The 124,885-nt window shown below is 44.5% G+C and overlaps 1 protein-coding gene across 1 annotated transcript; it reads left to right on the top strand.

Annotated features, from left to right (window-relative positions):
* Positions 1 to 4,463: 4,463 nt before the first annotated feature.
* LOC141155439 (uncharacterized) lies at positions 4,464 to 87,181 on the top strand. The gene is made up of 8 exons (XM_073642304.1): positions 4,464 to 4,477; positions 4,574 to 4,852; positions 4,940 to 5,053; positions 5,736 to 6,051; positions 6,522 to 6,823; positions 6,911 to 7,118; positions 7,212 to 7,328; positions 87,092 to 87,181. Exons 1-8 carry the CDS (start codon positions 4,464 to 4,466, stop codon positions 87,179 to 87,181), a joined length of 1,440 nt encoding a protein of 479 aa, XP_073498405.1.
* The last annotated feature ends 37,704 nt before the right edge of the window (positions 87,182 to 124,885 follow it).

Raw genomic sequence — 124,885 nt, 5'->3', positions numbered from 1 at the left:
GTGCAGTGAGCAATTATGCAATACAAAGTTGAGTTTCTCGTATAATTTTACTGCGCCAAACTTGTTTCGCTTAATTCCATGCACATGAAAATACTGCACCAAAGTTTTTTTTACTGTTAAATGTGCTTCCTATCTTGTGCAATGCACAATTGTGTGACGCAATGTTGTGTTTTGCATTCAATCTTGCTGCGCCAAACCTGTTTTGCACAATTCCGTGCACATGACGGTACTGCCCCAGATGTTTTCAAGTTGATTAATGTGCTTTCTTTCCTGTGCAGTGAGCAATTATGCAATACAAAGTTGAGTTTCTCGTATAATTTTACTGCGCCAAACTTGTTTCGCTTAATTCCATGCACATGAAAATACTGCACCAAAGTTTTTTTTACTGTTAAATGTGCTTCCTATCTTGTGCAATGCACAATTGTGTGACGCAATGTTGTGTTTTGCATTCAATCTTGCTGCGCCAAACCTGTTTTGCGCAATTCCGTGCACATGACAATACTGCACCAAATGTTTTTAAATTTCTAAATGTGCTTCTTACCTTGTGCAGTGTGCATTTGTGTGACACAATGTTGCATTTTACATACGATTTTACTGCGCCAAACTTATTTGCGCAATTCCATACACATGACAATAGTCCTCCAAATCTTTTGAAATTGCTGAATGTTTCCATCCCTGTGTACAATTCAATGTTTAGTTTTACATTTGAAAATATGGGGGTGTTTGTCCCTTTTCTAATCCCATAATTTAAGATGCTGTAGTCACTCTAAATTAGCAGCAGATGGCAGCAACACTGCTAAACCAAAATAGGTGTCATCATGAACTAAGAAGCTGTAGTAAATATAAATGACCAGAAGATGGCAGTAGCGTACAGTAGTCCTGACTAGCACTGTTAATGAGGTGTAAAACCCCTCTTTTTCCCCTCACCCACTTGTAAGGTAGACAATGGCTGCATTCCTCCTTTTGTTTTACAAATGTCCAGTTTCTTTTAATGAGCTACTGAGCCTTCTGCAAACTTTACTAACTTACTTTAGAATCCATACCAAGGACTATAGCAAATCAAAATGCCTTTCCAGTAAAATTTGGAGGTTATTAAGTATAAAATACCTAATAAATACTATTCTGTGTCATCATGTAACAGAATAGTGAATGCTGCTCTGGAGGTGACTGCAAAATAAGACATCACGTCTTATCCTCCAGTCACCTCCAGAGCTGCACTCACTATTCTGCTGTTACATCACGTCTTATCCTCCAGTCACCTCCAGAGCTGCACTCACTATTCTGCTGTTACATTGTGTCTTATCCTTCTGTCACTTCCAGAGCTGCACTCACTATTCTGCTGTTACGTCACGTCTTATCCTTCTGTCACTTCCAGAGCTGCACTCACTATTCTGCTGTTACATCATGTCTTATCCTCTAGCCACCTCCAGAGCTGCAGTCACTATTCTGCTGTTACATCACGTCTTATCCTTCTGTCACTTCCAGAGCTGCACTCACTATTCTGCTGTTACATCACGTCTTATCCTTCTGTCACTTCCTGAGCTGCACTCACTATTCTGCTGTTACATTGTGTCTTATCCTCTAGCCACCTCCAGAGCTGCACTCACTATTCTGCTGTTACATCACGTCTTATCCTTCTGTCACTTCCAGAGCTGCACTCACTATTCTGCTGTTACATCTTGTCTTATCTTGTGCTACATCTTGTGCTACATTCACATCTTGGGGTCCATTTGAGAAGACATGTTTTTGGGGTGCAGCCACCTGAAGTAACAAATCCTGCCTCCCACGTCACCACTTCTGTCTTTTTCATGCACTCCAGGTTTTGGCTTACAATAACTGATATGAACTCAGCCTTACAGTGTATTCTCACTTCTATCCTGTATTTTGTTGTATATTCCAGAGTGAACAGCATGTACTGTGGGAATAAATCTGCTATGGTGGATTCTTATAAATGACCAGTAGATGGCAGTGTAGTCTGCTCTCAGTGCATGGCAATGCTGGGGGAGGGGGGCTGTGTGTTTCTGTATTGAAGCTTCATTCTCTGAGAAGACATTGAATGTTAATTAGCTGCTTGTATAGGGGGAGGTTTAGGATAAATCTGCTATAGTGTCCTTTAAAAAGAAATAGTAGAATGCAGTATAGTCTACTTCACATCGCCCTCCCCAGGTCCGACACACAGCACAGCATCTCCATCCCCAGGTCCGACACACAGGGCGGCACCTCCCTCCCCAGGTCCGACACACAACTCAGAATCTCCCTCCCCTGGTCCGACACAGCGCAGAACCTTCCTCCCCAGGTCCGACACACATCTCAGCACCTCCCTCCCCAGGTCCGACATACAGTACGGCACCTCCCTCCCCAGGTCCGACACACAACTCAGAATCTCCCTCCCCAGGTCCGACACAGCGAAGAACCTTCCTCCCCAGGTCCGACACACATCTCAGCACCTCCCTCCCCAGGTCCGACATACATACAGCTTTGCATCTCTCTCCCCAGGTCCGACATACATACATACAGCTTCTCCCTCCCAGGCCCGACATGCATACAGCTTTGCATCTCCCTCCCCAGGTCCGACATACACACAAACAGCATCTCCCACCCAGGCCCGACATACATACAGCTTTGCATCTCCCTCCCCAGGTCTGACACACATACATACAGCATGCCCCTCCCCAGGCCCGACATACATACAGCTTTGCATCTCCCTCCCCAGGTCCGACATACATACATACTTCTACTACATCAATTAATGAGCCTTTTTCAGACATGTTTCTATGTCATTAATTGCTTTTAAAATACACAACACAGACCACAGCAATTTATGGCAAATTTAAAGTAGTATGTAAAGTCCTATCTCCTGTCCATGATAGGACATGGCTGACGTCCCACTGTGATGTCAGCCATACCCTTTTATGAACATGAAGAACTACAGAAGCCTGGGGGACCCAGAAACTATTGGCGGCACACAGGTGAGGATGGAACCTGCTTGGTGCTGCCTCAAGCTGCACCTGGTTACAGCATCAGATTGTCAAGGGAGCAAGGGCATGATGTGTGCCAGCTACCTTCACAAGTCAATGCAGAAACCAGGCTGATCACGATATGAAATGTGCTGTCACCACCGCTCACATCACCATCTTGCAAAGCTAATTGGTAGACGTCCAAGGCCTTTACACTGCTAATAAATTGAACTTGCATAGCCGCTTCACTGACTTCACCTTCAGACTGAGCCTCTTCAATGGAAGGTTGCCTGGAGATATACAATGAATCAAGAATTAGAAAATAAGCATATTAAATTATTATAATAAAATAACATTAAATCTATGTAGATACATACCTTCAAACAACACCAAGACTAGAGCCACATAAGCTCAAGCTCAAGGAAGATACATAAATAAATGAATAAAAATATTTTTATTAAGGTAATTTAAAAATTATCACATATAAGGTCATTTAGGAAACAGAAGCCTTCCAATACCAATTGCAAAAACCCTTTTGTATAAATTACAAATGTATATATCAATAATAGATATCCTAAAACATGGCCCATATCTCATATCGGTTTAATATTAGGCTTAAGACCATTACAGTACATAAAGGGATAGTCCTTGTAACAAAGTATCAAGAAATAGCTAGAGTTGCAACACAAAGTATTAGTTATATATAGTATATAAGTCAAGACCCAAATGACTGGACTATATCTAAATTATGAAGAAGATTTTATAATTAGCCTTAATCAACCATGGTATATCCAGGATAAAGTGTCAAAGCATAATGCAGGGCTCAATTGAGGGATAATACTCACAAGTAAACAAGGTTTTCAGCATAGGATGGGGTTTAATGCTATGCTGAAAACCTTGTTTACTTGTGAGTATTATCCCTCAATTGAGCCCTGCATTATGCTTTGACACTTTATCCTGGATAAACTGAGGTGTCATGGTATTTTATATTTATATGGTAGAGAGTAGGCCGGAGCCAGCCATGCAATGTACTTTTCACACCTGAATAGTGCAACAGTAGCAACTCAAATGTAACATTTGAATTTCACACTTTTATTTGCTTTTCACACTCATAGACAAATACTGGCCAGCATTTACACCACCACTTCTTTAAACTTGTGCTTTATTAATTAACATTTATTTAATTGCCAAGGACACTATATACCTTTAATTATCTATTAGGATACACACAGACAGTCTGACATCTGACTCATTCATAACAGATGTAAAACTAAGCCATGAATTAAAAGACTTTTAAGGGAGCAATCTAATTGGTGAAGGTATGGTCCCCTCCTGTATATAAGTCAGCTTCTGAGGACACTTTTTCAGATCACTTTTGGGAATCTGGCTCTCAGCTCTTTCTGATACTGGTCTCTGGTCATTTTTCTGTGTTTTTGGCCTCTTGCAGGGTGACTCCAGCAGCTTTTTGGAAAGCTTTACTCAACTCTAGACACATCGGAAGCAGATATGGAATCAGCAGTGTAAGTAGATTGACTTTTCATAATTCTTTGCTTACCAATGTCATGCAGAATTCTTTCTAAGTAGATGAAATTCTTTTCTTATGTATTTTTAAACAGGCACAATAGGACTCCAATGACCTGCCCTATCTGTTTCAAAACAGATAATATCCTGTCTACTCATCTGCGCAGAAAATGCATGAAGCTCCGCAGCGAAGATGAAATAAAGACAACACTTGCTAAAGCAAAAAACAACTTGGTGGCCGTAGCTTCCAAAGGAATCGCCATTGACTACAGAGAGGTTTCCAACCTGGTGTGTGATAGCAAATGTCTGGATAGTGTCCTTAAATTCCTTGAGGGACGTGGATTTATAATCTACAATAAGCCTCTTCTGCCAAGGTTTGTCATGTAGAATCTATAATGTTTCCCTTTTATAACAAGTAAAAAAAAATGATTAATAATAATTTGTGCATTTGGTCATTTCAGGAATAACGGTTTTAAAAGCACAGAAGCATCAAGCATCCAGGAAAGAATACAGACTGTTGGTGAAGAAGACGCGCCATGTAGAGAAGAAATTAACCCTGGATATAAAAAGAAATGGTAAGTGACATTCTATCTCCAAGACTCATTCATATCTAGAAATAGATCTGTGTGTACATAGATAGAAATGGTTATAGTCTTTTACAAATGTCTGAATAAAACATTTAGTATGAAACACATAGGCGCTCCTGTCCAAAGGACATCAAGGTTTATTAAACATAATGTTAAAATGGGGCAGAGGTGAACGGACAAATACAATTGTTTAAATTCTATTTAGTTTTTTTCCCATTTTAAGTTCCCATCTATCTATATCAGGGGTGGGGTACCTTGGCCTTCCAGCTGTTATAAAACTACAACTCCCAGCATGCCCTAGCAGCTTGCAGCAGTTGAGGCATGCTGGGAATTGTACTTCTCCCACAGCTGGAGGGCGAGGGTTCCCCACCCCTGAACTATATTAATCCCTTCCCTCTTCAGCAACTTTTATTGATATATTGCACATAATAAATTCCATTTTCATGGTAATCACTCTAATTACAGCATATATCAGAAAATAAGATGAATATATTAGTGACTCCAAATTTTTATATATCATGTCTCATACTAACATATGCCAAATATATAAATTGAAAATGCGCAGTATCAATATGCTCATAAAACAACATTATGCTCATCACAGTCAGACATAAATGTCTGATGCATTTGTTTTAAATGTACCTTTAACTTGTTTCTTATTTTGTCACAGCCCACAAACATGCAACACTGTAATTACAGAGGAAGAGGATGATATCAGGATAATGTATTCAGATGAAGAAGACACTGATGAAAAAATAACTGAAGAAACAGGAATGGCATCTGAATGTGAACCTGAAGAAGAAGAAAAGGAAAACTCATCACTGGAGACAAAAGCAAGTGAACCCAAGATTTTATGGAGCAACTCCTTGAGGAAAAAAATGTCAGATTCTAACATGTATATGAAGCACTCCCTGAAGGCAGAACTTCTCTCCGGCTTTGTAAACTACCTTTCAAATACCCTATCCGTCCAGCGGCCCAAACAGGAGGTAAGAAAACTAGCAGCAATAATACTGCACCCCTATATACTGCAGGACAGCCAGTTATTTTATATCTGGGATCACCATGGATATACACAGACAGGTTATACCTCTATATATGGCAGTGTAACCAATCACTCTCCACCCCTATATACTGCTAGTCAGTGTATATTCATGGTAAGCATTTATATATGAACTGGTTGTACTGCCATATATTGGGGTATCACAGATCACAGCTAGTCAGTATATATCCATGATCCTATGTTATTCACTATATATATATATATATATATATATATATATATATATATATATATATATATAGTATATATATCAGTAAATTATGATGGGGTGACCATACTTTGCATTGGGGCCTTTAAGCTCTTGTGTTTACCTCAGAACCTAAGCAGTTTTTCATTATTTAATTTATAAGTCATGGTTTCATTATTATTAATTATATTTTAAATTATAATTTTCAGGCCGAGAATGTTGCTCGTCTCCTGTATTTTATGGACAATGATAAGCCATCAATGGACTTTGTTTTTAACATCCAGAAGACTAATGAATATTTTTCAAAGCTTCTGGAAATTGGCAACACTCATCAGACTGTCTTCAATTATTTAAAAAGTTTGAAGCGATTTCTTGACTATATGAAAAACTCCACTGATCTGATACACAAAGACAAGAAGGTCTATGATGCACTTTGTATCTTCGTTGATCAACTGGGTGTGTTCCAAAAGAGGATCAGCAAAGGGATATCTAAAGAAAATGTGGCAAAGAAGTAAGTGAAAAAACTGGTCTAAAACACATTTTTCAATTACGTATTCATTCATTCAATATCCATTCTCATTCCTATTTCTTTTCACAGACAGAAATGTTTGAGATATGGAACTCAGACACCGGAGCAGCTAGAAAACATCCTGACAGTTGCAAAACCTACTTTTATGCACGTCTTAAGGCTGGCAAAAGAAGGGGGAAATCTACATGTGGACGAAAAACTGACAATTCTTCAGTATTTGGAAGCGCTTATCATTGTCAGAAAGCTGCAGAGACCTGGTGTCGTTCAGCATATGACGGTTAGGAGCTTTCAGCTTTGTATTGCTTATGTAAATGAATGATGGAGGGTTGTGTTTTTTTAAATTAATGTATGTTGTTTTTTGATCTTACAGGTCGATGAGTGGAAAGATAGAATAACTAAAAAGGATCATGTAGGTATCACTGTGTATGAGCACAAGACAGCGGCAAATCAGGTGGCAACAGTCATTTTAACTAAAGAAGAGGAAAGCGTAAGTATATTACAGCTCTGTATGCCTTTCTCTCTCTCTGCCCCCTCTCTCTCTGTGCCCCCCTTCTCTCTCTGTATGCCCCCCTCTCTCTGTGCCCCCCTCTCTCTCTGCCCCCTCTCTCTCTGTGCCCCCTCTCTCTGTGCCCCCCTCTCTCTCTGTGCCCCCTCTCTCTCTGCCCCCTCTCTCTCTGTGCCCCCTCTCTCTCTGTGCCCCCCTTCTCTCTCTGTATGCCCCCCTCTCTCTGTGCCCCCCTCTCTCTCTGCCCCCTCTCTCTCTGTGCCCCCTCTCTCTGTGCCCCCCTCTCTCTCTGTATGCCTTTCTCTCTCTGTGCCCCCCTCGCTCTCTGCCCCCTCTCTCTCTGTGCCCCCTCTCTCTGTATGCCTTTCTCTCTCTGTATGCCTTTCTCTCTCTGTGCCCCCCTCTCTCTATATGCCTTTCTCTCTCTGTATGCCTTTCTCTCTCTGTGCCCCCCTTTCTCTCTGTGCCCCCTTCTCTCTCTGTGCCCCCTCTCTCTCTGTGCCCCCCTCTCTCTCTGTATGCCTTTCTCTCTCTGTATGCCTTTCTCTCTCTGTGCCCCCCTCTCTCTGTATGCCTTTCTCTCTCTGTATGCCTTTCTCTCTCTGTGCCCCCCTCTCTCTCTGTGCCCCCCTCTCTCTCTATATGCCTTTCTCTCTCTGTGCCCCCTCTCTCTCTGTGCCCCCCTCTCTCTGTATGCCTTTCTCTCTCTGTATGCCTTTCTCTCTCTGTGCCCCCCTCTCTTTCTGTATGCCTTTCTCTCTCTGTGCCCCCTCTCTCTCTGTATGCCTTTCTCTCTCTGTGCCCCCTCTCTCTCTGTGCCCCCCTCTCTCTCTGTATGCCTTTCTCTCTCTGTGCCCCCTCTCTCTCTGTGCCCCCCTCTCTCTGTATGCCTTTCTCTCTCTGTATGCCTTTCTCTCTCTGTATGCCTTTCTCTCTCTGTGCCCCCCTCTCTTTCTGTATGCCTTTCTCTCTCTGTGCCCCCTCTCTCTCTGTGCCCCCCTTCTCTCTCTGTATGCCTTTCTCTCTCTGTGCCCCCTCTCTCTCTGTGCCCCCCTCTCTCTCTGTATGCCTTTCTCTCTCTGTATGCCTTTCTCTCTCTGTGCCCCCCTCTCTCTCTGTATGCCTTTCTCTCTCTGTATGCCTTTCTCTCTCTGTGCCCCCCTCTCTCTGTATGCCTTTCTCTCTCTGTATGCCTTTCTCTCTCTGTGCCCCCCTCTCTTTCTGTATGCCTTTCTCTCTCTGTGCCCCCTCTCTCTCTGTGCCCCCTCTCTCTCTGTGCCCCCTCTCTCTGTATGCCTTTCTCTCTCTGTATGCCTTTCTCTCTCTGTGCCCCCCTCTCTCTGTATGCCTTTCTCTCTCTGTATGCCTTTCTCTCTCTGTGCCCCCTCTCTCTCTCTGTGCCCCCCTTCTCTCTCTGTATGCCTTTCTCTCTCTGTGCCCCCTCTCTCTCTGTGCCCCCCTCTCTCTCTGTATGCCTTTCTCTCTCTGTGCCCCCCTCTCTCTCTGTATGCCTTTCTCTCTCTCTGCCCCCTCTCTCTCTGTGCCCCCCTTCTCTCTCTGTATGCCCCCCTCTCTCTGTGCCCCCCTCTCTCTCTGCCCCCTCTCTCTCTGTGCCCCCTCTCTCTGTGCCCCCCTCTCTCTCTGTATGCCTTTCTCTCTCTGTGCCCCCCTCGCTCTCTGCCCCCTCTCTCTCTGTGCCCCCTCTCTCTGTATGCCTTTCTCTCTCTGTATACCTTTCTCTCTCTGTGCCCCCCTCTCTCTGTATGCCTTTCTCTCTCTGTATGCCTTTCTCTCTCTGTGCCCCCCTTTTTCTCTGTGCCCCCTTCTCTCTCTGTGCCCCCTCTCTCTCTGTGCCCCCCTCTCTCTCTGTATGCCTTTCTCTCTCTGTATGCCTTTCTCTCTCTGTGCCCCCTCTCTCTCTGTGCCCCCCTCTCTCTGTATGCCTTTCTCTCTCTGTGCCCCCTCTCTCTCTGTGCCCCCCTCTCTCTGTATGCCTTTCTCTCTCTGTATGCCTTTCTCTCTCTGTATACCTTTCTCTCTCTGTGCCCCCTCTCTCTCTGTGCCCCCCTCTCTCTGTATGCCTTTCTCTCTCTGTGCCCCCCTCTCTCTGTATGCCTTTCTCTCTCTGTATGCCTTTCTCTCTCTGTGCCCCCTCTCTCTCTGTGCCCCCCTCTCTCTCTGTATGCCTTTCTCTCTCTGTATGCCTTTCTCTCTCTGTGCCCCCCTCTCTCTGTATGCCTTTCTCTCTCTGTATGCCTTTCTCTCTCTGTGCCCCCCTCTCTCTCTGTGCCCCCCTCTCTCTCTATATGCCTTTCTCTCTCTGTGCCCCCTCTCTCTCTGTGCCCCCCTCTCTCTGTATGCCTTTCTCTCTCTGTATGCCTTTCTCTCTCTGTGCCCCCCTCTCTTTCTGTATGCCTTTCTCTCTCTGTGCCCCCTCTCTCTCTGTGCCCCCCTCTCTCTGTATGCCTTTCTCTCTCTGTATGCCTTTCTCTCTCTGTATGCCTTTCTCTCTCTGTGCCCCCCTCTCTTTCTGTATGCCTTTCTCTCTCTGTGCCCCCTCTCTCTCTGTGCCCCCCTTCTCTCTCTGTATGCCTTTCTCTCTCTGTGCCCCCTCTCTCTCTGTGCCCCCCTCTCTCTCTGTATGCCTTTCTCTCTCTGTATGCCTTTCTCTCTCTGTGCCCCCCTCTCTCTCTGTATGCCTTTCTCTCTCTGTATGCCTTTCTCTCTCTGTGCCCCCTCTCTCTCTGTGCCCCCCTCTCTCTGTATGCCTTTCTCTCTCTGTATGCCTTTCTCTCTCTGTGCCCCCCTCTCTCTGTATGCCTTTCTCTCTCTGTGCCCCCCTCTCTTTCTGTATGCCTTTCTCTCTCTGTGCCCCCTCTCTCTCTGTGCCCCCCTCTCTCTGTATGCCTTTCTCTCTCTGTATGCCTTTCTCTCTCTGTGCCCCCCTCTCTCTGTATGCCTTTCTCTCTCTGTATGCCTTTCTCTCTCTGTGCCCCCTCTCTCTCTCTGTGCCCCCCTTCTCTCTCTGTATGCCTTTCTCTCTCTGTGCCCCCTCTCTCTCTGTGCCCCCCTCTCTCTCTGTATGCCCCCCTCTCTCTGTGCCCCCCTCTCTCTCTGTATGCCTTTCTCTCTCTGTGCCCCCCTCTCTCTCTGTATGCCTTTCTCTCTCTGTGCCCCCCTCTCTCTCTGTGCCCCCCTCTCTCTCTGTATGCCTTTCTCTCTCTGTGCCCCCCTCTCTCTCTGTGCCCCCTCTCTCTCTGTGCCCCCCTCTCTCTCTGTATGCCCCCCTCTCTCTGTGCCCCCCTTCTCTCTCTGTATGCATTTCTCTCTCTGTGCCCCCCTTTCTCTCTGTGCCCCCCTTCTCTCTCTGTATGCCTTTCTCTCTCTGTGCCCCCCTTCTCTCTCTGTATGCCTTTCTCTCTCTGTGCCTTCTAGCAGTGTGTGGGACTTGGTCTATTAGTCCATCTATACTGACCTCCATCAGGTTGAAAATTAAAAATAATTTTTATCTGCATCTAGCTCTGAAAAAATATTTGGGCTTCTAGCAGTGTGTGGGACTTGGTCTATTAGTCCATCTATACTGACCTCCATCAGGTTGAAAATTAAAAATAATTTGTATCTGCATCTAGCTCTGAAAAAATATTTGGGCTTCTAGCAGTGTGTGGGACTTGTTCTATTAGTCCATCTATACTGACCTCCATCAGGTTGCAAATTGAAAATAATTTTTTTCTGCATCTAGCTCTGAAAAAATATTTGGGCTTCTAGCAGTGTGTGGGACTTGGTCTATTAGTCCATCTATACTGCCCTCCATCAGGTTGAAAATTAAAAATATTTTTTATCTGCATCTAGCTCTGAAAAAATATTTGGGCTTCTAGCAGTGTGTGGGACTTGTTCTATTAGTCCATCTATACTGACCTCCATCAGGTTGCAAATTAAAAATAATTTTTATCTGCATCTAGCTCTGAAAAAATATTTGGCCTTCTAGCAGTGTGTGAGACTTGTTCTATTAGTCCATCTATACTGACCTCCATCAGGTTGCAAATTGAATAAAAAAATGTTCTGCATCTAGCTCTGAAAAAATATTTGGCCTTCTAGCAGTGTGTGGGACTTGTTCTATTAGTCCATGTATACTGACCTCCATCAGTTTGCAAATTCAAAATAATTTTTATCTGCATCTAGCTCTGAAAAAATATTTGGGCTTCTAGCAGTGTGTGGGACTTGGTCTATTAGTCCATCTATACTGACCTCCATCCGGTTGCAAATTGAATATAATTTTTTTCTGCATCTAGCTCTGAAAAAATATTTGGGCTTCTAGCAGTGTGTGGGACTTGGTCTATTAGTCCATCTATACTGACCTCCACCAGGTTGAAAATTAAAAATAATTTTTATCTGCATCTAGCTCTGAAAAAATATTTGGGCTTCTAGCAGTGTGTGGGACTTGTTCTATTAGTCCATCTATACTGACCTCCATCAGGTTTCAAATTGAATATAATTTTTTTCTGCATCTAGCTCTGAAAAAATATTTGGGCTTCTAGCAGTGTGTGGGACTTGTTCTATTAGTCCATCTATACTGACCTCCTTCAGGTTGCAAATTAAAAATAATTTTCATCTGCATCTAGCTCTGAAAAAATATTTGGGCTTCTAGCAGTGTGTGGGACTTGTTCTATTAGTCCATCTATACTGACCTCCATCAGGTTGCAAACTGAATATAATTTTTTTCTGCATCTAGCTCTGAAAAAATATTTGGGCTTTTAGCAGTGTGTGGAACTTGTTCTATTAGTCCATCTATACTGACCTCCATAAGGTTGCAAATTAAAAATAATTTTTATCTGCATCTAGCTTCGAAAAAATATTTGGCCTTCTAGCAGTGTGTGGGACTTGGTCTATTAGTCCATCTATATTGACCTCCATGAGGTTGCAAATTGAATAAAAAAATTTTCTGCATCTAGCTCTGAAAAAATATTTGGCCTTCTAGCAGTGTGTGGTACTTGTTCTATTAGTCTATCTATACTGACCTCCATCAGGTTGTAAATTAAAAATAATTTTTATCTGCATCTAGCTCTGAAAAAATATTTGGGCTTCTAGCAGTGTGTGGGACTTCTTCTATTAGTCCATCTATACTGACCTCCATCAGGTTGCAAAGTGAATATAATTTTTTTCTGCATCTAGCTCTGAAAAAATATTTGGGCTTCTAGCAGTGTGTGGGACTTGGTCTATTAGTCGATCTATACTGACCTCCATCAGGTTGCAAATTAAATATAATTTTTTTCTGCATCTAGCTCTGAAAAAATATTTGGGCTTCTAGCAGTGTGTGGGACTTGGTCTATTAGTCCATCTATAATGACCTCCATCAGGTTGCAAACTGAATATAATTTTTTTCTGCATCCAGCTCTGAAAAAATATTTGGCCTTCTAGCAGTGTGTGGGACTTGTTCTATTAGTCCATCTATACTGACCTCCATCAGGTTGCAAATTAGAAATAATTTTTATCTGCATCTAGCTCTGAAAAAATATTTGGTCTTCTAGCAGTGTGTGAGCCTTGTTCTATTAGTCCATCTATACTGACCTCCATCAGGTTGCAAATTGAATACAATTTTTTTCTGCATCTAGCTCTGAAAAACTATTTGGGCTTCTAGAAGTGCGTGGTACTTGGTCTATTAGTCCATCTATACTGACCTCCATCAGGTTGCAAATTGAATATAATTTTTTTCTGCATCTAGCTCTGAAAAAATATTTGGGCTTCTAGCAGTGTGTGGGACTTGGTCTATTAGTCCATCTATACTGACCTCCATCAGGTTGCAAATTGAATAGAATTTTTTTCTGCATCTAGCTCTGAAAAAATATTTGGCCTTCTAGCATTGTGTGGGACTTGTTCTATTAGTCCATCTATACTGACCTCCATCAGGTTGCAAATTGAAAATAATTTTTATCTGCATCTAGCTCTGAAAAAATATTTGGGCTTCTAGCAGTGTGTGGGACTTGGTCTATTAGTCCATCTATACTGACCTCCATCAGGTTGAAAATTAAAAATAATTTGTATCTGCATCTAGCTCTGAAAAAATATTTGGGCTTCTAGCAGTGTGTGGGACTTCTTCTATTAGTCCATCTATACTGACCTCCATCAGGTTGCAAATTGAATATAATTTTTTTCTGCATCTAGCTCTGAAAAAATATTTGGGCTTCTAGCAGTGTGTGGGACTTGGTCTATTAGTCCATCTATACTGACCTCCATCAGGTTGAAAATTAAAAATAATTTTTATCTGCATCTAGCTCTGAAAAAATATTTGGCCTTCTAGCAGTGTGTGGGACTTGTTCTATTAGTCCATCTATACTGACCTCCATCAGGTTGCAAATTAAAAATAATTTTTATCTGCATCTAGCTCTGAAAAAATATTTGGCCTTCTAGCAGTGTGTGAGACTTGTTCTATTAGTCCATCTATACTGACCTCCATCAGGTTGCAAATTGAATAAAAAAATGTTCTGCATCTAGCTCTGAAAAAATATTTGGCCTTCTAGCAGTGTGTGGGACTTGTTCTATTAGTCCATGTATACTGACCTCCATCAGTTTGCAAATTCAAAATAATTTTTATCTGCATCTAGCTCTGAAAAAATATTTGGGCTTCTAGCAGTGTGTGGGACTTGGTCTATTAGTCCATCTATACTGACCTCCATCCGGTTGCAAATTGAATATAATTTTTTTCTGCATCTAGCTCTGAAAAAATATTTGGGCTTCTAGCAGTGTGTGGGACTTGGTCTATTAGTCCATCTATACTGACCTCCACCAGGTTGAAAATTAAAAATAATTTTTATCTGCATCTAGCTCTGAAAAAATATTTGGGCTTCTAGCAGTGTGTGGGACTTGTTCTATTAGTCCATCTATACTGACCTCCATCAGGTTTCAAATTGAATATAATTTTTTTCTGCATCTAGCTCTGAAAAAATATTTGGGCTTCTAGCAGTGTGTGGGACTTGTTCTATTAGTCCATCTATACTGACCTCCTTCAGGTTGCAAATTAAAAATAATTTTCATCTGCATCTAGCTCTGAAAAAATATTTGGGCTTCTAGCAGTGTGTGGGACTTGTTCTATTAGTCCATCTATACTGACCTCCATCAGGTTGCAAATTAAAAATTATTTTTATCTGCATCTAGCTCTGAAAAAATATTTGGCCTTCTAGCAGTGTGTGGGACTTGGTCTATTAGTCCATCTATACTGACCTCCATCCGGATGCAAATTGAATATAATTTTTTTCTGCATCTAGCTCTGAAAAAATATTTGGGCTTCTAGCATTGTGTGGGACTTGGTCTATTAGTCCATCTATACTGACCTCCATCAGGTTGAAAATTAAAAATAATTTTTATCTGCATCTAGCTCTGAAAAAATATTTGGGCTTCTAGCAGTGTGTGGGACTTGATCTATTAGTCCATCTATACTGACCTCCATCAGGTTGAAAATTAAAAATAATTTGTATCTGCATCTAGCTCTGAAAAAATATTTGGGCTTCTAGCAGTGTGTGGGACTTGTTCTATTAGTCCATCTATACTGACCTCCATCAGGTTGCAAATTGAATATAATTTTTTTCTGCATCTAGCTCTGAAAAAATATTTGGGCTTCTAGAAGTGTGTGGGACTTGGTCTATTAGTCCATCTATACTGCCCTCCATCAGGTTGAAAATTAAAAATATTTTTTATCTGCATCTAGCTCTGAAAAAATATTTGGGCTTCTAGCAGTGTGTGGGACTTGTTCTATTAGTCCATCTATACTGACCTCCATCAGGTTGCAAATTAAAAATAATTTTTATCTGCATCTAGCTCTGAAAAAATATTTGGCCTTCTAGCAGTGTGTGAGACTTGTTCTATTAGTCCATCTATACTGACCTCCATCAGGTTGCAAATTGAATAAAGAAATGTTCTGCATCTTGCTCTGAAAAAATATTTGGCCTTCTAGCAGTGTGTGGGACTTGTTCTATTAGTCCATGTATACTGACCTCCATCAGTTTGCAAATTCAAAATAATTTTTATCTGCATCTAGCTCTGAAAAAATATTTGGGCTTCTAGCAGTGTGTGGGACTTGGTCTATTAGTCCATCTATACTGACCTCCATCCGGTTGCAAATTGAATATAATTTTTTTCTGCATCTAGCTCTTAAAAAATATTTGGGCTTCTAGCAGTGTGTGGGACTTGGTCTATTAGTCCATCTATACTGACCTCCACCAGGTTGAAAATTAAAAATAATTTTTATCTGCATCTAGCTCTGAAAAAATATTTGGGCTTCTAGCAGTGTGTGGGACTTGTTCTATTAGTCCATCTATACTGACCTCCATCAGGTTTCAAATTGAATATAATTTTTTTCTGCATCTAGCTCTGAAAAAATATTTGGGCTTCTAGCAGTGTGTGGGACTTGTTCTATTAGTCCATCTATACTGACCTCCTTCAGGTTGCAAATTAAAAATAATTTTCATCTGCATCTAGCTCTGAAAAAATATTTGGGCTTCTAGCAGTGTGTGGGACTTGTTCTATTAGTCCATCTATTCTGACCTCCATCAGGTTGCAAATTAAAAATTATTTTTATCTGCATCTAGCTCTGAAAAAATATTTGGCCTTCTAGCACTGTGTGGGACTTGGTCTATTAGTCCATCTATACTGACCTCCATCCGGATGCAAATTGAATATAATTTTTTTCTGCATCTAGCTCTGAAAAAATATTTGGGCTTCTAGCATTGTGTGGGACTTGGTCTATTAGTCCATCTATACTGACCTCCATCAGGTTGAAAATTAAAAATAATTTTTATCTGCATCTAGCTCTGAAAAAATATTTGGGCTTCTAGCAGTGTGTGGGACTTGGTCTATTAGTCCATCTATACTGACCTCCATCAGGTTGAAAATTAAAAATAATTTGTATCTGCATCTAGCTCTGAAAAAATATTTGGGCTTCTAGCAGTGTGTGGGACTTGTTCTATTAGTCCATCTATACTGACCTCCATCAGGTTGCAAATTGAATATAATTTTTTTCTGCATCTAGCTATGAAAAAATATTTGGGCTTCTAGCAGTGTGTGGGACTTGGTCTATTAGTCCATCTATACTGCCCTCCATCAGGTTGAAAATTAAAAATATTTTTTATCTGCATCTAGCTCTGAAAAAATATTTGGGCTTCTAGCAGTGTGTGGGACTTGTTCTATTAGTCCATCTATACTGACCTCCATCAGGTTGAAAATTAAAAATATTTTTTATCTGCATCTAGCTCTGAAAAAATATTTGGGCATCTAGCAGTGTGTGGGACTTGTTCTATTAGTCCATCTATACTGACCTCCATCAGGTTGCAAATTGAATATAATTTTTTTCTGCATCTAGCTCTGAAAAAATATTTGGGCTTCTAGCAGTGTGTGGGACTTGGTCTATTAGTCCATCTATACTGACCTCCATCAGGTTGAAAATTAAAAATAATTTTTATCTGCATCTAGCTCTGAAAAAATATTTGGCCTTCTAGCAGTGTGTGGGACTTGTTCTATTAGTCCATCTATACTGACCTCCATCAGGTTGCAAATTAAAAATAATTTTTATCTGCATCTAGCTCTAAAAAAATATTTGGCCTTCTAGCAGTGTGTGGGACTTGTTCTATTAGTCCATCTATACTGACCTCCATCAGGTTGCAAATTGAATATAATTTTTTTCTGCATCTAGCTCTGAAAAAATATTTGGGCTTCTATCAGTGTTTGGGACTTGGTCTATTAGTCCATCTATACTGACCTCCATCAGGTTGCAAATTGAATATAATTTTTTTATGCATCTAGCTCTGAAAAATATTTGGCCTTCTAGCAGTGTGTGAGACTTGTTCTATTAGTCCATCTATACTGACCTCCATCAGGTTGCAAATTAAAAATAATTTTTATCTGCTTCTAGCTCTGAAAAAATATTTGGCCTTCTAGCAGTGTGTGAGACTTGTTCTATTAGTCCATATATACTGACCTCCATCAGGTTGCAAATTAAACATAACTTTTATCTGCATCTAGCTCTGAAAAAATATTTGGCCTTCTAGCAGTATGTGGGACTTGGTCTATTAGTCCATCTATACTGACCTCCATCAGGTTGCAAATTCAAAATAATTTTTTGTCTGCATCTAGCTCTGAAAAAATATTTGGCCTTCTAGCAGTGTGTGGGACTTGTTCTATTAGTCCATCTATACTGACCTCCATCAGTTTGCAAATTCAAAATAATTTTTAACTGCATCTAGCTCTGAAAAAATATTTGGGCTTCTAGCAGTGTGTGGGACTTGGTCTATTAGTCCATCTATACTGACCTCCATCCGGTTGCAAATTGAATATAATTTTTTTCTGCATCTAGCTCTGAAAAAATATTTGGGCTTCTAGCAGTGTGTGGGACTTGGTCTATTAGTCCATCTATACTGACCTCCATCAGGTTGAAAATTAAAAATAATTTTTATCTGCATCTAGCTCTGAAAAAATATTTGGGCTTCTAGCAGTGTGTGGGACTTGTTCTATTAGTCCATCTATACTGACCTCCATCAGGTTTAACATTGAATATAATTTTCTTCTGCATCTAGCTCTGAAAAAATATTTGGGCTTCTAGCAGTGTGTGGGACTTGGTCTATTAGTCCATCTATACTGACCTCCATCAGGTTTCAAATTGAATATAATTTTTTTCTGCATCTAGCTCTGAAAAAATATTTGGGCTTCTAGCAGTGTGTGGGACTTGTTCTATTAGTCCATCTATACTGACCTCCTTCAGGTTGCAAATTAAAAATAATTTTCATCTGCATCTAGCTCTGAAAAAATATTTGGGCTTCTAGCAGTGTGTGGGACTTGTTCTATTAGTCCATCTATACTGACCTCCATCAGGTTGCAAATTAAAAATTATTTTTATCTGCATCTAGCTCTGAAAAAATATTTGGCCTTCTAGCAGTGTGTGGGACTTGGTCTATTAGTCCATCTAAACTGACCTCCATCCGGTTGCAAATTGAATATAATTTTTTATGCATCTAGCTCTGAAAAAATATTTGGGCTTCTAGCAGTGTGTGGGACTTGGTCTATTAGTCCATCTATACTGACCTCCAACAGGTTGAAAATTAAAAATAATTTTTATCTGCATCTAGCTCTGAAAAAATATTTGGGCTTCTAGCAGTGTGTGGGACTTGTTCTATTAGTCCATCCATACTGACCTCCATCAGGTTGCAAATTGAATATAATTTTTTTCTGCATCTAGCTCTGAAAAAATATTTGGGCTTCTAGCAGTGTGTGGGACTTGGTCTATTAGTCCATCTATACTGACCTCCATCAGGTTGCAAATTAAATATAATTTTTTTCTGCATCTAGCTCTGAAAAAATATTTGGGCTTCTAGCAGTGTGTTGGACTTGGTCTATTAGTCCATCTATACTGACCTCCATCAGGTTGCAAATTGAATATAATTTTTTTCTGCGTCTAGCTCTGAAAAAATATTTGGGCTTCTAGCAGTGTGTGGGACTTGTTCTATTAGTCCATCTATACTGACCTCCATCAGGTTGCAAATTAAAAATAATTTTTATCTGCATCTAGCTCTGAAAAAATATTTGGGCTTCTAGCAGTGTGTGAGACTTGTTCTATTAGTCCATCTATACTGACCTCCATCAGATTGCAAATTGAATACAATTTTTTTCTGCATCTAGCTCTGAAAAAATATTTGGGCTTCTAGCAGTGTGTGGTACTTGGTCTGTTAGTCCATCTATACTGACCTCCATCAGGTTGCAAATTGAATATAATTTTTTTCTGCATCTAGCTCTGAAAAAATATTTGGGCTTCTAGCAGTGTGTGGGAATTAGTCTATTAGTCCATCTATACTGACCTCCATCAGGTTGCAAATTGAATAGAATTTTTTTCTGCATCTAGCTCTGAAAAAATATTTGGCCTTCTAGCAGTGTGTGGGACTTGTTCTATTAGTCCATCTATACTGACCTCCATCAGGTTGCATATGAAAAATAATTTTTATCTGCATCTAGCTCTGAAAAAATATTTGGCCTTCTAGCAGTGTGTGGTACTTGTTCTATTAGTCCATCTATACTGACCTCCATCAGGTAGCAAATTGAATGTAATTTTTTTCTACATCTAGCTCTGAAAAAATATTTGGGCTTCTAGCAGTGTGTGGGACTTGGTCTATTAGTTCATCTATACTGACCTCCATCAGGTTGAAAATTAAAAATAATTTTTATCTGCATCTAGCTCTGAAAAAATATTTGGGCTTCTAGCAGTGTGTGGGACTTGTTCTATTAGTCCATCTATACTGACCTCCATCAGGTTGCAAATTGAATATAATTTTTTTCTGCATCTAGCTCTGAAAAAATATTTGGGCTTCTAGCAGTGTGTGGGACTTGTTCTATTAGTCCATCTATACTGACCTCCATAAGGTTGCAAATTAAAATAATTTTTATCTGCATCTAGCTCTGAAAAAATATTTGGCCTTCTAGCAGTGTGTGGGACTTGGTCTATTAGTCCATCTATACTGACCTCCATCAGGTTGCAAATTAAAAATAATTTTTATCTGCATCTAGCTCTGAAAAAATATTTGGGCTTCTAGCAGTGTGTGGGACTTGATCTATTAGTCCATCTATACTGACCTCCATTAGGTTGCAAATTGAATATAATTTTTTTATGCATCTAGCTCTGAAAAAATATTTGGGCTTCTAGCAGTGTGTGGGACTTGGTCTATTATTCCATCTATACTGACCTCCATCAGGTTGCAAATTAAATATAATTTTTTTCTGCATCTAGCTCTGAAAAAATATTTGGGCTTCTAGCAGTGTGTTGGACTTGGTCTATTAGTCCATCTATACTGATCTCCATCAGGTTGCAAATTGAATATAATTTTTTTCTGCATCTAGCTCTGAAAAAATATTTGGCCTTCTAGCAGTGTGTGGGACTTGTTCTATTAGTCCATCTATACTGACCTCCATCAGGTTGCAAATTAAAAATAATTTTTATCTGCATCTAGCTCTGAAAAAATATTTGGGCTTCTAGCAGTGTGTGAGACTTGTTCTATTAGTCCATCTATACTGACCTCCATCAGGTTGCAAATTGAATACAATTTTTTTCTGCATCTAGCTCTGAAAAAATATTTGGGCTTTTAGCAGTGTGTGGTAGTTGGTCTATTAGTCCATCTATACTGACCTCCATCAGGTTGCAAAGTGAATATAATTTTTTTCTGCATCTAGCTCTGAAAAAATATTTGGGCTTCTAGCAGTGTGTGGGAATTGGTCTATTAGTCCATCTATACTGACCTCCATCAGGTCGCAAACTGAATAGAATTTTTTTCTGCATCTAGCTCTGAAAAAATATTTGGCCTTCTAGCAGTGTGTGGGACTTGTTCTATTAGTCCATCTATACTGACCTCCATCAGGTTGCATATTAAAAATAATTTTTATCTACATCTAGCTCTGAAAAAATATTTGGCCTTCTAGCAGTGTGTGGTACTTGTTCTATTAGTCCATCTATACTGACCTCCATCAGGTTGCAAATTGAATATAATTTTTTTCTGCATCTAGCTCTGAAAAAATATTTGGGCTACTAGCAGTGTGTGGGACTTGGTCTATTAGTCCATCTATACTGACCTCCTTCAGGTTGCAAATTAAAAATAATTTTCATCTGCATCTAGCTCTGAAAAAATATTTGGGCTTCTAGCAGTGTGTGGGACTTGTTCTATTAGTCCATCTATACTGACCTCCATCAGGTTGCATATTAAAAATTATTTTTATCTGCATCTAGCTCTGAAAAAATATTTGGCCTTCTAGCAGTGTGTGGGACTTGGTCTATTAGTCCATCTATACTGACCTCCATCCGGTTGCAAATTGAATAGAATTTTTTTCTGCATCTAGCTCTGAAAAAATATTTGGGCTTCTAGCAGTGTGTGGGACTTGGTCTATTAGTCCATCTATACTGACTTCCAACAGGTTGAAAATTAAAAATAATTTTTATCTGCATCTAGCTCTGAAAAAATATTTGGGCTTCTAGCAGTGTGTGGGACTTGTTCTATTAGTCCATCTATACTGACCTCCATCAGGTTGCAAATTGAATATAATTTTTTTCAGCATCTAGCTCTGAAAAAATATTTGGGCATCTAGCAGTGTGTGGGACTTGGTCTATTAGTCCATCTATACTGACCTCCATCAGGTTGCAAATTGAATAGAATTTTTTTCTGCATCTAGCTCTGAAAAAATATTTGGCCTTCTAGCAGTTTGTGGGACTTGTTCTATTAGTCCATCTATACTGACCTCCATCAGGTTGCATATTAAAAATAATTTTTATCTGCATCTAGCTCTGAAAAAATATTTGGCCTTCTAGCAGTGTGTGGTACTTGTTCTATTAGTCCATCTATACTGACCTCCATCAGGTTGCAAATTGAATATAATTTTTTTCTGCATCTAGCTCTGAAAAAATATTTGGGCTTCTAGCAGTGTTTGGGACTTGGTCTATTAGTCCATCTATACTGACCTCCATCAGGTTGCACATTGAATATAATTTTTTTCTGCATCTAGCTCTGAAAAAATATTTGGGCTTCTAGCAGTGTGTGGGACTTAGTCTATTAGTCCATCTATGCTGACCTCCTTCAGGTTGCAAATTAAAAATAATTTTCATCTGCATCTAGCTCTGAAAAAATATTTGGGCTTCTAGCAGTGTGTGGGACTTGTTCTATTAGTCCATCTATACTGACCTCCATCAGGTTGCAAATTAAAAATTATTATTATCTGCATCTAGCTCTGAAAAAATATTTGGCCTTCTAGCAGTGTGTGGGACTTGGTCTATTAGTCCATCTATACTGACCTCCATCAGGTTGCAAATTGAATATAATTTTTTTCAGCATCTAGCTCTGAAAAAATATTTGGGCATCTAGCAGTGTGTGGGACTTGGTCTATTAGTCCATCTATACTGACCTCCATCAGGTAGCAAATTGAATGTAATTTTTTTCTGCATCTAGCTCTGAAAAAATATTTGGGCTTCTAGCAGTGTGTGGGACTTGGTCTATTAGTCCATCTATACTGACCTCCATCAGGTTGAAAATTAAAAATAATTTTTATCTGCATCTAGCTCTGAAAAAATATTTGGCCTTCTAGCAGTGTGTGGGACTTGTTCTATTAGTCCATCTATACTGACCTCCATCAGGTTGCAAATTAAAAATAATTTTTATCTGCATCTAGCTCTAAAAAAATATTTGGCCTTCTAGCAGTGTGTGGGACTTGTTCTATTAGTCCATCTATACTGACCTCCATCAGGTTGCAAATTGAATATAATTTTTTTCTGCATCTAGCTCTGAAAAAATATTTGGGCTTCTATCAGTGTTTGGGACTTGGTCTATTAGTCCATCTATACTGACCTCCATCAGGTTGCAAATTGAATATAATTTTTTTATGCATCTAGCTCTGAAAAATATTTGGCCTTCTAGCAGTGTGTGAGACTTGTTCTATTAGTCCATCTATACTGACCTCCATCAGGTTGCAAATTAAAAATAATTTTTATCTGCTTCTAGCTCTGAAAAAATATTTGGCCTTCTAGCAGTGTGTGAGACTTGTTCTATTAGTCCATATATACTGACCTCCATCAGGTTGCAAATTAAACATAACTTTTATCTGCATCTAGCTCTGAAAAAATATTTGGCCTTCTAGCAGTATGTGGGAATTGGTCTATTAGTCCATCTATACTGACCTCCATCAGGTTGCAAATTCAAAATAATTTTTTGTCTGCATCTAGCTCTGAAAAAATATTTGGCCTTCTAGCAGTGTGTGGGACTTGTTCTATTAGTCCATCTATACTGACCTCCATCAGTTTGCAAATTCAAAATAATTTTTAACTGCATCTAGCTCTGAAAAAATATTTGGGCTTCTAGCAGTGTGTGGGACTTGGTCTATTAGTCCATCTATACTGACCTCCATCCGGTTGCAAATTGAATATAATTTTTTTCTGCATCTAGCTCTGAAAAAATATTTGGGATTCTAGCAGTGTGTGGGACTTGGTCTATTAGTCCATCTATACTGACCTCCATCAGGTTGAAAATTAAAAATAATTTTTATCTGCATCTAGCTCTGAAAAAATATTTGGGCTTCTAGCAGTGTGTGGGACTTGTTCTATTAGTCCATCTATACTGACCTCCATCAGGTTTAAAATTGAATATAATTTTCTTCTGCATCTAGCTCTGAAAAAATATTTGGGCTTCTAGCAGTGTGTGGGACTTGGTCTATTAGTCCATCTATACTGACCTCCATCAGGTTGCAAATTGAATATAATTTTTTTCTACATCTAGCCCTGAAAAAATATTTGGGCTTCTAGCAGTGTGTGGGACTTGTTCTATTAGTCCATCTATACTGACCTCCATAAGGTTGCAAATTAAAATAATTTTTATCTGCATCTAGCTCTGAAAAAATATTTGGCCTTCTAGCAGTGTGTGGGACTTGGTCTATTAGTCCATCTATACTGACCTCCATGAGGTTGCAAATTGAATATAATTTTTTTCTGCATCTAGCTCTGAAAAAATATTTTGCCTTCTAGCAGTGTGTGGGACTTGTTCTATTAGTCCATCTATACTGACCTCCATCAGGTTGCAAATTAAAAATAATTTTTATCTGCATCTAGCTCTGAAAAAATATTTGGGCTTCTAGCAGTGTGTGGGACTTGATCTATTAGTCCATCTATACTGACCTCCATTAGGTTGCAAATTGAATATAATTTTTTTCTGCATCTAGCTCTGAAAAAATATTTGGGCTTCTAGCAGTGTGTGGGACTTGGTCTATTATTCCATCTATACTGACCTCCATCAGGTTGCAAATTAAATATAATTTTTTTCTGCATCTAGCTCTGAAAAAATATTTGGGCTTCTAGCAGTGTGTTGGACTTGGTCTATTAGTCCATCTATACTGATCTCCATCAGGTTGCAAATTGAATATAATTTTTTTCTGCATCTAGCTCTGAAAAAATATTTGGCCTTCTAGCAGTGTGTGGGACTTGTTCTATTAGTCCATCTATACTGACCTCCATCAGGTTGCAAATTAAAAATAATTTTTATCTGCATCTAGCTCTGAAAAAATATTTGGGCTTCTAGCAGTGTGTGAGACTTGTTCTATTAGTCCATCTATACTGACCTCCATCAGGTTGCAAATTGAATACAATTTTTTTCTGCATCTAGCTCTGAAAAAATATTTGGGCTTCTAGCAGTGTGTGGGAATTGGTCTATTAGTCCATCTATACTGACCTCCATCAGGTCGCAAACTGAATAGAATTTTTTTCTGCATCTAGCTCTGAAAAAATATTTGGCCTTCTAGCAGTGTGTGGGACTTGTTCTATTAGTCCATCTATACTGACCTCCATCAGGTTGCATATTAAAAATAATTTTTATCTACATCTAGCTCTGAAAAAATATTTGGCCTTCTAGCAGTGTGTGGTACTTGTTCTATTAGTCCATCTATACTGACCTCCATCAGGTTGCAAATTGAATATAATTTTTTTCTGCATCTAGCTCTGAAAAAATATTTGGGCTTCTAGCAGTGTGTGGGACTTGGTCTATTAGTCCATCTATACTGACCTCCTTCAGGTTGCAAATTAAAAATAATTTTCATCTGCATCTAGCTCTGAAAAAATATTTGGGCTTCTAGCAGTGTGTGGGACTTGTTCTATTATTCCATCTATACTGACCTCCATCAGGTTGCAAATTAAATATAATTTTTTTCTGCATCTAGCTCTGAAAAAATATTTGGGCTTCTAGCAGTGTGTTGGACTTGGTCTATTAGTCCATCTATACTGATCTCCATCAGGTTGCAAATTGAATATAATTTTTTTCTGCATCTAGCTCTGAAAAAATATTTGGGCTTCTAGCAGTGTGTGGGACTTGGTCTATTAGTCCATCTATACTGACCTCCTTCAGGTTGCAAATTAAAAATAATTTTCATCTGCATCTAGCTCTGAAAAAATATTTGGGCTTCTAGCAGTGTGTGGGACTTGTTCTATTAGTCCATCTATACTGACCTCCATCAGGTTGCATATTAAAAATTATTTTTATCTGCATCTAGCTCTGAAAAAATATTTGGCCTTCTAGCAGTGTGTGGGACTTGGTCTATTAGTCCATCTATACTGACCTCCATCCGGTTGCAAATTGAATAGAATTTTTTTCTGCATCTAGCTCTGAAAAAATATTTGGGCTTCTAGCAGTGTGTGGGACTTGTTCTATTAGTCCATCTATACTGACCTCCATAAGGTTGCAAATTAAAATAATTTTTATCTGCATCTAGCTCTGAAAAAATATTTGGCCTTCTAGCAGTGTGTGGGACTTGGTCTATTAGTCCATCTATACTGACCTCCATGAGGTTGCAAATTAAATATAATTTTTTTCTGCATCTAGCTCTGAAAAAATATTTTGCCTTCTAGCAGTGTGTGGGACTTGTTCTATTAGTCCATCTATACTGACCTCCATCAGGTTGCAAATTAAAAATAATTTTTATCTGCATCTAGCTCTGAAAAAATATTTGGGCTTCTAGCAGTGTGTGGGACTTGATCTATTAGTCCATCTATACTGACCTCCATTAGGTTGCAAATTGAATATAATTTTTTTCTGCATCTAGCTCTGAAAAAATATTTGGGCTTCTAGCAGTGTGTGGGACTTGGTCTATTATTCCATCTATACTGACCTCCATCAGGTTGCAAATTAAATATAATTTTTTTCTGCATCTAGCTCTGAAAAAATATTTGGGCTTCTAGCAGTGTGTTGGACTTGGTCTATTAGTCCATCTATACTGATCTCCATCAGGTTGCAAATTGAATATAATTTTTTTCTGCATCTAGCTCTGAAAAAATATTTGGCCTTCTAGCAGTGTGTGGGACTTGTTCTATTAGTCCATCTATACTGACCTCCATCAGGTTGCAAATTAAAAATAATTTTTATCTGCATCTAGCTCTGAAAAAATATTTGGGCTTCTAGCAGTGTGTGAGACTTGTTCTATTAGTCCATCTATACTGACCTCCATCAGGTTGCAAATTGAATACAATTTTTTTCTGCATCTAGCTCTGAAAAAATATTTGGGCTTTTAGCAGTGTGTGGTAGTTGGTCTATTAGTCCATCTATACTGACCTCCATCAGGTTGCAAATTGAATATAATTTTTTTCTGCATCTAGCTCTGAAAAAATATTTGGGCTTCTAGCAGTGTGTGGGAATTGGTCTATTAGTCCATCTATACTGACCTCCATCAGGTCGCAAACTGAATAGAATTTTTTTCTGCATCTAGCTCTGAAAAAATATTTGGCCTTCTAGCAGTGTGTGGGACTTGTTCTATTAGTCCATCTATACTGACCTCCATCAGGTTGCATATTAAAAATAATTTTTATCTACATCTAGCTCTGAAAAAATATTTGGCCTTCTAGCAGTGTGTGGTACTTCTTCTATTAGTCCATCTATACTGACCTCCATCAGGTTGCAAATTGAATATAATTTTTTTCTGCATCTAGCTCTGAAAAAATATTTGGGCTTCTAGCAGTGTGTGGGACTTGGTCTATTAGTCCATCTATACTGACCTCCTTCAGGTTGCAAATTAAAAATAATTTTCATCTGCATCTAGCTCTGAAAAAATATTTGGGCTTCTAGCAGTGTGTGGGACTTGTTCTATTAGTCCATCTATACTGACCTCCATCAGGTTGCATATTAAAAATTATTTTTATCTACATCTAGCTCTGAAAAAATATTTGGCCTTCTAGCAGTGTGTGGGACTTGGTCTATTAGTCCATCTATACTGACCTCCATCCGGTTGCAAATTGAATAGAATTTTTTTCTGCATCTAGCTCTGAAAAAATATTTGGGCTTCTAGCAGTGTGTGGGACTTGGTCTATTAGTCCATCTATACTGACTTCCAACAGGTTGAAAATTAAAAATAATTTTTATCTGCATCTAGCTCTGAAAAAATAATTGGGCTTCTAGCAGTGTGTGGGACTTGTTCTATTAGTCCATCTATACTGACCTCCATCAGGTTGCAAATTGAATATAATTTTTTTCAGCATCTAGCTCTGAAAAAATATTTGGGCATCTAGCAGTGTGTGGGACTTGGTCTATTAGTCCATCTATACTGACCTCCATCAGGTTGCAAATTGAATAGAATTTTTTTCTTCATCTAGCTCTGAAAAAATATTTGGCCTTCTAGCAGTTTGTGGGACTTGTTCTATTAGTCCATCTATACTGACCTCCATCAGGTTGCATATTAAAAATAATTTTTATCTGCATCTAGCTCTGAAAAAATATTTGGCCTTCTAGCAGTGTGTGGTACTTGTTCTATTAGTCCATCTATACTGACCTCCATCAGGTTGCAAATTGAATATAATTTTTTTCTGCATCTAGCTCTGAAAAAATATTTGGGCTTCTAGCAGTGTTTGGGACTTGGTCTATTAGTCCATCTATACTGACCTCCATCAGGTTGCACATTGAATATAATTTTTTTCTGCATCTAGCTCTGAAAAAATATTTGGGCTTCTAGCAGTGTGTGGGACTTAGTCTATTAGTCCATCTATGCTGACCTCCTTCAGGTTGCAAATTAAAAATAATTTTCATCTGCATCTAGCTCTGAAAAAATATTTGGGCTTCTAGCAGTGTGTGGGACTTGTTCTATTAGTCCATCTATACTGACCTCCATCAGGTTGCAAATTAAAAATTATTATTATCTGCATCTAGCTCTGAAAAAATATTTGGCCTTCTAGCAGTGTGTGGGACTTGGTCTATTAGTCCATCTATACTGACCTCCATCAGGTTGCAAATTGAATATAATTTTTTTCAGCATCTAGCTCTGAAAAAATATTTGGGCATCTAGCAGTGTGTGGGACTTGGTCTATTAGTCCATCTATACTGACCTCCATCAGGTAGCAAATTGAATGTAATTTTTTTCTGCATCTAGCTCTGAAAAAATATTTGGGCTTCTAGCAGTGTGTGGGACTTGGTCTATTAGTCCATCTATACTGACCTCCATCAGGTTGAAAATTAAAAATAATTTTTATCTGCATCTAGCTCTGAAAAAATATTTAGCCTTCTAGCAGTGTGTGGGACTTGTTCTATTAGTCCATCTATACTGACCTCCATCAGGTTGCAAATTAAAAATAATTTTTATCTGCATCTAGCTCTAAAAAAATATTTGGCCTTCTAGCAGTGTGTGGGACTTGTTCTATTAGTCCATCTATACTGACCTCCATCAGGTTGCAAATTGAATATAATTTTTTTCTGCATCTAGCTCTGAAAAAATATTTGGGCTTCTATCAGTGTTTGGGACTTGGTCTATTAGTCCATCTATACTGACCTCCATCAGGTTGCAAATTGAATATAATTTTTTTATGCATCTAGCTCTGAAAAATATTTGGCCTTCTAGCAGTGTGTGAGACTTGTTCTATTAGTCCATCTATACTGACCTCCATCAGGTTGCAAATTAAAAATAATTTTTATCTGCTTCTAGCTCTGAAAAAATATTTGGCCTTCTAGCAGTGTGTGAGACTTGTTCTATTAGTCCATATATACTGACCTCCATCAGGTTGCAAATTAAACATAACTTTTATCTGCATCTAGCTCTGAAAAAATATTTGGCCTTCTAGCAGTATGTGGGACTTGGTCTATTAGTCCATCTATACTGACCTCCATCAGGTTGCAAATTCAAAATAATTTTTTGTCTGCATCTAGCTCTGAAAAAATATTTGGCCTTCTAGCAGTGTGTGGGACTTGTTCTATTAGTCCATCTATACTGACCTCCATCAGTTTGCAAATTCAAAATAATTTTTAACTGCATCTAGCTCTGAAAAAATATTTGGGCTTCTAGCAGTGTGTGGGACTTGGTCTATTAGTCCATCTATACTGACCTCCATCCGGTTGCAAATTGAATATAATTTTTTTCTGCATCTAGCTCTGAAAAAATATTTGGGATTCTAGCAGTGTGTGGGACTTGGTCTATTAGTCCATCTATACTGACCTCCATCAGGTTGAAAATTAAAAATAATTTTTATCTGCATCTAGCTCTGAAAAAATATTTGGGCTTCTAGCAGTGTGTGGGACTTGTTCTATTAGTCCATCTATACTGACCTCCATCAGGTTTAAAATTGAATATAATTTTCTTCTGCATCTAGCTCTGAAAAAATATTTGGGCTTCTAGCAGTGTGTGGGACTTGGTCTATTAGTCCATCTATACTGACCTCCATCAGGTTGCAAATTGAATATAATTTTTTTCTGCATCTAGCTCTGAAAAAATATTTGGGCTTCTAGCAGTGTGTGGGACTTGTTCTATTAGTCCATCTATACTGACCTCCTTCAGGTTGCAAATTAAAAATAATTTTCATCTGCATCTAGCTCTGAAAAAATATTTGGGCTTCTAGCAGTGTGTGGGACTTGTTCTATTAGTCCATCTATACTGACGTCCATCAGGTTGCAAATTAAAAATTATTTTTATCTGCATCTAGCTCTGAAAAAATATTTGGCCTTCTAGCAGTGTGTGGGACTTGGTCTATTAGTCCATCTAAACTGACCTCCATCCGGTTGCAAATTGAATATAATTTTTTATGCATCTAGCTCTGAAAAAATATTTGGGCTTCTAGCAGTGTGTGGGACTTGGTCTATTAGTCCATCTATACTGACCTCCAACAGGTTGAAAATTAAAAATAATTTTTATCTGCATCTAGCTCTGAAAAAATATTTGGGCTTCTAGCAGTGTGTGGGACTTGTTCTATTAGTCCATCTATACTGACCTCCATCAGGTTGTAAATTGAATATAATTTTTTTCAGCATCTAGCTCTGAAAAAATATTTGGGCATCTAGCAGTGTGTGGGACTTGGTCTATTAGTCCATCTATACTGACCTCCATCAGGTAGCAAATTGAATGTAATTTTTTTCTGCATCTAGCTCTGAAAAAATATTTGGGCTCCTAGCAGTGTGTGGGACTTGGTCTGTTAGTCCATCTATACTGACCTCCATCAGGTTGAAAATTAAAAATAATTTTTTTCTGCATCTAGCTCTGAAAAAATATTTGGGCTTCTAGCAGTGTGTGGGACTTGTTCTATTAGTCCATCTAAACTGACCTCCATCGGTTTGCAAATTGAATATAATTTTTTTCTGCATCTAGCTCTGAAAAAATATTTGGGCTTCTAGCAGTGTGTGGGACTTGTTCTATTAGTCCATCTATACTGACCTCCATAAGGTTGCAAATTAAAAATAATTTTTATCTGCATCTAGCTCTGAAAAAATATTTGGGCTTCTAGCAGTGTGTGGGACTTGGTCTATTAGTCCATCTATACTGACCTCCATCAGGTTGCAAATTAAATATAATTTTTTTCTGCATCTAGCTCTGAAAAAATATTTGGGCTTCTAGCAGTGTGTTGGACTTGGTCTATTAGTCCATCTATACTGACCTCCATCAGGTTGCAAATTGAATATAATTTTTTTCTGCGTCTAGCTCTGAAAAAATATTTGGGCTTCTAGCAGTGTGTGGGACTTGTTCTATTAGTCCATCTATACTGACCTCCATCAGGTTGCAAATTAAAAATAATTTTTATCTGCATCTAGCTCTGAAAAAATATTTGGGCTTCTAGCAGTGTGTGAGACTTGTTCTATTAGTCCATCTATACTGACCTCCATCAGATTGCAAATTGAATACAATTTTTTTCTGCATCTAGCTCTGAAAAAATATTTGGGCTTCTAGCAGTGTGTGGTACTTGGTCTGTTAGTCCATCTATACTGACCTCCATCAGGTTGCAAATTGAATATAATTTTTTTCTGCATCTAGCTCTGAAAAATTATTTGGGCTTCTAGCAGTGTGTGGGAATTAGTCTATTAGTCCATCTATACTGACCTCCATTAGGTTGCAAATTGAATAGAATTTTTTTCTGCATCTAGCTCTGAAAAAATATTTGGCCTTCTAGCAGTGTGTGGGACTTGTTCTATTAGTCCATCTATACTGACCTCCATCAGGTTGCATATGAAAAATAATTTTTATCTGCATCTAGCTCTGAAAAAATATTTGGCCTCCTAGCAGTGTGTGGTACTTGTTCTATTAGTCCATCTATACTGACCTCCATCAGGTAGCAAATTGAATGTAATTTTTTTCTACATCTAGCTCTGAAAAAATATTTGGGCTTCTAGCAGTGTGTGGGACTTGGTCTATTAGTTCATCTATACTGACCTCCATCAGGTTGAAAATTAAAAATAATTTTTATCTGCATCTAGCTCTGAAAAAATATTTGGGCTTCTAGCAGTGTGTGGGACTTGTTCTATTAGTCCATCTATACTGACCTCCATCAGGTTGCAAATTGAATATAATTTTTTTCTGCATCTAGCTCTGAAAAAATATTTGGGCTTCTAGCAGTGTGTGGGACTTGTTCTATTAGTCCATCTATACTGACCTCCATAAGGTTGCAAATTAAAATAATTTTTATCTGCATCTAGCTCTGAAAAAATATTTGGCCTTCTAGCAGTGTGTGGGACTTGGTCTATTAGTCCATCTATACTGACCTCCATGAGGTTGCAAATTGAATATAATTTTTTTCTGCATCTAGCTCTGAAAAAATATTTTGCCTTCTAGCAGTGTGTGGGACTTGTTCTATTAGTCCATCTATACTGACCTCCATCAGGTTGCAAATTAAAAATAATTTTTATCTGCATCTAGCTCTGAAAAAATATTTGGGCTTCTAGCAGTGTGTGGGACTTGATCTATTAGTCCATCTATACTGACCTCCATTAGGTTGCAAACTGAATATAATTTTTTTCTGCATCTAGCTCTGAAAAAATATTTGGGCTTCTAGCTGTGTGTGGGACTTGGTCTATTAGTCCATCTATACTGACCTCCTTCAGGTTGCAAATTAAAAATAATTTTCATCTGCATCTAGCTCTGAAAAAATATTTGGGCTTCTAGCAGTGTGTGGGACTTGTTCTATTAGTCCATCTATACTGACCTCCATCAGGTTGCATATTAAAAATTATTTTTATCTGCATCTAGCTCTGAAAAAATATTTGGCCTTCTAGCAGTGTGTGGGACTTGGTCTATTAGTCCATCTATACTGACCTCCATCCGGTTGCAAATTGAATAGAATTTTTTTCTGCATCTAGCTCTGAAAAAATATTTGGGCTTCTAGCAGTGTGTGGGACTTGGTCTATTAGTCCATCTATACTGACTTCCAACAGGTTGAAAATTAAAAATAATTTTGATCTGCATCTAGCTCTGAAAAAATATTTGGGCTTCTAGCAGTGTGTGGGACTTGTTCTACTAGTCCATCTATACTGACCTCCATCAGGTTGCAAATTGAATATAATTTTTTTCAGCATCTAGCTCTGAAAAAATATTTGGGCATCTAGCAGTGTGTGGGACTTGGTCTATTAGTCCATCTATACTGACCTCCATCAGGTTGCAAATTGAATAGAATTTTTTTCTGCATCTAGCTCTGAAAAAATATTTGGCCTTCTAGCAGTTTGTGGGACTTGTTCTATTAGTCCATCTATACTGACCTCCATCAGGTTGCATATTAAAAATAATTTTTATCTGCATCTAGCTCTGAAAAAATATTTGGCCTTCTAGCAGTGTGTGGTACTTGTTCTATTAGTCCATCTATACTGACCTCCATCAGGTTGCAAATTGAATATAATTTTTTTCTGCATCTAGCTCTGAAAAAATATTTGGGCTTCTAGCAGTGTTTGGGACTTGGTCTATTAGTCCATCTATACTGACCTCCATCAGGTTGCACATTGAATATAATTTTTTTCTGCATCTAGCTCTGAAAAAATATTTGGGCTTCTAGCAGTGTGTGGGACTTAGTCTATTAGTCCATCTATGCTGACCTCCTTCAGGTTGCAAATTAAAAATAATTTTCATCTGCATCTAGCTCTGAAAAAATATTTGGGCTTCTAGCAGTGTGTGGGACTTGTTCTATTAGTCCATCTATACTGACCTCCATCAGGTTGCAAATTAAAAATTATTATTATCTGCATCTAGCTCTGAAAAAATATTTGGCCTTCTAGCAGTGTGTGGGACTTGGTCTATTAGTCCATCTATACTGACCTCCATCAGGTTGCAAATTGAATATAATTTTTTTCAGCATCTAGCTCTGAAAAAATATTTGGGCATCTAGCAGTGTGTGGGACTTGGTCTATTAGTCCATCTATACTGACCTCCATCAGGTAGCAAATTGAATGTAATTTTTTTCTGCATCTAGCTCTGAAAAAATATTTGGGCTTCTAGCAGTGTGTGGGACTTGGTCTATTAGTCCATCTATACTGACCTCCATCAGGTTGAAAATTAAAAATAATTTTTATCTGCATCTAGCTCTGAAAAAATATTTGGGCTTCTAGCAGTGTGTGGGACTTGTTCTATTAGTCCATCTATACTGACCTCCATCAGGTTGCAAATTGAATATAATTTTTATCTGCATCTAGCTCTGAAAAAATATTTGGGCTTCTAGCAGTGTGTGGGACTTGTTCTATTAGTCCATCTATACTGACATCCATAAGGTTGCAAATTAAAATAATTTTTATCTGCATCTAGCTCTGAAAAAATATTTGGCCTTCTAGCAGTGTGTGGGACTTGGTCTATTAGTCCATCTATACTGACCTCCATGAGGTTGCAAATTGAATATAATTTTTTTCTGCATCTAGCTCTGAAAAAATATTTTGCCTTCTAGCAGTGTGTGGGACTTGTTCTATTAGTCCATCTATACTGACCTCCATCAGGTTGCAAATTGAATATTATTTTTTTCTGCATCTAGCTCTGAAAAAATATTTGGGCTTCTAGCAGTGTTTGGGACTTGGTCTATTAGTCCATCTATACTGACCTCCATCAGGTTGCACATTGAATATAATTTTTTTCTGCATCTAGCTCTGAAAAAATACTTGGGCTTCTAGCAGTGTGTGGGACTTAGTCTATTAGTCCATCTATACTGACCTCCTTCAGGTTGCAAATTAAAAATAATTTTCATCTGCATCTAGCTCTGAAAAAATATTTGGGCTTCTAGCAGTGTGTGGGACTTGTTCTATTAGTCCATCTATACTGACCTCCATCAGGTTGTAAATTGAATATAATTTTTTTCAGCATCTAGCTCTGAAAAAATATTTGGGCATCTAGCAGTGTGTGGGACTTGGTCTATTAGTCCATCTATACTGACCTCCATCAGGTAGCAAATTGAATGTAATTTTTTTCTGCATCTAGCTCTGAAAAAATATTTGGGCTCCTAGCAGTGTGTGGGACTTGGTCTGTTAGTCCATCTATACTGACCTCCATCAGGTTGAAAATTAAAAATAATTTTTTTCTGCATCTAGCTCTGAAAAAATATTTGGGCTTCTAGCAGTGTGTGGGACTTGTTCTATTAGTCCATCTAAACTGACCTCCATCGGTTTGCAAATTGAATATAATTTTTTTCTGCATCTAGCTCTGAAAAAATATTTGGGCTTCTAGCAGTGTGTGGGACTTGTTCTATTAGTCCATCTATACTGACCTCCATAAGGTTGCAAATTAAAAATAATTTTTATCTGCATCTAGCTCTGAAAAAATATTTGGCCTTCTAGCAGTGTGTGGGACTTGGTCTATTAGTCCATCTATACTGACCTCCATGAGGTTGCAAATTGAATATAATTTTTTTCTGCATCTAGCTCTGAAAAAATATTTTGCCTTCTAGCAGTGTGTGGGACTTGTTCTATTAGTCCATCTATACTGACCTCCATCAGGTTGCAAATTAAAAATAATTTTTATCTGCATCTAGCTCTGAAAAAATATTTGGGCTTCTAGCAGTGTGTGGGACTTGTTCTATTAGTCCATCCATACTGACCTCCATCAGGTTGCAAATTGAATATAATTTTTTTCTGCATCTAGCTCTGAAAAAATATTTGGGCTTCTAGCAGTGTGTTGGACTTGGTCTATTAGTCCATCTATACTGACCTCCATCAGGTTGCAAATTGAATATAATTTTTTTCTGCGTCTAGCTCTGAAAAAATATTTGGGCTTCTAGCAGTGTGTGGGACTTGTTCTATTAGTCCATCTATACTGACCTCCATCAGGTTGCAAATTAAAAATAATTTTTATCTGCATCTAGCTCTGAAAAAATATTTGGGCTTCTAGCAGTGTGTGAGACTTGTTCTATTAGTCCATCTATACTGACCTCCATCAGATTGCAAATTGAATACAATTTTTTTCTGCATCTAGCTCTGAAAAAATATTTGGGCTTCTAGCAGTGTGTGGTACTTGGTCTGTTATTCCATCTATACTGACCTCCATCAGGTTGCAAATTGAATATAATTTTTTTCTGCATCTAGCTCTGAAAAAATATTTGGGCTTCTAGCAGTGTGTGGGAATTGGTCTATTAGTCCATCTATACTGACCTCCATCAGGTTGCAAATTGAATAGAATTTTTTTCTGCATCTAGCTCTGAAAAAATATTTGGCCTTCTAGCAGTGTGTGGGACTTGTTCTATTAGTCCATCTATACTGACCTCCATCAGGTTGCATATGAAAAATAATTTTTATCTGCATCTAGCTCTGAAAAAATATTTGGCCTTCTAGCAGTGTGTGGTACTTGTTCTATTAGTCCATCTATACTGACCTCCATCAGGTAGCAAATTGAATGTAATTTTTTTCTACATCTAGCTCTGAAAAAATATTTGGGCTTCTAGCAGTGTGTGGGACTTGGTCTATTAGTTCATCTATACTGACCTCCATCAGGTTGAAAATTAAAAATAATTTTTATCTGCATCTAGCTCTGAAAAAATATTTGGGCTTCTAGCAGTGTGTGGGACTTGTTCTATTAGTCCATCTATACTGACCTCCATCAGGTTGCAAATTGAATATAATTTTTTTCTGCATCTAGCTCTGAAAAAATATTTGGGCTTCTAGCAGTGTGTGGGACTTGTTCTATTAGTCCATCTATACTGACCTCCATAAGGTTGCAAATTAAAATAATTTTTATCTGCATCTAGCTCTGAAAAAATATTTGGCCTTCTAGCAGTGTGTGAGACTTGTTCTATTAGTCCATCTATACTGACCTCCATCAGGTTGCAAATTGAATACAATTTTTTTCTGCATCTAGCTCTGAAAAAATATTTGGGCTTTTAGCAGTGTGTGGTAGTTGGTCTATTAGTCCATCTATACTGACCTCCATCAGGTTGCAAATTGAATATAATTTTTTTCTGCATCTAGCTCTGAAAAAATATTTGGGCTTCTAGCAGTGTGTGGGAATTGGTCTATTAGTCCATCTATACTGACCTCCATCAGGTTGCAAACTGAATAGAATTTTTTTCTGCATCTAGCTCTGAAAAAATATTTGGCCTTCTAGCAGTGTGTGGGACTTGTTCTATTAGTCCATCTATACTGACCTCCATCAGGTTGCATATTAAACATAATTTTTATCTGCATCTAGCTCTGAAAAAATATTTGGCCTTCTAGCAGTGTGTGGTACTTGTTCTATTAGTCCATCTATACTGACCTCCATCAGGTTGCAAATTGAATATAATTTTTTTCTGCATCTAGCTCTGAAAAAATATTTGGGCTTCTAGCAGTGTGTGGGACTTAGTCTATTAGTCCATCTATACTGACCTCCTTCAGGTTGCAAATTAAAAATAATTTTCATCTGCATCTAGCTCTGAAAAAATATTAGGGCTTCTAGCAGTGTGTGGGACTTGTTCTATTAGTCCATCTATACTGACCTCCATCAGGTTGCATATTAAAAATTATTTTTATCTGCATCTAGCTCTGAAAAAATATTTGGCCTTCTAGCAGTTTGTGGGACTTGTTCTATTAGTCCATCAATACTGACCTCCATCAGGTTGCATATTAAAAATAATTTTTATCTGCATCTAGCTCTGAAAAAATATTTGGCCTTCTAGCAGTGTGTGGTACTTGTTCTATTAGTCCATCTATACTGACCTCCATCAGGTTGCAAATTGAATATAATTTTTTTCTGCATCTAGCTCTGAAAAAATATTTGGGCTTCTAGCAGTGTTTGGGACTTGGTCTATTAGTCCATCTATACTGACCTCCATCAGGTTTCACATTGAATATAATTTTTTTCTGCATCTAGCTCTGAAAAAATATTTGGGCTTCTAGCAGTGTGTGGGACTTAGTCTATTAGTCCATCTATGCTGACCTCCTTCAGGTTGCAAATTAAAAATAATTTTCATCTGCATCTAGCTCTGAAAAAATATTTGGGCTTCTAGCAGTGTGTGGGACTTGTTCTATTAGTCCATCTATACTGACCTCCATCAGGTGGCAAATTAAAAATTATTATTATCTGCATCTAGCTCTGAAAAAATATTTGGCCTTCTAGCAGTGTGTGGGACTTGGTCTATTAGTCCATCTATACTGACCTCCATCAGGTTGCAAATTGAATATAATTTTTTTCAGCATCTAGCTCTGAAAAAATATTTGGGCATCTAGCAGTGTGTGGGACTTGGTCTATTAGTCCATCTATACTGACCTCCATCAGGTAGCAAATTGAATGTAATTTTTTTCTGCATCTAGCTCTGAAAAAATATTTGGGCTTCTAGCAGTGTGTGGGACTTGGTCTATTAGTCCATCTATACTGACCTCCATCAGGTTGAAAATTAAAAATAATTTTTATCTGCATCTAGCTCTGAAAAAATATTTGGGCTTCTAGCAGTGTGTGGGACTTGTTCTATTAGTCCATCTATACTGACCTCCATCAGGTTGCAAATTGAATATAATTTTTATCTGCATCTAGCTCTGAAAAAATATTTGGGCTTCTAGCAGTGTGTCGGACTTGTTCTATTAGTCCATCTATACTGACATCCATAAGGTTGCAAATTAAAATAATTTTTATCTGCATCTAGCTCTGAAAAAATATTTGGCCTTCTAGCAGTGTGTGGGACTTGGTCTATTAGTCCATCTATAGTGACCTCCATGAGGTTGCAAATTGAATATAATTTTTTTCTGCATCTAGCTCTGAAAAAACATTTTGCCTTCTAGCAGTGTGTGGGACTTGTTCTATTAGTCCATCTATACTGACCTCCATCAGGTTGCAAATTAAAAATAATTTTTATCTGCATCTATCTCTGAAAAAATATTTGGGCTTCTAGCAGTGTGTGGGACTTGATCTATTAGTCCATCTATACTGACCTCCATCAGGTTGCAAATTAAATATAATTTTTTTCTGCATCTAGCTCTGAAAAAATATTTGGGCTTCTAGCAGTGTGTTGGACTTGGTCTATTAGTCCATCTATACTGACCTCCATCAGGTTGCAAATTGAATATAATTTTTATCTGCATCTAGCTCTGAAAAAATATTTGGCCTTCTAGCAGTGTGTGGGACATGTTCTATTAGTCCATCTATACTGACCTCCATCAGGTTGCAAATTAAAAATAATTTTTATCTGCATCTAGCTCTGAAAAAATATTTGGGCTTCTAGCAGTGTGTGAGACTTGTTCTATTAGTCCATCTATACTGACCTCCATCAGGTTGCAAATTGAATACAATTTTTTTCTGCATCTGGCTCTGAAAAAATATTTGGCCTTCTAGCAGTGTGTGGTACTTGTTCTATTAGTCCATCTATACTGACCTCCATCAGGTTGCAAATTGAATATTATTTTTTTCTGCATCTAGCTCTGAAAAAATATTTGGGCTTCTAGCAGTGTTTGGGACTTGGTCTATTAGTCCATCTATACTGACCTCCATCAGGTTGCACATTGAATATAATTTTTTTCTGCATCTAGCTCTGAAAAAATACTTGGGCTTCTAGCAGTGTGTGGGACTTAGTCTAGTAGTCCATCTATACTGACCTCCTTCAGGTTGCAAATTAAAAATAATTTTCATCTGCATCTAGCTCTGAAAAAATATTTGGGCTTCTAGCACTGTGTGGGACTTGTTCTATTAGTCCATCTATACTGACCTCCATCAGGTTGCAAATTGAATATAATTTTTTTCAGCATCTAGCTCTGAAAAAATATTTGTGCATCTAGCAGTGTGTGGGACTTGGTCTATTAGTCCATCTATACTGACCTCCATCAGGTAGCAAATTGAATGTAATTTTTTTCTGCATCTAGCTCTGAAAAAATATTTGGGCTTCTAGCAGTGTGTGGGACTTGGTCTATTAGTCCATCTATACTGACCTCCATCAGGTTGAAAATTAAAAATAATTTTTATCTGCATCTAGCTCTGAAAAAATATTTGGGCTTCTAGCAGTGTGTGGGCCTTGTTCTATTAGTCCATCTATACTGACCTCCATCAGGTTGCAAATTGAATATAATTTTTTTCTGCATCAAGCTCTGAAAAAATATTTGGGCTTCTAGCAGTGTGTGGGACTTGTTCTATTAGTCCATCTATACTGACCTCCATAAGGTTGCAAATTAAAATAATTTTTAACTGCATCTAGCTCTGAAAAAATATTTGGCCTTCTAGCAGTGTGTGGGACTTGGTCTATTAGTCCATCTATACTGACCTCCATGAGGTTGCAAATTGAATAAAAAAATTTTCTGCATCTAGCTCTGAAAAAATATTTTGCCTTCTAGCAGTGTGTGGGACTTGTTCTATTAGTCCATCTATACTGACCTCCATCAGGTTGCAAATTAAAAATAATTTTTATCTGCATCTAGCTCTGAAAAAATATTTGGGCTTCTAGCAGTGTGTGGGACTTGATCTATTAGTCCATCTATACTGACCTCCATCAGGTTGCAAATTGAATATGATTTTTTTCTGCATCTGGCTCTGAAAAAATATTTGGGCTTCTAGCAGTGTGTGGGACTTGGTCTATTAGTCCATCTATACTGACCTCCATCAGGTTGCAAATTAAATATAATTTTTTTCTGCATCTAGCTCTGAAAAAATATTTGGGCTTCTAGCAGTGTGTTGGACTTGGTCTATTAGTCCATCTATACTGACCTCCATCAGGTTTCAAATTGAATATAATTTTTTTCTGCATCTAGATCTGAAAAAATATTTCGCCTTCTAGCAGTGTGTGGGACTTGTTCTATTAGTCCATCTATACTGACCTCCATCAGGTTGCAAATTAAAAATAATTTTTATCTGCATCTAGCTCTGAAAAAATATTTGGGCTTCTAGCAGTGTGTGAGACTTGTTCTATTAGTCCATCTATACTGACCTCCATCAGGTTGCAAATTGAATACAATTTTTTTCTGCATCTAGCTCTGAAAAAATATTTGGGCTTTTAGCAGTGTGTGGTACTTGGTTTATTAGTCCATCTATACTGACCTCCATCAGGTTGCAAATTGAATATAATTTTTTTCTGCATCTAGCTCTGAAAAAATATTTGGGCTTCTAGCAGTGTGTGGGAATTGGTCTATTAGTCCATCTATACTGACCTCCATCAGGTTGCAAATTGAATAGAATTTTTTTCTGCATCTAGCTCTGAAAAAATATTTGGCCTTCTAGCAGTGTGTGGGACTTGTTCTATTAGTCCATCTATACTGACCTCCATCAGGTGCATATTAAAAATAATTTTTATCTGCATCTAGCTCTGAAAAAATATTTGGCCCTCTAGCAGTGTGTGGTACTTGTTCTATTAGTCCATCTATACTGACCTCCATCAGGTTGCAAATTGAATATAATTTTTTCTGCATCTAGCTCTGAAAAAATATTTTGGCTTCTAGCAGTGTGTTGGACTTGGTCTATTAGTCCATCTATACTGACCTCCATCAGGTTGCAAATTGAATATAATTTTTTTATGCATCTACCTCTGAAAAAATATTTGGACTTCTAGCAGTGTGTGGGACTTGGTCTATCAGTCCATCTATAGTGACCTCCATCAGGTTGAAAATTAAAAATAATTTTTATCTGCATCTAGCTCTGAAAAAATATTTGGCCTTCTAGCAGTGTGTGGGACTTAGTCTATTAGTCCATCTATACCGACCTCCATCAGGTTGCAAATTGAATATAATTTTTTTCTGCATCTAGCTCTGAAAAAATATTTGGGCTTCTAGCAGTGTTTGGGACTTTCTCTATTAGTCCATCTATACTGACCTCCATCAGGTTGAAAATTAAAAATAATTTTTATCTGCATCTAGCTCTGAAAAAATATTTGGGCTTCTAGCAGTGTGTGGGACTTGTTCTATTAGTCCATCTATACTGACCTCCATCAGGTTGCAAATTGAATATAATTTTTTTCTGCATCTAGTTCTGAAAAAATATTTGGGCTTCTAGCAGTGTGTGGGACTTGGTCTATTAGTCCATCTATACTGACCTCCATCAGGTTGAAAATTAAAAATAATTTTTTTCTGCATCTAGCTCTGAAAAAATATTTGGCCTTCTAGCAGTGTGTGGGACTTGTTCTATTAGTCCATCTATACTGACCTCCATCCGGTTGCAAATTGAATATAATTTTTTTCTGCATCTAGCTCTGAAAAAATATTTGGGCTTCTAGCAGTGTGTGGGACTTGGTCTATTAGTCCATCTATACTGACCTCCATCAGGATGAAAATTAAAAATAATTTTTATCTGCATCTAGCTCTGAAAAAATATTTGGGCTTCTAGCAGTGTGTGGGACTTGTTCTATTAGTCCATCTATACTGACCTCCATCAGGTTTCAAATTGAATATAATTTTTTTCTGCATCTAGCTCTGAAAAAATATTTGGGCTTCTAGCAGTGTGTGGGACTTGGTCTATTAGTCCATCTATACTGACCTCCATCAGGTTGCAAATTGAATATAATTTTTTTCTGCATCTAGCTCTGAAAAAATATTTGGGCTTCTAGCAGTGTGTGGGACTTGTTCTATTAGTCCATCTATACTGACCTCCTTCAGGTTGCAAATTAAAAAAAATTTTCATCTGCATCTAGCTCTGAAAAAATATTTGGCCTTCTAGCAGTGTGTGGGACTTGTTCTATTAGTTCATCTATACTGACCTCCATCAGGTTGCAAATTAAAAATTATTTTTATCTGCATCTAGCTCTGAAAAAATATTTGGCCTTCTAGCAGTGTGTGGGACTTGGTCTATTAGTCCATCTATACTGACCTCCATCCGGTTGCAAATTGAATATAATTTTGTTCTGCATCTAGCTCTGAAAAAATATTTGGGCATCTAGCAGTGTGTGGGACTTGGTCTATTAGTCCATCTATTCTGACCTCCATCAGGTAGCAAATTGAATGTAATTTTTTTCTGCATCTAGCTCTGAAAAAATATTTGGGCTTCTAGCAGTGTGTGGGACTTGTTCTATTAGTCCATCTATACTGACCTCCATCAGGTTGAAAATTAAAAATAATTTTTATCTGCATCTAGCTCTGAAAAAATATTTGGGCTTCTAGCAGTGTGTGGGACTTGTTCTATTAGTCCATCTATACTGACCTCCATAAGGTTGCAAATTAAAAATTATTTGTATCTGCATCTAGCTCTGAAAAATTATTTTGCCTTCTAGCAGTGTGTGGGACTTGGTCTATTAGTCCATCTATACTGACCTCCATCCGGTTGCAAATTGAATATAATTTTGTTCTGCATCTAGCTCTGAAAAAATATTTGGGCATCTAGCAGTGTGTGGGACTTGGTCTATTAGTCCATCTATTCTGACCTCCATCAGGTAGCAAATTGAATGTAATTTTTTTCTGCATCTAGCTCTGAAAAAATATTTGGGCTTCTAGCAGTGTGTGGGACTTGGTCTATTAGTCCATCTATACTGACCTCCATCAGGTTGAAAATTAAAAATAATTTTTATCTGCATCTAGCTCTGAAAAAATATTTGGGCTTCTAGCAGTGTGTGGGACTTGTTCTATTAGTCCATCTATACTGACCTCCATAAGGTTGCAAATTAAAAATAATTTTTATCTGCATCTAGCTCTGAAAAAATATTTGGCCTTCTAGCAGTGTTTGGGACTTGGTCTATTAGTCCATCTATACTGACCTCCATGAGGTTGCAAATTGAATATAATTTTTTTCTGCATCTAGCTCTGAAAAAATATTTGGCCTTCTAGCAGTGTGTGGAACTTGTTCTATTATTCCATCTATACTGACCTCCATCAGGTTGCAAATTAAAAATAATTTTTATCTGCATCTAGCTCTGAAAAAATATTTGGGCTTCTAGCAGTGTGTGGGACTTGTTCTATTAGTCCATCTATACTGACCTCCATCAGGTTGCAAATTAAATATAATTTTTTTCTGCATCTAGCTCTGAAAAAATATTTGGGCTTCTAGCAGTGTGTTGGACTTGGTCTTTTAGTCCATCTATACTGACCTCCATCAGGTTGCAAACTGAATATAATTTTTTTCTGCATCTAGCTCTGAAAAAATATTTGGGCTTCTAGCAGTGTGTGGGACTTTCTCTATTAGTCCATCTATACTGACCTCCATCAGGTTGAAAATTAAAAATAATTTTTATCTGCATCTAGCTCTGAAAAAATATTTGGGCTTCTAGCAGTGTGTGGGACTTGTTCTATTAGTCCATCTATACTGACCTCCATCAGGTTGCAAATTGAATATAATTTTTTTCTGCATCTAGCTCTGAAAAAATATTTGGGCTTCTAGCAGTGTGTGGGACTTGGTCTATTAGTCCATCTATACTGACCTCCATCAGGTTGCAAATTAAAAATAATTTTTATCTGCATCTAGCTCTGAAAAAATATTTGGCCTTCTAGCAGTGTGTGGGACTTGGTCTATTAGTCCATCTCTACTGCCCTCCATCCGGTTGCAAATTGAATATAATTTTTTTCTGCATCTAGCTCTGAAAAAATATTTGGGCTTCTAGCAGTGTGTGCGACTTGTTCTATTAGTCCATCTATACTGACCTCCATCAGGTTGCAAATTAAAAATAATTTTTATCTGCATCTAGCTCTGAAAAAATATTTGGGCTTCTAAGAGTGTGTGGGACTTGTTCTATTCGTCCATCTATACTGAACTCCATCAGGTTGCAAATTGAATATAATTTTTTTCTGCATCTAGCTCTGAAAAAATATTTGGCCTTCTAGCAGTGTGTGGGACTTGGTCTATTAGTCCATCTATACTGACCTCCATCAGGTTGCAAATTGAATATAATTTTTTTCTGCATCTAGTTCTGAAAACATATTTGGGCTTCTAGCAGTCTGTGGGACTTGGTCTATTAGTCCATCTATACTGACCCCCATCAGGTTGAAAATTAAAAATAATTTTTATCTCCATCTAGCTCTGAAAAAATATTTGGCCTTCTAGCAGTGTGTGGGACTTGTTCTATTAGTCCATCTATACTGACCTCCATCAGGTTGCAAATTGAATATATTTTTTTCTCCATCTAGCTCTGAAAAAATATTTGGCCTTCTAGCAGTGTGTGGAACTTGTTCTATTAGTCCATCTATACTGACCTCCATCAGGTTGCAAATTAAAAATAATTTTTATCTGCATCTAGCTCTGAAAAAATATTTGGCCTTCTAGCAGTGTGTGGGACTTGGTCTATTAGTCCATCTCTACTGACCTCCATCCGGTTGCAAATTGAATATAATATTTTCTGCATCTAGCTCTGAAAAAATATTTGGGCTTCCAGCAGTGTGTGGTACTTGGTCTATTAGTCCATCTATACTGACCTCCTTCATGTTGAAATTTAAAAGTAATTTTTATCTGCATCTAGCTCTGAAAAAATATTTGGGCTTCTAGCAGTTTGTGGGACTTGTTCTATTAGTCCATCTATGCTGACCTCCATCTGGTTGCAAATTGAATATAATTTTTTTCTGCATCTAGCTCTGAAAAAATATTTGGGCTTCTAGCAGTGTGTGGGACTTGGTCTATTAGTCCATCTATACTGACCTCCATCCGGTTGCAAATTGAATATAATTTTGTTCTGCATCTAGCTCTGAAAAAATATTTGGGCATCTAGCAGTGTGTGGGACTTGGTCTATTAGTCCATCTATTCTGACCTCCATCAGGTAGCAAATTGAATGTAATTTTTTTCTGCATCTAGCTCTGAAAAAATATTTGGGCTTCTAGCAGTGTGTGGGACTTGGTCTATTAGTCCATCTATACTGACCTCCATCAGGTTGAAAATTAAAAATAATTTTTATCTGCATCTAGCTCTGAAAAAATATTTGGGCTTCTAGCAGTGTGTGGGACTTGTTCTATTAGTCCATCTATACTGACCTCCATAAGGTTGCAAATTAAAAATAATTTTTATCTGCATCTAGCTCTGAAAAAATATTTGGCCTTCTAGCAGTGTTTGGGACTTGGTCTATTAGTCCATCTATACTGACCTCCATGAGGTTGCAAATTGAATATAATTTTTTTCTGCATCTAGCTCTGAAAAAATATTTGGCCTTCTAGCAGTGTGTGGAACTTGTTCTATTATTCCATCTATACTGACCTCCATCAGGTTGCAAATTAAAAATAATTTTTATCTGCATCTAGCTCTGAAAAAATATTTGGGCTTCTAGCAGTGTGTGGGACTTGTTCTATTAGTCCATCTATACTGACCTCCATCAGGTTGCAAATTGAATATAATTTTTTTCTGCATCTAGCTCTGAAAAAATATTTGGGCTTCTAGCAGTGTGTTGGACTTGGTCTTTTAGTCCATCTATACTGACCTCCATCAGGTTGCAAACTGAATATAATTTTTTTCTGCATCTAGCTCTGAAAAAATATTTGGGCTTCTAGCAGTGTGTGGGACTTTCTCTATTAGTCCATCTATACTGACCTCCATCAGGTTGAAAATTAAAAATAATTTTTATCTGCATCTAGCTCTGAAAAAATATTTGGGCTTCTAGCAGTGTGTGGGACTTGTTCTATTAGTCCATCTATACTGACCTCCATCAGGTTGCAAATTGAATATAATTTTTTTCTGCATCTAGCTCTTAAAAAATATTTGGGCTTCTAGCAGTGTGTGGGACTTGGTCTATTAGTCCATCTATACTGACCTCCATCAGGTTGCAAATTAAAAATAATTTTTATCTGCATCTAGCTCTGAAAAAATATTTGGCCTTCTAGCAGTGTGTGGGACTTGGTCTATTAGTCCATCTCTACTGCCCTCCATCCGGTTGCAAATTGAATATAATTTTTTTCTGCATCTAGCTCTGAAAAAATATTTGGGCTTCTAGCAGTGTGTGCGACTTGTTCTATTAGTCCATCTATACTGACCTCCATCAGGTTGCAAATTAAAAATAATTTTTATCTGCATCTAGCTCTGAAAAAATATTTGGGCTTCTAAGAGTGTGTGGGACTTGTTCTATTCGTCCATCTATACTGAACTCCATCAGGTTGCAAATTAAAAATAATTTTTATCTGCATCTAGCTCTGAAAAAATATTTGGCCTTCTAGCAGTGTGTGGGACTTGGTCTATTAGTCCATCTCTACTGACCTCCATCCGGTTGCAAATTGAATATAATATTTTCTGCATCTAGCTCTGAAAAAATATTTGGGCTTCCAGCAGTGTGTGGTACTTGGTCTATTAGTCCATCTATACTGACCTCCTTCATGTTGAAATTTAAAAGTAATTTTTATCTGCATCTAGCTCTGAAAAAATATTTGGGCTTCTAGCAGTTTGTGGGACTTGTTCTATTAGTCCATCTATGCTGACCTCCATCTGGTTGCAAATTGAATATAATTTTTTTCTGCATCTAGCTCTGAAAAAATATTTGGGCTTCTAGCAGTGTGTGGGACTTGGTCTATTAGTCCATCTATACTGACCTCCTTCAGGTTGCAAACTGAATATATTTTTTTCTGCATCTACCTCTTAAAAAATATTGGGCTTCTAACTGTGTGTGGGACTTGTTCTATTAGTCCATCTATACTGACCTCCATCAGGTTGCAAACTGAAAATAATTTTTTGTCTGCATCTAGCTCTGAAAAAATATTTGGCCTTCTAGCAGTGTGTGGGACTTTCTCTATTAGTCCATCTATACTGACCTCCATCAGGTTGCAAATTAAAAATAATTTTTATCTGCATCTACCTCTGAAAAAATATTTGGGCTTCTAGCTGTGTGTGGGACTTGTTCTATTAGTCCATCTATACTGACCTCCATCAGGTTGCAAACTGAATATAATTTTTTTCTGCATCTACCTCTGAAAAAATATTTGGCCTTCTAGCAGTGTGTGGGACTTTCTCTATTAGTCCATCTATACTGACCTCCATCAGGTTGCAAACTGAATATATTCTTTTTCTGCATCTACCTCTGAAAAAATATTTGGGCTTCTAGCTGTGTGTGGGACTTTCTCTATTAGTCCATCTATACTGACCTCCATCAGGTTGCAAATTGAATATAATTTTTTTCTGCATCTAACCCAGCCAATAGTTTTGGCCTAATACCACAGTTTGGCCACTCAGCTCTGCTCGGTTCCCATCCATTGTTTTTTTGTGCAAACAACTCCAGAGTTGTGAATTAGTCAACCACCAAAATGAGTGGAAAAATGCCTGCTGCTGGTGGAAAGGGGAATAGGCGTGTTGGGAAGGGGAAAAAAGGTTGTGTCCGTGGGGTAGGTGTTAAAGCAACAGTAACATCTGCAGAAGAAAGACAATCTTCCAGCCAAACTAAAATGTCTACTTCTTTTAGCGGACAATGTGATAAGATCCCTTCCTTACGGCCACGCCAATCGCTACAAATTCCAGATGAGGCACAAAAACAGCAGGTTCTTCAACGGATATCAAGTGCTCCTTTAAGTGGGCTCTCCTCCACATCAACTTCAACATCACAAATACTCCAGTCCTCAAAGGTGTCACCCCAATCGCACTTGCTTCCTCACAGCTCCCAAATCTCCAGCTGCCCATCTGAGTATGAGGTAGAACAGATGGTTGAGTCTGCAGAGCTGTTTACTCATACTATAGCCTGGGAATCAGAGGTCGACTCCAGCGCTTCTGTGAATCCAGACGAGGAAATGATCTGCACTGATGCCCAGAATCTTTATGAATCCGATCCAGGCCAGACGCAGAAGGTTCTGACCATAATGTAGACCCTCATTCCCAAACTGTAACTCCTGTTGGTGGAGACAATGAGGAAGACGATGATGAGACTCAAATACCTGATTGGAGCGACAACTTTAGTTTTTTGTCAGGGCAGGAACAGGTTGGCTCTGAGGACAACGGGTGTGATAACGCACAGGGTGATGATGATGAGGTTGGAGATCCCACTTACTGTCAACCCACAGTCAGCCAAGAGATGAGGTCAGCAGAGGAGGTGGAGGAAGATGCTAGTGACGACGAGGTCAGGTTGCGCCTTCCTGGACAGAGACGTAGTACTGGAAGCACGTCAACAACTGCATCCTCAAACACAACTCTGCCTCTCACCACAAGTCGTGGTGGCTCTTCAGGTCGCATGGGTGCTAAGCCTTGCATAGCCTGGGCATTTTTTCAGATCGATAAAGATGACCCAACTCGTGTTATCTGTAACATTTGTCAGCAAAAGCTAAGTAGAGGCCAAAAAATACATAGTTTGAGTACTTCATGCATGAACCGGCACATGGACATGAAGCATAAGTTGCAGTGGGAAGCTCAGTGTGCTACAATGCGGCCTAGCCGGCCGGGCCAACCACCATCTGCCATATTTTGTGCATCCGCGGCCTCTTCATCCTCTGTGACTGGGGGGACAGCAGTCACACCTGTTTTGGGGCACAGACCTGCCACCTCTTTACCCGCAACAGCCAGCGTGATTGGCAGGTCATCATTTTCTTTGGAGGTGGTAACACCAGCTGGTGTTGAGCGCTGTCCGACATCGATAGCACCACTTTGGATCAAGGCAACCTAACATGTCCGCCTGCATCTTCCTCACAGACCGGCAGTTTGCCGGGGACACCCTTATCAACCCCGTCTAAGCACAATAGCCAGCCCTCGGTCCCTCAGATGTGGACAAGTAAAAGACCATTTCCTCCTAGCCATGAGAAAGCTAAGAGGTTGAATTTCACCATCTGCAAGCTCTTGGCTACAGAAATGCTGCCTTTCCGCCTGGTGGACACAGAGGATTTTCGAGACCTTATGTCCGTCGCAGTGCCCCAGTACCAGATGCCCAGTCGGCACTATTTCTCAAAGAAAGGTGTGCCTGCGCTCCACCAGCATGTCGCACACAATATCACCGCTTCTTTGAGAAACTCTGTGTGTGACAGGGTGCATTTCACCACAGACACTTGGACGAGTAGGCATGGACAGGGGCGTTACATGTCGCTGACTGGGCACTGGGTAACTATGGTGACAGCAGGACAAGGGGCTGCTGTCCAAGTCTTGCCGTCCCCACGAGTTGTGCGTCAATCCTCTTTATGTCAAAGTTCCTCCACTGCTTCTGCCTCCTCAACCTCCTCTCGGTCTTCCACCTGCACCCAAAGTCTGTCTGGTCATGCCACAAGCTTTCTAACTGCGCAGAAGGGATCCTGCACACCTCCTTACTATGCTGGCAGTAGGGCTCAACGTCATCAGGCGGTTTTTACTTTGAAATGTCTGGGAAATGTGAGTCACACAGTTGAGGAGTTGTGGTCAGCTCTGGAGAACCAATTTCATGAATGGTTGTCTCCACTGGACCTGAAACCAGGGAAGGCCGTGTGCGACAATGCTGCAAACCTGGGTGCGGCCCTTCGCCGGGGCAATGTCACACACGTGCCTTGTATGGCTCACGTGTTGAACCTGGTTGTCCAGCAATTTTTAGCCCACTATCCCAGACTAGATGGCCTTCTGCAGAGGGCACGGTCGCTGTGTGCTCACTTCCGCCGTTCGCATCCCGCAGCTCAGCGACTTACATCTCTACAGAAGTCGTTGGGCCTGCCACTTCACCGGCTAAAATGCGATGTGCCTACCCGGTGGAATTCAACTCTGCACATGTTGCAGCGACTGTGGCAGCACCGACAAGCCCTGGTGCAATACGTTCTGACGTATAGCCTGGGCCAACGAGATCCGGAGGTGGGGCAAATCACGCTGGAGGAGTGGTCTCAGATCAGGGACCTATGCACCCTTCTGCACAGTTTTGAAATGGCGACGAAGATGTTTAGTGCTGACGATGCCATTATCAGCATGACTATTCCGGTGATTTACATGCTGGAGCACATGTTAAACAGAATTCGGAGTCAGGTGGTGGCACAAGAGGAGGTGGCGGAAGTAGAGGAGGAGGAGTTGTATGCGTAAGGGCTAACATCTGCTAGGTCCAGACGGTCGGCAGCACCAAGGCGGCAGGCATGTGAGGGTGGGGGAGATGGTTTTACCAGGGCGCATGGTAGCAGCCAAACTAGTGAGGAAGGTGCAGGAGCCCAGGAAGAAGTGGAGGACGAACTGATGGAAGACTCATCACATGAGGGAGACCTTGATCACATTTCTGTTGTGCGAGGTTGGGGGGAGAGGACAGAGGAAGGAAGCATGATTGTTACCTCGCCTCCAACACAACAGGGACTTGGTGCTCCTGGATAAGCAACACACATGAGTGCCTTCTTGCTGCACTACCTGCAACATGACCCTCGAATTGTGAGAATTAGAAATAATCCTGACTACTGGGTTGCCACACTGTTAGATCCCCGGTACAAAAGTAAATTTGCAGAAATTATTCCTGCCATAGAAAGGGATGCACGCATGCAGGAGTATCAGCAGAGACTGTTGCAGAATCTTACATGTGCTTTTCCACAAAACACCAGTGGTGCACGTAGTGAATCTCACAGTTCCAACTTGCCAACCGTGGGACGGTCAAGTGCTCAGCACTCAAACCGTAACAGAACCACAGAATCTGCTGGTAACATCAATTTTGCGGAATCATTTCACCACTTTTTTAGCCCATCCTTTGCAAGGCCACAGCAGACAAGAAGTCTGACACATAGTCAACGCCTAGAGACGATGGTACAGGAGTATCTCCAAGTAAACATTGAAGCCATGACTGTGTCACTGGACCCTTGCTCTTTTTGGGCTTCCAATCTGGATAAATGGCCGGAGCTAGCCACTTACGCCTTGGAGATCTTGTCATGCCCCGCAGCCAGCGTTCTGTCTGAACGTGTGTTCAGCGCTGCTGGTGGTGTGCTGACAGATAAGTGCACGCGGCTCTCCACTGATAATGTAGACAGACTCACGTTCATAAAGATGAACAAATCATGGATCCGAAATGACTTTTCTACCCCTTTGTCATCCTGGGGAGAGTAAAAGCTTGATGATTGGTTAAAATCACCCTACCAACCGTTTTAAGCTTTCAAATTACTAATCATGTTTATCTGTATCTTGACTGGAAAATAATTTGGGCTTTGTAGCAGTGTGCAGCACTGATCCTATTAGCCCATCTATACTAAGCTCCACCAGATTTAAAATTAATAATAATTTGTAGCTGCATCTAGCCCGGAAAATAATTTTGGGGCTCCGAGATGCGCAAGACACATAAGTGCCTTCTTGCTGCACTACCTGCAACATGACCCTCATATTGTCAGAATTCGAAGTAATCATGACTACTGGGTTGCCACACTCTTAGATCCCCCAAACTTTTCGATCAACCTTTTCATTTTAATAAAGACCAAAAAAATTGTCATTTTTGAAATTATAAGCATTAGAAGGTTATTAGAAACTGAAATCAAACAGTTTTCAACTCAAAACTTTATTCTAGGTGATGTTACATTTTCACATAGGACCCTTTGTTCGAAAGGAGCTTCTGAACTCTCTCGTCCATTGAATTTGTCAGGTTTTGGATGGTTTCTGCTTCAATTGTTTTGCATGAGGACAGAATACCCTCCCAGAGCTGTTGCTTAGATGTGAACTGCCTCCCGCCATCATAGACACTCCTTTTGATGATGCTCCAGAGGTTCTGAATGGGGTAGAGGTCAGGGAAGCATGGGGGTCACACCATAAGTTTGTCCCCTTTTATGCCCATATCAGCCAGAGATGCAGATGTTTTATGTGCAGCATGAGATGGTGCATTATCATGCAAAAAAATGATCTTGCTGTGAAATACATGGTTCTTCTTGAACCATGGCAGGAAGTGCTGTTTGAGAAAATCCACATACATTATGGAGTTCATCTTTAGCGCCTTCAGGGATCCTAAAGGGGCCGACAATCTCTCTCCCCATGATTCCAGCCCAAAACATTACTCCACCTCCTCCTTGTTGGCGCTGAAGCCGTGTTTGCGTGGGGTGTCCATCAACCAGCCATCCTCCACTCCATCCATCTGGACCATCGAGCGCTGCACGGCACTCATCCGTGAACAAAACAGTTTTGAAATCAGTCTTCATGTAATGTTTGGCCCACTGGAGCCGTTTCTGCTTGTGTGAAGTGGATAGAGGAGGTCGACAGGATGGCATATGCACAGCTGCAAACCTCTGAAGGACCCTGCATCTTGTTGTTCGGGGGACGTTGGAGGCACCAGCAGCTTCAAAAACTTGTCTGCTGCTATGACAAGGCTTTTTTGCCGCTGCTCTTTTAACCTGACGTAATTGCCTGTAGTAAAGAGTCCTCAATTTGCCCTTATCAGCACGCACACGTGTATACTGTGAATCAGCTACATACTTCTTGATTGCCAAGACACTTCATCCTGATCATCGCACAATGTTGACTGTAGTCATGCCTTGACCTAAACACTCCACAATTTGTTGCTTCTCAGCAGCCGACACATCCTTTTTCTTTCCCATTTTGGCAGAAAATGTAGGCTGCTTAATAATGTGAGACAGCCTTCTTAAGTAGTCTTGCCTTTCATTGGACACACCTGCCAAACTAATTAGCACAGGTGTCTGCAATTGCTTACAGTGATATAAAGAGCCCTGACACACATCACCATCAATGAGTTTAACTGACAAACAAACAAATTCTTCCCTTATCACTCCTAAACACTTTTTGCATAATAATTTGGAACACAGTGTACATGTGCTTTTCCACAAAACACCAGTGGTTCACGTAGTGAATCTTACAGTTCTAACTTGCCAACCGTGGTCTGTATGGAGTTGTTCAATAAAGGGCCCAAAATTAAGATAACATAGATGGGAGAGGTCTCTATGAATAGGAATTCCTAAGTATTTGATACCCTGTGAGGGCCAGGCAAAGGGAAAGTTTGACTGGATGGAATCCTAAATGGATTTGGGGAGGGAGACATCGAGGGCCTCAGACTTCGCTGCATTGATTTTAAAATTTGACCATGTAACAAAGTGATCTATTTCAGCCATAACAGCATGGATGGATATATGTGATTGAGTGATATATACTAGTACATCATCAGCAAATAGAGAGCACTTCTACTCGGTGCCTCCCACCTCAATCCACCTAATATTGGGGTTATGGCGAATTGATGAGAGCAGGTGCTCCGTCACTAGGATGCATAAGAGAGGGGACAGAGGACAACCCTGCCTTGTCCCATTGGTGATTATGAAAGGTGATGAAAATGTTCTGACGCGCCCCCTGGGCCTTGGGACATCCGGAGCCGGAACCTTTTTGGTGGATGCTGGTGGTTGTAGTCTCCGTGGCGGCGACCCGGTTCCGTGGCTCAGGGCGGTCAAACCAGTGGCGGAACTATTTATGTGGTTTTGATGTTTAAATGTCCGACTACGCCACCTGTGGAATGCGGTCAGAGTGAACCGCCGCTGCAGGACAGACCACTGAGGCTGTTGTTGTGGGTGCAGCAGATCGTAGCATAACTCCCCACGGGAGGAGTATAGCCTCAGGGCAGTGTATGCGGAGGATGGGGGTGATGGTGCAGGGCAGCAGCAATAACGACACGGAGTCAGTGATGCAGTCCAGGGCCTTTACTCACAGTTCTTATTATCCAGACCACTTCTGCAGGTAACGGCTGCCCACGTCGTACTGTGCTCACCAGGTGAGGGGCTCAGACAACTCCCAGATAACTTTGGAGCACTTCACAGGACCCCCTTTGTGTGTCCTTTGTCTGGCCTTTCTTACCAACCCTTCTGTCCGGCTGCCTCGGGCCTCCTCTTGGTAAACTTGGCGCCAGTTTCCCTGACCCTATGTGCTGCCCTCCTAGTGGGTGTAGCGAGGGGCTGCGCCACATAAAATGTCACAGTGTAGCACCCTGAGGATTCGGCTGCTACAGGGGTATTGCACCTCAACCCAGAGGTGTGATATTCCACTCCCGGGTAAGGATGGAGTGTGGAACTGAGCTCGGTAGGCTGCATGCACTACACACATCCCATTTCCGAGGGGCAGGCCGACGGTACTCCCACTTAGAAATGTGCAGGTACGACCGAGTCTGTTCCTGGCTGGAGTGGGAGGGGGGTGGTACATCCCAAGTAGTGTAGGGGCAGATAGGGGGAGCAGCCTGGGTAAAGTTAGGAGCTCATTGGGTGCTGGTCACCTGAGCTCACACATAGAGGGTGTATATAAGGTGGGCACCATCTTAGAACAGGGTCAGTCTGTCAGAGTCAGTCTGTCAGAGTCAGTAAGAAGCAGAGGTCCAGATGAGCCTGCAGAGAGAGAGTGGAGCAGAGAAGGAAAGACCCAGAGAGGGAAAAAGAGAGGACTCTGAGAACCCAAATTCAATCCCCGGGTGAAGAGTCGGCAATAGGGTACCGGATCCCAAACTGGTGGGGGCAAAAGCACACCCTAGCCAGAGACCGGAGGCCGTGGGCAGCGTCTGCCACGGCCACCCACCACATCCACCCCGAAGGCAAACCACGTGGAGGGTCAGGGAACCCAAGGCCAAGGGTCTCCCAACAGAAGGCCCGAGGGAGCTGGACCTAGGTGGATCACTAGTGGGGACGGCCAGAGGAAAGGACAGAAGGAGAGCTCAGGGACACGCTCCGGACTTGCTTGGGGGTTGGCTGAATCCAGGACCTGGTGGACGCAGCACGGCTCGGGTGGTCACTCAAGGCCGGAGTGACCGGAACATCTGCAGTAAGTAAACACCCTGAACTGCACAACCCGACTTTGTCTTACTTATCACCTACGCTGCACCACCACAACCCCCATCCTCTGCACCTGACCCCCTGAGGCCATACCCCTCCCGTTGGGGGTTATACCATCTAAAGCTGCACCAACACCATCAGCCTCAGCGGACCCTGCTGCAGCGGCGGCCGTAGTGACCGCAATCCAACGGGTGGCGTAGTCGACATAACGAACTTTGTAACATCTGTAGGACTGCCACATACTCTGAGCTTGACACCCTGGGCACGGACCGGGTCACAGCCACTCGGAAGACTACAACTCCCATCTGATCCGGCTCCGGATATTCCCCTAAAGAATATGGCCCAGGGGGCGCGTCAACTTTGGCGTAGTCGGCAGGATTACGTGCCCGCAACACCCGGGTACTGCGTGCCTGAAGAAAAGAACAAGTTTACCTCAAAAAGAAGTCTCCTGCCGGTTCCGGAGGGTCCCCGCCATCGGACTCCATCACAGGTCGATTCCAGCCGGTTGTCCGCCATTAACAGCGTTTTCCCGCCATCTGCAGAGTTTCCCGCCACTGGGAAGCGATTCCCGCCATTTCCAAAGGTTTCCCGCCTTGGAAGAGCGGACGCCATTATGGGCGTGCCAGAGGGTGGCGAGAGGCCACCTCCCATCGTGGGCCAGGACCGAAAATGGCACCAAAAGTGGAAACCGCCCCCACCAACAGAGACTGTGATGCTAGAGGTGTCTGTCAGCGTGAAAGAACTGCCCCTGGAGCTGACAATCACCAAGTGGCCCCGGGACCGCCCTCGAAGTGGGAGGACTGAGAAGAGGAGAGCAAAGATGGGTGTCGCTTGGAGCAGTCTGGAGAGAGCGCACCCGGAGGCAAGAAGCCTGGAGAAGAGTATCGGAGGAGCTTACCCGGAGATGGCGAGAAAGCAGAGCAGCACCGGCCCGCTGGCCAGGAGCCTGCTGGAGACAACAGAAGGAGAGCAGAGCAGCACCGACCCGTTGGTCAGGAGCCTGCTGGAAGCAACGACCCCACTAGGCCTAGTGGAGGTCCTAGCACAGCTCCCCCGAGACCGGGAGTGTGCACAGACCGCTCTGGAGGGCCTCGCAAGGAGGATGGCCCGGGTGCAGCGAGAGACGTTGGCGGAGTGGAGCCGTGAGATGGCCCAGCAGACCGAGACCTGTCAGCGGAGCACGCCACCCAAGACGAGGAGACAGACCGCCTCTGAGGATGGCGCGGGAGGACTGAAGGCCGGAGACGGCGCCGAGAAGGGAGCCGAACGAGTGGAGGCAGGTAAAGGGGACGTCTATACCCCAAACCAGGAAACCGCGTACCTGCCCCAGCTCCCCGTCGCAGAGCCCGAAGTCTATCCTGCCGTGCCCGTCGCTGCAACGTCACCGCCGCAGACTAGGCCTCAAACGGGAGCCGCGACCCCTGTGACGTCACACGCCTCGACCCCGAGCGTGACCAAGCAGGAAGTACCACCAGCCTGGTCGCAAGGCCTAGTACCCCCGGGCGCCGCAATACCAACAGCGCCCCCTACCTCCGCGGAGCCACCGGCCTGGTCGCAGGGCCAAGTAGCCCAGGGCGCCGCCGTCCTTACGGTGCCCTTCACTTTCCAGGTGCCCCAGGCCTGGCCGCAAGGCCAGGGCAACCCGGGCGCCACCACCACCGCGCCCATAAAACCAAGAGTGCCGCATCTGGGAGAAGATCTGTTCGCCCAACATACGTGCCCGAACGGGTCTGAAGCTAAAGGTAACCACAAAGAAAGAGCAGGAGGACGCCGTCGTTAAGTACAGCAGAGTACAAGCTGTATATAGTTGCCCGTCGGGGCACAGTGAACTGCTGATAATATAGTCCCCGTTGGGACCAGCAAGTGTGAACTGTTTACCCGTTTATCCCTTAAATCCCACTGACCGAGGACTGAGAGCGGTCATTCCTCCCTAATACCTGGCCGAGGACTGAGAGCGGCCACCTTCCCTTTTGTATATAGTTGCGCGTCCTAAAGCGCCCCTACCGGTTTTATAGGAAAACCATTTTTCAAGAAAAGACTGTCGTACTTTACCCGTTCACGCGTTGCACAGTGACCGGAGGAGGAGCTAGAAGCGAAGAAAAGTCTACAAGAATGTTTTATATGAAAAGTTTTATTGATATATATATATATAATGTTTTGTATGATGTTTTATATGTTTATGCAAAAATTTGTATGTTTTGTGGTGTTTTGGTCTTACAGCCCGAGGACGTGCTGTGATTTACCAGGGGGGAATGTAGCACCCTGAGGATTCGGCTGCTACAGGGGTATTGCACCTCAACCCAGAGGTGTGATATTCCACTCCCGGGTAAGGATGGAGTGTGGAACTGAGCTCGGTAGGCTGCATGCACTACACACATCCCATTTCCGAGGGGCAGGCCGACGGTACTCCCACTTAGAAATGTGCAGGTACGACCGAGTCTGTTCCTGGCTGGAGTGGGAGGGGGGTGGTACATCCCAAGTAGTGTAGGGGCAGATAGGGGGAGCAGCCTGGGTAAAGTTAGGAGCTCATTGGGTGCTGGTCACCTGAGCTCACACATAGAGGGTGTATATAAGGTGGGCACCATCTTAGAACAGGGTCAGTCTGTCAGAGTCAGTCTGTCAGAGTCAGTAAGAAGCAGAGGTCCAGATGAGCCTGCAGAGAGAGAGTGGAGCAGAGAAGGAAAGACCCAGAGAGGAAAAAAGAGAGGACTCTGAGAACCCAAATTCAATCACCGGGTGAAGAGTCGGCAATAGGGTACCGGATCCCAAACTGGTGGGGTCAAAAGCACACCCTAGCCAGAGACCGGAGGCCGTGGGCAGCGTCTGCCACGGCCACCCACCACATCCACCCCGAAGGCAAACCACGTGGAGGGTCAGGGAACCCAAGGCCAAGGGTCTCCCAACAGAAGGCCCGAGGGAGCTGGACCTAGGTGGATCACTAGTGGGGACGGCCAGAGGAAAGGACAGAAGGAGAGCTCAGGGACATGCTCCGGACTTGCTTGGGGGTTGGCTGAATCCAGGACCTGGTGGACGCAGCACGGCTCGGGTGGTCACTCAAGGCCGGAGTGACCGGAACATCTGCAGTAAGTAAACACCCTGAACTGCACAACCCGACTCTGTCTTACTTATCACCTACGCTGCACCACCACAACCCCCATCCTCTGCACCTGACCCCCTGAGGCCATACCCCTCCCGTTGGGGGTTATACCATCTAAAGCTGCACCAACACCATCAGCCTCAGCGGACCCTGCTGCAGCGGCGGCCGTAGTGACCGCAATCCAACGGGTGGCGTAGTCGACATAACGAACTTTGTAACATCTGTAGGACTGCCACATACTCTGAGCTTGACACCCTGGGCACGGACCGGGTCACAGCCACTCGGAGACTACAACCCCCATCTGATCCGGCTCCGGGTATTCCCCTAAAGAATATGGCCCAGGGGGCGCGTCAACAGCATCCGGTTTCTAGCTGAGGGTCGTTTCCCGCCTCCACTAGTTTCGGGGACCGGTCTCCCCCTTTGGCCTGACCCCTCCACGCAGGTGGATTCGGGCGTGCGGTGGCAACTCGCCCGTCCACACCCCTGGGATCCCTTCGTTCCTCGTTCCTGGAGCCTTCTCCGCTCCTCTTCCTTCCTTCTCCCTCTTCCAGGCCTGGGCCTCTGTTACTAGGCCCACCTCTGGAGCAGAGCTCATGCAGAGCCCCTTCTCCCTGTCACTTCTGCTCAGACTTCTCTGCACTGAACTAAGATGGTGCCCACCTTTTATACTCCCTTCTCAATGCACCCAGGAACTGCTTCCTCCCTGCTCCTGCACTACAGGGTTCCCCTTCCTCAGTGTTCCCTCCCCCCACTCCAGCCAGGGAAAAGGACTGTCGTGCCCATCTCAGGGGCATATTGGTCGCCCTGCCCCACGGCAATATGGTGTAATGCATGCAGGTGTCGGGTCCTGATCCACACTCCATCCTTACCTGAGAGTGAGATATCACACCTCTGGGTGAGGTGCAATACCTCTGTAGCAACCGAGCCCTCGGGGTGCTACAGTTCCATTTATCTTCAGCCTAGGTGACGTATTGCGATACAGAGCCGTGATTTTGGCTATAAAAGGGTCCCCTAGACCCCTACCCCTAGCTTTTTAAGAGAATAATATATGGCGTGCCAGGAGACTCTATGGAATGCTTTCTCAGCATCCAACGAGAGTATCTAATTACAAATTTTTAACTGCATTTAGCCCAGGAAATACTTTGTGCCTAGTAGCAGTGTCTGCTAGTCAGCGGATTATCCCGGCTGTTAAGCAAGCTACACCACCTATAGTTTGGACACTTAATTTTTTCAAAGGAAATGCTTCGGGATCACGGGATACTCAGTGAAGAGCATCAGGAGGCACCCCAAGGCATAGGGGCTGGGACTGGCAGTAGGATGCCTTGCGGTGGACAGCCGAGCTCGATCCTTATAAAAGCTTTTTAACTGCAGCAGCTTTAGTGGATGCTACTGGAGCTGGAATTACGCGGCTGCTGGCATGAGACTTGCCCTTCAATAGATCTTTGTAAAAGGATTTAAAGTGTATTCATTCAAATTAGAGAGACAATTTAAATTAAAAAGCTTAGAGCTGCCTCCACCACAGGGGGGCTCGCTCAACCCACCAGCGGGCAGGCACCAGTATTGGGAGAGGGGGGCTGGCCATCAGGGTCCACCACGGCTCTGGCACAAACCCGGCGACACGGAGGTGGCACAGGCAGGAACGGACTGGCCGTGTCGGCTTCTCACTTTTTGGATTTTAGAAGGGCATGACATGCCTATATCTGTGTCTCCCCCTCCTTTTACTCCTCCACCTCTTTTCTTTTTGCATGACTATATTAACTTTTCACTTTTCCATGTGTTAGTTATGTCTTCTGAGCAGTTTGTCAGCTTTTGGACACCTTTGAAGGTGTTTTCTATGTGTTTCTATGTGTTTTTGTTTGCCTGCCATTGGTTTTAACGGTGTTCGAAGGTGTTCGACGAACAGTTCGGCGAACACAAGAAGATGGCTCTCCTATGAACGTGCCATTTTCCGGGGTGGCTGCGGACTACAATTTGCAGCGGGTGGGGCCCAGAAAGCTTGGGCCTCCCTGCGCTGCAGATTCCAGCCCCCAGCTGCCTAGTTGTACCTGGATGGACACAAAAATATGGCGAAGCCCCACGTATTTTTTTTTTAATTATTTCATGAAATTCATGAAATAAGTAAGAAAAAAAGGGCTTCCCTATATTGTTGTGTCTGGCCAGGTACAAATAGGCAGCTGGTGGTTGGGGGCAGCCCGTTCCTGCCTGCTGTACCTGGCTGGACACAAATATAATGCGAAGCCCCACGTCAATTTTTTTTTAATTATTTCATGAATTTCCTGAAATAATTTTAAAACTTAATTTTAAAAACATACTTACCATCACGCCCATTCCAGCTGAAGCCAACGATCTCCTGCAATAAAAGAAAAATAATAAAGTAACCTCATCCTTACCTTTCCATGGTTCCCAGGACAGCTCCAGCTCTGCTACATCGAGATGACAGGCTGGACCGCAGCAGAACTCTGCCATCCAGCCTGTCATCCCGCAGACACTGAGAAGCGCAGGCATGCTTGCGCTCCTCAGTGTCTGGCTGTGACTGCATAAAGATGAGCCGAGGTCATGTCCAATGAACTCAGCTCACCTCATGCACGTCACTGACAGCGTGGGAAAATTCTCCTGCACTCAGCGCTTCAGCGTGAAAATTTTCCCACACTGTCAGTGACGTGCATGAGGTGAGTTCATGTCCAATGAACTCAGCTCACCTCATGCACGTCACTGACAGCGTGGGAAAATTCTCCAGCACTCAGCGCTGAAGCGTGAGAATTTTCCCACGCTGTCAGTGACATGCATGAGGTGAGCTCATGTCCAATGAACTCAGCTCACCTCATGTACGTCACTGACAGCGTGGGAGAATTCTCACGCTGAAGCGCCGAGTGCAGGAGAATTTTCCCACGCTGTCAGTGACGTGCATGAGGTGAGCTGAGTTCATCTGGATGCCGTCACAGCGAGACACTGAGGAGCGCAAGCATGCCTGCGCTTCTCAGTCTCTGCGGCATGGCAAACTGGATGGCAGCTTTCTGCTGCGATCCATCCTGTCATCTCGATGTAGCAGAGCTGAAGCTGTCGTGGGAACCATCGAAAGGTAAGGATGATGTTGCTTTATTATTTTACTTTTATTGCAGGGGATCTTTGGCTTCAGCTGGAATGGGTGTGATGGTAAGTATGGTTTAATTTAGAACAATAAAGAATTGTGTCTTTATTTCAATTAAAGGACTTTATTCTGGGTGTTTGTGTTTTTTTTTTAACTTTGACTATGGGGTTAGTAATGGGGGTGTCTTATAGACGCCTCTCCATTACTAACCTGGGCTTGATGTCAGCTGGCATTATAAGCTGACATCAACCCCAACCCTATTACCCCACTGCCACCGCTACAGGGCAGTGGGAAGAGCGAGGCTAAGTGCTAGAATTGGCACATCCTATGGATGCGCCATTTCTGGGCGGCTGACGGCTGGTGTTTCTAGCCTGGGAGGGGGCCAATATTCATGGCACCCTTCCTGGGCTATTAATATCAGCCCCCAGCTGTCTGCCTAGCCTTTGCTAGCTATTAAAATAGGGGGGACCCCACGTCATTTTTTGGGGGGGTCCCCCATTTTAATAGCTAGTAAAGGCTAGGTATTCAGCTGGGGGCTGATATTAGTAGCCTGGGAAGCTCCATGGGTATTACCCCCTTCCAAGGCTTCAAACATCTGCCCCAGCTCTCTGCTTAACCTCCGCTAGAGACTAAAATTATGGGGAACCCCACGCCAATTTTTTTTTAAATAAATCCTTTATTTTAACACTAAATGACAAGTACAGTAATCAACACTGTCACTGTACTTATTATATATGTGACTGACATGTTTCTATCTATCTAATCTATGTGGGATTCTCTATTCTTTCTATTCTAAATTGTCGGGTACCTCTGCTGAATTGCCGGCCGGCTTTTTTAAAGAGACGGTGCATGAAAACACTAATATTTTTTTAAATAAATCCTTTACACTAAATGACAAGTACAGTAAGCAACACTTTCACTGTACTTCATATATATGTGACTGACATGTTTCTATCTATCTAATCTATGTGTGATTCTCTATTCCTTCTATTCTATAATGTCGGGTACCGCTGCTGAATTGCCGGCCGGCTTTTTTAAGGAGACGGTGCATGAAAACACTATTATTTTTTTTAATAAATCGTTTACATTAAATGACAAGTACAGTAAGCTGAGCGCTGCCATCCAGCTTGTCATCCTTCAGAGACACTGAGGAGCGCAGGCATTTTGGGAACTTCCGATTCCGGTATTCGATATTCTAAAAGTATCGGAATTCAGTATCGGAACTCCGATACCGCGAATATCGGTCGACACCCGATATTTCAGTATTGGAAAGCTCATCACTAGCGATAATGACTTCTCGTGATCTGGACTGTATGCTTCTGTTAATACATCCCAGAATTGTATTTGCCTTTTTTGCTGCTGCATCATGTAACATACCTGGCGGTGTCCTTGCATAGTGGTCCATCTCCCACTGTGCAAGAGCGCACACTTGATTTCCAGTCCAGACTGCCACTCTGGCTTCTTTCCATACTGTCTGCTTTGCTCTGCTCTGGCTGCTTAGGGCGACGCCCGCCGGACTTCCTGTTTCTTGTAGCTGCTGCAGACACACCCCTAATGCGTCCTCAGCCTATTGCTGTCTGTCACCTGGTATTTAAACCAGCTCCTCCTTGTAATCCATGGCTGAGCATCTTGTTCTGTCAGTTGGCTTCTTGTCACTGATGTGCCAGGTCCTGTCTATTTTTCCTGCCTTACAGTATCAGTTCCCGTGTCTGAATTGTGTCCTGTCTGTGCACTCTAGCCAGCTGTCTGTCTGCCTTCCTGGAGGCTGTATTTCCAGGCCTGTCTGAACACACTCCTAGCCTGTTCGTCCCGCCCTCTGGGGGCCGCATACCCAGACTCGCTCCTGTATTTGTTGCAGTACAGTTCATGTCTGAACTGTCTCCTACCTGCTTCCTGTTTCTCTCTATGTCCATACCTTCCCTTTCTCCTGCATTGTCTGAACCAGCACTTGGCTTTACCTTGGCTCGTTCCTGTATTTTGTTGCAGTAACAGTTCCTGTCTGAACTGTCTCCTAACCTGTTTCCTATTTTTCTCTATGTCCGTACCTTCCCTTTTTTCTGCAGAGTCTGAACCTGCTCCTAACTCCTACTCGTTGTTGCTGTACTTCCGTTTGTGAGTTTAGAGTCCACTCGCTACCTCATTGCAGTATCTTGTGTGTATCTGGTTCTGCCTTTCCCTTCCTGTCTGTTCCATGTGAACAGAGCCCTGTCCCCTCTGCTCCGCCTTGCTCACAGCTCCAGTGGTTCTTGCCTGCTCTGCCTTGCTCACCGCTCCGGCGGTTCTTGCCTGCTCTGCCTTGCTCACCGCTCCGGCGGTTCTTGCCCGCTCTGCCTTGCTCACCGCTCCGGCGGTTCTAGCCTGCCTCCTTGCTCACCGCTCCTGCGGTTTCCACTCTGCTCTGCCTTGCTCACCGCTCCTGCGGTTTCCACTCTGCTCTGCCTTGCTCACCGCTCCTGCGGTTTCCGCTCTGCTCTGCCTTGCTCACCGCTCCTGCGGTTTCCGCTCTGCTCTGCCTTGCTCACCGCACCTGCGGTTTCCGCTCTGCTCTGCTTTGCTCACTGCTCCAGCAGTCTCGCTCTGCTCTGACCCTTTGCTCACTGCTCCGGCAGTCTCGCTCTGCTCTGACCCTTTGCTCACTGCTCCGGCAGTCTCGCTCTGCTCTGACCCTTTTCTCACTGCTCCGGCAGTCTTGTCCTGCTCGACTCTTGCTCACCGCTCCAGGCGACCTCGTCCTGCTCTACTCTCGCTCACCGCTCCAGGTGGTCTTGTCTTGCTCTGCTCTTGCTCGCCGCTCTGGGCAGCCTCACTCTGCTGTGTTTGTCCACCGCATCTGTGGTTCTGTTCCTGAGTCCCAGTCTGTACTGGGTCCTATCCACTCTGTGATCCAACCTGTCATACCTGTCAGTACCTCCCTGCCTGCATACCAGTCGTGCTTACCAGCATCCACCTGCCTGCATACCGGCCGTACCTGCCAGTACCTCATTGTTTGCATACCAGTCATGCTTGCCAGCATCCACCCGTCTGCATACCAGCCGTGTCTGCCTATACCCACCAGTCTGTGTGTCAGCCTAACCTGCCTGTTCTTGTATTCCCCGGTGTGGGTCAACAGCAATGTCCGGGGTCTGACCTGGAGTAGCACCTGGCCCTCTGCTCGGTTCCTCCTTGGTGCACTGGCGTCGTATGCCGTCGTGCCACCTTGGTCGGATCGGGTGGATACTTAGTTACGCCCCTCCAGGCATTCACTCTCCGGTAAGGTCCAGTGGAATTGTGTCACCCTGGCCTGGATGCCACAAATGTATAATAAAGCTGTGTCTGAGAGCAAGGGGGAGGTTCTTTGGTCAGGGACCATTAGCATGCAGTACCTTCTGTCCCAGGCCAGTAGGGGGAGCAGGCTGCCCCTATAAAAGCTGGAACTGGGGGCAGGGTTAGAGAGAACTTGACAACCTGTGTCTGTAAAAAGAGGTGTCCAAGAGCAGTGACAGACAGTTGTGTTGCAGCCTAAGAGGCCATGTGGCAGTAGGAGAGCCACGAGCCAGGGGCAAGAGGCGAAGCAAGCCTGTCCTGGCAGATAGAGAAGCTAATCTACCGGACTTTGGGGTCCGAGGCTGTTAGGATTCCAAGTCCTACAGCAAATAACCAGCTCGCAGGGGACTGTATGTCCTTTGGCCTAAGAAGCCCAGAGGTTCCGCCACAGCAGGAGGGACTGGTGAAGCCGCACCAGGCCAAGAGTAAAAAGGGACCCAAGTCGCCAGCCATACGGGCGAGAAGACACGGTGAGCTCAGGAACGTGGGCTATTACACCACGAGGAGGGAAATAGCCAGAGAGAGCGCAGAGAGCACGGTAGGCCTACACCCTCACCCTGATCAGGGCCAGCTTCCCACTTGTTCTCAGACATTCAGGTCCCCTTCTAGCCGGGCCTGTTTTTGGGTCGTCTCACCTGTTCTAATAAAGACCCTGAACTGTTTAAGAGGCCTCCGTTTCCTGGCTATCGCGGTCGGAATCATCCCCTCCATCATCCATTATACACTGCCCTGGGGCCATACTCCTCCCGTGGGGAGTTGTACTATTCAGTGCTGCACCTTTACATCTGCCCCAGCGGTCTGCACTGCAGCGGCGGTTAGCCTTGACCGCAATCCACGGGTGGCATAGTCGGACATTGCAAAACATATAGAAGACTGCCTCTGGTCTGACCAACCTGAGCCACGGACCGGGCCGCCGCTACTACCCCCATTATTGCCCTTTTGCCCGGCTCCGAGTGCCCCACGGCCCAGGGGGCGAGTCAGCTTTGGCGTAGTCGGCAGGACTGTGACCAGCCTGCCACAAACGGGTATTGCGTGCCTGAAAAAGACTGTACACGTACCTTAAAAAGAGGTTTACCGCCATCCGGAGCCGTTTCCCGCCATTTTCAGCCGTCTCCCGCCATCTTCAGCAGCTTCTCGCCATCTTCAGCCGTTTTCCCGCCATTGGACGCCATTTGCAGGACGCCGCGCGGGAAGAAAAGGGGCGTGGACGTCCAAACCGCGCGAGACCAGAAGCTCCACCCTACGCACCGACGCTGCGCAAGGTACTGAAAGGGAGAGAGAGCGACGATGACGTCACCAGGACGCGACGCAAGGTCATCGTCCGGAGCAGCACCAGCGGAGCCGCGGCCTACAGAAGAGGATCGCCGGAAGGTAGGCCACGCTTAACTAGGGGGGGAGGAAGATGTCGGACGCGGAGGGGCCCACTACCACCAGCGCAGCTGCAGCAGCGGTGATGCCATTCTCCCTGCCTTACATCCCTGGAGCGGCCTGGCTGCCCAAGTATTCAGGGGATCTCCATGCACTAACTGACTTTAAGGAAAGGCTGTACAGTTTATTCCAAGTTTACCCTCTGACAGAGGAACAGAAGGTCAGCAAACTGACAGGGCAGTTAACTGGCGCAGCCCAGCGGGAGGTAAAGTCATGGCCCGCTGAGGAGAAAAGAACTGTAAAGGACATTCTGGCCCGGCTGCGGGGTACCTTTGATACACGTACCTCCGCTGAAATTAAAATGTGGTTCTACGGATGTAAGCAGCGGGCACAGGACAGCATCAGAGACTATGCCCTAAATTTGCAGGAAGCTTTGAGAGAAGATCACATAGTCTTGATTCCATGTAAAAAGGGAATAATTATACCGGCTAACACAAAAAACCCTGTCTATTTATCTTAAAAGGTAATCTTTAATAGTCATACTTGACACATATAACATACAACAAGTGCCCATAAAGTGCCCATAAAAAGTGACCTAGTGCAGGTAGAACTGTTCATTTATCATGAAAAAGTATTTGGAATGGAGTATCAGTTTACCACATAAATGCATACTGTGAGTGGGATTAGCATTGCTAACTATAGGAATATTATACTGGAATATGTGAATATATTTGATTAAGGACTACTGGTATATGGCTGCACCCTTGATATATATATGTGATATATTGATGTAGCTTGGGAAATAATAGATATGCATTCATAAGCCCCATCTACAACAACCTTCTCCTGCTATTTTTAAGCTTAGTGACTTGTTGTGTATAGGCTGTTTTTGTCCAAGTTCACACCTATAAAATTATATATCCAGTAGTGGAAGACTATCGTCGTCAGCAATAAGGTGTGTAAAAAGAAAAAATAATCATAAAAATAATCAAGATAAATGAACAGTTCTACCTGCACTAGGTCACTTTTTATGGGCACTTTATGGGCACTTGTTGTATGTTACAGTGCTGGCCAAAAGTATTGGCACCCCTGCAATTCTGTCAGATAATACTCAGTTTCTTCCTGAAAATGATTGCAATCACAAATTCTTTGGTATTATTCTCTTCATTTAATTTGTCTTCAATGAAAAAAACACAAAAAGAATTGTCCTAAAGCCAAATTGGATATAATTCCACACCAAACCTAATAAAGGGAGTGGACAAAAGTATTGGCACCCTTTGAAAAATCATGTGATGCTTCTCTAATTCGTGTAATTAACAGCACCTGTAACTTACCTGTGACACCTAACAGGTGTTGGCAATAACTAAATCACACTTGCAGCCAGTTAACATGGATTAAAGTTGACTCAACCTCTGTCCTGTGTCCTTGTGTGTACCACATTGAGCATGGAGAAAAGAAAGAAGACCAAAGAACTGTCTGAGGACTTGAGAACCCAAATTGTGAGGAAGCATGAGCAATCTCAAGGCTACAAGACCATCTCCAAAGACCTGAATGTTCCTGTGTCTTCCGTGCGCAGTGTCATCAAGAAGTTTAAAGCCCATGGCACTGTGGCTAACCTCTCTAGATGTGGACGGCAAAGTAAAATTGACGAGAGATTTCAATGGAAGATTGTGCAGATGGTGGATAAAGAACCTCGACTAACATACAAACAAGTTCAAGCAGCCCTGCAGTCCGAGGGTACAACAGTGTCAACCCGTACTATCCGTTGACGTCTGAATGAAAAGGGACTGTATGGTAGGATACCCAGGAAGACCCCACTTCTTACCCCGAGACATAAAAAAGCCAGGCTGGAGTTTGCCAAAACATACCTGAGAAAGACTAAAACGTTTTGGAAGAATGTTCTCTGGTCAGATGAGGCAAAAGTAGAGCTTTTTGGGAAAAAGCATCAACATAGAGTGTACAGGAAAAAAAAAGAGGCATTCAAAGAAAAGAACACGGTCCCTACAGTCAAACATGGCGGAGGTTCCCTGATGTTTTCGGGTTGCTTTGCTGCCTCTGGCACTGGACTGCTTGACCGTGTGCATGGCATTATGAAGTCTGAAGACTACCAACAAATTTTGCAGCATAATGTAGGGCCCAGTGTGAGAAAGCTGGGTCTCCCTCAGAGGTCATGGGTCTTCCAGCAGGACAATGACCCAAAACACACTTCCAAAAGCACCATAAAATGGTTTTAGAGAAAGCACTGGAGACTTCTAAGGTGGCCAGCAATGAATCCAGACCTAAATCTCATAGAACACCTGTGGAGATATCTCAAAATGGCAGTTTGGAGAAGGCACCCTTCAAATATCAGGAACCTGGAGCAGTTTGCCAAAGAAGAATGGTCTACAATTCCAGCAGAGCATTGTAAGACACTCATTGATGGTTACCGGAAGCAGTTGTTCGCAGTTATTTTGGCTAAAGGTTGTGCAACCAAGTATTAGGCTGAGGGTGCCAATACTTTTGTCCAGCCCTTTTTTGGAGTTTTGTGTGAAATGATCAATGATTTGATATTTGCTTCATTCTCTTTTGTGTTTTTTCCTTGCAAGCAAATTAAATGAAGAGAATAATACCAAAGAATTTGTGATTGCAATCATTTTCAGTAAGAAACTGAGTATTATCTGACAGAATTGCAGGGGTGCCAATACTTTTGGCCAGCACTGTATATGTGTCAAGTATGACTATTAAAGATTACCTTTTAAGATAAATAGACAAAGGGTTTTTTGTGTTAGCCGGAAGCTTTGAGAGCCATCAAACAAGCTGACCCTGGCAGCGTGCAGGATACAGATAAGTTATTAACAGAACAGTTCATAGAATGTCTGCTGTCTAGCGCCCACAGGACCCAGCTGCGCCTCATGTTCTTTCAGAACCCTGATCTGACCTTTGTCCAATTCAAGGACAGGGCCATAAGGGTGCTCCGTGAACCTGCAACCAGTGGCGCTATAAACCCCCGGCGCCCTGCTCTCACCTACCACCAGGAGGAGGCACCCTCCTCTATGGACTTTGTGGGGCCGATGCACAGGACCTGAACCAAGCCCCATCGAAAGATCTGCACCACCAAGTCCAGGAGCTGACGAGGAGAGTCGCGGCGTTGACCAGGACCGTCCAGGCATTACAAGTGGACCCGTCAAGACCCATCGAGTTGGCTTCAAGTCCGGAGGATGTCCCGTGGCGTCGAGAGAGGAGGACCCCGTCGTTCCGAGGGAGGCCCACAGACCGTTACGCGGAGGATGGACAGCCCATTTGCCGTCGATGCAACCAGCCCAGACACATTTCCAGGTACTGTAATTTAAACGGGTCCAACCTGGGGCAGAGGGACAACCCCCAGGCATAAGATCACCAGGCCCTTACAATTGGCGTAATAAGTACCCACAAAGATGCATATCCGCTGCCTAGAATAGAGGAATCTTTAGCCGCACTAAAATCAGCTAACTTCTTTTCTACTTTGGACCTTACTAGCGGGTACCGGCAGGTTCCTGTGGCAGAGGCTGACAAGGAGAAGACCGCCTTCACCACCCCGATGGGATTAAGTTAATTTAACTGCATGCCCTTCGGGCTCTGCAACGCACCAGGGACCTTCCAGAGGCTGATGGAATGCTGTCTAGGGCACCGAAACTTCGAGACGGTCCTACTTTACCTGGACGACGTGATCGTCTATTCGAAGACCTACGAGGACCATCTAAAACACCTGGCAGAGGTGTTCGAAGCCCTGGCAGGCTATGGCCTGAAGGTGAAACCCTCAAAGTGTCACCGGTCGAAACCGAAGGTCCAGTACCTGGGACACGTGGTGAGTGCAGAGGGAGTAGCCCCCGACCCCGACAAAGTGACAGCCATCAAGAGCTGGCCAAGCCCCTCTAACATCAAAGAAGTGAGGCAATTCCTCGGGTTGCTAGGCTACTACCGAAGGTTCATCTCCGGGTTCACTAAGATGGCAGCCCCTATGCAGGACCTCCTGATTGGACAGTCTAAGTCCAGAAGCCAAAAGCCACCCTTCAAGTGGGACAAGCCGGAAAAGGAGTCCTTCCGCCAGTTGAAGATGGCCCTCACAGGGGATGAGATCCTGGCCTACCCCGATTATAGCCAGCCTTTTATCCTCCACACGGACGCCAGTAATGTGGGGCTGGGAGCAGTACTATCACAAAACCAACAGGGCAGAGAAAGGGTGATCGCGTATGCCAGCCGGAAGCTGAGGCCCACTGAAAGAAACCCGGAGAATAACAGCTCCTTCAAGCTAGAATTCTTGGCAGTGGTGTGGGCCGTCACAGAACGGTTTAAGCATTACCTGGCCTCTGCAAAGTTCACCGTGTACACGGACAACAACCCGTTGACCCACCTGGACAATGCAAGACTAGGTGCCCTAGAGCAGCGGTGGATGGCGCGACTCTCGAATTATGACTTCACGATCAAGTACCGGGCAGGTAGAACCAATGCCAAAGCTGATGCCCTATCAAGAATGCCTCACTTACCTGACGGAGGCGAAGACCCAGAAGAGCTGGAGGAGGTAGAACTCCCTGCGTTTCACCGGTATGGAGCCACTCAATACTCCCACCGCGTGAAGGAGGAAGACTTAACAACAGTCATGATCAATCCCCTACCTCACCACAGCTGGGCCGAGACCCAAGATAGTGACCCTGCAATCTGCATGGTGAAAGACCTGTTGACCCGAGAAGACACCCGTCTAGATCCAGATGCTCCAGAGGAAGCCAAGCAGCTATGGAAAGAGAAGAGCAGGCTGTTCCTCTATGAAGGTAAGCTGTGCAGAAGACTCGTCAACCACCGGACGCACGAGCTGACCTGGCAAGTCGTGGTCCCAAGGCGAGATGCAGCTATGGTCCTGGAGGCTTACCATGACAGAGCGGGGCACTTCGGCTGGAAGAAACTGGAGTTCCTGATAAGAGGCCAGTTCTACTGGATCGGCATGAGAGGGGCTGTAGAGAAGTGGTGCAGAGACTGTGGCCCTTGTAATCTAAGGAGGAAGGACCGCACCAGCCAGAAGACACCCTTGAGGCCCATCGTCACCCAGCAGCCTCTTGAGCTGGTAGCTCTGGACCACATCAAATTGGCTCCAAGCCGGTCAGGATACGTTTATGCCCTGACAATCGTGGACCACTATTCCCGATTTCTAGTGGTGGTCCCTGTAAAAGACTTGACAGCTCAAACGGCGGCCAGAGCCTTCCAGCAATACTTCTGCCGCCCACACGGGTAACCGGAACAAGTCCTGACAGACCAGGGTCCAGCGTTCGAGGCTGAAATCTCTGCAACCTCTATGGCTGTAAGAAGATTCGGACAACGCCTTACCACCCACAAACCAACGGGATGTGTGAGAAAATGAACAATATAGTCATTGATCTCCTGAAGATGTTGCCCCTGGAGGAACGCAGCCTGTGGCCAGAAAAACTGCCACACCTGATAGACTTATACAACCATATCCCGGTGAACGCTACAAACTGCACCCCGGCTTACCTGATGTGAGCCAGACCAGGTAAGCTGCCCATAGGCCTGGAGAAGGGAGTCCTAATACCCGAGGACACCTCCCCAGATGCGGACTTGGATACGGAAAGGCGACTGCAGTACAAGAAGGTACAGGAGAGTGTGGAGAAGAGCCTGGCCCAGGTGAGAGAAAGGCAAGAGAGACTCTTCAACCAACACGCCCCTGCAGGTCCCCTAGAACCTGGTGAGCAGGTCCTGAAGCGAAAGAGAAGGCTACACAAGCTGGACGACCAGTGGGAAAGGGAACCCTACACAGTACTGCAGTCTGATCACGACAACCCGAAGGTGTGCGTGATCACCAAGGATGGGGGAGAAACCACTAGTACCGTCTCCAGAGACCACCTAAAAAGGTGCCCCAAGCAACTACGGAATGCAGAAGAGGATCAAAGAGACCTTGAACCCGCAGAGGACAAGGAATAAATGATCAGCACCGTTCTCGGAGAATTCCCTCAGTCCTGGACTCGAATAAACGATGCCATAGTGGTACCCGTCCTGCATTTCCTGCAACCAACTCAGCAGCAACCTACACCAGAGCGGGAAAGTGAAGAAGAACAAGCAGTTCCAGAGGCAGAAGAGCCTGTACCAGCAGCCCAGGAGAATCAACCCTCTGCTGACAGTGAGCCTGCCATGCCTGCGGTAAGCCAGAGGACCCGCAGACAGCTGCCTGCCCTGCCTGTAAGTCTAGCCAGTGATTGCACCCCGAGCGCTAGTGAGAAAAAACAGGTTCGACCACTACAAGACAGTGGGTTATGTAGGTCAACCCGAAGCACTAAGGGGCAAACACCCGCTCGCTGGGAAGTGTAGAGTGTACTAGCAAATGTAACTAACCTGTAAAATGTTGAATTGTTCAAGATATAATTGCATGACCAGTAACTACGCGTTTTCTTAGTTTCTTTCAGTTAAAACATGGACTAACAGGTAATGAACTGTGAGTAACCGAGACTTTCCTGTACATATGTTTGGAGCTTAACCAACGGAATGAACTAGGACTGTCAAGGACTTGGGGCTACGGCAGACCCCCACCTGGTTAAGGCTCCCCGTTGTTGTTGGTGAAATGGACACCCGGTCACAGGCCACACTGTGACCTTAAGAACTCAACATGTGTGTCGTTTGCCTTTACTTGCCTAATAATGTTTTAATGGTCATGCATGTTACTCTTGTTTAGGCTTAGTCCCAGGTACTAAGTTTTACTAGGGGGGAATGTGTCACCCTGGCCTGGATGCCACAAATGTATAATAAAGCTGTGTCTGAGAGCAAGGGGGAGGTTATTTGGTCAGGGACCATTAGCATGCAGCACCTCCGGTTCCAGGCCAGTAGGGCGAGTAGGCTGCCCCTATAAAAGCTGGAACTCGGGGCAGGGTTAGAGAGAACTGGACAACCTGTGTCTGAAGAAAGAGGTGTCCGAGAGCAGGGACAGACAGTTGTGTTGCAGCCTAAGAGGCCGTGTGGCAGTAGGAGAGCCACGAGCCAGGGGCAAGAGGCGAAGCGAGAGATCCTCTCTCTCTCTCTCTCCTCTGTAGAGTGTAAGCTCTTATGGTCAGTCAAGTCCTCTCTCTCATTCCTATAGAGAGTAAGCTATTATGGTCAGTGAGGTCCTCTTTCTCCCTCATGAAGAGTATAAGCTCTTATGGTCAGCAGGGTTCTCTCTCTCTCCTGTAGTTTGTAAGCTCTTAAGGTCAGTGGGGTCCCCTCTCTCTCTCTCTGTTTCGTAAATTGTAAGCTCTCATGGTCAGTAGGTTCCTTTCTCTCTTCTGTAGTGTGTAAGCTCTTATGGTCAATGGGTTCCTCTCTCTCTCTTCTGTAGAGTGCAAGCTCTTATGCTTAGTGGGATCCTCCCCTTTCTCTTCTGTAGACTATAAGCTCTTATGGTCAGCAGGGTCTTCTCTCTCGCCTGTACAGTGTAACCTTTTATGGTCAGCAGGATCTTCTCTTACTCCTTTAGATTGTAAGCTCCTATGGTTAGTGGGGTCCTCTCTCTCTCATGTAGAGTGTAAGCTCTTATGGTCAACAAGGCCCTCTCTATCCTGTAGAGTGTAAGCTCTTATGGTCAGTGGAGTCCTTTCTCTGTTCTGTACAGTGTAAGTTCTTATGGTCAGCATAGTCCTCTCTCTCATGTAGAGTATAATCTCTTATGGTCAGTGAGGTCCTCTTTCTCCCTCATGTAGAGTATGAACTCTTATGGTCATCAGGGTCCTCTCTGTCCTGTAGAGTGAAAGCACTCATAGTCAGTGGGTTCCTCTCTCTCTTCTGTCGACTGTAAGCTCTTATGGTCAGTGGGGTCCTCGCTCTCTCTCATGTAGATTATAATCTCTTATGATCAGCAGGTTCTCTCTCTCTCCTATAGTGTGTAAGCTCTTATAGTCAGTGGGGTCATCTCTCTCTCTCTGTCTCGTAAATTGTAAGCTCTCATGGTCAGTAGGGTCCTTTCTCTCTTCTGTAGAGTGTAAGCTCTTATGGTCAGTGGGGTCCTCTCTCTCTTCTGTAGAGTGTAAGCTCTTATGGCCAGTGGGGTCCTTTCTCTCTCCTCTGTAGAGTGTAAGCTCTTATGGTCAGTGGGTTTGTGTCACCCTGGCCTGGATGCCACAAAATGTAATAAAGCTGTGTCTGAGAGCAAGGGGGAGGTTCTCTGGTCAGGGGAACATTAGCATGCAATGCCTCCTGTCTCAGGCCAGTAGGGGGAGCAGGCTGCCCCTATAAAAGCTGGTGCTGGGGGCAGGGTTAGAGAGAACTTGAAGGCCTGTCTCAGGACTGAGACTTGTCCCAGAGCAGAGCAGGGACAGACAGTTGTATTGCACCTAAGAGGAAGTGTGGCAGGAGGAGAGCCACAAGCCAGAGACAAGAGGCGAAGAGAGCCTGTCTTGGCAGATAACGGACTTAATCTACCAGACTTTGGTGTCTGAGGCTGGGAGGATTCCACATCCCCCAGCAGATAACCAGTTCGCAGGGGACTGTATATTCCTTGGCCTAAGAAGCCTGGAGTCTCTGCCACAACAGAAGGGACCAGCAGAGCCGTACAAGGCTGGGAGCAGAAAGGAACCCACGTCGCAGGCCATACAGGCGAGAATACACGGAAAGCTCGGAAACGTGGGCTGTTTACCCTATAATGAGGAGATAGCCAGAAGGAGCGCAGAAAGCACGGTAGGCCTACACCCTCACCCTGACCAGGGCCAATTTCCCCGTTGCTCTCAGACATCCAGGTCCCCTCCTAGCTGGGACTGTTTATGGGTCAGTTTACCTGTTTCAGTAAAGACCCTGGACTGCAACCTATTGTCTTTGTGCTCCTTCGCGCCTCCAGCACTACCGGTACTGGGACTCTCACCACCATCACTCCTACCATCCACTACACTGCCCTGGGGCCGCACTCTTCCCGTGGGGAGTCACACCATCCCAGCTGCACACCTCACCAGCCCCAGCGGTCTGCCTTGCAGCGGCGGTACCTAATGACCGCAAATCCACGGGTGGCGTAGTCGGACATAATCAATAGCACATAACGGACTACCACTGGTCTGACCACCCTGAGCCATGGAACCGGGTTGCCAGTACTACTCCCACCGTTTCCCTACTGCCCGGATCCGAGTGCCCCACGGCCCAGGGGGCGAGTCAGCTTTGGCGTAGTCGGCAGGATTGCAACCAACCCGCCACAAACGGGTATTGCGTGCCTAGAAAAGACTTTGCATTTACCTGAAAAGAGGGTTCCCGCCATCCGGAGCCATTTCCCGCCATCTTCAGTCAGTTCCTGCCATCTTCAGTCGGTTCCCGCCATCTTCAGCTGTTTTCCCGCCATCCGAAGTCGTTTTCCCGCCGTCGGACGCCATCTTCAGGACACCGCGCGGGAAGAAGAGGGGCGTGGACGTCCAAACCGCGCGAGATCCGAAGCTCCGCCCCACGCACCGACGCTGCGCAAGGTCCTGGAAGGGAGAGAGAGCGACGCTGACGTCATCAGGACGCGACGCAAGGTCCTCGTCCAGAGCAGCAACAGCGGAGCCGCGGCCTACAGAAGAGGATCGTCGGAAGGTAGGCCACGCTTAACTAGGGGGGAGGAAGATGTCGGACACAGAGGTGCCCACTACCACCAACGCACCTGCAGCAGCTGTGATGCCCTTTTCCCTACCCTACATCCCTGGAGCGGCCTGGCTGCCCAAGTACTCAGGGGAGCCCCATGCCCTAACTGACTTTAAGGAAAGGCTGTACAGTCTGTTCCACGTCTACCCCCTGACAGAGGAACAGAAGGTCAGCATACTAACAGGGCAGTTAACTGGCGCAGCCCAAAGGGAGGTAAAATCATGGCCCACTGAGGAGAAAAGGACTGTGAAGGGTATTCTGGCCTGGCTGCGGGGTACCTTTGACACACGTACCTCCGCTGAAATTAAAATGAGATTCTATGGATGTAAGCAGCGGGCACAGGACAACATCAGAGACTATGCCCTAAATCTGCAGGAAGCCTTGAGGGCTATTCAACAAACTGACCCTGGCAGTGTGCAGGAAATGGATAAGCTGCTAACAGAACAATTCATAGAAGGTCTGCTGTCTAGCGCCCACAGGGCCCAACTGCGCCTCATGTTCTTTCAGAACCCCGACCTGACCTTTGCCCAATTTAAGGACAGGGCCATAAGGGTGCTCCGTGAATCTGCAACCAGTGGCGCTATAAACCCCCGGCGCCCTGCTCTCACCTACCACCAGGAGGCGGCGCCCTCCTCTATGGATCCCGTGGGGGCTGATGCACAGGCCCTGAACCAAGCCCCGTCGAAAGACCTGCAACACCAAGTCCAGGAGCTGACCAGGAGCGTAGCGGCGTTGACCAGGACCGTCCAGGCATTACAAGTGGACCCATCAAGACCCATCGAGCTGGCTTCAAGTCCGGAGGATGTCCCGTGGCGTCGACAGAGGAGGATCCCGTCGTTCCGAGGGAGGCCCACAGACCGCTACGCAGAGGATGGACAGCCCATTTGCCGTCGATGCAACCAGCCCGGACACATTTCCAGGTACTGTAATTTAAACGGGTCCAACCTGGGGCAGAGGGCCAACCCCCAGGCATAAGATCACCAGGCCCTTACAATTGGCGTAATAAGTACGTTGGGGGGCGCCCGGTTTTTACCCGTGGTGCTGGACGGTATCCCCATGAAAGCCTTGCTGGATACTGGGTCACAAGTAACCACTATCCCTTATGTACTTTTTAAGCAGTATTGGACTGATGCTGATATCACACGGTATCCAGACAGTAACTTGAGCATCATCGCCAGTAATGGCTTACCCGTGCCGCAGATGGGGTTCAAGGAGATGACCATTAAAATTGGTAAAGTTGAACTGCCGGCACAGGGAGTGATTATTGTGGACATTGACCGTCGTGAAAGTCACCCTAAAATAACTGTGGGTACTAACGTAATTGAAAATTGTCTTTCAGAGGTAATTGTAATTCTACAACAGGTGGCGGTGAATGCTAGTTCCAGCCAACAGAGAGTCCTCAACAAGGAGATAAAAGCCCTGATGAGACGGCAGCAGGTAGAACTGTCTGGTGGTGAGATCGGTAGCGTAAGACTGAGTGACCCATTCCCCATTTCCATGCCTCCCAAAACTGAAATGATGATCTGGTGTCGGACTGCAATCGGGTTGAGAGGTAGAGACTACCAAGCCATGGTAGAACCTGTGTACTCAGACAGCAGGCCCACCATTTTGACAGCCCGGGGGGTGGTTGATGTCCGTCATGGGAGGGTGCCCGTCCGCATCCTCAACATTGGGGAGAGGGAAGTACACTTACCCAGGTACGCTACACTCACCAAACTGTTTGTTGTCGAACACAAAGCTATCAGGGCCGTGGAACCCTTGCCTCCATCTCCTCAGGTGGAGGGTAATGGCTCCCAGAAACAAAAGGAGGACTGGTGCCAGAAACTCCATGTGGGTGCTGACTCCACTCCCCTGCACCAAAAACAAGGAGTTTACCGGGTGGTACAGGAGTACGAGAGAGTCTTTAGTAAGCACCCGCTAGACTTCAGCAGAGTAAAAGGGATAGAACACCACATCCCCACAGGGAACCACCCACCAATAAAAGAGAGGCACAGACCTGTACCCCCTGCACATTATCAGAACGCAAAGGGCATGCTAAGAGAGATGAAAGAAGCTGGGGTCATTAGAGACAGCTGTAGCCCCTGGTCAGCCCCCTTGGTTCTGGTCAAAAAGAAAGACGGCACCATGAGAATGTGCGTGGACTATAGACAAATCAACTGTATCACCCACAAAGACGCATATCCACTGCCTAGAATAGAGGAGTCTTTAGCCGCACTAAAATCAGCTAACTCCTTTTCTACTTTGGACCTTACTAGCGGGTACTGGCAGGTTCCTGTGGCAGAGGCTGACAAGGAGAAGACCGCCTTCACCACCCCGATGGGACTGAGTGAGTTCAACTGTATGCCCTTCGGGATCTGCAACGCACCAGGGACCTTCCAGCGGCTGATGGAATGCTGTCTAGGGCACCGAAACTTCGAGACGGTCCTCCTTTACCTGGACGACGTGATCGTCTATTCGAAGACCTACGAGGACCATCTAAAGCACCTGGCCGAGGTGTTCGAAGCCCTGGCAGGCTACGGCCTGAAGGTGAAACCATCGAAGTTTCACCTGCTGAAACCAAAGGTCCAGTACCTAGGGCACGTGGTAAGCGCGGAAGGAGTGGCCCCCGACCCTGACAAGGTCACGGCAATCAAGAGCTGGCAAAGCCCCTCGAACATCAAAGAGGTGAGACAGTTTCTCGGGTTGGTAGGCTACTACCGAAGGTTCATCCCCGGGTTCACTAAGATGGCAGCTCCTATGCAGGACCTCCTGATCGGACAGTCTAAGTCCAGAAGTCAAAAGCCACCCTTCAAGTGGGATAAACCGGAAGAGGAGTCCTTCCGCCAGTTGAAGATGGCCCTCACGGGGGATGAGATTCTGGCCTACCCTGACTATGGCCAGCCTTTTATTCTCCACACAGACGCCAGTAAGGTGGGACTGGGAGCCGTATTGTCCCAAAACCAACAGGGCAGAGAAAGGGTGATCGCATACGCCAGCCGGAAGCTGAGGCCCACCGAGAGAAACCCGGAGAATTACAGCTCCTTCAAGCTAGAATTCATGGCGGTGGTGTGGGCCGTGACGGAACGCTTCAAGCATTACCTGGCCTCCACAAAGTTCACCGTGTACACGGCAACAACCCGTTGACACACCTGGACAATGCAAGACTGGGTGCCCTAGAACAGCGGTGGATGGCCCGTCTCTCCAACTATGACTTCGTGATCAAGTACCGGGCCGGCAAAACCAATGCCAACACTGACGCCCTATCGAGGATGCCTCACTTACCTGAAGGTGACGAAGACCCAGAAGAGCTGGAAGAGGTAGAGCTCCCTGCTTTTCACCGGTATGGAGCCGCCCAATACTCCCACCGCGTGAAGGAGGAGGATCTAACAACCGTGATGATCAATCCCCTACCTCACCACAGCTGGGCCGAGACCCAAAATAGTGACCCTGCCATCCACCTGGTGAAAGATCTGCTGGCCCAGGAAGACGCCCGCATGGATCCGGATGCTCCAGAGGAAGCCAAGCAGCTGTGGAAGGAGAAGAGCAAGCTGTTCCTCTACGAAGGCAAGCTGTGCAGAAGGATTGTCAACCACCGGACGCACGAGCTGACCTGGCAAGTCGTGGTCCCAAGGCGGGATGCAGCTATGGTCCTGGGGGCTTACCATGACAGAGCGGGACACTTCGGTTGGAAGAAACTGGAGTTCCTACTAAGAGGAAGGTTCTTTTGGGTCGGCATGAGAGGACCTGTAGAAAAGTGGTGCAGAGACTGTGGCCCTTGTCACCTGAGGAGGAAGGACCGCACCAGCCAGAAGACACCCTTGAGGCCCATCGTCACCACGCAGCCTCTTGAGCTGGTAGCTCTGGACCACGTCAAATTGGCTCCAAGCCGGTCTGGATACATCTATGCCCTGACAATCGTGGACCACTATTCCCGTTTTCTAGTGGTGGTCCCGGTAAATGACTTGACAGCCCAAACAGCGGCCAGAGCCTTCCAGCAATATTTCTGCCATCCACAGGGGTATCCAGAACAGGTCCTGACAGACCAGGGTCCAGCGTTCGAGGCTGAAATCTTCCAGGAGTTCTGCAACCTCTATGGCTGTAAGAAGATTCGTACAACGCCTTACCAGCCACAAACCAACGGGATGTGTGAGAAGATGAACAATATAGTCATTGATCAGCTGAAGACGTTGCCCCTGGAGGAACGCAGCCTGTGGCCAGAAAAACTGCCGGACCTGATAGATCTATACAACAATATCCCGGTGCATGCTACAAACTGCACCCCGGCTTACCTGATGCGAGCCAGACCAGGTAAGCTGCCCGTAGACCTGGAGATGGGAGTCCTAATACCTGAGGACACCTCCCCGGATGCGGACTGGGATACAAAAAGGCAACTGCAGTACAAGAAGGTACAGGAGAGTGTGGAGAAGAGCCTGGCCCAGGTGAGAGAGAGGCAAGAAAAACTCTTCAATCAACACGCCCCTGCTGGTCCCCTAGAACCTGGTGAGCAAGTCCTAAAGCGAAAAAGAAAGCTACATAAGTTGGACGACCAGTGGGAAAGGGAACCCTACACCGTACTGCAGTCTGACCACGACAACCCAAAGGTGTGCGTAATCACCAAGGACGGAGGAGAAACCACTAATGTCGTCTCCAGGGACCACCTCAAAAGATGCCCCGAGCAACTCCGTAGTGCAGAAGAGGATCAGAGTGACCTTGAACCCGCAGAGGACAAGGAAGAAATGATCAGCACCGTTCTCGGAGAGTTCCCTCAGTCCTGGACTCGCATAAATAATGCCATAGTGGTACCCGTCCTGCATTTCCTGCAACCGGCACAGCAACAACCAACACCAGAGCCGGAAGGTGAAGAGGAGCAAGCGGTTCCAGAGGCAGAAGCGCCTGTACCAACAGCCCAGGAGAGTCAACCCTCTGCTGACAGTGAGCCTGCCATGCCTGCGGTAAGCCAAAGGACCCGCAGACAGCTGCCTGCCCTACCTGTACACCCAGCTGGTAGCTGTACCCCTAACGCTAGTGGGGAAAGCCAGGTTGGTCCACCACCAGACAGTGGGCTACGTAGGTCAACCAGGAGCACAAAGGGGCAGATACCCGCTCGCTGGAAAATATAGAGCGCGCTAGGATTGTAAATAACCCTGTTGCCAAATGTTGAAATGTTTGCCAAGTTACCTGCATGATTATTAATAGCGTGTTTCAGTTTCTTGCAGTTACCTTAAGGACTCAAATGTTATGGACTTTTTATAACCGGGACCTTGTATGGACTGCGTTCGGAGCCTAACCAAGGAATGAACTAAGACTGTAAAGGACTTGGGGTAGGACAGACCCCCACCTGGTTAAGGCTCCCCGTTGTATTGGCGATATGTACACCCGGTCACAGACCACACTGTGACCTTAAGAACTCAATTTGTGCGTCACTTTCATGATAATGTTTTATGGTTATGCATGTTATTCTTTATTTACTGTTTAGTCCCGGAGTACTAAATTTTACTATGGGGGAATGTGACACCCTGGCCTGGATGCCACAAAATGTAATAAAGTTGTGTCTGAGAGCAAGGGGGAGGTTCTCTGGTCAGCGGAACATTAGCATGCAATGCCTCCTGTCTCAGGCCAGTAGGGGGAGCAGGCTGCCCCTATAAAAGCTGGTGCTGGGGGCAGGGTTAGAGAGAACTTGAAGGCCTGTCTCAGGACTGAGACTTGTCCCAGAGCAGAGCAGGGACAGACAGTTGTATTGCACCTAAGAGGAAGTGTGGCAGGAGGAGAGCCACAAGCCAGAGACAAGAGGCGAAGAGAGCCTGTCTTGGCAGATAACGGACTTAATCTACCAGACTTTGGTGTCTGAGGCTGGGAGGATTCCACATCCCCCAGCAGATAACCAGTTCGCAGGGGACTGTATATTCCTTGGCCTAAGAAGCCTGGAGGCTCTGCCACAACAGAAGGGACCAGCAGAGCCGTACAAGGCTGGGAGCAGAAAGGAACCCACGTCGCAGGCCATACAGGCGAGAACACACGGAAAGCTCGGAAACGTGGGCTGTTACCCTATAATGAGGAGATAGGCAGAAGGAGCGCAGAAAGCACGGTAGGCCTACACCCTCACCCTGACCAGGGCCAATTTCCCCGTTGCTCTCAGACATCCAGGTCCCCTCCTAGCTGGGACTGTTTATGGGTCAGTTTACCTGTTTCAGTAAAGACCCTGGACTGCAACCTAATGTCTGTGTGCTCCTTCGCGCCTCCAGCACTACCGGTACTGGGACTCTCACCACCATCACTCCCACCATCCACTACACTGCCCTGGGGCCGCACTCTTCCCGTTGGGAGTCACACCATCCCAGCTGCACACCTCATCAGCCCCAGCGGTCTGCCTTGCAGCGGCGGTACCTAATGACCGCAAATCCACGGGTGGCGTAGTCGGACATAATCAATAGCACATAATGGACTACCACTGGCCTGACCACCCTGAGCCATGGAACCGGGTTGCCACTACTACTCCCACCGTTTCCCTACTGCCCGGATCCGAGTGCCCCACGGCCCAGGGGGCGAGTCAGCTTCCTCTCTCTCTCTTCTGTAGAGTGTAAGCTCTTATGGTCTGTGGGGTACTCTCTCTCTCTTCTGTAGAGTGTAAGCTCTTATGGTCAGTGGGGTACTCTCTCTCTCTTCTGTAGAGTGAAGGCACTCATATTAAGTGGGTTCCTCTCTCTCTTCTGTAGAGTGTAAGCTCTTATGGTCAGTGGGGTCCTCTCTCTCTGTCATATAAAGTATAAGCTCTTATGGTCATCAGGGTCTTCTCCCTTTACTGTAGAGTGTGACCACTCATGGTCAGTGGGTTCCTCTCTCTCTACTGCAGAGTGTAAGGTCTTATGGTCAGTGGGGTCCTCTCTCTCTTCTGTAGAGTGTAAGCTCTTATGGTCAGTGGAGTCCTCTCTCTCTTCTGTAGAGTGTAAGCTATTATGGTAAGTGGAGTCCTCGCTCTCTTTCATGTAGAGTATAAGCTCTTATGGTCATCAGGGTCCTCTCTCTCCTGTAGAGTGAAAGCTCTCATAGTCAATTGGTTCCTCTCTCTCTTCTGTAGAGTGTAAGCTATTATTGTAAGTGGAGTCCTCGCTCTCTTTCATGTAAAGTATAAGCTCTTATAGTCATCAGGGTCCTCTCTCTTTACTGTAGAGTGTAACCTCTCTTAGTCAGTGGCTTCCTCTCTCTCTTCTGTAGAGTGTAAACTCTTATGGTCAGTGTCATCCTCTCTCTCTTCTGTAGAGTGTAAGCTCTTATGGTCAGCATGGTCCTCTCTCTCATGTAGAGTGTAAGCTTTTATGGTCAGTGGGGTCCTCGCTCTCTCTCATGAAGAGTATAAGCTCTTATGGTCAGCAGGGTCCTCTTGTGTAAGGTCTTATGGTCAGTGGGGTCCTCTCTCTCTCTCGTAGATTGTAACCTCTCATGGTCAGTAGGGTCCTTTCTCTTCTGTAAAGTGTAAGCTCTTATGATCAGTGGGGCCCTCTCTCTCTGTCATGTAAAATTTATGCTCTTACAGTCATCATGGTCCTCTCTCTTTACAGTAGAGTGTAAGCTCTCATGGTCAGTGGCTTCCTCTCTCTCTTCTGTAGAGTATAAGCTGTTATGGTCAGTGGGGTACTCTCTCTCTCTTCTGTAGAGTGTAAGCTCTTATGGTCAGTGGGTTCCTCTCCCTCTCTTCTGTAGAGTGTAAGCTATTATGGTCAGTGGAGTCCTTGCTCTCTCATGTAGAGTATAAGCTCTTATGGTCATCAGGGTCCTCTCTCTCCTGTAGAGTGAAAGCACTCATAGTCAATGGGTTCCTCTCTCTCTCATGTAGAGTGTAAGCTTTTATGGTCAGTGGGGTCCTCGCTCTCTCTCATGAAGAGTATAAGCTCTTATGGTCAGCAGGGTCCTCTTGTGTAAGGTCTTATGGTCAGTGGGGTCCTCTCTCTCTCTCGTAGATTGCAACCTCTCATGGTCAGTAGGGTCCTTTCTCTTCTGTAAAATGTAAGCTCTTATGATCAGTGGGGCCCTCTCTCTCTGTCATGTAAAATTTATGCTCTTACAGTCATCATGGGCCTCTCTCTTTACAGTAGAGTGTAAGCTCTCATGGTCAGTGGCTTCCTCTCTCTCTTCTGTAGAGTGTAAGCTGTTATGGTCAGTGGGGTACTCTCTCTCTCTTCTGTAGAGTGTAAGCTCTTATGGTCAGTGGGTTCCTCTCCCTCTCTTCTGTAGAGTGTAAGCTATTATGGTCAGTGGAGTCCTCGCTCTCTCATGTAGAGTATAAGCTCTTATGGTCATCAGGGTCCTCTCTCTCCTGTAGAGTGAAAGCACTCATAGTCAATGGGTTCCTCTCTCTCTTCTGTAGAGTATAAGCTCTTATGCTCAGTGGGGTCCTCTCTCTCTGTCATGTAAAGTATAAGCTCTTAAAGTCTTCAGGGTTCTCTCTCTTTACTGTAGAGTGTAACCTCTCATAGTCAGTGGCTTCCTCTCTCTCTTCTGTAAAGTGTAAGCTCTTATGGTCAGTGGGGTCCTCACTCTCTCCTGTAGAGTGTAAGCTAATATGGTCAGTGGAATCCGATCCCTGTCTTTCTCCCATGTGTAATTTCCAAGCTTTCTAATATTGAGATTCATATGATTTTAGGCATGGCAAATACAATTTTGGTGGAAAAGTGGGCAAATTAGAATTTCAAAAGATTCGCTCATCTTTAATAATGAATGCTTGATCTTACAGTGTCATATAAAAGTTTTGGCACTCCTGGTCAAAATTACTGTTATTGTGAACAGTTAAGCAAGTTAAAAATGAAATGATCTCTAAAAGGGCTAAAGTTAAAGAGGACACCTTTTCTTTGTATTTTAGGCAAGAAAATAAAAAAATATTGTCATTTTTTACATTTTAAATATTACAGAAAGGAAAATGGTCTGATGGAAAACTTTGGGCACCCTGCATGGTTAGAACCTAGTAGAACATCTTCCAGCTGATGCATTCACTCTCTAAACATTTTGTGAAAGAATGGATACACTATGCACAGTGTTACAGCTCTGGTCATGCAGAACTGAGATTTCAAATCTCTGATAATAAATGATTTTTTCTCCTCAATATTCGCATTGGTTATGTGCACATGTACAGATGCAAACCCTGGATACAGACTCATGTGCAGATGAATATTTCAGTGCAGCAGAAATCAAGCAGAAGAGTTCAATCACAGTAGTTATGCACAAAATATGGAGCCACAAGTAATAACATTGTAAAAGTTAACTAGTGAAAAAAAAAATGAAAAAGGATTTACTTATTGGACCCTACTATGTAATTGACCAAGCAGATATTAATGTCACATATATGACCCTGTGATAGGGAGCTACAAACTTACAGGGGTTATTATTTTGTGTAGGTTAGTTATCAGCTATCCAAACATAGATGATAATAACTTATAGATCAGCGGAAGTCTGACCAATGGGAAGAGACAATTTTATCCCCATTGACCCTATTGTGCAGATCCGGCCACCGCTCCATTCATTAACTTTGGAGCTACTGGAAAAATCCCATGAAGAATGAATAGTGGGGCCATGGGGCATCCCCATTCTAAATGGGAATAAAAGTCCACCATTCTGCCAGTAAGTACTAGTGCTGGAACTCCACCAATCTATAAGTTATCATCTAACCTGTGAATAGATACGTTTTGTTCACTGGACAACCTCTTTATGTATATTTTTAGAGTATGCTTTTTCGTAACATATACCTTTTCTTTCCTATATGGCCAAAGAAGAAAATCAATACAACCAGATTTGTCCCACGAAAGCAAAAAAAAAATGGAATTCAAAATGCCCCATAAAAATATTAAAACATGTTACTATTATACCAATTATTCATTGAGAGCTGGTTGCGAAATATTAAATTCAACGAGCAATGCATCCTGTAAATTGCATTTATCATACTACAGAAAAATACAAGAAAGTGAGACAACTGGGATTAGATCTTGTCTCACAGTGGGATAGATTTAACCAAATCTGCTCCATTATCTCTGGAAGAACCATTTCCTCCAGCCACGAGGCAGCAGCAGCGGCTTTTGATGCATTTATAGGTGTTGTGCCTGCACACCACACCTTTAGGTGAGTGCTACCATTGATTATACCTACCCCTTGCCAGACGGTATTGCCCTATTTTGTGTGCGCTTTTGTCCCTCTCCAGAGCTTCTTGATATCTCAGGTGGGACACATATCAGTTTTGTAGATGACTATTGGCAGAAAACTTTAAGGATAGTAACACAGGTAGTTGACTGAAAGTAAGTGCAGGCCAACATAGAGTCTCCACATTTCCAAAAATTATTGCCACACACCACTAAAGCGGCATCAATTTCACCAGAGTAGAAATAGTATAATGGGCCTCTGACACCCCTTCCACTATAGGCAACCCACCAGAAGCTAAATCTAAGATAAGCATCTATCAGAAGTAAAAATGCAGTACTTCATTTCAGTAAATATATAAAAATGGGCATACTTACCAAATAAATTCAAGGAGAGCAGAGAAAAATTTGTCAACAGCTCACGGGCAACAACTGCAATTTGACCTTCACATTCGCACAAAGCCTAGACCTCTTAGCATCCACCAATTTAAGCTACATTTGTATACCCTAAAGGACTGACAAGTCCCAATACAAGGAATCTTTGGTGGGTTCTCTTGATAATTTGTATACTTGTTCTAAAATTAACACAATCTTTACTGAGAAGGCTGAGCATGTCGATGACTTTAACATGGATTGTAAGTAAGTGGCTTAGAGGAAAGTGATATAAAAAACAATAACAACGGCTTACTCATTCTACTAGTCAATAATCTCCACTAGAGTTGTTGTGAATTAATTCGCAGTACTTGGTCCATTGGCCAATTCATGAAGTTGTGGCTTCTGGACTGCAGCCCTTAGAATCTCCTCTCACCTGCCATCATCTGCTGCTCTTCTTTTGATTAGCCAGCATGGCATAAAATCATTGTAGTGACATTAAGCACATTGCTCCAGGCTGGCTAATCAAAATAAGAGCCACGGATGTGGTCAGATATGAAGCAGATCTCAGGCTACAGTACACATGATGTGGATGATTAACCGGGTCCTTCAAATAGAATTGAACTAACTCTCGTCTTCACCCATTATGAACGTACCTGTCCCCATTCATGCTTTTGTCACAATTCACCACTTTAATTCTGTGGACGGAGTTGACACTGAGGGAGCCAGTATTGATACCGGCATATTCGGTCATTGTGTCCTCCCCTCATACTATGCATATTGAATTTGTGGTTACTTTATAAAGGTCCCACTGACAGGCCAATGTCTACAACTAGTATAACCAATTGCAGGGTGGGCTTGTAGGCCAACAGGGGTGCACTGTGTACTGTTCAAATCCATCTGTGTTGCCTCTTTTCAGTTATTGCATTGTATGCTATAATATTTCCTGTTTGCTTATAACTGGATTAATAAGTCCAAGCTCTAGTACTTTGAATACTCTGCTGATTAACCTCTTAGATGCTTTTCTCTATTTCTTCTTGAATGGTTTGATTTTTCTACTTTCTCAAGGCTCTGCTTTACCTATGGATTTATCTCAGTGATTACTGTGACATAAGTACTTGATTCAGTTATTGTTGCTGATTTTTTGGGTTCTGACCCAGCTAGTTGACAACTATTTCTACAACTTCTGACACAGGCCAGTAGCTACTCTTTGATTTCTACCTGGGTGCCTCTGCAGGAAAATCCAGATCCTTCTGAATTTAAGAATGTCCTTGAGACCTGCTAAATGTATTCACTGGCCACAGTTCTTTTATGGGGAAACCAACACATAATATCTGGTCTCAAAATTATGAATTGCACCAATCGATGTAAGACCTTAGTTACACAGGTCCAATTTCCTGCGACAGAACATTCTGTTACCCTGGAACCTATAGTAAATCCTCTGGGCAAGATTTCGGTGATCCATAAAGACATAGTTTTTAGAGATTAGAAAATAGTTTAAGATCAATTGAAATTGCTTCAGATATCAGAATTTTTCTAGATCCGGAGCATAATAAAAATGACAAAATTAATACTCAACTCGCACTCACCTGCCCCACGATCACAAACACCCATCCAATTCTCTGAACAGCTTTGTCTGGCCATTTTTTTACTCCTTCATGCCACTCAATGTCCTCTTCATCCACCTTTTCTGCACCTTGGCATCTGGTACAAAGGAGGCTTCTAATGTTGTGAGGTTTATCACCCTAGGTATAGTCAGTAGAGATGAGCGAACCTTTCAAGGTTCTGTTTGGTTCTGATCGTCGAACTTCCCAATGTCCACCAAACAGTTCGCAGAACACTTAGTCATGCATATCCAAACCCCACTGAATTCAATGGTAGGCAAAACCAAATACATAGACAACATCTTCAAGGGGGGCCTAAAAATTGCCAAAACAGCTCAAATTAGGGGCAGAGACCAGAAAAAGTGGCATCAATTGACCCATAGTCGAAATTTTATAATGGCATAGCATCAGTCAGCCAGGGGCCATGAAGGAGTCTGGGCCCGCATTTACAGCTTTGAATTTTGGCTCAAATTAAGACAAGGTGGGTGAAGGACTGCTGTATGTCTGCTGTGCTCTGAGCCTTGATATCTCAGGTAAAAATTGGAAGCTGGCACGTTTAGGCGGGCTGCGCTGCAGGAATGAAGAGGCTTGGGATTCCAAGACGGTTTTTATTAATACCAACGCGTTTCTGCGCTGGACCGGCACCTTTCTCAAGGTATAAAAACCAAATGAGCAGGACATAACAACTGAGGGCTTTAAGTAGGAGAAAATGGCTCCAAAAAGCATAAGGAACGCCCCTAAAATGGGAGGGGGAGGAAGCGAGGAGAAATAAAAAGAAAAAAAAAGGGAAAAAAAGTATGTTCACACAAGGCACAAGGAAGGTAAAGTGGTTAATAAGGTAGAGAAGAAATAAAATAGAGAAGGGGTGCAGGGAACAAAGTTAAACCTTGATCGAGCAGATTGATATGTAAAATAAAATAAAGCAAAAAAAATAAAATAAGGGTGATAAAAAGATATGAATTGTGAGGGAAGATAAACATAAAGAGTAAAAAATACAAGAAAGTGAGACAACCGAGATTAGATCTTGTCTCACAGTGGGATAGATTTAACCAAATCTGCTCCATTATCTCTGGAAGAACCATTTCCTCCAGCCACGAGGCAGCAGCAGCGGCTTTTGATGCATTTATAGTTGTTGTGCCTGCACACCACACCTTTAGGTGAGTGCTACCATTGATTATACCTACCCCTTGCCAGACGGTATTGCCCTATTTTGTGTGCGCTTTTGTCCCTCTCCAGAGCTTCTTGATATCTCAGGTGGCACACATATCAGTTTTGTAGATAACTATTGGCAGAAAACTTTAAGGATAGTAACACAGGTAGTTGACTGAAAGTAAGTGCAGGCCAACATGGAGTCTCCACATTTCCAAAAATTATTGCCACACACCACTAAAGCGGCATCAATTTCACCAGAGTAGAAATAGTATAATGGGCCTCTGACACCCCTTCCACTATAGGCAACCCACCAGATGGAGACCCAACTTGCAGTCTCCACATTTTGAAAATTATTGCCACACATCACTAAAGTAGAATCAATTTCACAAGAGTAGAAATAGTATATGGGGCACTGACACCCTTTCCACTACAGGCAACCCACCAGATGGAGACCCAACCAGGAGTCTCCACACTAAAAAAAAATATTGATTACATCAGCAGCAGTAGCAACAGCAGGGACATAAACCACGACAAAGATGTCACAGGCTGCATTAATGCAAGATCAATGCAGCACTCTAAAAAGTACACAATTTTCTAGTCTGCACAGTCTGTGATTGGGATGCAAAAGTCCTTGGACAGCCATGACTTGTTCATCTTGATGAAAGTTAGGTGGTCCATACTTTCAAGGGACAGTCAGAGGTGCTTAACCATCAGGACACCACCAGTAGCACTGAAAATATGTTCTGAGAGAACGCTGCCTGCTGGGCATGACAAAACCTCCAAGGCATGACAGGAAAGCTCAAGTCACTCTTCCATTTTTGAAGACCAAAATGCAAAAGGGTCCAAACCTTTCCTGATGGCATTGATATTGAGTTAGAGATACTCCTGCACCATCCTCTCCAGTCGTTCACCACTTGTGAGACCTGCACTCTATTGTGCTGGTGCACGAGCTGGTCTAAAAAATGTGTGAAACGACTCACAGAAATTGCTTTTGCCACTTATACTGTTGCTGCTGCTAATGTTTTTGCAATCACGACTATACGTTCCCGAGGTTTGTAGTCTACAACTGTGATGCACACTGTGAGGCTCACTGCTGTCTTGGGGAAAACCATCCTTAAGATTGTCTACAAGCGTGTTTCAATACTACAGCATGCACGAGTCCCTTTCCAGGGCAGGAAGCATCTGGCAAACTTTACTCTTGTACCGTGAATCTAACAGAGTGACAACCCAGTAGTAAGCACTATTTCTAATTCTAACAATATGAGCATCATGTTGCAGCAAGAAGGTGCTCATGTGTCGGGCTCTTCCATGAGGGCCAAGTCCATGGTGTGTTGGTGGCAGGGTAACACTGAAGCTTGCTTCCTCCATCCCCTCCAGCCAGCCATGGACAACAGAGAGAGGATCATTATTCTCTTCATCTCCTGATTGGTGATCGCCCATCACTTCTTCCTCCTTGTCCTCCTCCATTTGTTCCTTGGCTCCTGCACCTTCACTAACAATTTGTCTGGTACCATGAACCCCCCTCAATCACTGTAATCCATCCTCCCTTGGCACCCGCCTGTGCGATGACAGTCTGGAACTTAGAGATATTGGTGTCCGTTCCGCATCCTCCTCTGCATCTTCCTCTTCTTCTGGGACCACCTCCTCCCACAGACTATTCAAAGTGTTCTCCAGCATGTAGATGACTGGAATAGTGATGCTGATGATGACATCATCAGCGATAACCATCTTAGTAGCAATTTCAAAACAATGCAGAAGGGTGCAGAGTTCCTTCATCTGTGTTCACTCTGCAAACATAATTTGCACCACATCTGACTGCATTGGCCCAGGCTATGCAAAATGAGATACTGCGGTAGGTCTCATCGCTGCTGCCACTGTCGCTGCAACATGTGCTGGGTGGAATTCCACTGTGTTGACACACCTCCCCGGGGGTTAACATCTGTTGACGAGGGTCAGAATTCTGCTCGTACCCAACTTTGTCCAGCCCCGGATCCAGCTGAAAAAAAATATGGCTATCGGTGCAGATGCTTTCCACCTCTTGAGTCTCTGAATCTTTGGAGCAGACCTGTGATGCCCATGGAATAGAATGTGTGAACAGCTCTGCAGTCTGACCCATATGTGGTTGCCCACAGTCAGTTGGGAGGTTGTAGGGTTGTGACATGGGGGGAAACAAGGGTAATTGGTGTGCCACCTCTGAAGACTATACTGTGTGTGATGTTAAGGTGTAGGAAGAGGAGGAGAGGCCACTTGATGCAGCGCTTGCCATTCTCTGGGGCACATGCTCTTTCTGGATCTCAGAAATGTAGACTACTGGCTGAAGCAAAATTAGTAGCAAAAAAAAAAAAAATTTGGAGAAATATGGTCTGCTTTCTGTAGCACGCCATTAGAACAAATAATTTAAATTCAGGAATGTGGACTCCTGGCTGAAGCAAAACTAGAAGCACAAAATATTTATAAACTGAAATGTGACCTACTTTCTGTAGCATGCTATTAGCACAAAGAATTTAGATTCAGAAATATGGACTCCTGGCTGAAGCAAAACTAGTAGCACCAGACACAAAATATGTACAGTACAGACCAAAAGTTTGGACACACCTTCTCATTTAAAGATTTTTCTGTATTTTCATGACTATGAAAATTGTACATTCACACTGAAGGCATCAAAACTATGAATTAACACATGTGGAATTATATACTTAGCAAAAAAAGTGTGAAACAACTGAAAATATGTCTTATATTCTAGGTTCTTCAAAGTAGCCACCTATTGCTTTGATGACTGCTTTGCACACTCTTGGCATTCTCTTGATGAGCTTCAAGAGGTAGTCACCGGAAATGGTCTTCCAACAATCTTGAAGGAGTTCCCAGAGATGCTTAGCACTTGTTGGCCCTTTTGCCTTCACTCTGCGGTCCAGCTCACCCCAAACCATCTCGATTGGGTTCAGGTCTGGTGACTGTGGAGGCCAGGTCATCTGGCGTAGCACCCCATCACTCTCCTTCTTGGTCAAATAGCCCTTACACAGCCTGGAGGTGTGTTTGGGGTCATTGTCCTGTTGAAAAATAAATGATGGTCCAACTAAACGCAAACCGGATGGAATAGCATGCCGCTGCAAGATGCTGTGGTAGCCATGCTGGTTCAGTATGCCTTCAATTTTGAATAAATCCCCAACAGTGTCACCAGCAAAGCACCCCCACACCATCACACCTCCTCCTCCATGCTTCACGGTGGGAACCAGGCATGTAGAGTCCATCCGTTCACCTTTTCTGCGTCGCACAAAGACACGGTGGTTGGAACCAAAGATCTCAAATTTGGACTCATCAGACCAAAGCACAGATTTCCACTGGTCTAATCTCCATTCCTTGTGTTCTTTAGCCCAAACAAGTCTCTTCTGCTTGTTGCCTGTCCTTAGCAGTGGTTTCCTAGCAGCTATTTTACCATGAAGGCCTGCTGCACAAAGTCTCCTCTTAACAGTTGTTGTAGAGATGTGTCTGCTGCTAGAACTGTGTGTGGCATTGACCTGGTCTCTAATCTGAGCTGCTGTTAACCTGCGATTTCTGAGGCTGGTGACTTGGATAAACTTATCCTCAGAAGCAGAGGTGACTCTTGGTCTTCCTTTCCTGGGGCGGTCCTCATGTGAGCCAGTTTCTTTGTAGCGCTTGATAGTTTTTGCAACTGCACTTGGGGACACTTTCAAAGTTTTCCCAATTTTTCGGACTGACTGACCTTCATCTCTTAAAGTAATGATAACCACTCGTTTTTCTTTACTTAGCTGCTTTTTTCTTGCCATAATACAAATTCTAACAGTCTATTCAGTAGGACTATCAGCTGTGTATCCACCTGACTTCTGCATAACCCAACTGATGGTCCCAACCCCATTTATAAGGCAAGAAATCCCACTTATTAAACCTGACAGGGCACACCTGTGAAGTGGAAACCATTTCCGGTGACTACCTCTTGAAACTCATCAAGAGAATGCCAAGACTGTGCAAAGCAGTCATCAAAGCAAAAGGTGGCTACTTTGAAGAACCTAGAATATAAGACATATTTTCAGTTGTTTCACACTTTTTTGTTAAGTATATAATTCCACATGTGTTAATTCATAGTTTTGATGCCTTCAGTATGAATGTACAATTTTTATAGTCATGAAAATACAGGAAAATCTTTAAAATGCGAAGGTGTGTCCAAACTTTTGGTCTGTACTGTATATGCACAAATGTGCTGTGCTTTCTGCAGCACACTATTAGCACTAAAACATTAGATTCAGAAATGTGGACTCCTGGCTGAAGAAAAACTACAAAATATTTATATGCACAAATGTGGTCTGGTTTCTGTAGCACGCTATTAACCCCTTAAGCCCCAAGGGTGGTTTGCACGTTAATGACCAGGACAATTTTTACAATTCTGACCACTGTCATTTTATGAGGTAATTACTCTGGAACGCTTCAACGGATCCCCCTGATTCTGAGATTGTTTTTTCTTGACATATTGTACTTCATGATTGTGGTAAAATTTCTTCGATATCACTTGCGTTTATTTGTGAAAAAAATGGAAATTTGGCAAAAATTTGGAAAATTTTGCAATTTTCAAAATTTGAATTTTTATGCCCTTAAATCAGACAGATATCTCACACAAAAGAGTTAATAAATAACATTTCCCACATGTCTACTTTACATCAGCACAATTTTGGAACCAAAATTTTTTTTTGTTAGGGAGCTTTAAGGGTTAAAAGTTGACCAGCGATTTCTCATTTTTCCAAGAAAATTTACAAAACTATTTTTTTAGGGACCACATTACATTTGAAGTCGCTTTGAGAGGTCTTTATGACAGAAAATACCCAAAAGTGACAACATTCTAAAAACTGCACCCCTCAAGGTGCTCAAAACCACATTCAAGAACTTTATTAACCCTTCAGGTGCTTCACAGGAATTTTTGGAGAGTCCCTGTGTGCCCAAATATTGGACCTCCTCCACAAATGACCCCATTTTGGAAACTAGACCCCCCAAGGCACCTATCTAGATGCATAGTGAGCACTTGGAACCCCCAGGTGCTTCACAAATTGATTCGTAAAAATGAAAAAGTGAAAAAAAAAAACCACTTTTTCATTTTTACGAATCAATTTGTGAAGCACCTGGGGGTTCCAAGTGCTCACTATGCATCTAGATAGGTGCCTTTGGGGGTCTAGTTTCCAAAATGGGGTCACTTGTGGGGGAGCTCCAATGTTTGGGCACACAGGGGTTCTCCAAACGCAACATGGTGTCCGCTAACAATTTGAGCCGATTTTCCATTCAATTTGTTAGCGGATACCATGTTGCATTTGGAGAGTCCCTGTGTGCCCAAACATTGGAGCTCTCCCCGCAAGTTACCCCATTTTGGAAACTAGACCCCCAAAGGCACCTATCTAGATGCATAGTGAGCACTTGGAACCCCAAGGTGCTTCAGAAATTGATTCGTAATAATGAAAAAGTGTTTTTTTTTCACTTTTTCATTATTACGAATCAATTTGTGAAGCACCTGGGGGTTCCAAGTGCTCACTATGCATCTAGATAGGTGCCTTGGGCGGTCTAGTTTCCAAAATGGGGTCACTTGTGGGGGAGCTTATCATTTTCTTGTTTTAAATACTCCTACCTACTTTTTACTGACTTACTAAAGCACTTTTTTTGGTTTTGTAACCTCATTGAGCTTTGAACTTCATAGCCAGGTGTATGTAATCATGAGAAAAGCTACTTAAAGTGGCCACTTGCAAGTTGTTCTCCTGTTTGAATCTCCTTTGAAGAGTGGCATCATGGGCTCCTCAAAACAACTGTCAAATGATCTGAAAACAAAGATTATTCAACATAGTTGTTCAGGGGAAGGATACAAAAAGCTGTCTCAGAGATTTAACCTGTCAGTTTCCACTGTGAGGAACATAGTAAGGAAATGGAAGAACACAGGGACAGTTCTTGTTAAGGCCAGAAGTGGCAGGCCAAGAAAAACATCAGAAAGGCAGAGAAGAAGAATGGTGAGATCAGTCAAGGACAATCCTCAGACCACCTCCAGAGAGCTGCAGCATCAACTTGCTGCAGATGGTGTCACTGTGCATCGGTCAACTATACAACGCACTTTGCACAAGGAGAAGCTGTATGGGAGAGTGATGCGAAAGAAGCTGTTTCTGCAAGCACGCAACAAACAGAGTCGGCTGAGGTATGCAAAAGCACATTTGGAGAAGCCAATTTCTTTTTGGAAGAAGGTCCTGTGGACTGATGAAACCAAGATTGAGTTGTTTGTTCATACAAAAAGGCGTTATGCATGGCGGCAAAAAAACACAGCATTCCAAAAAAAACACTTGCTACCCACAGTAAAATTTGGTGGAGGTTCCATCATGCTTTGGGGCTGTGTGGCCAATGCCAGCATCGGGAATCTTGTTAAAGTTGAGGGACGCATGGATTCCACTCAGTATCAGCAGATTCTTGACTATAATGTTCAAGAATCAGTGACAAAGTTGAAGTTACGCAGGGGATGGATCTTTCAGCAAGACAATGATCCAAAACACCGCTCCAAATCTACTCAGGCATTCATGCAGAGGAACAATTTCAATGTTCTGGAATGGCCATCCCAGTCCCCAGACCTGAATATCATTGAGCATCTGTGGGATCATTTGAAGAGGGCTGTCCATGCTCGGCGACCATCAAACTTAACTGAACTGGAATTGTTTTGTAAAGAGGAATGGTCAAAAATACCTTCATCCAGGATATCATTAAAAGCTACAGGAAGCGACTAGAGGCTGTTATTTTTACAAAAGGAGGATCTACTAAATATTAATGTCACTTTTTCTGGTGAGGTGCCCATACTTATGCACCTGTCAAATTTTGTTTGAATGCAGATTGCACATTTTCTGTTAGTACAATAAACCTCATTTCAAGGCAGAAACATTACTGTGTCCAACAGTTATTACATATATCAAACTGAAATAGCTGTTGCAAAAACACCAATTTTTATAAAACATTAAGCTTAAGATTAATAGGGGTGCCCAAACTTTTTCATATAACTGTAGTCCTACTGAATAGACTGTTAGCTGCTTTTTTCTTGCCATAATACAAATTCTAAGTAAAGAAAAACGAGTGGCCATCATTACTTTAAGAAATGAAGGTCAGTCAGTCCGAAAAATTGGGAAAACTTTGAAAGTGTCCCCAAGAGCAGTTGTAAAAACCATCAAGCGCTACAAAGAAACTGGCTCACATGAGGACTGTCCCAGGAAAGGACAACCAAGAGTCACCTCTGCTTCTGAGGATAAGTTTATCCGAGTCACCAGCCTCAGAAATCGCAGGTTAACAGCAGCTCAGATTAGAGACCAAGTCAATGCCACACAGAATTCTAGCAGCCGACACATCTCTTCAACAACTGTTAAGAGGAGACTTTGTGCAGCAGAAATGTACCAGTTACCCTTGTCTGTATTATACAGCCCAAATGCATGAAATTTGTACTCACATACAATGAATTGTTCCCCCAATTTTTTTTATTTATTTATTTTTAAATTCTTCTTATAATAGAATATGTGATCGTATCTGCAACAAGAATTATTTTCAGAACATGAATGATTTCTTTAGGAGTGTGTCCGTATTACTGGTGAAGTACTAGAGAATAGTCGTGCGCATTAATGTCCACTAGGTGGTATGGTGTTGTTCTTTAGTTGAGTAACACAGACTATTATTTGTATAACCCTGACTGCTATCTGCTCTTAGATTCTGAAACAATGTGGTGTATTTACAAGAGCCCCTGTGATACCAACTATGTAAATAGATTAGCTCAAACAATAATATCTGAGCCCTGCACTTTTACCTCTTACCTGTGCCTGATGACCTCACACAGATGTAAATATAAACAGGGATGTCTGTAGTGCTGGAGACAGAATCAGACTTGGGACAGAGAATCAAGGAACATCAGAAAGACTTTAGAAGGAGAATGAGAGACATCCTTCAGGAAAGTAGATGAATTGCATGGCATTCAAAGAGACACAGATTTGTGTTCTACATGATTCTAGTCTAATGGTAAAGGCCCTGACTGGAAAAATTCGGATATGTTCAATTAACCATCAGAGAGACCATGGATACTTTTGGGGAGACCAGAAGAGGACAAAGAAGTCACCTGGCCCCATGGATATGTTGTTTTGGGGTTGCTAGGAAGGACCCACCAGTCGCCTAGAACACATGGAGACATTGGGAGTTGCCAGGAGGGACCCATCAGTTGCCTGGCCCCATGGAAACTCTCGGAGAGGCCAGATTTGGACCCTCGGGTCTCCTGGTCTTGTACCTCGATTAACGGCTAACTTCCTAAGATTGCTGCTACCTCCGCTCTGTGGAGACCCGCCAGAAGCGGGGGGGGGCACTGGTTGAGGGATTCAGCCCTGAAAGTCTCCAGAGTCAGAGCTGTTCTATCCCAGGTGGGCGGAGAAGGAAGGGTGAGTCTGTGTAATGTTGTACCATCTTGGTTATTTGCTGGGACTGTTCTGTTTATTGTCTGCTTTGTGGGTAAATAGAGTATTGCCACACTGTTTTACCCTCGCCCTGTATTGTCAGAGTAGTGTCACGCCCATTGTAGACCCCGGGTCTTCACACTAATTAATTAATTAATTAGAAGGTTTTAAATAGCAGTAGTTTGAGGTCCACAGTCCTCTGCAGACATTGCAGTAAGTTGGAGGTTAAACTGCAGCTAAAGAAAAGAAAGTATCTGTAAAAAGCACCTGAAAAAGCGAGTGTTTCACCTTAAGAGTGTGACTTGAGACTAAATCACTTTGGGTTTAGGGTTTTTAGAAGGGAGTTACTTATGCTTATTCACAGGTTGTATACATTGCTATATATCTCTGTGTAATCCCTATTAGTAATATGGGCTCTATTTTTGACAATGATATCCAGTGTACATCTTATTGCATGCAATCCCCGAGTGGCCGTTTGAAGTGCACACTGCTGTGCAATGCATGTGCATGTTGGAAGTTTGGAAGCCAATGTAATGATTCTAAATGAGCAGCATGCAACACTGAGATCCGTTGACCATATGGAAAGGAGTGTGTTGTTTGCTTGAGTGTGTAATCCTTGGGGTAGACTTGGCAGATGATGGTAGCATGGAGGTACAAGACAATGAGGCAGATGCGGATTAAGGGTTGATTGACACCGTATAAAAAAAAATGATCAGCGTTTCATCCATAAAAGTGGGATGATTTTTTTTCTCGCTTATCATGTGCAGTCCATATGCTGTCCGTCTTTTTACAGCAGCAGCAATTATTTACAAGACCATTGACAGTTTCCTGTTACAGAATTGCAATGCAACCTTAAAAATCGGATGCTACACTGTGATTCTGCATTGTATTTGATTTTTTGTATGCATCCATAGACTTGAAAGATTGAATCTCATCCAATTTGCAAAAGAAACAAATGCATACTGCAATTTTTTTTTTAACTTGCAGATTTGGACAGTGAAAAAAAAATCATTCAACTGCACTGCCTCATTGAATAATTTGGGTCCAGGTGCGATATTTTTTTTCTTTTCTTCATGCATATGGTTGTGTGAATGAGACCTAAGGCCACGGCTCACTATCAGCATTTGGTCAGAATTCGGTCAGTATTTTTTTCAGGAGTGGGAGCCAAAACCAGGCGAAGAACAATCAGAGAAAAGGTATAATAGAAGCACGTCACCAATTCTGCATTTATCACCCACTCCTGAGAAAAAATACTAACCGAATACTGATAGTGGGGCCGTGGCCTAAAGGGAAGAGTGTCAGGTAAACTAGTCCTGATCCTGCACACCCCAACAAGTTTGCTAAGCCTGCCGATGAGGGGAAAGTCAGTGTAGGGTTGGTGGTGCTGCAGCAAGACACATTCTCTGAAAGCCAGGGAAAAGACTGTTATAGTAAAGGGGCAAATAGGAGCACAGGGAAGGCCAGATAGGTGCTGGTAATGGGGGATTCAATTATTAGAGGAACAGATAGGGCTTTCTGTGACAAAGTCATGGAACAACAAATGGTATGATGTCTTTTTAGCGCTCGAGTTCGAAATACCATGGATCATTTTTACAAATTACTGGGAATGACTGGTGAGGAGATGAGCAAATATATTCAAGTAGAATTGAGTTCTACTCTAATTTCACAAGAATCCACATTTTCTAAAATGTGGGTATTTTAAATTTGATTTTGCTCAGATACAGTGAAGTAGCGACTGATGGCTGCCATTTAAATAAAAAAAAAATCCATACACTCACCTCACTTCTCTGGCCCTTCCACTCCTCACCGTCACCCCCCACCCCCAGTCCTTGCCACATTTCTGATTGCAGTCTCTGGTGCTGAAATCCCTGGGCTCTTACTCTAGGCCAGGACGCTTCTACATGGCATGCCATGACCATTCACGTGCTTGCACAATACCCTCTCAGATCTCATCAGAGCTAAAAGTCCAAGAGAAGCATGAGAGGCCAAGGGATTTGAGTACAAGCGGTAGTAATCAGAAGATGTGTCAGGTAAGGCCTGTTCGGGTACCAGAATTGTACTCGCACTTGAACCTGACCCTGAACCCCATTGGAATAAAAGGGGACCCGAACTTTGGAGCTGGAAAACATCTCTCCCCTCTCTCTGCACTCTCCTCTCTCACCAGACTCCGGAACTGTAAAAGGGACTTTTATGGTAGAGATGTTCTGCATCTCAATTCGAAGGATACAGTGGTGCTAAAGAAAAAAAGTGGCTGAGAGATTTAAGGAGTGTTTAATCCCTTAAGGACTGTGCAATTTTTTGTTTTTGTGCTTTGGTTTTTTCTTCTCCTTCCAACAGCCATCATTTTTTTACTTTTCTGCTTGCATAGACAAATAAGAGGTTGTTTTCTTTGGGCCAAGTTGTAGTTTTAAACTGCACCATCCATTTTACCATGCAATGTACTGGAAAGCGAGAAAAAATTCCAAATGGGTTAAAATTTAATTTTGATTTTTTTTTACATCATTCACTGGTTGGAAAAAAATACTAGTACCATAATTCTCCATGGAGGTTCAATAACGGTGATACCAAACATGCATATATTGTTTTGTTTTTTTCTTTATTTCAGCGACAAAAACAAATTCAGAAATTCGTAAATAATTTCTTTTTGCTTTTGTTGACAAGTTCCGAGACCTGTAATCTTTTTATTTCATTCGACAGTGGAGTCAGGGTCGAACTGGGTTGTCTTGGGCCCACAGGAGGAAATTACTGTAGGACTTCACAGTACAAGTACAGTACAGACCAAAAGTTTGGACACACCTTCTCATTTAAAGATTTTTCTGTATTTTCATGACTATGAAAATTGTACATTCACACTGAAGGTATCAAAACTATGAATTAACACATGTGGAATTATATACTTAACAAAAAAGAGTGAAGCAACTGAAAATATGTCTTACTGTACATTCTAGGTTCTTCAAAGCAGCCACCTTTTGCTTTAATCACTGCTTTGCACACTCTTGGCATTCTCTTGATGAGCTTCAAGAGGTAGTCACCGGAAATGGTTTTCACTTCACAGGTGTGCCCTGTCAGGTTTAATAAGTGGGATTTCTTGCCTTATAAATGGGGTTGGGACCATCATAGAATGATAGAATCATAGAATCATAGAATGGTAGAGTTGGAAGGGACCTCCTGGGTCATCTGGTCCAACCCCCTGCTCAAAGCAGGATTCACTAAATCATCTCAGACAGATGTCTGTCCAACCTCTGTTTGAACACATCCATTGAAGGGGAACTCACCACCTCTCGTGGCAGCCTGTTCCACTCATTAATCACCCTAACTGTCAAAAAGTTTTTTCTAATATCTAATCTGTATCTCCTCCCATTTAGTTTCATCCCATTGCTTCTAGTCTTTCCTTGTGCAAATGAGAATAAAGATGATCCTTCTACAATGTGACAGCCCTTGACATATTTGTCAAGTCTCCTCTCAGTCATCTTTTTTGCAAGCTAAACATTCCCAAATCCTGCAACCGTTCCTCATAGGACATGGTTTGCAGATCAGTCACCATTCTGGTCGCTCTTCTCTGAACTTGCTCCAGTTTGTCTATGTCTTTTTTAAAATGTGGTGCCCAAAACTGTACACAGTATTCCAGATGAGGTCTGACCAAAGAGGAGTAAAGACCGATAATGACTTCACGTGATCTAGACTGTATGCTTCTGTTAATACATCCCAGAATTGTATTTGCCTTTTTTGCTGCTGCATCACACTGTTGACTCATGTTCAGTCTATGATCTATTAGTATACCTAAGTCTTTTTCACATGTACTGTTGCTTAGCTCTATTCCTCCCATTCTGTATATGCTTTTTTCATTTTTATTGCCCAGATGTAGTACTTTGCATTTTTCCCTGTTAAAAACCATTCTGTTGGTTGCTGCCCACTGCTCCAGTTTATTTAGGTCTTTTTGAATCCTCTCTCTGTCTTCTCTAGTATTAGCTATCCCTCCTAGCTTTGTCTCATCAGCAAATTTAATCAGTTTACCCTCAATTCCTTCATCTAAATCATTGATAAAGATGTTGAACAATACAGGTCCCAGGACGGAGCCTTGTGGTACCCCACTTGAGACATTCATCCAGCTGGATGTGAAGCCATTTACAACCAACCTTTGAGTCCGATCTCTAAGCCAGTTATGAATCCACCTAACAGTTGCCTGGTCCATTGCATACTTGGTGATTTTTTCAATAAGGATGGTGTGAGATACTTTGTCAAATGCTTTGCTGAAGTCAAGATATACTATATCTACAGCATTTCCCTGATCCACCCAGTCAGTGATTCTGTCATAGAAGGAAATTAAGTTAGTCTGACATGACTTGTTAGTTACAAACCCATGCTGACTCTAGTTAATCACTTCATTCTTATCCATGTACTTACATACATGTTGTTTAATAATTTGTTCAAAGATCTTTCCTGGTATAGAAGTCAGACTCACCGGCCTATAGTTCCCTGGGTCCACCTTCTTCCCCTTTTTGAAGATAGGAACAACATTTGCTCTTCTCCAGTCTTCTGGGACTTCTCCTGTTCTCCAAGAATTTTCAAAGATTATGGAGAGTGGTTCTAAAATTTTTTCTACCATCTCCTTCAGTACTCTGGGGTGTAATTCATCTGGACCTGGAGACTTGAACTCATTTATGTTAGCTAAATATTCCCTCACAATCTTTCTGTTTACAGATAACTTGGATTCCTCTATTACTTTAAAAGGACAGTGAAGATCAGTTGTGTTGTGCAGAAGTCTGGTGGATACACAGCTAATAGTCCTACTGAATAGACTGTTAGAATTTGTATTACGGCAAGAAAAAAGCAGCTAAGTAAAGAAAAACGAGTGGCCATCATTACTTTAAGAAATAAAGGTCAGTCAGTCCAAAAAATTGGGAAAACTTTGAAAGTGTCCTCAAGTGCAGTTGCAAAAACCATCAAGAGCTACAAAGAAATTGGCTCACATGAGGATCGCCCCAGGAAAGGAAGACCAAGAGTCACCTCTGCTTCTGAGGATAAGTTTATCCGAGTCACCAGCCTCAGAAATCACAGGTTAACAGCAGCTCAGATTAGAGACCAGGTCACACAGAGTTCTAGCCGCAGACACATCTCTTCAACAACTGTTAAGAGGAGACTTTGTGCAGCAGGCCTTCAAGGTAAAATAGCTGCTAGGAAACCATTGCTAAGGACAGGCAACAAGCAGAAGAGACTTGTTTGGCCTAAAGAACACAAGGAATGGACATTAGACCAGTGGAAATCTGTGTTTTGGTCTGATGAGTCCAAATTTGAGATCTTTGGTTCAAACCACCGTGTCTTTGTGCGACGCAGAAAAGGTGAATGGATGGACTCTACATGCCTGGTTCCCACCGTGAAGCATGGAGGAAGAGGTTTGATGGTGTGGGGGTGCTTTGCTGGTGACACTGTTGGGGATTTATTCAAAACTGAACGCATACTGAACCAGCATGGCTACCACAGCATCTTGCAGCGGCATGCTATTCCATCCGGTTTGCGTTTAGTTGGACCATCATTTATTTTTCAACAGGACAATGACCCCAAACACACCTCCAGGCTGTGTAAGGGCTATTTGACCAAGAAGGAGAGTGATGGGGTGCTACGCCAGATGACCTGGCCTCCACAGTCACCAGACCTGAACCCAATCGAGATGGTTTGGGGTGAGCTGGACCGCAGAGTGAAAGCAAAAGGGCCAACAAGTGCTAAGCATCTCTGGGAACTCCTTCAAGATTGTTGGAAGACCATTTCCAGTGACTGCCTCTTGAAGCTCAACAAGAGAATGCCAAGAGTGTGCAAAGCAGTCATCAAAGCAAAAGGTGGCTACTTTGAAGAACCTAGAATATAAGACATATTTTCAGTTGTTTCACACTTTTTCGTTAAGTATATAATTCCACATGTGTTAATTCATAGTTTTGATGCCTTCAGTGTGAATGTACAATTTTCATAGTCAAGAAAATACAGAAAAATCTTTAAATGAGAAGGTGTGTCCAATCTTTTGGTCTGTACTGTATATGCAATACCCGTTAGTCATTATCACCGCTATAGTGGAGCGTTGACTGTAAAACACAGGCGCCTCCTGCACATCTGCTGTGCGTATACTATAACTAGGATGTACAATTATAGTAGTTTGCATTAAAGAGGTTGTTTGATGAGACCAAGTTATCACCAATCCACAGGATCTACAAGATAAGTGATAACTAGTGATGAGCAAGCACTAAAATGCTCAGGTGCTCGAATCTCGGGTTGAGCACATTGGAATACTCGGGTGCTCGACCCGAGCAATGAGCCCAATGTAAGTCTATGGGAAACTCGAGCATTTTTCTGGCGGTCCCCCCCTGGCAGTCTGCAGAAGGTTAAAAATTGCCCAAATCGATGGGAACAGTGCTCAATTAAACATCAGGCAGGCAGAATATATAGGCAGACAGACAGACAGGGTATAGAGGAGGGTGCATGAAAAACATAGCAGGGCACTTGGAACACACTAGTGCCCTCCGATTTTCATGCACCCGTCTCTTTAAAAAAGCCGGCCGGCAATTCATCAGCGGCATACATCGGTACCCAACAATTTAGAACAGAAAGAATAGAGCATCACACATAGATTAGATAGATAGAAACATGTCAGTCACATATATATGAAGTACAGTGACAGTTTTGATTACTGTACTTGTCATTTAGTGTTAAAATAAAGGATTCATTAAAAAAAAATTGGGTTCCCCATAATTTTAGTCTCTAGCGGAGGTTAAGCAGACGGCTGGGGCAGATGTTTGCCTGGGAAGGGGGTAATACCCACGGAGCTTCCCAGGCTACTAATATCAGCCCCCAGCTGAATACCTAGCCTTTACTAGCTATTAAAATGGGGGACCCCAAAAAAAAATAATGACGTGGGGTCCCCCCTATTTTAATAGCTAGCAAAGGCTAGGCAGACAGCTGGGGGCTGATATTAATAGCCCAGGAAGGGTGCCATGGATATTGGCCCACTCCCAGGCTAGAAACATCAGCCGTCAGCCGCCCCAGAAATGGCGCATCCATAGGATGCGCCAATTCTGGCACTTAGCCTCGCTCTTCCCACTACCCTGTAGCGGTGGCAGTGGGGTAATAGGCGTCTGATTTTAGCTTCTAAATAAATGGACTCTTAACCAAGCACTGGGTAATGCATCCCTTCTTCTGACCCGGAGGAGCGCGGAATCATTGGCACTTTCTTGCATCCACAACTTATGGTACTCGGACCCTTGAGGTTTGGTGTCTCCTGCAGCACTCCACTATACCATCATATGAGTTGTGCATTTCACAATTCACCAAGGTGAGCATCCTTTTTCCTTTATACCACTACTTGTCTGGGTAACAGCGCTATTGGCGCCCCCTCTCCATCCCACGCTGGAATGGCATTGAGATGGCAGGCTGGATCGCAGCAGAACGCTGCCATCCAGCTTGTCATCCTTCAGAGACACTGAGGAGCTTCACTGAGGAGCTTCACTGACAAGTGTCTGTGGCATGGGAACCTGGATGGCAGCGTTCTGCTACGATCCAGCCTGTCATGTCAATGTAGCAGAGCTGAAGCCGTCCTGGGAACCATGGAAAGGTAAGGATGGGGTTGGTTTATTATTTTACTTTTATTGCAGGAGATCGTTGGCTTCAGCTGGAATGGGCGATACGGTAAGTAGAGTTTAATTTAGAACATTAAAGTATTGTGTCTTTATTTCAATTAAAGGACTTTATTCTGGGTGTTTGTGTTTTTTTAACTTTCACTATGGGGTTAGTAATGGGGGTGTCTTATAGACGCTTCTCCATTACTAACCTGGGCTTGATGTCAGCTGGCATCATAAACTGACATCAACCCCAGCCCTATTACCCCACTGCCACCGCTACAGGGCAGTGGGAAGAGCAAGTTTAAGTGCCAGAAATAGCACCAAACATGCAGGACGGGGACCCGAGCTCCCGCCCGAGCATCGCGCAAGTACTCGGCGAGCTCCGAGCATCTCGAGTACTGAGATGCTCGGGAGAGTACCGAACAGTGGCGAGCATGCTCGCTCATCATTAGTGACTAGTGTTGAGCGAGTATGTTCTATAACCCTTTCGCCGAGTATGCTCGTGCGCCGAGATTCACAGCTGCTCGGTGATAAGGTTAAATCGCCCCCGTGTGCATGATTTACAACTGTTTGACAGTTTTATTACATGTGAGGAATGTCTATTTCTTACATATTCCTCACATGTAATAAAGCTGTCAAACAGTTGCAAATCATGCACATGGGAGCGATTTAACCTTATCACCGAGCAGCTGTAAATACTCGGAGCTCGGCCAGAGCATACTCGGACAGAACATACTCGCTCAACCCTAGTGATAAAGTATTGCTCAGTGCAGACCGATTGTGTTTACCATCGACAATAAATCCAACCAAGATGAATTTTTGCCATTTCTTGTAGCAGTCACAGTACCCTCAGGGTCGCAATACAACCTCATTCACTTGTATTATGCTGCAATGTACTGTAGCAGCAACTTCTAGCGTACTTTGGCCGCATGAAAGGATTGCTTCCAACGATATTGTGTATCCCCAGCCTTAATGTTACAATGTCATTCACAAATAGAGGAGCACTGTAATAGATACATTAATAGAGCTCGTTATAATAACAGATTATCATTGTGAGAAACGTTTATTATGTCTGAAAGATGGAAATCAATCCTTATGATGTCTGCAAGTAAAAAGTTGATCATAAAGCCCGGCATACACTTTAAATAGTTGTCGACCCAAAGATGATTTGGCCTATCATTCAGTCAGCAGCTATCTCGCCTGACTCTTCCATACAGTGGAGCGCTCAGTTTGCGGAGCGGCCAAGTGTTCTCTATGAGAGAGCTGCTGCTAGACCTCTCAAATGTTAATTCAGACATGCCAGATCATTACCACTACAGACAATTCTTTGTTGGGGACTCCTACACGTGTTAGACTGTCGACCAATCCAGTTGATATTGGTGGCTTCGGATAATGTTAGTCTAATCTGCTGCTTGTCAAATTCATGACTAACATACAGGACTAAAAGGGGTTAATATATGACAGGTTGATTAGGAGCAGCTGAACAGCTGCTCACGATATCTCCTCCCCTGTGTGGGATTCAGTGGGTAAATTGAGAGCTGTTTTGTTTGCTTCATACAGGCTGAATATATAGAGGTTTCAGGTCTACTGGATTAAATGCCTTTTGCCATTTGCTATCTACCTCTTTAAGAAGCCAAGTGAGTCGACCTACCAAATTTGGTGTTAGAAGTGCTGGCAAGATACCCAGAAAGCAAGTGTGACAGCTATTGATAAACTGCATGTCTTTGGTGTAGGCAGCTGTAAGGAAGGGACAGCAGTCAGACAAAATGGAGGAGCTGATCAAGCACCTGGTCCAAAGACAGCAGTAGTACCAGCAGCAGCTGCAGCATCACCAGCAGCAGCACCACAAACAGCTGGCACAACAGGAGACTAGTAAGCTGCTGATGCAACAGCTCCAGCAACAGCAGCAGCAGAGCCAACAGCAGCATATTGAATTACTCTCAGAGGCGATTCGTAGCAAGACGACAGCTCCAAATCCAATGTCAGCTGATGATTTCTCTGTCCAGAAGGTGGTGAGGAGAATATGACCCCAGGCGATGACATAGAGGCATTTTTGAAAGAGTCGCTGATAGGGAGAAATTCCCGCCAGAGCAGTGGGCGGAGTCCTGGCGTCATACTTAACAGGGGAGCCACAAAAGGCTATGATTTGGCCTTACAGGATGCCAAAGAATGTGCAAATTTGAAAGCAGAAATTTTGGCTTTCTTGGGGGTGACAATGTATGTCAGGGCACAATGGGTCCACGGCATATGAGCTTGAGAAACCCCCTCGTTCTCAAATGTTTGATCTGCTGCCCCTCATCCAAAAGTAGTTACAGCCAGGAGTCCTCTACCCCAACGCAGATGGTAGAGCGAGTTGTAATAAACCGATTCGTGCACTCCCTTCTGAGTCCGATGCAGACTTGGGTTGCCCAGGGAGATGACTTGGTCGGACTGGTCGAAAGGTATCAGGGGGTCTACGGTTCCTTGAGGAGGCAACCCACTCCATACTGGGGGTTGGAGGTTAAAAAGGGGGTGGTGCTTCCAAAGTCCGAGGGGGCAGCGTAGGTCATGCTGAAGGCCTCATCGGGGGATGTAATTTGATAGAGATTTCACAGTCCAGGTCATATAGTTGTCCCCTGACTACCAAGCAAATGGACTATAGCATGGGATGCCTCTGTTCATTCTACGCATATCCAGCTTGCAGTGTGGACTGTACACCAGATGAGGGGCCCCAGTCTTCTCCTGTAAAAGTCAATTGTCTGCAAATGACCGGACTACTAGACTCAGGGAGTTTGGTGACCATTGTGAGGGACACATTCCCTCATCAATTGATCCCTGGGAAGAAAGATGGCATCCGCTGCTTTCTCAGGGATGTTAAAGACTATCCTGTGGTCAGAGTGGCCACTGAGTCCCATGAGGTTGGCATGGTCCAGGATTTATTGCACCCAATTATCATAGACAGGGACTTTGTTTTGTTTTAGAACTTGTGTGGGAGGGGCGGAGACCTGGAGTAAGAAAAGGGTTTGCCCTAAATAAGTCTCACCAACCCCAGAGTCTGACTGGTTTTTCGTCTATGTAATGCGTGAAGATGAGGAGGTAGTATCCCCTGAGGCAGACATTCCTGATATTGGGGTGACCAGTGTGAGGCAGTGACCGGGATCGTATATGAAGGACGTTATATATCCCCCAGAATGTGTACAGCGATGTATTAAATCCATTGGAGTGCATTAAAGTCACAAACTCACCTGCGACTGCAATGCAGGAATGAAGGTGAGCAATGACCTGGTCAGGCTATCTGGCTAAGACAGATTAAGTAAAACCCGGCAGGGCCTTCATTTCTTGGAGGAGGTCACAGGAGGCAGTGGGGCGGCCTCCTCCCTACAATCCGGGGTTTCCACTGGCTCTTGCCACAGGTCCTTTAAATCCCCTGCACTAAGGATTAGTGGTGTTCTATGTTGGAACCTGCTAGGAGGATAGCAGGGAATCTCAGCAGGATTGAGGGTGGCTGAACCCCCGCCTGGGAAGCCTCTGCACCTGTCAGCCTCTGAGCGGCCCGGCGCGGCCTTTTCCCACGGCAACCGTTGTTTAAAGACTTGTGTTATCCCGGCTGCAAACCGGAGGACTGTCCTGTTTTCCCGTGAGTTGCTGAATAAAGCTGTTTATGTTGGACTTGCTTTGGTCACTGCCTCAGTTACTGCACGGTGTGAACACCGCCGCCTTACAGCTTGGTGGAGAATGTAGGCATAGTGACTGAGGCATACCCCCACCGGCAGCTGCATGACCACAATCCGAAAAAACCTATAAATTAACATCCGACAAGGAGGCCATATATATTTAATTAAAAAAGACCTTTATTATAACAAGTTAGGGTATATGGTGACAAAGAAAAAGAGCATACACATGATGAAGATATGTTATTAAAATATTACTTATTTGTATGTGACGCGCCCCCTGGGCCATGTTCTTAGGGGATACCCGGAGCCGGATCAGATGGGGGTTGTAGTCTCCGAGTGGCGGTGACCCGGTCCGTGCCCAGGGTGTCAAACTCAGTGTGCGGCAGTCTTTGCAGATGTTGTTAGATGTTCTTAGTGTCGACTACGCCACCCGTTGATTTGCGGTCAATAAGGCCGCCGCTGCAGCAGGGTCCGCTGAGGCTGGTGGTGTGTGTGCAGCTGTGGTAGTATAACCCCCAACGGGAGGGGTATAGCCTCAGGGGGTCAGATGTAGAGGATGGTGGTTGTGGAGGTGCAGTAAGAAGACTCAGAGTCGGGCTGTGCAGTTCAGGGTTTTTACTTACTGCTGTTCTGTTGGTCACTCTGGCCTTGAGTGACCACCCGAGCCGTGCTGCGTCCACCAGGTCCTGGACTCGGCCAACCCCCAAGCAATTCTGGAGCGTGGTCCTGAGCTCCCTTTCTGACTTTCCCTTTTCTGCTGGCCGTTCCCACCAGGGATCCACCTATGTCTGGCTCCCTCGGGTCTCTTGTTGGTTGAACCTTCTTTGGCTTCCCTGACCCTATGCTCGGTGTGCCATTCTGGTGGATTTGGTGAGGGTCGTGGCAGATCCTGACCACGACCTCCGGTTCCTGGCTAAGGTGTGTTTTGGCCTCTACCAGCTTGGGATCCGGTACCCGTGTTGCCAACCCTTCACCCTTCTGCTTTAATTCTGGGCTCTTGGGGTTCCTTCTTCTTCCCTCTCTGGGCCTTCCTTTCTCCTCTCTCACTCTCTCTGAATTGGCCTTGGAGCTGGCTGAGCTTCTCTGCTCTTCTCCTCTGCTCTACAAAAGACTGACCCTGTTCTAAGATGGTGCCCACCTTATATACTCCCTCTATGTGTGAGCTCAGGTGACTAGCACCCAATGAGCTCCTAGCCTTACCCAGACTGCTCCCCCTATCTGCCCCTACACTACTGGGATGTTCCACCCCCCTCCCACTCCAGCCAGGGACAGACGCTGTCGTACCTGCACATATATCTGGTGGGAGTACAGTAGTTCTGTCCCCCGGAAATGGGATGTATGTAGTGTATGCAGCTTACTGAGCTCAGTTCCACACTCCATCCTTACCTGGGAGTGGAATACCACACCTCTGGCTTGAGGTGTAATACCCCTGTAGCAGCCGAGTCCTCAGGGTGCTACATTCCCCCCTGGTAAATCACAGCACGTCCTCGGGCTGTAAGAGAGTAAAAAACATCCACAAACATACAAATTTTTTTTTTCATAAAACATCAACATATAAAACATATAAACAGTATATATATATTAGCAGCAATAAACTTTTTCATCAATATTCTTGTTCCTCCGGCCACGGTGCAACTTGTGACCGGGTAAAGTGCGACAGTCTCTTCTTGAAAAACAGTTTCCTATAAAACCAGTAGGGTGCGCCTTAGGAAGCGCAACTATGTACAAGGGGATGTGGCCACTCTCAGTCCTCAGCCAGGTATAAGGAAAGAATGACCGCTCTCAGTCCTCGGTCAGTGGGAATAGGGACACACGGGTTACAGTTCACACTTGTCCCAACGGGGAACATATTTTAAACAGCAACAGTTCTGGTACCCCGACGGGTAACTATGTACAGTCTCACGATACCGTACTCTAATTACGGCATCCTCCTGCTCCTTCCCGCTGGTAAGCTTCAGACCCGTCCGGGTCCTCTTGCTCCTCCTCACACCGCAGCTCCTCCTCCGTCAGCCGGTGTACATGGAGGGCGTAGGGTCCTTTGGCACACTTGTGCCGGGTGAATGTGACCTCATCCCCTACATATAGGTCACGACCTCTGTGTCCCTCCGGCAGATGGCTTTCTACGTCTCTGCGGGTGACAAAGACGTCGCCGGGGGTGTGGTGATCCCTGATAAAGCCCCACCCGTGCTGCAATTGAAATTTAATCACAGTCCCGGTGGTACGGGGACCATGAGCTGCATGGGGGTCCCTCCTGGTCCGGCTCTTCTGCTCTGCGCTCTGTATTTGCATCTGCTGCTCACGGACCCGCCTCTCTCTCCGCTCCCGTTCGAAGACTGCCAACTGCTGGTGGCAGCACTCCGCACGCTCCGCTGCGGCCGCCCGTGTTTCTTGGGTGAATCCCATGAGGTCTTCTCCGGTGGGGTCCCACTCGAACTGTGCCTCCTCCAGCGGGAGCGGGGTCCTCTTAACGGGCTTCGGAGCCGGAATCAGGGGCTCGATCAGGGGCCTTGCCTTTTGGAGTTCAAGTTGGTAATACTCCGGTGGCCATATAAAGGGCTGCCCATCCGGGCACGTGTGCTGGGCAAATAAGTCTTCACCCAGGTGCGGCACTCTATATGTCGAGGGCGCGGTGGTAGTAGCGGCGCCCGGGTTGACCAGGCCTTGCGACCAGGCTTGGGGCACCCTAAAAGTAAAGGGCACCGTAAGGACGGCGGCGCCCGGGGTTACTCGGCCCTGCGACCAGGCCGGTGGCTCGGTGGGGGTAGAAGGCGCTGTTGGCACTGCAGCGCCCGGGGGCGCTAGACCTTGCGACCAGGCCGGTGGTGTCACAGGGGGCGTGGCCGCGGCTCCTGCTTGAGGCCTAGTTTGGAGCGGTAGCGGTGCGGCAACGGGCATGAGCAGTGGGATTTCGGGCTCTGCGACGGGGAGCGGGGGTAGGCTTACGGTGGCTGGGCTTGGGGTAGTGACGTCCCCTTTACTTGCCTCCGTCTCTTCAGCTCCCTCTGCGGCGTCGTCTCCGGCCTCCGTCCCTTCTGCATCCTCTTCAGGGGCAGGCGTGCTCCTCGTTGCAGGTGGTGTGCTCCGCTGGCGGGTTCCGGTTTGCTGGGCCATCTCTCGGCTCCACTCCGCAGCGTTTCTCGCTGCACCTGGGCCATCCTCCGTGCGAGGCCCTCCAGCGCGGTCTGTGCACACTCCCGGTCTCGGGGGAGCTGTGCCAGTATCTCCACCAGGCCTAGTGGGGTGGTTGCTTGCAGCAGGCTCCTGACCACTGGGTCGGTGCTGCCTGACTCTCCCTCCATCTCCGGGTGCGACTTCTCCAAACTCCTTTCCAGACTTCTTGTCTCCGGGTGCGCTCTCTCCAGACTCCTCCAGGCTGCACCCATCTTCGCTCCTTTGTTCTGTCCCCGCCCACATTGAAGGTGGTCCCGGGGCAACTTGGTGATTGTCAGTTCCAGGGGCAGTTCCCTCACGCTGATGGACACTTCTAGCATCACAGTCTCTGTTGGTGGGGGCGGTTTCCGCTTTTGGCGCCATTCTTCGACCTGGCCCACGATGGGAGGTGGCCTCTTGCCACCCTCTGGCACGCCCATAATGGCGTCCGCTCTTCCAAGGCGGGAAATCTTCTCTGATGGCGGGAAACGTCTCCCAGTGGCGGGAAACTCTGCGGATGGCGGGAAAAAGCTGCAGATGGCGGGCAACCGGCGGGAATCGACCTGTGATGGGGTCCGATGGCGGGGACCCTCCGGAACCGGCGGGAGACTTCTTTTTGAGGTAAATGTGAACTTTTCTTCAGGCACGCAGTACCCGGTTGTTGCGGGCACGTTATCCTGCCGACTACGCCAAGGTTGACGCGCCCCCTGGGCCATGTTCTTAGGGGATACCCGGAGCCGGATCAGATGGGGGTTGTAGTCTCCGAGTGGCGGTGACCCGGTCCGTGCCCAGGGTGTCAAACTCAGTGTGCGGCAGTCTTTGCAGATGTTGTTAGATGTTCTTAGTGTCGACTACGCCACCCGTTGATTTGCGGTCAATAAGGCCGCCGCTGCAGCAGGGTCCGCTGAGGCTGGTGGTGTGTGTGCAGCTGTGGTAGTATAACCCCCAACGGGAGGGATATAGCCTCAGGGGGTCAGATGTAGAGGATGGTGGTTGTGGAGGTGCAGTAAGAAGACTCAGAGTCGGGCTGTGCAGTTCAGGGTTTTTACTTACTGCTGTTCTGTTGGTCACTCTGGCCTTGAGTGACCACCCGAGCCGTGCTGCGTCCACCAGGTCCTGGACTCGGCCAACCCCCAAGCAATTCTGGAGCGTGGTCCTGAGCTCCCTTTCTGACTTTCCCTTTTCTGCTGGCCGTTCCCACCAGGGATCCACCTATGTCCGGCTCCCTCGGGTCTCTTGTTGGTTGAACCTTCTTTGGCTTCCCTGACCCTATGCTCGGTGTGCCATTCTGGTGGATTTGGTGAGGGTCGTGGCAGATCCTGACCACGACCTCCGGTTCCTGGCTAAGGTGTGTTTTGGCCTCTACCAGCTTGGGATCCGGTACCCGTGTTGCCAACCCTTCACCCTTCTGCTTTAATTCTGGGCTCGTGGGGTTCCTTCTTCTTCCCTCTCTGGGCCTTCCTTTCTCCTCTCTCACTCTCTCTGAATTGGCCTTGGAGCTGGCTGAGCTTCTCTGCTCTTCTCCTCTGCTCTACAAAAGACTGACCCTGTTCTAAGATGGTGCCCACCTTATATACTCCCTCTATGTGTGAGCTCAGGTGACCAGCACCCAATGAGCTCCTAGCCTTACCCAGACTGCTCCCCCTATCTGCCCCTACACTACTGGGATGTTCCACCCCCCTCCCACTCCAGCCAGGGACAGACGCTGTCGTACCTGCACATATATCTGGTGGGAGTACAGTAGTTCTGTCCCCCGGAAATGGGATGTATGTAGTGTATGCAGCTTACTGAGCTCAGTTCCACACTCCATCCTTACCTGGGAGTGGAATACCACACCTCTGGCTTGAGGTGTAATACCCCTGTAGCAGCCGAGTCCTCAAGGTGCTACATATGCACGCAGGACGCCAGAGTAATAACACCACTTCATTTGAGTATAACTAACACTGCTATACTATAATAAAGGTCTTTTTAAATTAAATATATATGGCCTCCTTGTCAGATGTTAATTTACAGTTTTTTTCATTCAATTCCGATTGGTCAGTCCAATCTAGTCAGCAGAAACACATAATCTATGATGTGGATGTTTAGGACAATCAACATTATACATAAATCTAAATGTATATCATCTGCTTGCTCTTTGCAATCTTTTAATAACCAAAATCCGACCTGCCACCTTTCAGTTCCACCCTGTGGACAAAATGGACGAGCTGTTAAAGCAGCTGGTACTTACACAGCAGCAGCAGCTGCAGTCCCAGCAGCAGTGTGATCAGCAGCAACAGTTACTCTACCAGCAGCAGCATAAAACAAACAAACTGTTGCTGCAACAGATTGTTGCCATGCGGCAGACACCGACGGCATCAGCCCCGAAACGTCGAGAGGCCCGTGACAAGGTTTGCTCAGCGTTGAGGAAGATGGGACCGGAGGACGATGAGGAAGCCTTCCTGACCATTTATGAGCACACAGCGGAGTGGGAAAACCTACCGACTGGCCAGTGTGCAGAAGTGGTGGCTCCGTTTCTGGTCGGCGATGCCCAAAAGGCCTACTTCGACCTAAGTCGAGAGGACGCCCAGGAGGCTCAAAGGTGAGATCCTTGTCTGGCTTGGGGTCAATACATATGTGAGGGCTCGGCGTGTGTTTTCGTGGGCCTATGTGGAGACCCGACCCGCCCAGTCTCAGGCTTATGACCTCCTGCAGCTGGTAAAGAGGTGGCTCCAGCCTGAGACTTTGTCTCCAGCCCAGATAGTGGAGAGGGTGGTGGTTGACCAGCTGGTGAGGACTCTGCCAGCCGCTATCCAACATTGGGTGGGGAAAGGGGACCCAGGCACACTCGACCAGGTGGTCAGCCTGATCGAGCGCTACTCGGCCACTCAGTACTTTATCCGGGGCTCTGCCCCATCGCGGCTGTCATGCCAATCCCTGCCAATCCAGGAGTCGGGAAAGGGGTCGCGTCCCTCTGCTGGGGACAGTCAGCATCGTACCCGTGCTGAAGGGGAACCTTGGAGTGAGAGTGGCAGGAGACTGATTCCCTCCCAAACTGTCATAAGAACTAACAGTACCTCCACCCTTAGGTGCTGGCAGTGTCAGGGGCCGGAACATGTGGTTGCTAATTGTCCCCTGACTGCGGAACCCATGGACTGCAGATATAGCCGCTGGGTCTCAATGTATGCCCAGACCGTCTGCACAGCGAGCGCCGACCCCAGGGAAAGTGAACTCCAACTATGCCAGGTACTGGTTAATGGGTACCCCACGGAGGCCCTCCTGGACTCAGGGAGCCTCGTGACTCTGGTACATGGGTCGCTGGTGGCAGGAGACAACCCCAGTGGACCACCAGTTGGGGTTGTGTGTATCCTTGGGGACCTCCGAGAGTATCCAACTGCGGAGGTAGTTTTGTCCACGCCATGTGGAGATATAAAACATGTGATGGGGGTGGTAAAAACTCTTCCATATGGGACTGTGCTGTGAAGAGACTTGCCCCTGTTCTGGACTCTGTGGAAAAACAAAATCCACTCTCCCCCGGTAAAATGTATTACAGGCGCTGTACCCGACGAACCTGCCATAGGGGTGTCCAACCTAGGGACAGAGTGTGACCCCGATAGGTTTCCCTTAGAGGTGCTGGCAGGAGAGGTCGAGGAGGCCCCATCGATCCCCGAGCTGGAAGTGTCCCAGGACACGTTTGGGACGGCTCAGCTACAGGATCCCACCCTGACTCAGGCACAGGAAAGGGTAGTAGAGGTAAATGGCGTAGCCCAACAGCCCAGTGCAGATACTGAATTTCCACGCATGGTAGTCAAAGGTGAGTTGCTTTATAGGATAGATAAGATCAGGGACGAGGTCGTGGAACAGTTGGTGGTACCTCAGTCATACCGTCGGGTGATTCTAGATTTGGCACACACACACTTGCTGGGTGGACACTTAGGGGTAAAAAATACGCAAGAACGTATCTTGCAGCGGTTCTTTTGGCCTGGGGTTTATGCGGAGGTCAAAAGGCACTGCGAATCCTGCCCCGAATGTCAGTTGACCACACCCACCACCAGTTTCCGTAGCCCATTGATACCCCTGCCAGTCATAGAGGTACCTTTTGAACGGATTGCAATGGACTTGGTAGGATCCAATGTAAAATCCGCCCGTGGCCACCAACATATACTAGTGGTCATTGACTATGCCACCCGGTAGCCGGAGGCTATACCACTACGCCACACCTCGGTAAAACTGATCGCACGGAAGCTATTTGCCATGTTCTGTCACCTTGGACTACCTAAGGAGATCCTGACGGATCAGGGGACCCCTTTTATGTCCAAAGTGACAAGGGAACTGTGCAAATTGCTAAAAGTTAAACAGTTGCGCACCTCCGTGTACCACCCTCTAACCGACGGGCTAGTAGAATGGTTCAATAAAACCCTCAAGTCCATGTTAAAAAAGGTGGTTTGTAAGGACGGAAGGGATTGGGACATGTTGCTATCCTATTTGATGTTCGCCGTCCGTGAGGTACCCCAGGCTTCCACAGGGTTCTCTCCCTTTGAGTTATTGTACGGCAGACACCCTAGGGATCTGTTGGACATAGCCAAAGAGACATGGGAACAAGAGCCGACTCCACACGTGGCTAGTATGCAGGACCGGTTCGCGGCGGTCATGCCCATTGTAAAAGAACATCTGTTAGATGCCCAGGCAGACCAGAGGCGCACATATAATAAAAGAGCCAGAGTCAGGTCTTTTAACAAGGGCGATCGGGTGTTAGTACTGGTACCCACAGCTGAGAGTAAGCTCATGGCCAAATGGCAAGGGCCATATGAGGTTCGAGAAAAAGTGGAGGAGGTAAATTACTGGGTGTATCAGCCCCGAAGGAGGAAACCTGAGCAGCTTTACCATGTAAACCTGCTAAAGCCTTGGAAAGATCGAGAGTGTTTAGTTACAGACATCACCCCAGGCATATCGCCAGAGAGTTCTCTACCTTCAGCCAGGGAAGCGTCCAAGGGGGAGGTCATGATAAGTGATGCCCTCATTAAACAGCAGCGACGGGAGGCTCGCTCGCTGGTGCAGCACAATACCGACGCGTTCTCAGAGCTACCGGGTAGGACTACGGTTATCCAACATGACATTGTCACCGAACCTGGGGTAAGGGTGCGAATAAGACCGTACCGGGTACCCGAAGCCCGGAGGCAAGCCATCACGGCTGAGGTAAAACAAATGCTTCAGTTAGGCGTCATAGAGGAATCACTGAGTGAGTGGGCTAGCCCCACTGTACTGATTCCAAAACCAGACAGATCATTGCGCTTTTGTAACGATTTCCGGAAACTGAATGAAGCGTCAAACTTTGACCCCTATCCAATGCCCAGGGTTGGACGAGCTGATTGAGATACTGGGGCAGGCCTAGTACTTTACCACGCTCGATCTCACCAAGGGTTACTGGCAGGTACCTCTCACAGATTCAGCGAAGGAAAAGACCGCCTTCATAACTCCGGAGGGTCTATACCACCAGGTGGTCTTACCTTTTGGGTTACATGGGGCCCTGGCTACATTCTAGAGGTTGATGGACATAGTGCTCAAGCCTCATCAGGAGTACGCGTCCGCGTATCTAGATGATATTATCATCTTTCGCACCAACTGGCATACGCACCTATCACAGGTACCAGCGGTGCTGGATTTTCTCAGAGCCGCGGGGTTAACGGCAAACCTCAAAAAATGTGCGATAGGGCTAGAGGAAGCACGATATTTGGGGTATTTGATAGGCCGAGGAGCTATCAAGCCCCAATCAATAAAGATGAGGCCATAAAAAACTGGCCTAAACCGTCAAGTACAAACCAGGTGAGGGCGTTCCTTGGCATCCTTGGGTATTACCGCCGGTTTATACCTAATTTTACTGGATGAATGGCAGCCCTGACCGATCTCTTGTAAGGGAAACAATCGGTAATGGTTCGCTGGAACCCTCAGGCAGAAGAAGCTTTTCAGTCCATGAAGTTGGGCCTGTGTGGACAGCCGGTCCTCATCAGCCCCAACTTCAAGGAAACCTTCATTGTACAGACAGATGTCTCGGAGGTAGGCCTAGGGGTAGTATTGTCACAAAAAGTGAATGGTGAAGAGCACCCGGTCACCTACTTGAGTAGAAAACTTGTCCCGGCAGAGAAAAACTATAGCGTGGTAGAGAAGGAGTGTTTGGCTATTAAGTGGGCCTTGGAATCACTACGTTATTATTTACTCGGGCGTCAGTTCCGCTTGGTGACGGACCACTCACCCTTGGTATGGATGAGGAATGCCAAGGAGAGGAATGCGCGAGTCACCATGTGGCTCCTGTCGCTGCAAAATTTCAGTTTCTCTGCAGAACATCGCCCTGGGAAGTTGCAAGCAAACGTGGATGCCCTTTCCCGGACACCCTGTATGATGGCAAATGTTCAACCCCACAAGTTTGAAAAGAGGAGAGGGGGATATGTGAGGCAGTGACCAGTATACGAAGGATGTTATATATCCCCCAGAATGTGTACAGAGACCTATTAAATCCATTGGAGTGCATTGCAGTCACAAACTCACCTGCGGCTGCAATGCAGGAATGAAGGTGAGCAATGACCTGGTCAGACTACCTGGCTAAGGCAGATTAAGTAAAATCCAGCAGGGCCTTCATTTCTTGGAGGAGGTCACAGGAGGCAGTGGGGCGGCCTCCTCCTTCCAACCCGAGTTTTCCAGTGGCTCTTGCCACAGGTCCTTTAAAACCCCTGCACTAAGGATTAGTGTTGTTCTATGTTGGAACCTGCTAGGAGCATAGCAGGGAAGCTCAGCGGATTGAGGGTGGCTGAACCCACGCCTGGGAAGCCTCTGCACCTGTCAGCCTGTGAGCAGCCCGGCGCGGCCGTTGCCTACGGCAACCATTGTTTACAGACTTGTGTTAACCCGGCTGCGAACCGGAAGACTGCCCTGTTTACCCGTGAGTTGCTGAATAAAGCAGTTTATGTTGGACTTGCTTGGGTCACTGCCTCAGTTACTGCATGGTGTGACCACCGCCACCTTACACCAGAGAAAATTTTGAATTCGCCCAACATAGGGACTTAACTCTAAAAGCGTTCAGTAAGGTAACTGTTACAAACGGCACAGCACAGGAGTCGGGGGCTGACACCAGGTTTCCTTATTTCATGTTTAGTGGGGACTTACTGTACCGGGTTACTAAGGAGAGAGAGGAGATAGTGGAACAATTGTTGGTACCAAGAACCTAGATGGAGGTTGTTAGACATGGCCCATTCAAATGTCTTGGGTGGCTATCTGGGAGTGGACAAAACTCAAGAATGGATCATGCAGAGGTTTAATTTGTCCAGATGTCAATGTGAAATCCTAAGGTATTGCAATTCCTGTCCCACCGGCCATTTAACTGCTCCCACCTCTTACTTTCAAAATACTCTCATGCTGCTATCCATCAAAGCAGAGAAAGAGAGGGACCCCGTTGAAACTCTACGTTGGCTGGTTAAGCAGATGGGGACACTGAAGATGTCACAGTAGCCGAAACAATGTCAAAGGCCGAAAAACTGCAATGTCGGGAATTGTTGCAGCAGAATTGGGACCTGTTCTCAGATTTGCTGAGGTGTACAGATGTCATAGAACATGTGGCTCTGACGGAACCACATGTTTGGGTGAATTCGAAGCCCTATCGAACTCCAGGGGCCCACTGAGAAAAGATCTTTAAGGAAGTGAAGCGTATATGCTGAATCTTGAGGTCATGGAGGAATCTAAGAGCGGGGGGTCTAACCCGATTGTCCTTGTTCAAAAACCCAATAGAGATTCAGTATTCATTATTGGAAGCTGAACAAAGTCTACAAGTTCGGCACATATCCGATGCCACATGTCAATGAGCTGATCAAGAGACTTGGGCCGGCAAGGTACATAACCACCTTGGATCTAACAGAAAGATATTGGCAAATCCCCATGTGACAAGAAGGCAAGGAGAAGACGGCTTTCTCTACACCCGAAGGTTGCTTCCAATATGTTCGAATGCCATTTTTACTGCAGGGAGCTCCGGCCACCTTCCAGAGGCCCATGAACCGGATTCTCACACCCCACAAGAATTATGATGCGGCATACCTGGATGGTATTGTAATCTTAACCCTGGATTGGGGAAGTCACCTGGGAAAGGTCCAGGCAGTATTTGATACACTCAGTAAAGCGGGGTTCTCTATAATTCAAAAAAAATGTGTAATTGGGAAAGAAGAGGCCTTGGATATGTAGTAGGTAGTGTAGTGTAGGAGGCAGAGATGGACTTTCATGAACTGAAAGTGGCACTGTGTAAGCAGCCAGTCCTGATTAACTCCGACTTAAATAAGGAGTTTGTACTCCAAATGGATGCTTCAGAAGTTGAATTGGGAGCGGTCCATTCTCAAGAGACACACAGAGAGGAGAATCCTATTCTCTACCTGAGTAGAATACTGTTGGCATTTGAGGAAAATTATTCCGTTGTAGAAAAGGAATGCCTGGCCATAAAGGGGGCTGTGGACACATTGAAATACTATCTCTTAGAGCGAGAATTTAAATTAGTGTCAGACCATGACCCATTCAGGTGGATGAGGGAGAAAAAGGGGAAAAGTGCTTGTGTTATCCACTCATTTCTAAACCTGCAGAATTTCTACTTCCATGTACATCATAGTGCCAGGAGTTACTTGACAATGCCTATCCCCTCTAGGGAATCCCTTGTCTAGTGGTAGATGGTGCAAGTCTATGGCTTTAGGCAGGGGGGGGGGGGTGTAAGGTAGCTGTTAGACACATAGTGGATGGGATACAAACTTGAAGTAATGCTTTAATGCATATAAGACTAAAAGGGGTTAATCGGTCATGACTAGAGATGAGCGTTGTTCTACTCGAACTGTTCGCCAATCTCAAATTCGAGCTGTTTTGGGCGGTGTTCGAGCCGTTCGGCGAACACGAACAATTTGAGAAAAATTCGGCTGTTCGAGGTTATGTTCGATAACTGTTCGTGCACCAAAATCATAACTGGATTTTTTCTCAGTAATGATGAAAATTAATGTTAATACGCAGTTTGAGTGTATAGCGGGGTGGGGGGAGGGGCAGGGGATGGATCTCTGCAGGAACAATGAAGATCTCCATTTTTTTTTCTCTTTCCCGCATTTGCAGTGGGGAGGTGCAATCTGTCAGCCTATCAGCAGCGCACACACGGAGCGAAGTGCTTTTTTTCACACAAGCAAGGGCATGTGTCATTGGCAGTGTATGTCACATGTCCTTGCCCTATAAGACCAAGCCATTTTCCCCGTCGCCACCATTTTCTCACTGCTGCAGCTGCGTGTTAGACGGCACCGCTGTTGCTGTGTGCGCTATACCTTGTTAATTTCAAGCCAATTTTCGCACAAATATACAGATAGCTTGGGAGTAGGGAATAGTTGTAATTGCAGTCCTTTTAAGGACTAGGTTACAGCATTTCCTACGACTTTTATCAGGGAGGTCTGTGCTCTTAAATAGATAGGTTGTGGGAGTAAAGACTAATTGTAATTGGAGTCCTTTTCAGGACTAGGTTACATCAGTTCCTATCAGTTTTTGCCAGGCAGGTCTGTGCCAGTGCTGTGCAAGTTTTTTTCACAGCATTTGGCTGAATCTAGCAAAGCTAATCCTTTTTGGCCTATTGCAGAGTGTGTTAGTCAGTGGAGTAGCCTATCTGTGTTGCAAGATATACCACCTGTGTATAGAATTCCAATTTTTTTACTGCACCTAGTGAAGTAAAATCTTTTGGGCATAGCATCATTCTATTAGTCCATCTATACTGACCTCCATCAGGTTGCAAATTAAAACTAATTTTTATCTGCATCTACAGTACCTCTGAAAAAATATTTGGGCTTCTACCTGTGTGTGGGACTTGTTGTATTAGTCCATCTATACTGACCTCCATCAGGTTGCAAACTGAATATAATTTTTTTCTGCATCTAGCTCTGAAAAAATATTTGGCCTTCTAGTAGTGTGTCGGACTTTCTCTATTAGTCCATCTATACTGACCTCCATCAGGTTGCAAACTGAATATAATTTTTTTCTGCATCTAGCTCTGAAAAAATATTTGGCCTTCTAGTAGTGTGTCGGACTTTCTCTATTAGTCCATCTATACTGACCTCCATCAGGTTGCAAACTGAATATATTTTTTTCCTGCATCTACCTCTGAAAAAATATTGGGCTTCTAGCTGTGTGTGGGACTTGTTCTATTAATCCATCTATACTGACCTCCATCAGGTTGCAAACTGAATATAATTTTTTTCTGCATCTAGCTCTGAAAAAATATTTGGCCTTCTAGTAGTGTGTCGGACTTTCTCTATTAGTTCATCTATACTGACCTCCATCAGGTTGCAAACTGAATATAATTTTTTTCTGCATCTAGCTCTGAAAAAATATTTGGCCTTCTAGTAGTGTGTCGGACTTTCTCTATTAGTCCATCTATACTGACCTCCATCAGGTTGCAAACTGAATATAATTTTTTTCTGCATCTAGCTCTGAAAAAATATTTGGCCTTCTAGCAGTGTGTGGGACTTTCTCTATTAGTCCATCTATACTGACCTCCATCAGGTTGCAAACTGAATATATTTTTTTCTGCATCTACCTCTGAAAAAATATTTGGCCTTCTAGTAGTGTGTCGGACTTTCTCTATTAGTCCATCTATACTGACCTCCATCAGGTTGCAAATTAAAACTAATTTTTATCTGCATCTACAGTACCTCTGAAAAAATATTTGGGCTTCTAGCTTTGTGTGGGACTTGTTGTATTAATCCATCTATACAGACCTCCATCAGGTTGCAAACTGAATATAATTTTTTTCTGCATCTAGCTCTGAAAAAATATTTGGCCTTCTAGTAGTGTGTCGGACTTTCTCTATTAGTCCATCTATACTGACCTCCATCAGGTTGCAAATTAAAACTAATTTTTATCTGCATCTACAGTACCTCTGAAAAAATATTTGGGCTTCTAGCTGTGTGTGGGACTTGTTGTATTAGTCCATCTATACTGACCTCCATCAGGTTGCAAATTCAAAATAATTTTTTTCTGCATCTAACCCAGCCAATAGTTTTGGCCTAATACCACAGTTTGGCCACTCAGCTCTGCTCGGTTACCATCCATTGTTTTTTTGTGCAAACAACTCCAGAGTTGTGAATTAGTTAACCACCAAAATGAGTGGAAAAAGGCCTGCTGCTGGTGGAAAGGGGAATAGGCGTGTTGGGAAGGGGAAAAAAGGTTGTGTCCGTGGGGTAGGTGTTAAAGCAACAGTAACATCTGCAGAAGAAAGACCATCTTCCAGCCAAACTAAAATGTCTACTTCTTTTAGCGGACAATGTGATAAGATCCCTTTCTTACGGCCACGCCAATCGCTACAAATTCCAGATGAGGCACAAAAACAGCAGGTGCTTCAACGGATATCAAGTGCTCCTTTAAGTGGGCTCTCCTCCACATCAACTTCAACATCACAAATACTCCAGTCCTCAAAGGTGTCACCCAAATCGCACTTGCTTCCTCACAGCTCCCAAATCTCCAGCTGCCCGTCTGAGTATGAGGTAGAACAGATGGTTGAGTCTGCAGAGCTGTTTACTCATACTATAGCCTGGGAATCAGAGGTCGACTCCAGCGCTTCTGTGAATCCAGACGAGGAAATGATCTGCACTGATGCCCAGAATCTTTATGAGTCGGATCCAGGACCAGACGCAGAAGGTTCTGACCATAATGTAGACCCTCATTCCCAAATTGTAACTCCTGTTGGTGGAGACAATGAGGAAGACGATGATAAGACTCAAATACCTGATTGGAGCGACAACTTTAGTTTTTTGTCAGGGCAGGAACAGGTTGGCTCTGAGGACGACGGGTGTGATAACGCACAGGGTGATGATGATGAGGTCGGAGATTCCACTTACTGTCAACCCACAGTCAGCCAAGAGATGAGGTCAGCAGAGGAGGTGGAGGAAGATGCTAGTGACGACGAGGTCAGGTTGCGCCTTCCTGGACAGAGACGTAGTACTGGAAGCACGTCAACAACTGCATCCTCAAACACAACTCTGCCTCTCACTACAAGTCGTGGTGGCTCTTCAGGTCGCATGGGTGCTAAGCCTTGCATAGCCTGGGCATTTTATCAGATCGATAAAGATGACCCAACTCATGTTATCTGTAACATTTGTCAGCAAAAGCTAAGTAGAGGCCAAAAAATACATAGTTTGAGTACTTCATGCATGAACCGGCACATGGACATGAAGCATAAGTTGCAGTGGGAAGCTCAGTGTGCTATAATGCGGCCTAGCCGGCCGGGCCAACCACCGTCTGCCATATCTTGTGCATCCGCGGCCTCTTCATCCTCTGTGACTGGGGGGACAGCAGTCACACCTGTTTTGGGGCGCAGACCTGCCACCTCTTTACCCGCAACAGCCAGCGTGATTGGCAGGTCATCATTTTCTATGGAGGTGGTAACACCAGCTGGTGTTGAGCGCTGTCCGACATCGATAGCACCACCTTTGGATCAAGGCAACCTAACATGTCCGCCTGCATCTTCCTCACAGACCGGCAGTTTGCCGGGGACACCCTTATCAACCCCGTCTAAGCACAATAGCCAGCCCTCGGTCCCTCAGATGTGGACAAGTAAAAGACCATTTCCTCCTAGCCATGAGAAAGCTAAGAGGTTGAATTTCACCATCTGCAAGCTCTTGGCTACAGAAATGCTGCCTTTCCGCCTGGTGGACACAGAGGATTTTTGAGACCTTATGTCCGTCGCAGTGCCCCAGTACCAGATGCCCAGTCGGCACTACTTCTCAAAGAAAGGTGTGCCTGCGCTCCACCAGCATGTCGCACATAACATCACCGCTTCTTTGAGAAACTCTGTGTGTGACAGGGTGCATTTCACCACAGACACTTGGACGAGTAGGCATGGACAGGGGCGTTACATGTCGCTGACTGGGCACTGGGTAACTATGGTGACAGCAGGACAAGGGGCTGCTGTCCAAGTCTTGCCGTCCCCACGAGTTGTGCGTCAATCCTCTTTATGTCAAAGTTCCTCCACTGCTTCTGCCTCCTCAACCTCCTCTCGGTCTTCCACCTGCACCCAAAGCCTGTCTGGTCATGCCACAAGCTTTCTAACTGCGCAGAAGGGATCCTGCACACCTCCTTACTATGCTGGCAGTAGGGCTCAACGTCATCAGGCGGTTTTTACATTGAAATGTCTGGGAAATGTGAGTCACACAGCTGAGGAGTTGTGGTCAGCTCTGGAGAACCAATTTCATGAATGGTTGTCTCCACTGGACCTGAAACCAGGGAAGGCCGTGTGCGACAATGCTGCAAACCTGGGTGCGGCCCTTCGCCGGGGCAATGTCACACACGTGCCTTGTATGGCTCACGTGTTGAACCTGGTTGTCCAGAAATTTTTAGCCCACTATCCCAGACTA

This window comes from Phyllobates terribilis, unplaced genomic scaffold (genome assembly GCF_046119375.1).
Source record: "Phyllobates terribilis strain yellow unplaced genomic scaffold, ASM4611937v1 Scaffold_7__3_contigs__length_470593459, whole genome shotgun sequence".
Lineage (NCBI taxonomy): Eukaryota > Metazoa > Chordata > Amphibia > Anura > Dendrobatidae > Phyllobates > Phyllobates terribilis.
The sequence above is the reverse complement of the archived record's forward strand: the minus strand, read 5'-3'. Positions and strand labels throughout refer to the sequence as shown.

What these genes read in the sequence shown, in the direction of transcription:
- LOC141155439 (XM_073642304.1), top strand. An exon ending in CCTGGATATAAAAAGAAATG is followed by an intron (nt 5,054 to 5,735) that starts GTAAGTGACATT and finishes ATTTTGTCACAG; the next exon opens with CCCACAAACATGCAACACTG. An exon ending in TCCAGCGGCCCAAACAGGAG is followed by an intron (nt 6,052 to 6,521) that starts GTAAGAAAACTA and finishes TATAATTTTCAG; the next exon opens with GCCGAGAATGTTGCTCGTCT.